Source organism: Engystomops pustulosus, chromosome 5 (genome assembly GCF_040894005.1).
Source record: "Engystomops pustulosus chromosome 5, aEngPut4.maternal, whole genome shotgun sequence".
Lineage (NCBI taxonomy): Eukaryota > Metazoa > Chordata > Amphibia > Anura > Leptodactylidae > Engystomops > Engystomops pustulosus.
The window spans coordinates 109067021-109195643 of NC_092415.1; the positions used below are offsets into that span (position 1 = coordinate 109067021).

General features: G+C 43.4%; 1 protein-coding gene across 1 annotated transcript; it reads right to left on the reverse strand.

Moving 5' to 3' along the window:
- Positions 1 to 4061: 4061 nt before the first annotated feature.
- On the reverse strand, positions 4062 to 86835 carry LOC140134129 (uncharacterized). The gene is made up of 5 exons (XM_072154762.1): positions 86794 to 86835; positions 86106 to 86332; positions 18087 to 18249; positions 10842 to 10971; positions 4062 to 7168 (listed from the first exon to the last, which is right to left on the reverse strand). Exons 1-5 carry the CDS (start codon positions 86833 to 86835, stop codon positions 6948 to 6950), a joined length of 783 nt encoding a protein of 260 aa, XP_072010863.1. The 3' UTR covers positions 4062 to 6947.
- Positions 86836 to 128623: the final 41788 nt, after the last annotated feature.

A 128623-nucleotide genomic window follows, 5' to 3' on the forward strand; every position in this document is an offset into this window, starting at 1 on the left:
TTATTAATGTGTCCAATGAAACTGCCAGGCTTATGAATGTTTTAAATGCCCTTATAAGCCCACTTATATACTTGTCAAAATTTAGATCAGGCTCCTGTACCAGTCTTTGTGATTGCACCAACCTAAGTCTCTGTTCTTGTGAGTGCTCCCGCCAGCCCCCACCTGTTGATACTATACAAACTGTGCAACTAGTGTCACTAATGATCACTGTGACTTAAACAAAGGGACTTTTTCAAGAATATCAAGACTATAATAATTTATAGTATAAACTATTTAGTGTATCTATCTATCTATCTATCTAACCACACACACAAACGTATGATTTAATTATTGAGTTGAAATCATTTTTAAGATGCATTCAAGAGACATGTTACTGAATTAATGGTAATAACTATTGATGTAAATCAATAAATATTTATTGGAGCAACTGTTCGGTAGTAAGAAGCTGCTCTATCCCTTCCTTCTGAAGCGCTGCTTGGTCAGATTGTTTGCTGTGTATTAACAAAACCTTATACACTCACTTTATTAGGTACACCTGTCCAACTGCTCGTTAACACTTAATTTCTAATCAGCCAATCACATGGCGGCAACTCAGTGCATTTAGGCATGTAGACATGGTCAAGACAATCTCCTGCAGTTCAAACCGAGCATCAGTGTGGGGAAGAAAGGTGATTTGAGTGCCTTTAAACGTGGCATGGTTGTTAGTGTCAGAAGGGCTGGTCTGAGTATTTCAGAAACTGCTGATCTACTGGGATTTTCACACACAACCATCTCTAGGGTTTGCAGAGAATGGTCCGAAAAAGAAAAAACATCCAGTGAGCGGCAGTTCTGTGGGCGGAAATGCCTTGTTGATGCCAGAGGTCAGAGGAGAATGGGCAGACTGGTTTGAGCTGATAGAAAGGCAACAGTGACTCAAATCGCCACCCGTTACAACCAAGGTAGGCAGAAGAGCATCTCTGAATGCACAGTACGTTGAACTTTGAGGCAGATGGGCTACAGCAGCAGAAGACCACACCGGGTGCCACTCCTTTCAGCTAAGAACAGGAAACTGAGGCTACAAATTGCACAAGCTCATCGAAATTGGACAGTAGAAGATTGGAAAAACGTTGCCTGGTCTGATGAGTCTCGATTTCTGCTGCGACATTCGGATGGTAGGGTCAGAATTTGGCGTCAACAACATGAAAGCATGGATCCATCCTGCCTAGTATCAACAGTTCAGGCTGGTGGTGGTGGTGTCATGGTGTGGGGAATATTTTCTTGGCACTCTTTGGGCCCTTTGGTACCAATTGAGCATCGTTGCAACGCCACAGCCTACCTGAGTATTGTTGCTGACCATGTCCATCCCTTTATGACCACAATGTACCCAACATCTGATGGCTACTTTCAGCAGGATAATGCGCCATGTCATAAAGCTGGAATCATCTCAGACTGGTTTCTTGAACATGACAATGAGTTCACTGTACTCAAATGGCCTCCACAGTCACCAGATCTCAATCCAATAGAGCATCTTTGGGATGTGGTGGAACGAGAGATTCGCATCATGGATGTGCAGCCGACAAATCTGCGGCAACTGTGTGATGCCATCATGTCAATATGGACCAAAATCTCTGAGGAATGCTTCCAGCACCTATGCCACGAAGAATTGAGGCAGTTCTGAAGGCAAAAGGGGGTCCAACCCGTTACTAGCATGGTGTACCTAATAAAGTGGCCGGTGAGTGTAAGTCAGTGTATTGGAATCACTGTGAGTACTGTAACTGCCCTCAGACATAGGCCGCATTCACACAACTGTATGGGAGACGTATGTATGGCCGCAAGCTTGCGACCATACATACGACCCCCATAGAAGGCAATGGCTGCATGCAGTGAAACATGTCCTATCTTTCCCCGTCTTACAGGCTGTGCGCAATGGATCACCCCTCCTCCTCTCCAACGCGGCTGACGTATGCCCGCCTGGCCATAGCTCAGCTTTCATTTTCCATTGCCATGAGCAATTACAACAGTTTTGTTTTTAACAATTCTAATAAATCTTTTACAAAGTGTCAAAGGACTGTAATAACCAGAAACCTATAATCAGAACCGGGCAGATATATAAATAAATTCCTGGATGCCGCTCCCTGCTGCTGTCTAACTTAGCCGTCCATCACTCAATCCACAACTGGACGCAAAACTGAACTCAAGATAACACATCCATATTTTCCAATGAACACTGGGGCCCACCTACTACTACATAGAAATATTCTGGGATAAGGGAATTTCTAAGCACTAGCGGGGCCAGTGAAGTAAAGGATAACCTAAGCCCTTTCTCCCTCCCTCTCTGTTAGTGCTCGGCTCTTGGTTTGTGTACAGGGGCTGCAGTGGTGACGTTATCTCAAGGCATTAATGTTAGGGATAGTAGAAGAGTTACTTCTGGTTTCCCGGGCTTTCTGCTGGTGGCTGGGCTGTGGTTAGGGATGTAAGTGTTCGCACTGTTCACCAACCTTCCAAACCTTTATAAGAAGGCGACACACAGGTGACATGTCTTCTCCTTCATGTCCAGAATCACCGTAAAATCTGGTTGCAGAATTTTCTGGCAGATGTGTACAGCTCTGGGAAGCAGATCCCCCTCACTGCGCCCCTAAAAATACCACAGTTACTTACAATAAAATGACACCTGGATAAAACAATGTCATACACACTGCCCCCCTCCAGATTTTAATAAGGCCCCCCCAATCACACTGCCACTCCCCCTTCATATTTTATTAAGTTCCCCCATAATCACAGCCACCCCCTCCATATTTTATTAAGGCCCCCCTCATACACACTGCCATTCCCACCCCATCCATATTTTATTAAGGCCCCCCTCATACACACTGCCATTCCCACCCCATCCATATTTTATTAAGGCCCCCCCATGCACACTGCCACCCCCCTCTATATTTTATTAAGCCCCCCTCCTTTCCATATATTATTAAGAGCCCCCACTCCTCTCCATAATTTGTTAAGGCCCCCCTCCCCTCCATAATTTATTAAGTGACCCCCCTCCACTCCATATTTTAAGGGTCCCTACTCCTCTCCATAATTTATTAAGGGCCCCCCTTCCCTCCATAATTTATTAAGGCACCCCCTCCCCTCCATATTTTATTAAGGTCCCCCCTCCTCTCCATATTTTATTAAGCCCCCCCCTCCCCCACATAATTTATTAAGTGCCCCCCTCCCCATTTTATTGAGGACCCCTCCGGCGGGCCAGACCGACCCTTTATATGTTGAAGTCTAATATTACATGATTAAAGACTATTGTACTTTAATAATTGGACATGGAATATTTTTTTCCTGAGTTAGGCCTTGTGCAAATGAAGCACACGCCGGGTCAACGCACTATGACCAATCACGGAAAAAAATAGGACATATTCTATGTTTTGCTGTATTATTGCACAGTTTGCTCGCCTTTCAATTGAGAGGTGAGGTACTTTCACCCCTCCTCAGTCCTAAATCCAGCTAGATGCTCGCCCGGGTGCGAATACCTTTGTGTGCATGTGGCATTAAAATCAAAAGCTAAAAAAAAAAATCAAAAAAGGGCATAAAAAAAAAACACTTTATTTTCCAATTCTAAGGATTTCAGTTAAGACGCATAGAAAATCTGTTACATATATAGGGGCACATTTACTAAGGGTCCGCAGCTGCGAATCCGTCGGGTTTTTCCCGAATATTTCCGCTTTGCGCTGTATTTCACGGGATTGTGGCGCACGTGATCGATTTTTGGCGCAATCGCGCCGACTTTTGCGCGACAGAAATCGGGGGGCGTGGCCACCGGACAACCCGAAGGATTCGGAAAAAATGCGGAAATTAAAAAGCCATTTGTGTCGCAAGATCAAGCACTCACATACACCAGAAAAAAGCAGGTGAACTTCGGCGGACCTCGGTGCAGCAGCGAAACATGGTGAATATCGGCGCACGGACCTTAGTGAATCCCGGCAGAACCCGAATCAGCGTCGGAGAAACCGCCGCTGGATCGCGACTGGACCGGGTAAGTAAATGTGCCCCACAGACTGTTAATTCTTCTTTCGGTAAAGAATCAGAAAACATCAGTTTTTAATATTTTATTGAGAAATATGCAAAGTGAGACACAATACTGTACACAATAAAAAAATGTTTGTGTGCTTGGTAAAGGAAGTACAACATCAATAAAAAATTGTTAAGACTAATAGCATTATTTATATTTTTACTTAGCCCCTACTAAAGTTTCTAATTAATTCTAGCCTTAGATGCATTAGAGGAATTTAAATATGTGCAAGTACTGGGATATCAGAAAAGAAATTGCAGACTAGTAGGCACACTAGTAGGCAGACTAGTAGCATGATGTAATGGGTCCACACAATATAAAAGTTTGAGCCTAATGTAATTCTGACTATGAAAATAAAGTTTTAAAGTTACAGAATCTTTAACCACTGCCATCAGATTCAATAAGCTATGTGACGTGCCCTCCTTCATACCACTGATTGGTAGGAAAGTCAGACTACTACCAACCACCCTACAGTGTTATCATATTCAAATATATCTGTAAACATTTGTGGAAATTGCCTAAAGTGTATTCCAACCTGCTGACAGTAGATTAGGTGTTAAAGAATTTGTGCTTTACAGTCAGCGCCTTCTAGTCTAGTGGAATGTAATTAGTAACCTATCATTGTCTACATATAACACAACTGATTTTGGCACAACATGTTTTACAGCCAACAGTATGTTTAACTACAACAGCAACCCGCTATTGTATGTATACTTTATATATTCCAAACAAATTAGAGTTAGTTAAAATAATTTTGGAGAACAACTGAACTAACAGTATATGTGTGATATCATAAGGCAGTTACATAAAATTACAATTACACAAAACAGATTTATGGAATTGTTAACTATGATTGTAAAAGTTCTCCCCCGAGAAGTAATCTACCTATTATTGTTTGGTAGGAAAACAGGTTATCTAGGGACATGTTAAAGCTACAGTCTAAGGCCTCATTCACACGGCTGTTTTCCTGCCAGTTGACATGAAACATAAAATTCCATTATCAAGCAAAGTAGTGTAAAAGATATTTTTTTGAATTCTTTGTTGTTGCTGATTTGCTTTGCCCTCCATAGTAAAAAATAGGATAATCATTGGATCCACCATTTCATGCAACTGAAAGTTTCCTAAAACCAACTATGACATATATCTCTAAAAAGTTTAACTTTTTGGGGTCAATCTGAGGATTTTCTTATGAATTATCAACACGTTGCCTTAATTTATGCAACCGGCTGCATAATATGTACTTGGTTCATTTACTGCAACCACAAAGCAATATACAGATAGGAATTGACGTTCAAAATGTTTAAGGAACACCGAAGCTACAGAATACATAGTAATGAAAACAATATGAAAAATGGAATATAATTCTCATAATCAATTAAAGCCATGAAATAAATGTAAAAAATATTCAGTGTGTGTCCTGGGACGACTAGCCACTTGCGACTATCTCTCTAACCTTTCAGCACGGAAAAGCCCTTCAAACCCTGTCTTTTGAAAAGGATTTTACAAGTTAGATATGAAGAAAATATTACAGATTGATAAAAATGAGGCCAAGTGTATTTCCTGTTTACTTCCTTTACTAGGTTTAGAGTTTCATTAAAACAGTAATTTATTGCAACACTATATACAAACCATGTAACAGATATCCTATGGAAAATGTAAAGGATAAAAAGTTTTTACAGTGTTACATGATAAAAATATGATTTAAACCACAATTTTTTCATGCTCCTAGAATATTCTTATTGAATTCTACCAACTTGCTAGCTATGTGTCATCACGTACTAACTGGCAGCCTCTAATTTGTGTTTCTTGTGTTTGCAATTTCTTTACAAAAAGTATCTCCCTTGATAAGTTCTACATTTCTAAACAGTCATAGATCACTGATACTGTTATGATGTATGAATGCAATTTGGTTTGTTCCCCAAAAAGAACATACAAGACTTGACTTAAACATTACACATAATTCACAAACAAGATATACTGTAGACAACAAAGACCAACCTGAAACAATACTTCACAAGAAATTAATGACTTCGTTCTTTAGCTAAGCCTTCTCTAAAAGCTATGCTCCAGCTGTCCTCCAGTGCAAAATGTTCTCCAGTTTGAAACATCAATGTATGTATGAGGAGCTTTAAATGTTCCAAAAAAGGGTTGCTTGCTGTGTGCTTTCTAAGAAACACTATTGCGCAGGCTACAACCTTGAGGTAACCCAGAACACTGGGCAAAATCTGCTTTGCTTACTGAAAAGATCCATCAGCAGATTGTTGTAAATGCTGAAGAAGGTGTAAAGGCCATAGGGACTCGTTTTGTAGTTTTTCCTGCATTAAAGAACTGCATTGTCTATAGTACATGTTCAATTGGCTTCTTTATACCTCAGGGCAGTGATCAAAAAACTGAAATTCTCCAACATTGCCCTGTACTGGTCTTAACCAATAGAACAAATTCATTAAGTGTCCATCATACTCCTAGAGAAACATCTCTTAAGTTCTCAGTCCATGTATGGTGTGTAATGCTATTCTTTCTTGTCTTTGACATGCAGTTGACAGGGCTGATGCCCTTCTGGCCTCTTCTCAGATTCTCTAAAAAAAATAGTTTTCTATGAATTTTAGAACAAAAAAAGTTACTTGTGACAACCCATTACTAGGCCAACACTGTAGAATGGCAGGAGCAGTTTAACAATAGGCTGGTTTCCTTGTTGGCAGTTTCTGTAAATAGTCTGTATGCATAGAAAATGATGAATCAAAAAGAAATTGAAGAAGAAAGACTACTATACAAAGATGTCTATTCGGAGTTTGAGAGCTTTTTTCATCCCCTTGGCACCAATATACAACTGTTCCCATCCAGGAAAATAATTCACTGTCTCAAATATAAAATGTTGATTAATACCTGTTACCACATAGAAATGGCAGAGCTACAGAACACAGTTTTGTGAGTTCGAAGTATTTGGTGATGTAACGCTCTGATGGTATGGAGAGGTAGTCATTTCTTCAATTACTATGGGTGGAGTATAAGGCGGGGGTGCTTCATTTAGGCTGGAAACATCATAGTTTTCTGTCATGTTTAAAAAGTGTGAGTCTGGGTCACATACTTCTGGAGTCAACTCACTGTATGGAGGAGGCTTCAAATCATCTGCTACATAATGAAAAGAAAGACAATCAGTGAACAACTTTGTTAGAATATTTTTAGCAGCTACCAAATTACAATACTAGTAAAAAAAAGTATTGTATAGGGCACTCTATAGGCTTTTCCTACTTACTTTTTCAATACTGTATATACTCGTGTATAAGCCGAGTTTTTCAGCATAAAAAATTTGCTGAAAAACTTCAACTCGGCTTATCTCTAAAAAAAATAAACTTACATACTCACCTTTCAGCGTCCCCGATGCTTGTTGCGGGTCCTCTTCTGTCTTCTTTCCACTACAGCAGGCAGAACCGCGGCCATGCGATCTGCCAGCTGGCGCATTCTATGACGCGGCCACTAGTGACGTCATACTATGCGCTGGCCGGCAGAGTGCATGAACACGTCTCTGCTGGCTGTTACAGCAAAAAGATGACAGAAGAAGAGCCGTGACGAGCATCGGGGACGCCAGAAGGTGAGTATGTAAGTTTATTTTTTTATGCGGGCTGGCTATATACTAAAGGGTGCTGGCTGGCTGTAGAGTAAAGGGGGCTGGCTGGCTGTATACTTAAGAGGGCTGGCTTTATACTACTGGGGGCTGGCTGGCTATATAGTACAGGGGTCTGGCAGGCTATACAGTACAGGGGTCTGGCAGGCTATATAGTATAGGGGTCTGGCAGGCTATATAGTACAGGGGTCTGGCAGGCTATATACTACAGGGGCTGGCAGGCTATATACTACAGGGGCTGGCAGGCTCTATACTACTGGGGCCTGGCTATATACTACAGGGGACTTTCTGGCAGGTTATATATTACAGGGGACTTGCTGGCTATATACTGGGAGGCTGTGACCAATGCATTTCCCACCCTTGGCTTATACTTGAGTCTATAGGTATTCACAGTTTTTGGTGGTAAAATTAGAGGCCTCGGCTTATACTCGGGTCGGCTTATACGCGAGAAAATAGTTATTTTAGAGAAAATTCTGATTTTATCTTTATGTTATTGAGGATCTCCATTATTATACAAAGTACAAAACATTCACATTTCTTTAAAGAACGTTTAGTGTCTTATAGTTGCAGACATTGCAGGTAGAAGTGTACTAATGGAACTCCTCATGAAACCAGTTTACCATCCTTCAAACTTCCTGCTGGTACGTCTGGTTTCTTCTATTCATGCCCACTTACAATACCCCTCCTGACATCCCATATAGAACACAGGCGAATCAGCAGGCATGGCCACATCCCTGCTGCAACAAGAAGGTAATTTTCACAAAATGTAATTTTTTTTTTTAAAGGATATATCTGAAATAAGAAAGGTATGTCTGGAAGACTTATGGGGTGCTCTATACTACTGGTGGCGAACCTATGGCATGGGTGCCAGAGGTGGCACTCAGAGCCATTTCTGTGGGCACTCTGACCATCGCCCCAGCACATATTTCACCAAATAGGACCAAATCCACCAAATCATCCTAGCAAATAAATGTTATCGTTTGTATAATGAAAAGATATACTTTCTGTATGAGTTCCTCATTGTTTTCTAGATCTCTGCTTGCAGTCAAGGAAGCTTCGTTATTTATTTCCAGTGGATAGAAATCTGACCATAGTCACACAGGTGCACAGCTCGTTATAACACACAGCTCTGATTACACTTTGATACTAATGATTTCTGCACCATGGTCAGATTTCTGTCCCAAAAAAAAAAAAAGTTTTCAACAGAATGGCAGCAAGCAGAGATCTAGAAAACCGTAAGGAATTGATATAGAAAGTATATTGGAAAAATGCATAACTTTTTATTATACAAACAATAGCATTAATGCTGCTCCCAGTGCTATTTTAAAGCAACACTTCATTGGCTGTTTGGAACTGCGGGAAAAGTGAACAGGTGTGGACAGAACTGCAATATCTTTGGAGATCTTCCTGCTAGACCCACCATTCTTCCTCTACAAGGAGACCCTGGAGAGAAGCTACAACAAGAGTCTGAATTTGCCCTCCTGTATTGGTGGTCTCAGGGGGCCGATACAATTGTAAGATGTGGAAGAACAGGTGGCAATAAGTTACTGCTTAAAATGCCATGTTGGCATTTCACAGTAAATAAGGGAATTTTGGTTGTAGTTTGGGCGCTCTGTCTCCAAAAGATTTGCCATCACTGTCCTATACAATACTTTGTTTATTTGTGAGATGATTTGGAAGTTGGTAGACTATCTTTGAGAAAGAGTATAGGAATACTAAGAATCATGGAATACCTAGTATCTGAGTCACCAATGTTACAAAATACCAACTGCCCTGAAAACTATGTAAAGAAAAGCACTAAAGTTAAGGAAGTCTGTCCCATTCATCTCCAAACTCCTGGAGGCCTAATGTATTCTCGACTAACCCGCTATTTCTCTGTAAACTCTCTTCTTCATCCCCTACAATCCGGGTTTCGTACTATGTATTCTGCTCTTTCTAAAATCTCCAATGATCTCCTCACTGCTAAATCCATAGGGCACTATTCTTTCATTTTTCTTCTAAATCTCTTGACAGTGTCTGATACTGGGGACGACCTGTTCCTCCTCAGGATGCTCCTTTGGCCTGAAGGGCACTGTTCTCTTTGTTTTCTTCCTTTCTCTCTGACTGCACTTTCAGTTTCTACTTTTCTGGATCTTTCTTTTCTCATCTTCTGCTCACTGTCGGGGTTCCTCAGGGCTCAGTCCTAGTTCCTCCTTTCTTTTCCCTCTACACTGTCACTATTGAGAAAATCATCAGCAGATTTGGTTTTCATTGTCATCTTTATGCTAATGGTACCCACCTATATACTTCTGCATGTAAGATTAACCCTGCCTTACTTCAAAATACTAGTATTTGTCTTTCTGCTGTCTCTAACATCATGATATCTCTCTTTTGAAACGTAATCTTTCCAAAATGGAACTTTTTATATTTACACTGTGTACTAAACAACCCAACCCAAATCTACATCTGTCTGTGGGATCACCATAACCCTAAGGCAGCAGGCCCACTGTCTTGGGGAATACTTGACTCTGACCTCTCTTTTGCACTGTATATTGAATTACTTGCATGTTCATACCATATCCACCTTAAAAACATTTCTAGAATCCAACCATTTCTTACAATGGAAACCTCTAAAATGCTAATTGTTGGTCTGATTCACTCAGGTCTAGACTACTATAACTCCCTACTAATCAGCCTTCCACTAACTCTCTCCTCTACAATCTATACATCACACAGAAGCCAGGCTTTTCTTTCAAACCAATTGCTTCAAGGACTCCTCCAGTCTATATCAATCACTGCATTGGTTGCCTGTCTCCTGAATACAGTTTATATGAATCACCCTCATCACCTGTGCTCTTTCATCTGCCATTGATCTGAAATTATTCTGTTCCCTTATTCGAACCTCCCACTCAAGTCTCCAGGACTTCTCCCGACCTGCACCAATTCTCTGGAATGCCCGACACTGGTCTATCAGACTAATACCCAACCTCCAAAGCTTCAAACATGCTCTTAAAACACATTTATTTAAGCAAGCCAATCACATTTCCTTACTGCATGCAATTTTAACTGTCCCCTCCAATCTTTTTTCTGACAAATGACAAAGGTTTTCTGCAGTTCCATTAATGGTAGCTGACCACTGGTTTAAACACTGGCAAACATTCCATTAATACTATTTAGCAAATGTACAACGTTTGATCATACCTGCAGAGATGGCTTCATATGGAGGTGGCACTTCAAGCTGGCTATAGGAGGGTGCGGGAGGTAGTGAGGCAGAAGGTTCGCCTAGAGAGCTGTCATCTTGAACACCATACCAATTGGCCCACACTGAGGGCTGCAAAACAAAAATAGGAATATGGAGTATAATGGCAAATTTAACATTAAAACACTGTGAGCAACTGCTTGCCTTTCTTGCTCTCAGAATGCTACTCAATTGTGAAATGTATTGATATGGACACTTTGTACACAATATTGATGCTTATATTATTGGCATCCTGGATGTATTATTTAGGCTCTATTCAATATGCTTTCTGAACCTTAACTATTGTTAAACTCATTTATTCATATTGAAAATATTGAATTCAATATTGAAAATATTGTTAAAATCAGTATCATACAATATTCAGCAAAACAGTATATACAGACAGTAGATTCATTTTGTCATTATAGGGGTTGGCTGACTTTCATAAAAATTCTTTAAATGAGGGGCTGTAATTACCTCCTCCAGTGCTACCGATCTCCCGTGCCACGACCCCTGTCCCAGCACCTGATACAGTGCTGGGAAATAGGGACAGGTGGGACATACTGTTTTGCTGAATATTGTATGATATTTATTTTAACGATATATTCTTATATATAAGAAAATGAATAAATGAGTATAACAGTAGTTAAGAAGAAGACACAACAGTTTGTAATTATAAAAATAAAACAGCCTTTTAGAAGGATTTAAAAAAAATCTTTCCAACGTATACAATGGATAATAGGAATGTGTCCCATTGTATTCTTATACAGTGGGATATGTTCTCTGGTTTAGCTTTAACCCTTAAAGGTCGGAGGAGTGAAAATCATTAGCAGCAGTGATTTGCTGCTGTTATGACAGGGGGCCCTGTGCTCTCCCAATGCCTCTGCCCCTGCCTACTTGTACTAAGCTGCAAGTACCAATTGTCTCAAAGCCACAAATGCAAGAAGAAAAATGTTTAGAAAGCTGATCAGGTAAGCAAGTTCTGTCCGCTGATAATCAGGGCTTCTACCAATTGACGGAACTGTCCTTATATCAGTGGAGAACATCTATAGTGGACATTCAGTGGAGGATGGGGATCACTGCCATACATTGTCTACAGGCATATGGAGATATAACCATGTTGACATCCCACATGTTGTGGGGTATGCTCTGAATTATTCTGCCTTGTCTGATGTAGTGTATGCACATTGCCTATCACGTTGTACACCATTCCTTTTTTTTGTGAAAATTGAAAAACTTAACAATTTACAGTTAAAGAAAGCTATATGAACCCCAAGTTCGTGCAAATTAAACTATTGATCTTTATGTAAAAAACAAGACTCACTGGATAATGTTACGGGGGAAGGGGGCTGATTAGCTTTTTCACTATACTTTGCTCTGCTTTTCGGATGATTGCCTTGGGGAGTAGGAATGGTCCAGTCAGATCAGTTATGCTATTCTGTTGCGCCCTGAATCTAGTGGGGGTGGGGCCTCCCAGACCCCAAACTGTACCATTCGCCAGCCGAGCTTCAGCGCCTTGTAGACTAGCACTACCATTCTACATCTTAGCAGTGGGTGGGTGTGGAGATTGCACTTACCCATCCATATCTGCACACAATCCCATGGCTCCAGACTGCCCAGAGGGGTCTGTGCACTCCCTTTTCTCCCCCTACTTTTATCACAAATGGGACAAACTAGTCTCCAGGGACTTTCTGGCGAGATTGAGAGGACCCCTTACCCCTCTGTTTCACAACCCAGCATTTCCATGGAGAATGGATAGGCACAGATTCCTACTTTAGCTCCGACACTGACTCTAGATTTGGCTCATCCCAAATGGCCCTTGAGGCCCTCCTTAGGTCCCCATTCCCTCCTGAACATGTGCTATCCCAACTCTATGTTATCTTACTGAGTGAATCCTCTTGTGGGCAAACGTGGTTTGACATTTACCTGGGAGACAGAAATTTCAGTTGAGCTTATTGACGTGGAAAGGGAAAAAGCCTCTCATCTGCCACATATTGCCTCTGCCCTGTAGTTCCCAGGAGATGAACTACAAAATATTATCCAGGTGGTACAGTTGCCATCTTATGCTTCACAAAATTTATATGGCGGATTATGACCTCTGTTGGAGGTGCAATGCGGAGGTGGGATTCGTGTTGCATATCTGGTGGAGCTGTTAGGAAATCCAACCTTTCTGGCAAATGGTATTTGATACCTAGAACTGGGTAACTGGTGGAAGCGCACCCAGGTCTTCAATTAAAAAGGGCCTCTTTCGCCATTTTCTTGCAGCAGCGTGGATGGAGACTACCGTGGAGTGGATACAAGAGTTTCGATTTATACGAAGAGTTGGTGGGCGATGACTTTCCAAATCCGAGCAAAACAAACCGAGTCTGGGCCCCTTGGAAGGAATAAGACCCTACTTTTCAGGACCTCTTTCTCTGTAAGCACAACCCTATTCAAACAGATAACACATGTGGAATGAAGATATGGGAGACACCTCCCCCTTCCCTCCCTAGCCTATACCCCACTTCCCCTATCCCCCCCCCCCTTCTCTTGTCTGTATTGTCTGTATGTCTTGTCTGTCTTTGGTTTGTCTGTTCCTGGTCAATTAGATTAAGCATACAATACAGACCCCGCAGCAAGTATTCTCATGACACATTGTACCTATGTTCATCTTATGCTCCCTGCGCGATCGCCATTCATACTGGAGAACCTTATGTTTGTTTGTTTTCAGGGACAGGTTCTCTTTAAAGGGGAACCTACCACCACGGATCTACCTATAAAGGTAAATTGGGTGGTAGGTGGATCTATAGGATGTGAGGATAGCCCTTTTAAGGGCTAATCCTCACGTCCCCGCAATTTTTTGATAACTTTTATTCTCCTAATATGTACATTTTCTTATGTGTCTACTGGGGCGTGGACTAGCCAGAGCTGAGGCTCCTCGTGGCTGGCCCGCGTATGCGCAGCTATGTGTTACAGTTAAACCAGTTAAACTACACAGTAATGTGTTACAGTTAAACCAGATTGCAATTGTAAAAAAAGCCTCTATCTTTTACATGAAAAGAGTTAAAATAACATTTTATAAAATTTATGACCAGCCAACTAGAATTGATTTTGACGTTTTCTATTTTCTCCACATGTTTTACATTTACATGCATAGCTGCCATTTTTAAAAATGTGAAACATTCCTGTTATCTAAAAGTTGTATTATCAGCAGTTCTACAAATCTTACTAAATCTTACAGAATACTTTCTGCTGGGTTAAAAGAAGGAAAAAAAGAAAAATTCTTTTGTAACAAGACCACAGAGCCTATTACATTTCTTGATGCTGGAGATTTCACATGAGTTATTTAAGTGTCCTATCCAGACACAAAAATCTGCTTTGCAGATTCCTTGATGGCTTATCTTCTCCTGAGGTAATGTCCCATATTCAGTTGTTTAGTTTAAGTCTATAAGATACTGCAAGGAAATTTATCAGAACTGACTGTACGGCTTAAAGGTAATCTACTTCTAAATTAAAACTAAAAATACTTACCTATGCTCCTCTTGTTGTTGATCCCGCAGGTTTCCTTCTGTAAGCTTGACATGCCTGGATCATCTAAGAAAGATACTTAATGCGTGGGGACGATATATCCTGTGCTCATGACTGCTAATTATAATGTGGCCAAGATTGATGGATATAAAGTCAAGATTTTCCATTCATACCTGTTGTCATGTCAACCACTTTCAATAAAAATATCTTGTTATAAACTTAAAAGGGAACTTGTCAGGTGATTTGGGACTAGTGGTTTAGTGTTCCAAATCGCTCTGTATAATTACTGTTCGTAAACGCATAAAAATAATTTCTCAGTCTGGTCCTTTCAGCATCTGTGTGATACTGATAATGCTGCCGGAGTAGTACACCCTGGATTCACGGCACTAGTGCTGTAGGTGCAGAGCAAGTGCTATGAAGCTGGAGTAGTACACCCTGGCTTCATGGCACTAGCGCTGTAGGTGCACAGCATGTGCTATGAAGCTGGAGTGTTTCAGCTTCAGTGAAGCATTGAGAGAGGAGGTGCGAGAGCTCTGAATGTGAGTTCTCTGTGCCTTATCAGACTCACATCTGCATTAGTATAAATGCCTCATAAGGACCTGTGGGCAGTCCCAAATCTACCTGACAGGTTCTCTAATAAGATCCAAGATCCCACTGGTAGAAGTCAGAGCGGCACTGGTCATACAGAAGAAACAGGACATGTGTATGAGTACAGAGAGGTCTCCTATAAGTCACTACATAATTACCGTATATACTCGAGTATAAGCCGACCCGAGTATAAGCCGAGACCCCTAATTTTACCACCGAAAACTGGGAAAACCTATTGACTCGAGTATAAGCCGAGGGTGTAGTATACAGCCAGCCCCCATGTAGTATACAGCTTGCCGCCAGTAGTATACAGCTTGCCCCCCAGTAGTATACAGCTTGCCCCCCAGTAGTATACAGCTTGCCCCCCAGGAGAACACAGCTTGTCCCCTTGCAGTATACAGCCTGCCCCCAGTAGTATACAGCTTGTCCCCAGTAGTATACAGCCTTCCCCCAGTAGTATACAGCTTGCCCTCAGTAGTATACAGCTTGCCCCCAGTAGTATACAGCCTGCCCCCAGTAGTATACAGCCTGCCCCCAGTAGTATACAGCCTGCCCCCATCAGTATACAGCCTGCCCCAGTAGTATACAGCAGCCCCTATTAGTATACAGATAAAGAAATAAACTTAATACTCACCCTCCGTTGTCCCGATGTTCGTCGCGGCTCCCGATCCCCATCGCGGCTCCTGGCGGCTTCTTCACTCTTCACTCTTCTCTGGCCGGGAGATCGCGCCGGCCGTCGCACACTGTGATGCAGCGCTGTCGCCGCTGATGACGTCATCCGCGGCGACTGCGTCGCATCACAGTGTGCAACGGCTGGCAGATTGCATGAACGCGACTCTGCCGGCTAGAGAAGACAGAAGAGAAGACACGGGGAGCCGCCGGGAGCCGCGACAGGGATCGGGAGCCACGAGGAACATCGGGGACACCGGAGGGTGAGTATTAATTTTTTTTTTTTTATCATTGACTCGTGTATAAGTCGCGGCGAGGTTTTTCAGCACATTTTTTGTGCTGAAAAACGCGGCTTATACACGAGTATATACGGTATATACTATGATTATTAATAAGGAGGCCTGCGGAGAACCAGTATGGTGGAATATTGGTACATCTGGGTTGGGGGCCCACTTGGACAAGTTTTGCCCACCCCTACGCTGAACCCCTAGCTATCGTCTCTGGTGGCGGGACTTCCAACATAAATGTGGCGACTGATGCAAATCCGCTCCGGAGTGCCCATTTAGGCGCACTGTCGGGGTGGACACAGTGCAGCCGCAACACTAAAGTGGCTTAAACGCTTCATAAATACATGTATTTATGTGCAAAATGCCCCTGAAAACTGCCACAGGCAGTTTGATATGTGTGGGCCATTAAGGTTGATTATGTTCCAGCTTTGGTAAGGGTTCCCAGGAAAACAAATGTGTAAAGGTCCCAGTCTACTGCTGATATCCATCTCCAAATACCATTTAGTCAGACCATTTCTTCCCTGGAGTATCATAGAAAACAAGGTTAGAAAAAAAACATCAAGTTCTACCTTGTAGGCTTATTCTAAGCCATTTTGTGAAAAAATTTAGTTTTCTTGCAGGATGAAGAAAAGTAGATATGCAGATGAATTGGAATTTCTACATCCCAGAAATTATGTATATGCAATACACCATGTCACCTCCAGCTAGGTTGCATTTAAGACATGCTTTTATCCTGCTGGTCCATCGAAGCGCGGCGAAATGTTGAACACGTCAGTGTATGAAAGAAAATGACTTTACCTCCACTGTTCGTTCATTATTACTTATAGGGAACCTGTCTCCACATTTGTCATAAATACAGCTAGTGACATTCAGATAGAACTGACACCCTCTTTTTTAGCTAAAAATTATTTCATCCCCATGAAAATAATTTTGTTCTCTTATCGAGCCTCCTCAGCAGATCCTCCACATGTCCCATGCTACTTTCATGTCATGTGACCAGGATGATGTTGGCTAAGGTCCTTTACCCCCTTATATTTTCAAAATCTATCCCATGTATGTAACTGATCACATGAAATCTCAGCATGCCTTCTAGTTCTCCCCATGGGTCCATTGAGGCATGCTATAATTTCCTGTGATCAGGGACATACATGAGGTAGAGGAATTAACAAACCGCCTACTAAAGCGAGGTTAACCGCAATATCTCCTTAGGCAGACAATGGAGAAAGCCGTAAGCATGACCCCAGAGCAGCTATTGAATAAACTGGCCCTGAAAACTCGGAATGCCATCAAAAAGAATTGGTTTATGGTAAAATCTGATCCCTTATTAAAAACTGTAGCAGAAAACAGACTATTAGTCACGTTTCGTAGAAGCAAAACAATTAAAGATCATCTGGTACGTAGTAGACTTTCAGGGTCACCAAGAGAAGAGAACTGGTTAAACAAAAGCACCCCATTAGGTAACCAAAGATGTGGAAGTTGTAACCACTGCACACAGATGTTGACAGGAAAAATGATTAATATCGGAAGCATTGAACATAGGATAAGGCAATTCCTTAGCCGAATCATAACCAGGAAGTGTCCGCCTACTTCAGGAGAAGCTGGAGAGGATTTTACAAGTAGGGCTTATAGATATATCAGGCTGCATCTCAGGTTAGGAAGAGGCCAGCAGCATGATACAGGTATCATTGGAATGTCATGGGATATCTCCATTAGTACGAAATCTATATTTGGCAAGGTAACTTTGGAGTTACGCTTCAAAGAATCCTTAAATATTAGAAAAAAGGGGTCCATCAAGACTTGAATTCCTGCAGAATTAGGCCGAATGCATACAAATCATATGTTGGCCCGATTCTATCCTCTGAACACTTTGCAAAGAGCATGTAAAGGACCCTCCTCACCTTGAACTATAAGACGAAAGTACATATTTGCAGCAGTAAAAATTAAGTTTTATTGTCTGAAATGACACTTTCAGATACTACAGTTTTATTTACATAATATGATTTGTTATATCCTGTTTGAGGCAATGGGTGTCCTGGGATGTTGTCCTGTATTTTACAACCCAAGGAAGGCCTGTAACTCAAATGTCACTGGTTTTATGCTTTTGTACTTCATAATAAGACCTTGAACACTTTAGTACACACTAATATAAATACTTACATTTTGTCGCTGTTCACACAGTTGGTGCAGATATGCCCTTCCTCCAACAATTACAATCTGTGCATTTCGTGGATTGCTGAGATAAGCATCCAGCTGTCTCTGCCGTGAACGATACCAGCAGACGTAGAAGAATATTTTTATGATTATAAATATTATAACTATTCTGAGAAGAAAATAGAAAAAAATTAATTATTAATGCAGATAAAAAGAAAACATTTTAATCACGGTAACATTTAATGAAGATAATTTTTTCAATCTTCAATACTACAAATAATAGTAAAAAGATGGTACCTACCCTTACAAATCCAGTTTACAGAATGTAATGATTTTTACAGTCAAACTAAGCTATTTGTTTTCTTTTTGCTTTTACGTTAGTCCATATACAGACAAACACATTACAGTTCTTTAAAGATAAAGATTTCTGTGACTCCAGTTTAATATTTATTTTTGAAGAGGGTAGTTCCTGCTGCATGTGCTTAGACCTTTGCCCACTTAGATGAATGAGATTTGCTTGATAAGAACTATATTTCAATTTCTGCGTACTATATTTATAAGGAAACTAAAATCATTTTACCAATAGGGATTCCTACCCTAAGTGCCAGACGATTTGCATGTACAGGAAGAACATAAGTCTCCCTATTATCTTTCTCAGTAAGAGTTAATCCACAGGATAGGGCCTAAATGACTTATTAGTGGAGGTTTCAGCGCTATGATATCTCCGACAGGAGAACCCCTTTAAGCCACTTTCACATGAGCGTTTTTCATGTCCGCGCTCTGTGTATGTTTCTGGTGTGCAAGACTTGCACAAACTCCAGTCTTAAAATAACGTAGATCAAGCAGACTGGCTAACATAGCCATATTAATCCAAAAAAGCCAGCGCAAATTAACACAATTAATCAAGAAAGAACCAAAGAAATGGCTCACCAATATACACTTACCGGCCACTTTATTAGGTACACCTGTTCAACTGCTCGTTAACACTTAATTTCTAATCAGCCAATCACATGGCGGCAACTCAGTGCATTTAGGCATGTAGACATGGTCAAGACAATCTCCTGCAGTTCAAACCAAGCATCAGTATGGGGAAGAAAGGTGATTTGAGTGCCTTTGAACGTGGCATGGTTGTTGGTGCCAGAAGGGCTGGTCTGAGTATTTCAGAAACTGCTGATCTACTGGGATTTCACGCACAACCATCTCTAGGGTTTACAGAGAATGGTCCATATCCACTAAGAGGCTCCAGCTTCTTCATAGATCGGGGAAAATTTTGCCAGTTTTTTGCTATATTCTCTATTTTTCTATAGTCTAAAAAAAATCTATAAAAATCTTCTCCCTGGTCCAACGGCTCTGTCTTTTGCTCTTCCAGCCCGGACACATCACTATGAAGAGGCGGTGTATATTGTATGTGCTGCACGGGCCCCTACACTATGACGTACCGTGGCAACGCCGCGTCATGGTCATGCCAGAAGAACAGAAGACGGAGCCGCGAGGAGAAGACGGAGCTGCTGGGCCCGAGAAAAGAAGCCGAAAGGGGAGTATAGATTTTATTTTACTTTTTCAAGAGGAGGATGGCGGCATCTGGCAGGACATTTCATTAAAGGGGTGCATCTAGAGTGGACATTTCATTAAGGGGGGCATCTGCTGTGAACTGTGGGGGGCTGACTGGTGGTGTTATCTATATACTGAGGGGACGTGTACTGGGGCTGTCTACATAGTGAGTAGGCATGTGCTGAGGCTGTCTATATACAGAGTAGGCACGTGCTGGGGCTGTCTATATACTGAGTAGGCAAGTGCTGGGGCTGTCTATATACTGAGTGTGCACGTGCAGGGGCTGTCTATATACTGAGTGGACACAACTGTCTATATACTGAGTGGGCATGTGCAGGGGCTGTCTATATTCTGAGTAGGCATATGTTGGGGCTGTCTGTATACAGAGTAGGAATGTGCTGGGGCTTTCTATATACTTAGTAGGCAAGTGCTGGGGCTGTCTATATACTGAGTGTGCACGTGCAGAGGCTGTCTATATACTGAGTGGACACAACTGTCTATATATTGAGTGGGCATGTGCAGGGGCTGTCTATAAACTGAGTGGACACAACTGTCTATATACTGAGTGGGCACGTGCAGGGACTGTCTATATACTAAATGGGTACGTGCAGGGGCTGTCTATATACTGAGTGGGTACGTGCAGGGGCTATCTATATACTGAGTGGGCACTGCAGAGTCTAGTTTGTCATGGCTCAAAAATGTTTTGGTCAAAATAATAGCGTATAATGTAATTCGTCAATGTGGGAATGGATATGGGTGGGAGGGGCCCACAAAAATCTTCCAGTCAGGGGCCCCTAAATTCCTAGTGGCAGCCTTGGTTGGGACATAGGTTCGGTTACTGGACACATCTCTTAATATCTTGACTGGCTTTTGTACCCAGCATTGAGTAGTATCCCTTCATATTTGAAGGCCAATGGAGACTTTAAGGCCTTGATTGGCAAGATGGGTTTAGAATCAAACATTTTTTGAAAAATACATAATACGGTAAATAAAAGAGTCATAATCGGGAAGCAGTTGTAGAATGGTCAATACAATTGACTCATGCCTCAGAAATTAATGACAAGTAGTGGCAAGATGAGTTTAAAGGGAACCTGTCATTTTCACTAAAGACAGATTGTAAAAGCCCATGACACCTGCAGTGCAAAAATGCCTCTCTGTCTTTTCTTAGCATTTGCATTACAACATAATTGTGTGTTATAACTTACTCTTGCATCCTGATAAAATCCTGGGGTAGTCACAGAGGCTGGGCCTTGGTTTGGATGCATTTCAAAAAACAACATGTAACTGAGCTGCAGGCTGCCTCCATTTTTCTGCTCCTGTACAGCTTGACCCTCCCCCACTGATGTCAGGCTGACCAGGCTGTGACCTCTGAGAAGGAGCAGGAGGTGGAGCTGTACAGGAGCACAAAGGTGGGGGCCAAGCTCTGAGGAGTGAGTAACACAAACAAGTCACATGTTGTTTTTTGAAATGCATCCAAGTCCTGCCCCTGTGACTACCCCAAGATTTTGTCAGTATGCAAGGTCAGTTACAATATAATTTTGTGTTATAATGCAATTGCTTAGAAAAGGCAGTGAACCAGATTTGCACTGCAGATGTAATAAGCCTCTGCAACCTGTCTTTAGTGAAAATGAGGTCTCTGGTGACAGGTTCCCTTTAAAATGGCTTCTACTGAAGTCGAATGCCTGTATACTCGGATTCCGCACGACCTGGGGGTGGAGAGAGTCTGTGCTGGGCTGTTTAATGCTCAAAAAGAGGAGAATTATTTATACTTACCCCCAATGCGTTTTTTCAATGATAAATTCAATGATAAATGGCTATGGGCACTCCGGTGGCCTGTACTTTGACTAAAATTTTTCTTGCTGTCACGGTGAGGACGCCGCCGCTTCGTCACGTGACTTGGGGTGCAACTGTACGGGTTAATTTAGCCTACTCAAACTTGCTCTCACCTTTGACTCAGGACACAAATTGAGCATAAATCACACCTCATACAGCTCCAGCATCCCTCAGACTCGCTGCCACCACTTATTGCATTTATACTGGGACCAATAAGTATCCCCACTCTACATCAACTCTTCCTTCTCAGGCAGTCACCTTGTCACACCACTAAAAAGTTGGTCAGTGCATAAAAAAGATATTAAAAACAAAAGAATTACTAAATAAAATGACACACAACATGGCAAAACAGTTATAAAATAAAAAGGGAGAAAATAACAGAAACTTGCAACTTAAAGTAAATCCTGATTCCCTGGAGGTGGGAGAAATAAGGAACACACTCAGCTTGTCAAGCAGCCCCCAAAATGAGGTCACCACAGAACATTCTGCAGGTCAGAGTTTATCAGGTTGTACAGGATGTTGTAAAAGAGGCCTGGAAGCTTCAATAGATGCCTCATATTTCAACAAAGTTTGTAATTGCCCAATAGTTCAACCAATCTTATAAATTCACGATTAATATCTCCTTTACACTTGCAGTCTTTGAAAGTAGGTTCATTTCTACAGTGGACATGTTTTTGTCGTATGAGATGGTACGGAACAGTGTTTTTTGGAATTTGTGGATCCTTTGAGTAAATCCAATGATATGAATATGTGCTACACTTCCATTTTTTGGAGACAAACAGTTGGAATTTCTACAGGTGAAGGCAAAAATAGAGGGTAGATCAGTAACCTCCACCTTCAGAAAGTCAATGGCAACTAACTCCCTATTACGTTTCGATAGCTTCCATCCTGAAAACACAAAAGAAAGTTTACCCTATAGTCAATTCGAATAAAAAGATTGAGCAGTACTGAGACTGGTTTCATGCACCAATCTTTGGATTTGAAAGGGAGACTATTAGAACTTGGTTATCCAATACACCTGATAGACGAGGCACTGGAGAAAGTGGAAAAAAAACTCCATGGTAATCACTAGGACAGAAGGGAACCAGAAATATACAATAGAGGATAATAAGAGTAATACATTTGTATTCTCGTTTGGTTTCAATCCACATGGAAATGTGTTACGAGTGGCAATTCATAAAAACTGTGAGGTGTTAACCCTTTTGCTGCCGGGCATTATTGGAAATGTCGCGTTATTGACCAGCACAATTTTTACGTTTGCAAATAAAACATCACAGACAATTACAGCAAAATGAATTATAGTAAACCCCAACAAACCACATATTTTCTGAAAACAGCGCCATTTTCAACATTGCATTAAAGAGTTTATAGAAATAGGCGCCTTCATGCATTTTTGATTCAAAGTGTAAAATGTTATAAAAAAATGCATAAAATTCTACACAAAACATTGTGTAGAATACCTATTGACTCGAGTATAAGCCTCGGGTGGGAAATGCATTGGTCACAGCCTCCCCAGTATATAGCTGGCCTGCCAATATTACCCAGTATATAGCCTGCCAGACTCTGACCCCCAGTTTATAGTCAGCCCATGCGCCCAGTATACACCAGCCCCTGCGCCCAGTATACAGCCAGCACCTGCCCCAGTATACAGCCAGCCCCTGTCCCCCGATACAGCCAGCCCCTGCCCCCAGTATACAGCCAACCCCTGCCCTCCAGTATACAGCCAGCCAGCCCCTGCCCTCCAGAATACAGCCTGCCAGCCCCTGCCCTCCAGAATACAGCCTGCCAGCCCCTGCCCTCCAGAATACAGCCTGCCAGCCCCTGCCCTCCAGAATACAGCCTGCCAGCCCCTGCCCTCCAGAATACAGCCTGCCAGCCCCTGCCCTCCAGTATACAGCCTGCCAGCCCCTGCCCTCAGTACATAGCTAGTAGCCCCTGCCCACAGTATATAGCCAACAGCCCCTGTCCCCCCACTATATAGCCAGCAGCCCCTGCAGTATATAGCCAGCGCACCCGCAGGGCAGGAAAAAAAATTAACACATTCTCTAATTCAATGTTGTTAACAAAAATACACATTTCACAGATATAAGTCCAACCTGTCTCTTTCAATCCTGCTGTACACAATTTCAGTCGCCTCTTTTTTTACAATTCTGTATCTTCTGACTTTAGGGTCGGGCGCCATCTTGCTTTTCTGTCTGACGCTGTGGTGCTGAGATATTCTTTGCTCCCTGTCTCTGGTCCCCACCCTTGCATTCCTCACACTCACTGACTTCCTGCCTACAAACAGCACATTACATCCTGAGAAGAGCTACAAGCAGATAAGTTCTTTATACAGTGAGGGAGGCACCTCAGATCTAACAGTGTGTTGTGGAAGAGCAGAGATGTAGTAGAGCTGAGTGTGTCATTGTGTGTAATATGCATCTCATGGATCTTATCTCATCTCTGATGTGTCCCATCTCTCTTACCTTGTGACAGATACTAGTACAATGTTCGGAAGGTAATTGAAAGTGTAGATAAACATGTATCCTGCTAATCTAACCACATTGTCAGCACACAGAACTAGAGGGATCATAACGTGTCTGCTTAGAGAGTCCCCGCCCACACATTGGAATTTTACACCGACCATCACTGAGTGATAGGAGCTAAAACAGCAATAAAATTCTAAAATTCTAAATTAAGGGGTTAAAAATGATCTTTATTGTGTAAACTTCACTAGGGGATTCAAATTAGCAAATTTTCTTTTTTTCGTGAGCAAACCACTTTAGCTGTTTAAGTGCCGCCGGGAGTGATTTTTTAAATATAAAAATCGCACCCAAAATTCTCATTTTAAAACGTGAATACACATCAAACCTGGTTGGAAAAGGGCACCCAAAAAGGTAATTTTAGATGAGGGAATTGTAACTCTTGGGGCAAAAACAAGAAAGTAAAATCCTTTATGACATAGTTTATTATAGTTTATATGGTTGAAAAAAGACACATGTCCATCAAGTTCAAACAAGGAAGGGAAGGGATTGGATGAGGAAGGGATTTAGGGAAAACAATTCTATATAACATAACTATCAATGTTATTTAGATGTAAAAAAGACATCTAGACCCTTCTTGAAGCTCTCTGCTGTGCCTGCTGTGACCAGCGCCTGAGGCAGGCTATTCCACAGATTGACAGTTCTCATAGTAAAAAAGCCCTGTTGCCTCTGGTGATTAAACCTTGTTTTCTCCAGACGGAGACAGTGCCCCTTCATCTTTTGATTTGATTTAATTTGGAACAACTTTCCACCATATTTTTTGTACGGACCATTTATATATTTATATAAATTAATCACGTCCCCTCGTAGTCATTTCTTTTCCAGACTAAATAAATCTAGTTGTTTTAATCTTTGATCATAACTAAGACCCTCTATACCCCTTATCATTTTTGTGGCTCTCCGTTGAACCCTCTCCAGCTCCAGGGCATCCTTTTTATGGACCGGTGCCCTGAACTGGCAGCATACTCCAGGTGATGCCTAACCAATGCCTTGTACAGTGGTAATATTACATCCCTATCCCGAGAGTCCATAACACTTTTGACATATGACAAGATCTTGCTGGCTTTACAGGCAGCCGATTGACATTTCATGCTGTTATTTAAATTATGATCTACTAGTACCCACAGGTCCTTCTCAACAACGGACTCTACAAGATTTACTCCCCCAGGAACACATGTTGCCTGTGGATTATTAGCCCCCAGGTGCATAACCTTACATTTATCCACATGGAACCTCATTTGCCAAGTGGATGACCAAACACTGTTTGTCCAAAAGCCTTTAACCCCATAGCGCAATAAGACGTACCCTTACGTCTTACTGCGCATGGGGGGGTATGAAGAGGGCTCACAGGCTGAGCCCTCTTCATACTCACCGGGCATTAGCTTCATAATGAAGCAAACGCCCGTCGCTAACACCCGCGATCGGTGCTTGCACCGATCGCGGGTGTTAACCCTTTGATTGCCGCCGGCAAAGCTGCCGGCGGCATTAAAGAGCCGGCGGCCCATCTTGGCTCCGATCGTCACTCCCCGTGACGTCACCGGGGAGCGGCGATCCGTTGCCATGACAGCCTGGGATCACACAAAGATCCCAGGCTGTCATGATCGAGGCTATCTATTATAATGTGCGATCTGCACATTATAATAGATGGTATGCAAAATCCCCATATACTGCCATACTGTAGCATGGCAGTATATGGTAGGATCAATCAGACAACCTAGGGTTAAAGTACCCTAGGGAGTCTGTAAAATAGTAAAAAAAATAAATAAAAAAAAGTAAATAAAAAAAAATTATATTAAAAAAACATAAAAATTCAAATCACCCCCCTTTCCCTAGAACTGATATAAATATAAATAAACAGTAAAAATCATAAACACAATAGGTATCGCCGTGTCCGAAAATGCCCGATCTATCAAAATATAATAACCGTTTTTCACTGCGTTAAACCCCGTAGCGGAAAATAGCGCCCGAAGTCGCAAATGGCATTTTTTTGCCATTTTGAAAAATAGAAAAAATTCTATAAAAAGTGATCAAAATGTCGAACAGTCCTAAAAATAGAAGCATTGAAAATGTCATCAGAAGTCGCAAAAAATGATACCACCCACAGCTCCGTACACCAAAGTATGAAAAAGTTATTAGCGCAAGAACACGGCAAAATGAAGAATTTTTTTTCTGTACAGGAGGTTTTAATTTTTGTAAATGTATGAAAACATTATAAAACCTATACAAATTTGGTATCCCCGTGATCGTATTGACCCAATGAATGAAATAGACATGTCATTTGGGGTGCACAGTGAAAGCTGTAAAAACCAAGCCCACAAGAAATGGCGCAAATGTGTTTTTTCATCATTTTCACTGCATTTAGAATTTTTTTCCCGCTTCCCAGTACACGGCATGGAATATTTAATACCATCACTACGAAGTGCAATTTGTTACGCAGAAAATAAGCCATCACACAGCTCTGTACATGGAAAAATAAAAAAGTTATAGATTTTTGAAGGTGGGGAGTGAAAAATAAAAACGCAAAAACGAAAAAGGGCCTGGTCCTTAAGGGGTTAAACATCCTCCATAGACTGTATTAGACTACACAGCTTGGTGTCATCTGCAAAAATAGACACAGTGCTATTAATTCCTACCTCTATATCATTAATAAATAAATTAAATTGTAGTGGGCCAAGCACAGAACCCTGGGGTACACCACTTATAACTAATGACCATTCCGAGTAGGAATCATTAACTCTCTGGATACGATCATTCAGCCAGTTTTCAATCCAATTGCAAATGATTCCTTCCAAACCACTAGACCAGTGATGGCGAACCTTTTAGAGCCTGAGTGCCCAAACTTCGACCAAAAGCCACTTATTTATTGCAAAGTGCCAGCGCAGCAATAAAAGCAGTAATTTATTTCTCCTTGTTCTTTGACAACTTTCATTTGTTCCGCCTCCTAAAGACACCAACACAGCTGAAAGAAGGAGGGCAAATTCGCCTATCATTGTAGGAAGATTCTGGAGGAAGATTCTTTGAGTCCTGTCTGGTGAACTTCATGCTGGGGTGATGGCCTGAGTGCCCACAGAGAGGGCTCCGAGTGCCGCCTCTGGCACTAGTGCCATAGGTTCGCCACCACTGCACTAGACAATTGCTTTTAAGTCTTTTCTGACATACAGACATACACCACCTGCCCTCCAATTTGCCCAGTGTTTCCGAAAGAAAAAACTTGAATATTAATACCGCAATCATGTGCTGCATCGAGCCATGTCTCTGCTACACCAACAACATCTAGTCTTTTAATCACTTATTGGAACATTTTTGTGAAGGGATTTTATGAAAAATGTTGGCAAGTTTTTTGGGTTTTGTTTTTACTGTGATCGACAAGCGGTCCAATAATGTTACTGATTTATTGAACAGATTGTTACGGACATGGCGATACCAAATATGTAGGGTTTTTTCATATTTTGTGGGTTTTTGGTACTTTATTAGGAAGGTATAGGGAATGTTGGTGTTTAGGGGACTTTCCTTTTATTTAATTAATTCTTTTTATTAAAAAATGTTTTTACTAAGGTTTACAGATGTATTACACTGTGTTATGTAACACACTGAGCATTCTGTGCATGCTCAGTGTGTTACGGCCAGGTCCTGCTGGGAGAAGATTGCACAGTCCCGGGGCACTGGCAAGGGTACACATGACCCTTACATGGTGATGCTCGTGGGTGTTAAGTGGCGGGTGTCGGCTATAATATACAGCTGACACTCGCAGTTCCTGGCACTGGAACCGTTCGGGAGACAGTGCCAGAAGCAGAAGTTCCCACCACAAGTGACGTAGTACTACGTCTAATGTCGGTATGGGGTTTAAGTGTTTTAACTTGGCATTTTCTCCCCTGCATATTTTTGTCTGCATTTTTTGAGGTCCATTTCCATTGCGTTTTTCAAAGCGGTTGCAATTTTGAAACCGCATACGTTTATGGTCTGCGTTTTGATAGGCAAGTAACAGCATAAACAGCAGGGAGAGAGACATTCCAAGAGACACAGCTGTCTGCAATCAACGCGCATCAAGCGTTTTTAAAAACGCAAACGCAAGCAAACATTTAAAAAACATATACGGTTTCAATGCATTCAAAAACGCAGCAGAAATGGGACAAAAACGCCACGTGTGTCACCGGCCTAAATAGCCACACTAAGAAAAGTTCCTTGCTATTATTTTTCTGCTGAATTCACAATCACCCAAACCACAGATTCACTGTTAGCTCATACAAAATCTGCCTGTTTAAAGGGAACCTGTCATCAGGAGACCCATTTTTAGCACTCCCCCAGTCCCCACAGAGCATAGTAGATACACTGCCAAAGTGTTTTTGTATTAAAGATAGGTTTTACAGAAAAAAAGATATGTTATATTTTACCTTTCATTAGCATGTGCTGTGTGACTAGGCAGTTGCCAAATGGGGGGGTCTGGAAAGGAGCAGTCCCCCCCACCCTTGGGGAACAGCTACTACATGTGACCTTTTCAAATATATGAAAACACCCATCACTTGGCTAGCGACGCCCCCTCCTCCATTACATCCAATCCTGAGTGTGGGGAGTAATTCATATATTTGAAAAGGTCACATGTTTCCCAAGGGTGGGGGGGAACTGCTCCTTTCCAGCTCCTCCCAAAAGGCAACTGCCTAGTCACACAGCAGATGCTAATGAAAGGTACAATATAACATATCTTTTTTCTGTAAAACCAATTTTTTATACAAAAACACTTTGGCAGTGTATGTACTATGCTCTGTGGGAACTGGGGAGTGCTAAAAATGGGTCTACTGTTGACAGGTTCCCTTTAAACTCCACTTATGTTCACAAGCCTCTTAGTAACACAAGCCAAAATGAGCAAGCATGTAGAACCTCGTTTGTTGTATATACAATTTGTTGTCCTTGTGGACGATTTTATATAGGGAAAACTATCCGTAATTTATTTACAAGGTTCAGGGAACACCATAGATTTATTTCCATCTGTTAACAGTTGTCCACTAATAATAGAGCATATTAGGAAACATCAGGGAGGGAATCCGAAGGTGCTTCGGAAGTCGACCCTATTGTGCCTATTGTGTCAAGAGGCAAAACATATTATTAGGTTTGATGCTATGGGGAAATTGGGCCTGAATGATCGGAAAAACCTTAATGTATTTTAATTATTTTTACGTAATACCGACGATATTGCATTTTGTCCTTTGTCCATAGGTTCTTTCTGGGCGCTAAAAGTCATTCCTAAAGATTACACAGAGTACTGTTAAGACAACTAGCAAACTTTTGCTTAACTTAAAATGCATTTGTATCCCCATGTTGATGAGTTAGATGTAGCTATTTGTAGCTGTAAACATCTTTTTTAATGTACGTTAAATGAAAACTAGTTGTTATGCATTGCAAGTGACGTCGGAGGCTAGAGAAAGCTCTTGTATAGCAAGAAACAGCACAAGCCTGCCACAGCTTGCACATGTTCTGACACGGTGGAGTTACAGCATTGAACGTATCGGTGAGTGCCGCCTCGTCTATATCTACTGTACCCTGGATTTCTATTGAATTGGGCTGAGGACTGCCGATTGTTTGGAACTGTGGCCTGTCCATGTCTGCCGGCTGGAGATGTGAAGGTGCGAGGTGGTGTCAGTGAATCTCTCTGTATTTATCTACTGTTCACCTCCCTCAGCCACACGCACTCCTCTCTCACAGCAGACAAGCTAGTATGAAACAACAAAGCCTACTACTTCTTTTCTCAGCCACACTCCTCCCTTCCCTGTATAACACTCATCCCTATCCCACATCTAGAAATGTCAGTAGATACAAGACCCAATCTTGTGATAAGTATCCATATAGCAGTATATCACAGGAGGAAAAATTAATTTCTTGACTTAGTAGCTATAGAGTGTAAGCGGGGGAGGAAGAGAGAAATAGCTATGCTCATTCATGTAAGATACAAAGAGAGTAGATAACATGGGACCAGGGTTAGAGAAAGACCCACAGCCTAAACTCTGTAAAAGAGGCTTGTCATGGATGCATGACAAGGAAAGGAAATCTGAGTGCAGAAAGAAGCTACATAATCTTATTTCATATAGTACCATATGTGTTTATTGATTTCTCTTCCACAGTGGTGTTTAAAGAATTCTTACCACTAAGGTAACTTATCTATTTCAGTGAACTGTTAATTGCACATGTGGGTCAATCAACTTTGGGCGACAGTCACCAATAGATGAGCACTGTACTAAGTGTCCCTTCTGAGGTTTAGATATTAAAATAGCAGCATACAAGAGCAATCGCTATCTGCCCCTACTGTTGGTGTCTCTCCTAATCTGTCCCAAATTGGGTAACATGCACCTTTTAACCCTATAAAACCAGGTAAAAAATGGAAATGGTTGGCTCTCCAGCTGAAAATGTTCCACAATACAATTAAAAGAGCTACCAGAAGAACTTATTGAGCTAATCCAACTGATTTAGCCACTAAAAAGAGAATGACATCCCATCAATGGCAAAACAGAATACAGTAAGTTGGTAGGTGGTACATGGTTCCCATTCTTCATCCCAGCAGCTCAGTTGACTACATGGAAATTATTCCAGGTTAAGTATAAAATGGGATCCCCCATTACGGTCTTGTTCTTGCCCTAGTACAATTTATGATTAATGGCAAACCCTTTTAAGTAACACAAAGGAAGTATAAGCTTTATTTTACGCTACCAGAGTAAACTGCAGACAGCAATGGCTGGAGAACTGGGTAAATATCACTCCAAGAAATTGTTCCACCCCAGGGTTAATAGACAACAGATGGACCAGCATCAGTATATTGTTTATTTCCATTAAAAACTCACATTTAAAAATACCATTTTACTAATGCATGGTAATATTGTACATCAGTTGTCATAGATCAGGTTTACTTGGGCAAACAAAATATTTAAGTTAAAGGGGTATTCCCATTTCAGCAAATTCATGTTATTGTTTGCATTATAAAAAGGTATACAACTTTCCAATATACTTTCTGTATCATTTCCTTACAGTTTTCTAGATCTCTGCTTGCTGACATTCTATAAGAAACTTCTAGGTTTACTTCCAGTGGATAGAAATCTGACCATAGTCACACAGGTGCACGGCTTGTTATAACACACAGCTCTGATTACTCTCTGTGATACTAATGAGCCGAGCACCTGTGTCACCATGGTCAGATTTCTGTTCAATGGAAGTAAACACAGAAGCTTCTATAGCAGGACAGCAAGCAGAGATCAAGAAAATCATAAGAAATTGATACAAACAGTATATTGGAAAGTTGGAAACGCTTTTTATAATACAAAAAATAACATTAATTTGCTGAAATGGGAATACCCCTTTAATTGCAAGACTGGCTTTAATTGCTGACTTGCAAGACTGCTGCAAAAAATGATAATTAAAAACATGCACCATATTTCATAATAATATTGCTTTGTACTTACATATACCAATACAGTTCCATCTTCTCCTTGTTTCATGAACTGCTCATTTTCAGCACTGGTAATAAAAGAAAGCAATAGATCTGTTATGTGCATATAAAAATAGCAATAGACAAGTACCGTATATACTCGTGTATGAGCCGAGTTTTTCAGCACAAAAATGTGCTGAAAAACCTCGCCTCGGCTTATACACGAGTCAATGATAAAAAAAAAATAAATTAATACTCACCCTCCGGTGTCCCCGATGTTCCTCGCAGCTCCCAGCGGCTCCCCGTGTCTTCTCTTCTGTCTTCTCTTGCCGGCAGAGTCGCGTTCATGCGATCTGCCGGCCGTCGCACACTGTGCGGCGACAGCGCTGCATTACAGTGTGCGACGGCCGGCGTGATCTCCCGGCCAGAGAAGAGTGAAGAAGCCACCGGGAGCCGCGATGGGGATCGGAAGCCGCCGGGAGCCGTGACGAACATCGGGACAACGGAGGGTGAGTATTAAGTTTATTTCTTTATCTGTATACTAATAGGGGCTGCTGTATACTACTGAGGGCAGACTGTATACTGATGGGGGCAGGCTGTATACTACTGGGGACAAGCTGTATACTACTGGGGGCAGGCTGTATACTACTGGGGGCAGGCTGTATACTACTGGGGGCAAGCTGTATACTACTGGGGGCAGACTATATACTGCAAGGGGACAAGCTGTATACTACTGGGGGCAAGCTGTATACTACTGGGGGCTGGCTGTATACTACTTGGGGGCTGGTTGGCTGTATACTACATGGGGGCTGGCTGTATACTACACCCTCGGCTTATACTCGAGTCAATAGGTTTTCCCAGTTTTCGGTGGTAAAATTAGGGGTCTCGGCTTATACTCGGGTCGGCTTATACTCGAGTATATACAGTAATAACTAGACAAAAGCTTAGGAAATGTGGGACACCACTGCAGACTTTCTACAGCTACAAAACCACTCAAAGTGCAGTTATTGCAGTAGAATCTGCACTTATATTTGCACAGCATAGTACTAGAGCTCTTATTTTGCATACATTTATTTTTTATACTCTTCTACTCTGTAGGTCAGAACTCACTGAGGCTGGTGACACATGTGGCGTTTCTGTGGTGTCTTTACATTGTGCTTTTGATTCATATAAAAGCGTGTCGGTTTTGCTTCTTGGGTTTACAATCAGGATTCTTGCTTTACTTGGCTTTTTCTTTATTGCAATTTTGAAGATCTGTGTTTTTGAGGTGCCTTTTCCATAGCTATTTTTTTTTTAAATGGTTGCGCTCGTGGTCTGCGTTTTGAAATGCTTGCGATCACATACACAAACAGCAGGGGGAAAAAGTATTGCAAACAAGAAGCATAAAATAACAAAACACTGTGTTTTTACAAATTCCCAGAGACACGGAAGTGTTCAATTAAAGCACATTAAGTGTTTGTTATGAAAAACGTGACCGAACATCAAAAACACCAAACACCTTGTGTGTCACCGGCCTAAATTGTTCCTACAGTATTCTGAGCTACAGTATTCTGAGCTGGGAGCGTTTTTTGACAGCTTGATTTTAGAGTCAGTTCTTTTGGTTGAGCTGGGTGTGTGTTCCCCTGGAAAGCTGGGTGATGTCATCTGAACTTGAGTGTTAATATCGGCTGTGACTTCAGTGATGGATGGCTGAACCATCTGCTGGGGGCAGCGTCCAAGAACTCTTTTATATATCTGCCCAGTTCTCATTACAGGTAGCTGGTTTTACTAGTCTCCTGGCACTTGTTCAAAATAACCTAAATAGAAAAGCACCTTTGAATGGAGAAATACATAGGGCGAGCAAACAACTACATAATATTCCCTCTCAAAACAAAATAAGTAACAAAAACTACAAAAACTACACACTTAATTACCCACCGCTATTCCAAAAAATCAAAAAATCAAAGCAGAGCTCCAGCGTTGGGAATCTCTTCCATTAAATATCTCCGGTAGAATACATCTAATCAAAATGATTAGTTTCGCACGGCTACTATACCCCCTACAAACACTACCTCTCTTGCTGAAAACCGCAGATATCAGAGACATGAACAAAGCTTTTACCAGGTTCATATGGCAGGGAAAAAGACATAGGATATCTCTGGCTCGTTTGACACATACCAAACCCTCAGGAGGGATGAATTTCCCGGATATTAGAAGATACAACTATGCAGCATTGTTGAGACACATAATAGATTGGATACACACAACGAACCGCTTCTCCAATGTTAAACTCGAACAGGCGCTACTACAGAAATGCGGGTAAATAGCAGCTCTCCATTTGCCATATGCCAAACTGCCAAAGATAGCTAGACAATCAGTAGTTTTAAGAGACACTATAGCAACATGGAAGGCATTGCGGAAACAATTTGGGCTGGCATTTCAACTCTCTAAGCACCTTACCCTGTGGTACAACCCAGACTTTGTGGCAGGGAGGACAAGTAGACTGTTTGTACCATGGAAACTTAAGGGGATCACGCTGATGCGACACCTGATACATCAAACTGAACCTAGACTCAAATCATTGAGAGAACTCACAGAAGAATACTCACTGCCAGATAGACAAGAATTCCCATATGCCCAGATGGGGGCATTCTGCACTTCCAGAGTCGGTAATCTGGCGGGGGAAATGACCACCAACACCTTTGATGAGCTACTGGGAGGCCCAGGGGGGAGACGGTCGATAGCGATACTGTATATCATACTAGGTAGGAAAGGGGAACCAGTAGAGCAACCACTCAATTTCCCGTATTGGGAGAAACAGTTACACTCAGGTCAGGGTCGGACTGGGGTGCCAAGGGCCCACCAGTGAAGTTAATTCTGGGGGCCCACCAGCTGCTTCATTGATACGTGCTAGCCACCCCTATGTATATTTTCATTGCGTTTCTGAACGTGCTGCAAATGCAGCAAATGCAAGGTGTGAATGGAGCCTGTGGCCATGTTCACACATTGGGGCAGATTTACTTACCCGGCCCATTCGCGATCCAGCGGCGCGTTCTCTGCACAGGATTCGGGTCCGGCTGGGATTTAAGAAGGTAGTTCCTCCGCCGTCCACCAGGTGGCGCTGCTGCGCCGAAAATAATCTTAACGCCCCGGAATGCACCATCCCATAGCAGGTGAAGGTGAGCGCTTCCCAAGCGACACATTTCGGATTTGAAATGCGGCGGTTTTTCCGAATACGTCGGGTTTTCGTTCGACCACGCCCCCCCGATTTCTGTCGCGCGCATGCCGGCCCCGATGCGCCACAATCCGATCGCGTGCGCCAAAAACCCGGGGCAATTCAAGTACAAGCGGCGCAAATCGGAAATATTCGGGTAACACGTCGGGAAAACGCGAATCGGGCCGTTAGTAAATGACCCCCATTGCGTTTTTTGTTGCATATTCAATGCTTTGGAAAGACAATCTGTTCCTCTTCCATTTGAATGCATGTCCATTCAGCAGACAAACTTTAAATTTCTGCAACAAAAAAAACGTAATGTGTGAACGCAGCCTCAGGCTTTCTGCACACTACACTTGTGCAGTTCTTGGGATGGAAACAATGGTCCCATGGAACAATGTTTGAGGGTGGCTTGTCATCGGGATGTAAGTACATAATAATAGCCTGAACCGCAAACATGGTTAGGACCTGCTCTTTCATTTGCAGCTCAGGCAGTCGGCTCATAAACAGGGCTGTGAAATTCACAGCCATGTGCATGAGCCCATAGAAGTGAATGGGGACGTGTACAACAGTCCTGCAGAAAAAAGGCCTCAGGCCCCATGCACACTTTTTGTTTTTGATGAGTTTTAACTGCATTGGAAACTGCAAAAGGGAGGGGCTTTGCCAGAACACATGTCTTTCTACTGAAACACTTTTGTTCTGGAATGAGCCCCTCCCTGTTGTTTTTTTAAATGGAATTACAACAGATCAAGAACTGCAACGTGTGAATGGGGGCTGAGGCTAGTTTAACTTCCTGGAATCAGTATTTAACCTCTTAACCCCTTGCCGCTCTGCGCCGTAGCTGTACTGCGCTGAGTCCCGCGAATAGCGCTCAGCGCAGTACAGCTACTGCGCAGAGACGATGCCGGTTCAGCGCTGTATAGCAGCCGAACTGGCATCGTTAGCCGCGGGATTTCAACGGTAATCTACCGTTGACATCCCCGGCTATCACCCGCGGTCGGAGTGGGCTCCGATCGCGGGTGTTTAACCCGTTAAATGCCGCGGTCAACGCGACCGCGGCATTTAACATGCCTTCTGGGGGTCTTTACCCCACGATCGGCCCCCCCGCACCGTTTTCGGGGGGACCGATCGCTGTTTTGGCACCTCTGGGGTCCGATCGGGACCCCAGAGAAGCCTGGAGGGTTTACCTTTAAGATGGCGTCTGTGACGTCATCTTAAAGGCAAAGTGTCAGCCTATGCATCTGCATAGGCTGGCACTGATAATACCCTGCAATACATTAGTATTGCAGAGTATTATCAAGAACAAGCAATCAGATGATTGCTTGTTCATATCCCATGGTGGATCATGTAAAAAAAAGTAAAAAAAAATGTTTTTCAATAAAAAATTACTTTATAAATCACTAAAAATGCCCATAAGCCCCAAAACATATAAAGAGACATATAACGCTCAAAAAAGTCTAAATCATAACACAAACCCCACATATATAGTATCACCGCGTCCGTAACAATCCATAGAATAAAACTAAATAACTATTGAACCCATATGATGAACGCCGTAAAAAAAAACCGTTAAAAACCCGCCAAAAATTATGATTTTTACCTATTATATCCCACTAAAAATGCAATAAAAAGTGATCAACAAAACATATGTACTCCAGAATGATATTGTTGCAAAGAACAACATGTCCCGCAAAAAACAAGCCATCAACCAGCTCTGTAGCCAAAAACGTAACAATGTTATGCCACTTGGAAGACAGCGATGCAAAAATGATAGATTTTTCCCCACATTAGGGTTTTATTTGGCAAATTTAGTAAAACATAAGAAAAAATATTCATGTCTGGTATCCCCGTAATCGTATCGACCCATAGAATAAAGATAACAGGATTATTAGGATATACGGTGAACACGAAAAAAAAAAAAGTAAAAAATCCAGTACAGAATTGATGCTTTTCTACTCATGACCTCAAAAAAAGTTCGAAAATTTTCAACAATAGCTGATACCAACCCCAAAATGGCAACACTGGAAAAAGCATCTCGTCCCGCAAAAAAAATGCCGTCACATGGCCCAAATAACGGAAAAGCGAAAATTTTATAGCCTTCAAAAGGGGGCAACGAGAAAACTAAAATCCTGGCAGCTGCAGGGTGCTCCTTCCCTTCTGCGCCTCGCTGTGCCCCCATAACACAAGTAACGGCCACGTGTGGGGGGTCGCTGCACTCAGGAGAAATTGTAGAACAAATTTTATGGTGAGTTTTCTCTTTTTATCTTTTGGAAATGTGTAAATTTTAGGGCTAAATGAACGTATAACCGACAAAATTTGACCATTCTAAATTTCACCGCCATTTTGATTCAATTACTATGAAGATCTCAAGGGGTTAACAATCTTTGTAAATGCTGTTTCTGATAGTTTGAGGGGTGCAGATTTGAAAATGGGTTGGTTATATAGGGGGTTTTGATGCTAAATATGTAAAATTTGATTTCAAACAGTATTTATCCCCAAAATAGTCAATTCCGAAAATACGGAAAATCGCTATTCGATTTGTAGGCCGCGTGACGTCAAAATAAATTAACCAAACATTTCAAAAATTATGAAAATGTAAAGTAGACAAATGGGAAATGTTATTCTGCAAGTTATTTAGGTGGTAAATCTATCTGCCTGAAAACGCGGGGATTTAGAATTTCGAAAATGGCAAATTTTTCTAAAAATTCTGCATTTTTTCCCTTTTTTTGTAAATAAACGCAAAACTTATCAGCCAAAATTTACCACTAAAATGAAGTACAACATGTGGGGAAAAAACAATCTCAGAATCGCTTTGATAAGTAACAGCGTTCAAAAGTTATTACCACAGGAAGAGACACTGGTCAAATTTCAAAAAAAAGTTGCGAGCCTTAACCTGCAAACAGGCTGCGTCCTTAAGGGGTTAAAGGACATCTATCAGAAGATCAAGGATTGTAAATCAAACATACAGACATACTGGTGTGTGCCCCCTCTGGCAGGATCTGCTCTTCTTTAAGGTTGTTATGCCCTTGTTTTTAAGAAAAAAGGGCTTTCAAAATTATGCAAATTAGTCTGAGGGGCTCTAGGTTCCATTAAGGCCTATGAAGCCTGAGCCTTCAGGGTCATTTGCATAATTTAAATAACTTTTTTTTTAAAAACAAGGGAATAAGAAGCTAAAAGAAGAGCAGATCCTGCCAGAGGGGGCACACATGAGTATGTCATTGTGCTTGGTTTACAATCCTTGATCTGGTGATAGATGTCCTTTAAGGCCTGCACATGGTACATGTATGTCCTTAACAGGTTTCAGGTACAGGCGGTCCCCTACTTAAGGACACATGACTTACAGACAACCCCTAGTCACAGACGGACCCCTCTGCCCACTGTGACCTATGGTGAAGTCTCGGGATGTTACTATAGTCCTAGATGATAAGCGGTAAGGTGTCTGTAATGAAGCTTTATTGATTGATATTAATCCTTGGTTTCATTACAGCAAAGAATTTAGAAAATCTAATTGTCACTGGGACAAAAAAATTTTGTCTGGATCTACAATTATAAAATATACAATTCCGACTTACATACAAATTCAACTTAAGAGAAAAAGAGGGCATTTAAAAAATATAAATCTGACGGGTCACCTGAGGCTTTCAATACTTACAAAAAACTTACCAAAATCTGTAAAAAGGAAATCAAATCAGCCAAAATACAAAATGAAAGACAGGTGGCTAAAGATAGCAAAACAAATCCCAAGAAATTTTTTAGGTATATCAATGCAAAAAAAAATGGGTCACAACAGGTTGGACCCCTTTATTCTGAAAATGGGGCATCGGTGACTGGAGACCAAGAGAAGGCGGAGATACTTAATAGGTTTTTTTAGCTCCGTTTATACAATAGAAGAGAGAACTTCTGACTTGGGTGGTGCCAGTGCGGGTCATGCACCCTGTAATATAGTAGACTGGCTAAATGTAGACATTATCCAATCTAAGCTTAATAAAATCAATGTGTACAAAGCTCCTGGACCAGATGGGTTACACCCCAGAGTTCTTAAAGAACTCAGTTCTGTTATTGCTGTACCGCTGTCTAAAATATTCAGGGATTCCGTAACGTCTGGCGTGGTGCCAAGTGACTGGCGCAAGGCAAATGTGATGCCAATATATAAAAAGGGCTCTAGAGCTTCGCCAGGCAATTACAGGCCTGTAAGCTTAACTTCCATTGTGGGGAAAGTATTGGAAGGGTTAGTAAAAGACTATATACTGGAGTATGTGACATCAAATAGAATAATAAGTGATAACCAGCAAGGGTTTACTAAGAATAGAAGTTGTCAAACTAACCTTATCTGCTTCTATGAAGAGGTGAGCAGGTGCCTGGATGGAGGAGCGGCTGTGGATATTGTGTTCTTAGACTTTGCAAAGGCATTTGACACTGTCCCTCATAGACGCCTGATGGGTAAAATTAGGGCTATTGGTTTGGCAGAAATCATTTGCAATTGGATTGAAAACTGGCTGAAGGATCGTATCCAGAGAGTTGTGGTCAATGATTCGTACTCGGAATGGTCACCAGTTATGAGTGGTGTACCTCAGGGTTCTGTGCTTGGCCCACTACTATTTAATATATTTATTAATGATATAGAGATAGGAATTAATAGCACTGTGTCTATTTTTGCAGATGACACCAAACTGTGTAGTGTAATACAGTCTATGGAGGATGTTCATAGGCTGCAGGGTGACTTGGACAAACTGAATGTTTGGTCATCCACTTGGCAAATGAGGTTTAATGTGGATAAATGTAATGTTATGCACCTGGGGGCCAATAATCCAAAGGCAAAATATGTCCTTGGGGGAGTAAATCTGGGAGAGTCCCTTGTTGAGAAGGACCTGGGGGTACTAGTAAATCATAAATTGAATAACAGCATGCAATGTCAATCAGCTGCCTCTAAAGCTAGTAGGATCATGTCATGTATCAAAAGTGGAATGGACTCTCGTGATAGGAATGTAATATTACCACTATACAAGGCACTGGTTCGGCCACACCTGGAATATGCTGTCCAGTTCTGGGCACCGGTCCATAAAAAGGATGCCCTGGAGCTGGAGAGGGTTCAACGTAGAGACACAAAACTGATAAGGGGTATGGAGGGTCTTAGTTATGAGGAAAGATTAAAACAACTAGATTTATTTAGTCTGGAAAAGAGACGACTACGAGGGGACATGATTAATTTATATAAATATATGAATGGTCCATACAAAAAATATGGTGGTAAGTTGTTCCAGATTAAATCAAATCAAAAGACAAGAGGGCACTGTCTCAGTTTGGAGAAATCAAGGTTTAATCACCGGAGGCGACAGGGCTTTTTTACTATGAGAACTGTCAATCTGTGGAATAGCCTGCCTCAGGCGCTGGTCACAGCAGGGACAGCGGAGAGCTTCAAGAAGGGTCTAGATGCCTTTTTACACCTAAATAACATTGATTGTTATGCTATATAGCAGGGGTCAGGAACCTTTCTGCCAGAGAGAGCCATGAATGCCACATATTTTAAAATGTTATTCCGGAAGAGCCGTACAATATGCACATGCCCCCCAGTAGATGGGTCGTCTAAGTGTCACTTTCTGAGCTCACTCACCTCTCCACGTTCCTGCTCCTGTCCTGGCTGGCCAGATTGTGCGCCGGCACTCGCAGATTTAAAGGGCCAGCATGCCGCTGATTGGCGCTAACTACTTTCTGGGTTCCAATAACGACTGGCAGCTCCCAGCATTCCCCGCCAGATCTTAGTGCTTCATGCCTATGAGGAACCTTTCAACAGTGTTTCCTTCCCAAGTGTTGACCTCCCGTTAACCCCGGACCTTTTCCTGTTTCTGCTCCTTCACTGCCAGCCCTGACCTCTTGCTCTGCCCCAGACCTCATTGCTGCCTGCCTTGACCGTCTGCCTGTTCCTGACCACGAGACTGCTTAGTGATCCTGTACCTCGACCTTGGCTGCCACTGCCGACAAGTCGTGCCTTTGGAACGACCTGGTGATACCACACTGCAGCAAGATCATCCTGCTTTGCGGCGGGCTCTGCTGAAAACCAGGTGCCACTTAGATCCTGGTCCCAGGTGTCTTCTTACATCATCGTGTGTTCAGGGGGTTCACTACTCCAAATCCTGATACCCAGCACATGCCTCCCAGTAGATAAGTAGCCACAGCACATGCCTCCCAGTAGATAGGTAGCCACAGCACATGCCTCCCAGTAGATAGGTAGCCACAGCACATGCCTCCCAGTAGATAGGTAGCCACAGCACATGCCTCCCAGTAGATAGGTAGCCACAGCACATGCCTCCCAGTAGATAGGTAGCCACAGCACATGCCTCCCAGTAGATAGGTAGCCACAGCACATGCCTCCCAGTAGATAGGTAGCCACAGCACATGCCTCCCAGTAGATAGGTAGCCACAGCACATGCCTCCCAGTAGATAGGTAGCCACAGCACATGCCTCCCAGTAGATAGGTAGCCACAGCACATGCCTCCCAGTAGATAGGTAGCCACAGCACATGCCTCCCAGTAGATAGGTAGCCACAGCACATGCCTCCCAGTAGATAGGTAGCCACAGCACATGCCTCCCAGTAGATAGGTAGCCACAGCACATGCCTCCCAGTAGATAGGTAGCCACAGCACATGCCTCCCAGTAGATAGGTAGCCACAGCACATGCCTCCCAGTAGATAGGTAGCCACAGCACATGCCTCCCAGTAGATAGGTAGCCACAGCACATGCCTCCCAGTAGATAGGTAGCCACAGCACATGCCTCCCAGTAGATAGGTAGCCACAGCACATGCCTCCCAGTAGATAGGTAGCCACAGCACATGCCTCCCAGTAGATAGGTAGCCACAGCACATGCCTCCCAGTAGATAGGTAGCCACAGCACATGCCTCCCAGTAGATAGGTAGCCACAGCACATGCCTCCCAGTAGATAGGTAGCCACAGCACATGCCTCCCAGTAGATAGGTAGCCACAGCACATGCCTCCCAGTAGATAGGTAGCCACAGCACATGCCCCCAAGTAGATAGGTAGCCACAGCACTTGCCCCCAAGTAGATAGGTAGCCACAGCAAATGGCCCCAAGTAGATAGGTAGCCACAGCAAATGGCCCCAAGTAGATAGGTAGCCACAGCACATGCCCCCAAGTAGATAGGTAGCCACAGCACATGCCCCCAAGTAGATAGGTAGCCACAGCACATGCCCCCAAGTAGATAGGTAGCCACAGCACATGCCCCCAAGTAGATAGGTAGCCACAGCACATGCTCCCCAGTAGATAGGTAGCCACAGCACATGCTCCCCAGTAGATAGGTAGCCACAGCAAAAAAAAAAAAAAGAATATTCACTTCCAGCGCTCCCTGCAGCCAGCTCCCCATTGCTCCCATGCTCTTCTCTTTGACCCAGGCTTAGACGATGGTGGCAATGGCACCTGGGCCGTACAAAGAACGTAGGCAGTGGTAACATCGCTGCCTGTATCCAGTGATCAGTCTATGACACACAGCAGCCATCACTATTTATAAAAGATCTGTCTGAGAGCCAGATGCAGGCAACAAAAGAGCCATATCTGGCTCCCGAGCCATAGGTTCCCTACCCCTGCTATATAGGATTGTTTCCCCTAAATCCCTTCCTCATCCAATCCCTACCCTTCCTCGGTTGAACTTGATGGACAAGTGTCTTTTTTCAACCGTATAAACTATGAAACTATGAAAGTACAAACCTAAGGAACCTATCTTGTAAATAACCCAAGGACTGCCTGTATATGAAGAAGGTTCACAGGCTGAGTCCTCTTCATATACACCAGGGGGTTGTATGAAGAATTTGCGATTATAAAAGCAACTACGCCACCTCCATGACATGTGGGCGTGAAGGGGTGTAGGCTGGGCGCGGGGCGTGCCTGAATTATTTTGAAAAACCTGCAAACTTTTGTTTGCTGTTTTTACACAAAATTATACCAGGATGGACCTGGTATGGTTTTGTCGGGCGGCCGCTTTTTCCAGCAGATACATCAAGAGGCCTCAGGGCGCTCTCACATCTTATGGTTGTGATTCCGATGTGACAACGTGTGACAACACCCCAAGTCTCTCCAGATATCCGGCAACACATGGGGGCATGGCCGATGAATATCCCCCTAAATGGATTGCTGGTACCAATCACAGGTATTAACCTACAAAATGCCACTGTGAGCAGTAAAAGGACATCTACCACCAGGATGAAGGGCTGTAAGCAAATAAGCCTGAGGGGCTCCAGGCTCCATTAACACTTGTGGAGGAGCCTGGAGCCCCTCGGGCTCATTTGCATACAGGCTTTCATCCTGGTGGCCACATATTGCAATGCAGTTATATTACAGTAAATGGTAGGAACGAGAAACCCTTAAGGTCGGTCGGACCGCTCAGCACTGAGACCCCACTGATCAGTAAGTTAGGCCCTATCCCGTCTTCGTGGGAAAACCCCTTTAAGACATTTTTTTTTGTACCAAAAGTTTTCATTTTTTATATAAAAACTGAATAAAAGCTTTATGACTTCGGTGTCCTCGTGATCACACTTACCCAAGGAATTAAGGGGAGGTATGATTTGGAGCATACAGTGAAAGCCGTACATACGTAGCCCACAAGAAAATGGCATAAGTGCGTTTTTTTGGTTAATTTTACCGCATTGGGATTTTTTCCTGCTTTGCAGTCCGTGACATCGAATATAAAATACCATCACTAGGAAGTACAATTTGTTATGCAGAAAACAAGCCTCATACAGCTCTGTACATGGAAATAATACCGTTATGGATATTTAAAGACGGAGAGGTAAAAATGGAAAATCAAAGATGAAAATGGTCTGGCCTTTAACCCTTGAAGGGTTAATTTTACGTGCAGTGTACTAGGAAGCTGGAGAAAAATTCCAAATGTGGTATAAATGACAAAAAAAATTGCATTATTTTTATTACAGGCTCAGTTTTACATCTTTCACACACCTCTTACTTTTTTTTAAACTTTGATGTACGGAGCTGGAGAATCTGACATTTTCAGTGATATGTGAAGTGAAGAAGTTTTTCATCACTTTTTATTCAAATCTTTGTGTGCATTGAAATGGTGATAAATCTGCATTTTGGACACCATGACGGGTGGGGTGGGGGGTTTCGTTGGTAATACAGAGGCTGCGGTCACACGTAACGTGGGGTATGCTGGTAATACTGAGCCTGAGGTCACCCGTAACGCGAGGTATGCTGGTAATACTGAGCCTGGGGTCACACGTAATGCGGGGTATGCTGGTAATACTGAGGCTGCGGTCATACGTAAGGCGAGATATGCTGGGAATACAGAGGCTGCGGTCACACGTAACGCGGGGTATACTGGTAATACTGAGGCTGTGGTCACACGTAACGCAGGGTATGCTGGTAATACAGAGGCTGCGGTCACACGTAACACGGGATATGCTGGAAATACTGAGGCTGCGGTCACACGTAACACGGGGTCACATGTAACGCTTGGATTCCTTCAGCATTTGGACAATACAAGACACTGGGTGCGAGTTACCGATCACATGCGTCTGCATAGAAACGCATCTTGCCCCTGTGTGCTTTAATTCCATTTCTAAACAGAGTCAGCGTTACGTGTGACATCACTCCTTATTCTACATCAATACTTAATACAGTCAATTGAAGAACTACAACTTTCATCATCTCATTCAACTGCTGGGAGTTGTAGTTCTTGAGTGCACTGTTATTCTATATGTATGTACACATTGCAGGGATGTAATGAGGTGCACTGTGTGTGTAAATGTGATGCACTTTTATTTTGCACCTTTTTCTTGTGCTGTAAGCCATCATGGGGTGAGCAGCAGCTCCTCATCCATCCTGAGCTCTGCACATGAGAGCAGCCTGTGCTGTGCCAGGGGGAGGACACTCCAGCAGCAGCTGCTAGCTGATTGGTGGCCCCTGATGTCTGTCATGACCAGGAGGAAGGGGGCCCACTGTGACACGTCCTCTGGTCTGTAATTAGTGACAGCTCACTGTCTGCTCCTCCAGGGAGGCAGCAGCAATGAATCAGGGGCCATGTTCTCCTGCAGTGACGCAGGGGCTGAGGTGCTCAGTGCAGTGAGGAGGAAATGTCTTACTCACTGCCCCAGCGCTGCTGTGGGAAGAGCAGAGAGTCTCTCCCTCCTGCAGGACGTCATAGTCCCCCCTGCTATCCCCCTCCTCCAGGCTCAGCTGAATGTTCCTGCTCACAGACACAAGCAGGAGATGGTGACTTATGATAAGGGCCCATGGGGTTTTTACCAGTATCACGGCAGGCCAGTCTGAGCCTGACTCAGGTATCACCCCGCATATTACATAGCTGGGCCAAGATACGCAGGCACATTTTAAGCGAAAGATGGCGAGAGACCTTCTACAAACTGATGCATGCAGCCATATATGCCTTTAACCTACCGGCATCAGAATTCCGTCCTGATAGGATAACTAAATGCCCGAAATGTGAAGCCCAACTTACAGGCATTCTGGAAAGAAATCCGGGACCAAATAGACAGAGCATACTCAGTTGTACTCCCATTAAACGCGTTAGTATTCTATTCCATTCGGTCATCCCCGAGGGGGAAGAGGGAGACAAAGGGGATCCGCTACCACCACTGGTACACATCACGCTGCTGGTAGCAAAAAGATGCCTGCTGAATCACTGGCTGGAAAGATCGATACCGGACTGGGCAGAAGTGTTTGCCCAAATGAAAACATACCTAGAGGTAGACAGAATAGAAACAGCGGTTGGGGAACAAACGCACTAAATCATTCTTCCGAAAGTGGCGAACATTCATTGTGACATATTTCTCGACTGACGAGATTAGGAACCTAATGACCAAGCTATGTCAAACTGAATGGTACCACATGGAAAACCTCAAAGGGACCCTGGGGCGCTTGCAAGTGACACTGGACATACACTAACTTAACAGAAAAGGGAAATACAGAAAAGGATATGACTACACTCGCTACAAACGCTGTTAGACACGCAACCTACATCCCTGAAAGGTCGGGATGGCTTCTGAGGTTAATTGTTTATGTATTTTATGCTTTCTCTGATGTAAACATATCATACTTTGAATTGCTTACATGTAATTGTTAACAGTGGAAGTTAAACCACAAGGGCGCTAGTTGCGCTCAGTTGTAATACTTAATGTAATGAGAAACCGTTACGGTTAAACCATGGTCTTTAATGTGTCGAACCAAGAAAACCGCTAGTAAACACGCTGGTAAATCGATGTGGAACCTGAATATGTAATGTGAAATGTACATATAAACTGTCATCACATTTTGACCAAATAAAGCTTTAAAAAAAAAAAAAAAATACAAAAAGAGAGGAAAAACAAAGAAAGTGCAAGAGTTCACCTTCTTCTTCCGGGTGCATGCAAGTGCTGATCTTGCAACACAATTCTGAAACTTAAATTCTGCCGTTTGTCCGACGGCTACGGCCCCGATTTGTGTTGCATGCAAGCCGGCGCCGATCGGCCACAATCCGATCGCGTGCGCAAAAAACCCGGGGCAATTCAGGGCAAATCGGAAAATAATCACAAAACCCGACGGAAATGCGTCTGACTGACCCTTAGTAAATGTGCCCCAATGGGTTTACAAAAGGTATTTTATTTGTATGTATCCATCTCTATATCTAGGTCTGTCTATCTGTGTGTCTCTCCTTCTGTTTCTCTCTCTGTCCGTCTCTATTTGTCTATTTGTCTCTATCCATATTACCTCACATAATCTGTCTTACAAGGGCGTTTCAATAAGTACCCGTGTTTGATGACAAAGGACGTTCCTGAGGGAAATTGGTGTTATCTTCGTGTGCTGCCACCTGTCAAACGACGGCAAAACAAATTGCAAACTGACTGATTGCTTAGTTTGGATTTGGCAGCCATTTGAGTAAGACTTGTTTGTGATTTTTCGCTTTTTGTTTTTGGACCAGAAAAAATGTGAGGAGATAAAAGCTAGACATTGGTTCAACAAATTTAAACGTGGGCGACTATCCGTTTTTGATGAGGAGCGACCAGGATGCCTGGCAGACGTGGTAACCAAGAAAATTATTTAAAAAGTTCACATCATGATACTCGCTGATCGACGAAAGAAAGTGCGCGAAGTAGCATGGTGTGTCGACCGGAACGGCAATATATATTTTACATGATAAGTTGACGATGGGTGTCGCGATTGCTCACGGTGATCAACAAGCGCATGCGGCTTTTAAATTCGAAGCAGTGTTTTTAGAGATATAAGCGAGATCCGAAGGAGTTTTGCGTCGAGTTGTCACGGTTGATAAATCCTGGATTCATCATTACACACCAGAAACTAAGCAACAATCAAAACAAAGGATTTCTCCCGGGGAATCTGCTCCAAAAAAGACGAAGACTGTCCCATCGGCGAGAAAGGTCATGGCGACGATTTTTTGGGATGCGAACAGCATAATCCACATGGATTTTTTTTTAGAAAAAGGAAGAACGATCACTGGACAATACTACAGTGAGTTATTGGACCGCTTTGACAAAAAATTGAATGAGACACGGCTGCATTGAAAAATAAGGTCCTGTTTCACCATGATAACGCACCTGCACATTCATCTGGAGTTGTTGCCGCCAAACTGCTCGCGGGGGAAAAAATTTAGCTCAAACGAGGAAGTAATCGCCGAGACAGAGGCATATTTTGGAGAGTTTGACAAATCCTATTTTTGGAGGGGTTGAAAAAATGGCAGGTACGTGTATCTTTCTAAAAGGAGACTATGTTAAAAAATTATAAAAAAAAAAAAGGTGTCTTCATATCTAACATGGGTACTTACTATACCGCCCTCGTATACTCATTGCCTATAGTAACCAATCAGAGGTCAGAGATTATATTAATGAACTGTGGCAAAACATAAGCTGAGCTGTGACTGGTTGCTAACTGCCACAGCAGCCAGTGGTTCCTGTATATGTTAATAAGAGTATTTTGGAAAGCGCAGGGCAAAAAAGGACTCAAAACATGATTATAAAGGTGGCTTTAGCAGACAATCTCACACGCACACACACAGATACATACACTCAACTTTAGCTAGTGCAAACATGCTTGTAAAATGCAATCCTGCAAGGAAAATAGCATAAATTTTACTTTAGTAAAATGTAGAATATAATTACCGTATTTTTCGGACTATAAGACGCACAAAAAAATCATTTTCTCTCAGAAATCAAAGGTGCGCCTTATAGTTCAGTGCACCTTATATATGAACCGTACTTACAGACAACACATACTGTATAACGTTTAAGAGTGTTTAAGAGCTCCATGTCAGCAATATCCTGCACCAGCCCACACTGTACACCGGTCACTACCACCAGAGCCATAGTGCCAACCACGCAGCGATCCTCATTGGCCGCCTGAGTAAGCAATTTTATCCCTGCCAGCCCTGTAACAGGGGAAAGAGAGGGAGCCACTGGGAACCCCACAGGACTAACACCCTGAGGTGTTACTGAGGAGGAAAAGAGAAGGGGCAGAGGGAAAGAGCTTAACCCCTGCAGCATCACCCTTGTAGCATTAAGCCCTAACAGCCCATACCTCTGAGTTTCGAGCTCTTAGCACTGGAGTCACGATTGCCTGGAACTGCAGCTGCCTTGAACTGTGCACAGGTCTGCCACCTGCTGGTCATTCATCCTTATAATCAGGTGCGCCTTATAAATGAACCTAGACGTTTTAGTAGGCATTTATTGAATGTGCGCCTTATAGTCCGAAAAATACGGTAACAGTCACATAGGAATAAATAAATGTGCGCAACAATTATAGCATCAGTAACCCAGTATGACAATATAATAATAATAATAATAATCTTTATTTATATAGCGCCATCAAATTCCGTAGCGCTTTACAAATCATAGGGGACATATACAACTATATTACATTACAAAGAACAAACAGTCATATGGAACAATAGGAGTGATGGCCCTGCTCACAAGAGCTTACAGACTATGAGGATGAGGGGGTGACACAAGAGGTTGTAAAATGGTCCAGCCATTCTTTATAAGGGAACAATATAAAATAATTTAATAAATAATTTACTAAACAACGATGTTGCTGCTTGAACCAGCCATCAGCCGCCATCTTATTTACAGGGTCCTAGGTGAAAAAGACTGCAGAGAAGCCTGGAGCTTGGTATATATCAGTTGTTTGCCAGATAACAGATGGGAGATAGGATGGATTAGTAAAGGGAGAGTTGACATTTCATGCAGTTAGCGAGAGCGATAGGCTTGCCTAAAGAGATGGGTTTTAAGAGCACGTTTGAAGCTTTGGAGGGTGGGTATTAGTCTCAGAGTCTGGGGAAGGGCATTCCAGAGAATTGGTGCAACTCGAGAGAAGTCCTGGATACGTGCATGGGAGGTTCGAATTAAGGTAGAGATTAATCTATTGTCACTGGCAGATCGAAGAGCACGGGAAGGGCGATAGACTGAGATGAGAGAAGAGAGGTAGGGAGGTGCAGCATTATTCAGAGCTTTGTGGATGATGGTTATTATTTTAAAGTGAATACGGAAGGGGAAAGGTAGCCAGTGCAGTGATTGGCACAAACTGGAGGCATCCGTGTAGCGTTTGGCCTGAAAGACGAGCCTGGCTGCTGCATTAAGAATAGATTGAAGAGGAGAGAGCTTAGAGAGTGGAAGACCGATTAGTAAGGAGTTACAGTAGTCTAGTCGAGAGTGAATAAGTGCAACAATTAGCATTTTAGAAGTTTCAAATGTCAGAAACGGCCGGATTCTGGAGATGTTTCTGAGATGCATCCGGCAAGAGCGAGCAATAGATTGAATATATGGTGAAAAGGAAAGGTCAGAGTCCAGCACAACCCCAAGACAGCGGGCCTGCTGCCTCGGTGCTATAGTGATCCCACAGACCGAGATGGAGAGGTCAGGGGTGGTTTGGTTAGTAGATGGTGGAAAGACAAGAAGTTCAGTCTTAGAAAGATTAAGTTTCAAGAAGAGAGAGGACATGATGTTAGAGACAGCTGAGAGACAATCACTAGTGTTCTGCAGTAAGGCAGGGGTGATGTCACGTGCAGAAGTATATAGCTGGGTGTCATCAGCATAAAGATGATAGTGGAAACCAAATCTGCTGATGGTTTGTCCAATGGGGGCAGTATAGAGAGAGAAGAGGAGAGGGCCTAGGACTGATCCCTGAGGAACCCCGACACTGAGAGGAAGATGAGAAGAGAAAGATCCAGAAAAGGAGACACTGAAAGTGCGGTCAGAGAGATAGGAAGAAAACCAAGAGAGTGCAGTGTCCTTTAGGCCAATGGAGTGAAGCATCCTAAGGAGGAGCTGGTGGTCCACAGTATCGAACGCTACGGATAGATCCAGGAGAATGAGGAGAGAATAGTCACCTTTGGATTTTGCAGTGAGGAGATCATTGGAGACTTTAGAAAGAGCAGTTTCAGTGGAATACATAGAGCGGAAACCAGATTGCAGGGGGTCAAGGAGGGAGTTAGCGGGTTAGTCGAGAATAGACCAAGCGTTCCAGGAGTTTGGAGATGAAAGGGAGGTTAGAAATTGGTCGGTAGTTAGTAGCATTGGATGGGTCCAGTGAAGGTTTCTTTAGTAAAGGGGTAACAATAGCATGCTTGAAAGAAGAGGGGACGACCCCAGAAGAGAGAGAGAGATTGAAAATTTTAGTTAGGTGAGAAGTGACTGCTGGGGAGAGAGACTGTACCAGATGTGAGGGGATGGAGTCACTGATGCAGGTAGTGGGGCGAGCAGAGGAAAGGAGCCTAGACACTTCTTCCTCTGTGACTGGCTCAAAGGAAGAGAGTGAACAAGATAAGGTATGGGAGGGAAGGGGATTGGAGGGGTGAGTGGATTGAGCAATTATTTACAATCAATTTTATCCTTAAAATAGGCGGCCAGATCTTCAGCCCCAAGGTCTGTGACAGGTGGGTGCACCTTTGGTGTTAGTAAGGAGTGAAGGGTATCAAAGAGCCTTTTGGGGTTGTTAGAGAGAGAGGATATGAGATTAGTAAAATAGACCTGTTTAGCAAGGTGGAGGGCAGAGTTATAAGTTTTTAGCATAAATTTGAAGTGTAGAAAGTCTGCAGATGTGCGTGATTTTCTCCACAGACGTTCAGCAATCCTGGAACACTGCCGAATATATTTTTTAACAATTTTTCAGACCCTCTAGGGTACTTTAACCCTGCAGGGTCTTATTGCTAATACTATATACTGCAATACTACTGTATATAGCAATTTTACTGTTGATCTCTAATCGCCTGCCATCTGATGGCTGTTAGAGATTATTACACATTGAGTCTCAATGAGATTGCCCTCTCCATGACATCAGGCCGGCGATCGGCCAACCAAGATGGCGGCGCCCATGGGATGATAAGTTAGGTGCCACGGTTGGGTTCGACCACGGCACTTTAACTGCCACGAAATGTATGCCAGTATATGGGTATTTATCACCTCATTCGTTAAAAATGTGAAATTGCACATCGCAAGACCCAATGCCATCATTTTGAAGCCGCCGCCAGCTTTGCCAGCGGTGATCGACAGGATAACACCTGCACAATAAGCAGCAAAGACTTACCGGCTATGAAGAGGGCTCCATGCACCGGGACCCAATGCGCACCGTAAAATCAGACCACCGTCTCTTCCTGTGGTAACTTCAATACTTTCACATTTTCCTGTGATTTTGAGACTGTTTTCTCGTGGCAATACGCATAAAAACAGTATACAGACGGGACCCAAGCTCCACGCACTTGCCCAGGCCAGGGCAAGCGTGTGGAGTTGGCGTCCCGTCTGTATACTGTTTTTATGCACATTTTTAATATGCTCTTGTGAGTATAACTTTTAAGAATAAAATTCAAGATTTTAGGAACATACTACGCTATTTGGTGCCTGTATTTTCTTCTAGTTTTCTACCACATTACTGGGTGGATTTAAAGGATAAACCACATTGTAAGGATGTTCTGAATGGTGACCTTACATCTTGTTGAAAAGATTTTTCCATTGGTAGAACACAACTGAAGATTTTCTTGAAGAAATATTAGGAGGCGGATGTGTTGGAAACATTGGGAGCTCCGGTCAGAGTTTTAACTCTTTTTTTTGTTGGACCGTTCCCAGACTGTGGTGTAGCTCTCGTGGTGTGGAAGTGTGCCGCACTGTGTATTTGATATTATTTTTGCTACAAAATGGTAATGTTGGAGAGCAGGATAGCAAGATCTACCCCCAGCATCACAGATCACTGTCATTGGCCAGTCTGTAATTAAATTGGTCCTGTGATGTCATCGGGTTTGGTCTCACCTTGCAATCCTGACCCGTCCCATCAATGATGTCTTGCGACAGGGAGTCGCTTACGAGTTATTATTGTCTGCTATGGGGTATCTATTATTATTTTCCACTCTGTAGGGTCTCTTATATTGTCTGTTTTGGGGACTCCATTTTATTATTTGTCTGGTCCTGGGTTCTCTATCGTTGTTTGCTCTGGGGTTTTCATTATTACTATTTTCTACTCTGGAATCTCCATTACTTGTCTGCTATTTGTCTGCTTTGGGGGTTTCAATTAAACTCTGCTCTGGAGTCTCCGTCTTAATTCTGTTCTGTTCGTGGTGCACATTATTATTATTGTTTGCTCTGCTTTATATAGATTACACAGCACTGCACAGAGCTTTTCAAATTACTCGTCTTCATTCTGGCCTGTGCACTCAAGTATTTATTTTGATACAGTGCTGCTTTTCTTCCCTTCACTATTGAGAGTAATAAAAAGAGGATTCCTATGTCGTTTTTCCATATAAAGTAGGCTGAAGTCTGTCCCCACACATATGCTTTCTGTCACTGATAATGTTTATCATTGGCAGGAGTGAGTTGAGGTCTGAATCCATGACATTCCTGAACATTTTCTTCCCATATTTACATACAACAGCAATTTCAGGAAATGTGTAGCTTGGCTTGTTTCCTTAGGCCTCAGGATTTCCCAGTGTAAATACAAAGAATTTCTTTTTATTGTTTGTTCATTGATGAACTGCTTTATGATCTCACACTTCAGCAGTTGGTTTTTGTAAAACATTTGGTAGATCCAAAATTACAATTTATCAACTATACACAGCAAAAAACTGTGGATAAGATTTATCATCAAGTTTCTGAGGTAAAACTAATCAGAGCTCAGCTTCAATGTTATAAACAGCTGTGGGAAAATGAAAGCTGAGCTCTAATTGGTTGCCATAGGCAACTAGAACAGTTTTGCTCTGAATATATTATAAAGGGAACCCGTCACCACTATTTTCACAAATACAGGTAGTTGCAGGTTCCTCTAGAGCTCTAGTAACTATCTGACACCTTTCTGTTAGCTAAAAGTAGTTTCCCTGAGATCCCCATAAAATCAGAGTTATAATCCTGCCTGGTATTTATGCAGCTTTGGAACGAGTCCAGGGGGAGACATCATCAAAGGTCCTTAAGCTACTTAATATTAAAACTATACCGCATGTACATATCTGACCACATAAATGAATCACATCAGCCTCCATGGACTTCTACTCCTCTCCATGCAGGCTGCTGTGATTTCATGACATATATGCTTGGTGTACAGTTCCTAATGCTACAAAAGCTATAGGACCTGCGATGATGTCACCCTGGTCACATGACATTATAGCAGCATACAGCAATAGGGATGGAGAGAAGCTGCTGGACTCAGCCCGAGGAGGCCACAACCACCTGGACTCGCTGTAGCCATGCTTAGTTACCAGGTAAAACTATTAAGTTGAATATATGGGAATCTCAGGGGAATAATTTTTAGCTACAAGCAGGGCGTCAGATAGTTAGTAGAGCTCTATAGGAACCTGTCACTACCTGTATTTGTGAAAATAGTGGTGACGGGTTCCCTTTAAGTGGCTTGATAGCATTGTCTATGTTCTTTTTAAAAAACTGGGTGGGACACAAGAAGGACCAGGTTGGGAACTTGTGTAAATTTCAATTCCATTCTAAATACACATAATTAGGGGATCAGGATTTGCAAAACATTTTGTTCTCCAATTCTTCAAAAAAGGAAATATTCGATATAAAACCACCTTTAATGCCTAACATCAGCCAAATTAATCAATTTAACAAAATTACGAACTTGGACAAACAGTTCAAATTTAGCTTAAGAAAAGTCACTATGGTACCTTGTCACTATCAGAAAATATAGCTTTACTTTTTTAAAACTGTGTTTTTTTCTAGTATAAAACAGAACCCTGTGATACCATGTTGAATATGGAAAGGGAGTAGGTTGGAAAGGGATAGGAACATGGACACTTTAACCCTTTCACGACCTGTGACGTAATAGCACGTCACGGGTCGGCCGCGGGTGCATGGAGAGGGCTCACGCGCTGAGCCCTCTCCATAGCCGGTAAGTCTTTGCTGCGATCGAGGTGTTTTCACCTCGATCGCCGCCGGCAATGCTGCCGGTGGCTTCAAAAGGATGGCGGCGCGTGGGCAACGCCATCTTTTTGAGGATCGCCGCTCCCCGTGACGTCATCAGGGAGCGGCGATTCGTCGCCATGGTAACCACGGGTCTCACGAAGACCCGAGGCTACTTCGGGTTAACCCATGCATTACAATGTGCTATCAGCACATTGTAATGTATGAGTAGTAAAATCCCCATATACTGCCATACTGTAGTATGGCAGTATATGATAGGATCGTGCAGACACCCTAGGGTTAAAGTACCCTAGGGAGTCTGAAAAGTACTAAAAATAAAAAAAAGTTAAAAAAAAAAAATTATAATAAAAAACCCTAAAAACTCAAATCACCCCCCTTTCCCTAGAACTGATATAAATATAAATAAACAGTAAAAATCATAAACACATTAGGTATCGCCGTGTCCGAAAATGCCCGATCTATCAAAATATGATAACGTTTTTTCACTGCGTTTAATCCTGTAACGGAAAATCGCCCCAAAGTCGAAAATGCCACTTTTTTTGTCATTTAAAAAAATTTAAAAATTCTATAAAAAGTGATCACAAGGTCGAACAGTCCTAAAATTGATAACAGTGTAAACATCATCAAAATCCGCAAAAAACGACACCACCCACAGCTCAGTACACCAAAGTATAAAAAAGTTATTAGTGCCAGAAGATGGCAAAATCCCCAAAAAAAATTTTGTACAGGAGGTTTTAATTTTTTTAAATGTATGAAAACATTATAAAACCTATATAAATTTGGTATCCCCGTAATCGCACAGACCCAAAGAATAAAGTAGACATGTTATTTGGGGCGCACAGTGAAATCCGTAAGATCCAAGCCCACAAGAAGATGGCACAAATGCGTTTTTTTACCAATTTCACTGCATTTGGAATTTTTTTCCCGCTTCCTAGTACACAGCATGGAATATTCAATACCATCTCTATGAAGTGCAATTTGTTACGCAGAAAATAAGCCGTCACACAGCTCTGTACATGGAAAAATAAAAAAGTTATGGATTTTTGATCATGGGGAGTAAAAAATGAAAATGAAAAAACAAAAAAGGGCCAGGTCCTGAAAGGGTTAAGTTCCATTTAACACAATCCTGCAAGAAAAGTTCAGAACAATAAAGTCCATCTAGATCTAGGACACTTAGTGACATAATGAGGCTTCACCTTACATATCAAGAAGGAAGCCCACAACTTTTAATAGATGTATACTGATAAATCACCTAGCATCCTTCCCCCTACATTAACACACACATTACAAAAACATGAGGTAATGTGGCCAAGCCCTTTAATTCTTTTATCTTCTAGTTAATACACACAGAAACAGAAGCAACGGGCTTATTAAACAGCAATCAAATGAAAGCTACAAACAGAAAATGATTAAAGTGCTGCCCTGCAAGAGGTCCCACGAGACAAGGATCTCTAGCTTACATACATACCATAACTTATTAAAGGTAGATTGGGTGGTAGGTGCCTCTATTGTACGTGAGGATAGCCCTTTTAAGGGCTTATCCTCACACCCCCTGCATCTTTTTCTAACTTTTATTGCCCTAATATGCAGATTTTTTAAAGAGGCAACTGGGGCGTGGAGTCTACACTATATCTTTGGCACGCAGCTTCGGAGCAGTGACCATTCAGACGTGAGCCTGTGTTCTGCACATGTGCAGAATGCCAGCTTCGCAGACAAGGGCACGTAGCTCCTCGTAGCTGAGCGCCTAAGATATGCAGGTAGGAGGATCACAGAGGTTACTGGGGAGTTCACTCAGTTTATATTTTTTAAATAAATCAGTATTTATTTCCTTCTTATTAGGAATACCCCAGCAATATCACACACTTGGATTACCTTCTATTCACTACAATCACAAACTGCATATCTTATTATCCAACTAATTTCTTTCAAAAAGGCACTATTGAGGTTTTTACACCCAAATTCTGCTGTTAACTAGCATTTTCCGCTAAAAGAGGGGTGAATGGTGAATGAAGGTGGTCTTTGAATTCCTCTCATGCTAGGGGCTCTGTTCACATTTAACTGACACCAACGAAGAGTTGAAATATTTCATATTTTTTTTTCTTTTTTTACTATACAGGCAGTCCCGTACTTACCGACTTACAGACGACCCCTAGGTACAAACGGACCTCTGGTAATTGGTAATATACTGTACTTTAGACCTAGGCTTTAATGATCAGCTATAACAGTTATCTGCAATTAAGATTTATTTTTAACCCCTTAATGACCTGGCTCTTTTTAGTCTTTGCACTTCCATTTTTCACTAACCACCTTCAAAAATATATAACTTTTTTATTTTTCCACATAAAGAGCTCTGTGATGGCTTATTTTTTGTGTTACAAATTGCACTTCATAGTGACAGTATATAATATCCCATGCCGTGTACTGGGAAGCGGGAAAAAAATTCCAAATGCAGCGAAAATGGTGAAAAACCGCATTTGCAGCGTTTTCTTGTAGGCTTGGATTTTACAGCTTTCACTGTGCGCCACATATGACAGCTTTGGGAGCTGTTGTTTTTTGCAACTTTTGATGAAGTTTGCAATGTTATCATTTTTAGGACTGTACGACCTTTTGATCACTTATTATAGAATTTTTTATATTTTTTTAAAATGCCATTTTGGACTTTGGGTGCTATTTTCCGTTACGGGTTAAACGCAGTGAAAAACCATTATTATATTTTGATAGATCGGGCATTTTCGGATGTGTGGATACCAAATGTGTTTATGATTTTTACTGTTTATTTATATAAATATATACTGTTTATTTATATAAATTTATTGATAGCACATTGTAATGAATGGGTTTACACAAAGCAGCCTCGGGTCCAAGGAAGAACCCGAGGCTGTCATGGAAATGGATCACCGCTCCCCGATGATGTCATGGGGAACGACGATCTTTGGCAAGATGGCGGCGCCCATGCAATATGCAGCAAAGACTTACCGGCTATGGAGAGGGCTCAGCCCTTGAGCCCTCTTCATGCACCCGCACCCGGCATGTGACGTAGTATTACATCACATGTCGGTAAGGGGTGAAATACCTCTGAAAAGGCTGCTATTGATTTCCCATTAAATCCCATCATTAGGATCCTTGCTCTTCATAAATTTCAATGGCTGTACCAGTGGTCAAGTTTTCTACATATTTAACAAATGTAAATATAATATATAATGTAAATTGCATACAAATATAATGTAAATTTCATACTAAATATAATGCAGTATGAAAGTTGCATTGTTGTATATGCAAAACATCCAGGGTCCCGCGGATCGCACTGCTGGGACAGGTATCTTGAAGGGGATTGTGTTGCACGCAATCGGATTTTGGTGCAATGGCGCCGACTTTCATGCTACAGAAAAACGATCCGACAGATTCGGACTGAGCGTGGGATTTAACTTTAAAATTGTGTCGCAAGACATGCACTTACATACACTGGGAACAGGAAGATGAACTATGGCAGACCTGAGCAGGTAAGCGACAGATAAAGGAAATCAAGCACATGATCTTTGTGAATCGCGGCAAAATCGTCTGACAAAGCACAGCGGGGATTGCGACAGGACCGGGTAAGTAAATGTACCCCAATATGTTTTGAAAAGAAAGGACCTTGAAGGGCAGGATTTAAGTAAGAAAGAATATAAGTTATACTATAAGGCTGGGGACACGTCATCGCTGTTGGCATTCCATAGTTATTTTGACAAGGGCAGATATCAGCTTTGAATGGGTGGTCTCTGCTTCAGAATTTAGCTGTTGTTTTCCTTTGTAGGAATGGTAGAGTTCAACCTCTTCATTGCAAAGGTTGAATTCTGTTTCCAGAATTATGGTAATTCACAGCATGTGGATGGCATTTGTATATATCCCATACACTATGTTGAGACTTTAAAATCATGTGCTTTAGCTGAAGAAGATTCTGTTGTTTTTATAGTCTATGGGGGATATTTATCAGGACCTCTGCGCACCGCCAGTGGCGCAGAGGCCCTGAAATAATCGCAAATGTTAGCTTATTGCTAGCTTTTGCGATTATTTTTCTCAATCCGCCACCTTCACGCCAGTGGGGCGTGAAGGGGGGGGGGGCGCGGCCGTCCGAGTGGGGGGCGTGGCCGGACTGGAGTGGGCCGGCGAGGGGGGGGGGGGTTCACTCGCTGCTGCCGGCGACTTTTCATACGTGTATCGCAGCTGGCAGCCCGATACATCAAGAGGCAGAAGCCTCTTCATGTATCGGGCTGCGAATTTGCAGCGGCGGGGCGATCATACGCTGGCGCACGAGCGCCAGCGTATGATAAATATCCCCCTATGTGTCCCCGAACAAAGAAAGATTTCATGAATCAAATTATCAAAACAGAACTATGCACAATTACAGGGTGCAATTAAAGAGGACCTTTCACAACCTCACACATGTGTAAATTAAAATACCATCCTGTAGGGGCTGTTACATAGATTCAGGGGCACTTTGAATTTTCCTTCTAGCCCCTGCGGTTGCGGAGATATAATTCCCAGTTTCTGACCATTGTAATCTGTGGTCAGAGAGGAGGAGCTGGGGCTGGAACTGGAGGCGGGTGTTATGCTGATCTTCTCTCATAGTGTCCAATAAGTGGCAAGCAATGTCAGAGAAGCTATTATGAATATTGAGCTGTGATTTTGTTCATCTAAAAGCTGTATTCAAACACATTCCTCTAATATTCTGTTAACATTGCGTTTACATAATCACAATGTTTAGAAATTGCGTTCACATTGCATGGACATTCTGTTTACATTGCAATTGAGTTGTGAAAGCAATTGCAATGTTACCACAAATGCAATGCAAATGCAAACATAAAACATAATGTAAAAGTATCTACATTACATTTATGCATACTTGAAATTTACATGGTGTTTGTGCTAATGTCGCAATTTGTGTTTTACATGGGGTTTGCATAGTGCCTACGCAGCTTTTTTGTGACATTGACGCTTACGCGGCGTTTGCATTATGCTTACGCGGAGTCACGGTCACGCTTATGCAGCATTATGCTTACACGGCGTTAGCGTGACTTTTACGCTCATGCAGAGTTTGTGTCACGGTTATGCTTACACAGCGTTTGTATAACACTTACACAGCATTTGTGTTACGTTTACGCGGCGCTTGCGTCATAGTTACACTTAAACGGTGTTTGGGTCACGGTTACCCTAACACGGTGGTTGCATCACAGTTACGCTTACACAGTGTTTGCATTACACTTACACAGTGTTTGTGTTACGTTTGCACGCTGTTTGCTTATGTGGCATTTGCATCACAATTACGCATATGTGGCATTTGCGTTACACTAATGTGCCCTTTACGTCACGTTTGCGATTATGCAGTGTTTGCATCACATTTACACAGCGTTTGCGCCATGTTTACGTTTACAAGGCATTTGCGTCACATTTGGACTTATGCAGCAAATCCGTTACGCTTATGTGGCGTTAGCATTATGTTTAAACTGCGTTTGCACCATGCTTACACGTTTACAATTAAGCAGGGTTTGCGGCACATTTACACTTATGAGGCGTTTGTGTTGCATCAGCCTCACATTTGTTTCACATTTATGCTTCTGGTCCATTTGCGTTGCTCTTACGCTTCCGGGACATTTGCGTAGCGTTTACGCTTATGGGCCGTTAGTGTGCCGTTTACGCTTGTGGGCCGATTGTGTAGCATTTACAATTACCTGGCTTTTGCGAAGCGCTTACGTGGCATTGCAATTCTGGTTACGTGACATTTGCAGCGCACTTCCTTCTATGCGGCGTGTGTTACACATTTACGTTTATGTGTATGCGCCATTTTTGTTTACATTTATGCAGCATTTGAGGTGCGTTTACACGTACAGAGCTTTTTGTTTGTCGAATTTGCGTCGTGTTTAAGCTTACGTGGTATTTTTCTTTGCATTATGTTTACACTTACACAACAATAAGCGTTTATGTTGAGTTTAACTCATGTTTATGCTTATGTAAATGGAACTTGCGTTTACGGCGCATTTACACTTTTGTGCCATCACATTTGTGTTTAGACTTACAATTACATGCCGTTTGCGTTTATGTCTTGTTTGCATCGTGTGTACGCTTATGTGGTGTATGTGTTGTCTCGTTTGCACTTACGTTTACATAGCGTTTGCATTTCCATTTCCATTGCATGCATGTTTACAGTGCGTGTAACATACAAACTCTTTGCAGATTTTGACCCTGGGACTTGAACCCAGATCCCCCAGCACTGCAAGGCTGTAATGCTAACCACTAAGCCACTGTGCTGCCTGTGCTGTGTGAGCAAGGGTTATAATAATAATAATATAATTTTATATTATAGCCTTCCTCAAGCCCACGGACTAACAAGCGACTACCTTTACCATTACATTCCAGCAAACCAGACACATGAGAGACCGCTAATTGGAGTAACTTTTTCCCACTGCCCCTGTAGAAACCTTCCACTCCGGTCAGTACGATCATCCGTTAATAATATTTTACCTTTTATAATCTGATCCCTTCACTATATATTGACACACACATTATTTGTTTAGCATTCTATCTGCAATCTGTGCATCAGGCCGCAGGAGCGTATTGTTAAGCAACTAGACTGGTCAGTACAATATCTATCCCTATATTATAATACATGAACAATACACTCACCGGCCACTTTATTAGGTACACCATGCTAGTAACGGGTTGGACCCCCTTTTGCCTTCAGAACTGCCTCAATTCTTCGTGGCATAGATTCAACAAGGTGCTGGAAGCATTCCTCAGAGATTTTGGTCCATATTGACATCACACAGTTGCCGCAGATTTATCGGCTGCACATCCATGATGCAAATCTCCCGTTCCACCACATCCCAAAGATGCTCTATTGGATTGAGATCTGGTGACTGTGGAGGCCATTTCAGTACAGTGAACTCATTGTCATGTTCAAGAAACCAGCCTGAGATGATTCCAGCTTTATGACATGGCGCATTATCCTGCTGAAAGTAGCCATCAGATGTTGGGTACATTGTGGTCATAAAGGGATGGACATGGTCAGCAACAATACTCAGGTAGGCTGTGGTGTTGCAACGATGCTCAATTGGTACCGAGGGGCCCAAAGAGTGCCAAGAAAATATTCCCCACACCATGACACCACCCCCACCAGCCTGAACCGTTGATACAAGGCAAGATGGATCCATGCTTTCATGTTGTTGACGCCAAATTCTGACCCTACCATCCGAATGTCGCAGCAGAAATCGAGACTCATCAGACCAGGCAACGTTTTTCCAATCTTCTAGTGTTTAAGCAGGGTTTGCGGCACATTTACACTTATGAGGCGTTTGTGTTGCATCAGCCTCACATTTGTTTCACATTTATGCTTCTGGTCCGTTTGCGTTGCTCTTACGCTTCCGGGCCATTTGCGTAGCGTTTACGCTTATGGGCCGTTAGTGTTCAAACCGAGCATCAGTATGGGGAAGAAAGGTGATTTGAATGCCTTAGAACGTGGCATGGTTGTTGGTGCCAGAAGGGCTGGTCTGAGTATTTCAGAAACTGCTGATCTACTGGGATTTTCACGCACAACCATCTCTAGGGTTTACAGAGAATGGTCCGAAAAAGAAAAAACATCCATTGAGCGGCAGTTCTGTGGACGGAAATGCCTTGTTGATGCCAGAGGTCAGAGGAGAATGGGCAGACTGGTTCGAGCTGATAGAAAGGCAACAGTGACTCAAATCGCCACCCGTTACAACCAAGGTAGGCAGAAGAGCATCTCTGAACGCACAGTACGTCGAACTTTGAGGCAGATGGGCTACAGCAGCAGAAGACCACACCGGGTGCCACTCCTTTCAGCTAAGAACAGGAAACTGAGGCTACAATTTGCACAAGCTCATCGAAATTGGACACTAGAAGATTGGAAAAACGTTGCCTGTTCTGATGAGTCTCGATTTCTGCTGCGACATTCGGATGGAAGGGTCAGAATTTGGCGTCAACAACATGAAAGCATGGATCCATTATGCCTTGTATCAATGGTTCAGGCTGGTGGTGGTGGTGTCATGGTGTGGGGAATATTTTAATGGCACTCTTTGGGCCCCTTGGTACCAATTGAGCATCGTTGCAACGCCACAGCCTACCTGAGTATTGTTGCTGACCATGTCCATCCCTTTATGACCACAATGTACCCAACATCTGATGGCTACTTTCAGCAGGATAATGCGCCATGTCATAAAGCTGGAATCATCTCAGACTGGTTTCTTGAACATGACAATGAGTTCACTGTACTGAAATGGCCTCCACAGTCACCAGATCTCAATCCAATAGAGCATCTTTGGGATGTGGTGGAACGGGAGATTCGCATCATGGATGTGCAGCCGACAAATCTGCTGCAACTGTGTGATGCCATCATGTCAATATGGACCAAAATCTCTGAGGAATGCTTCCAGCACCTTGTTGAATCTATGCCACGAAGAATTGAGGCAGTTCTGAAGGCAAAAGGGGGTCCAACCCGTTACTAGCATGGTGTACCTAATAAAGTGGCCGGTGAGTGTATATTGCACAGTGCCAATGACAATGTGGGGGAGGGGAACAGCATAAGCAGAGGAAAGAGATAGAAAAAGTTCTGTAGAATCACAGATTGGGATGGAGGGGCTGATAGGGAACAGGGGAGATCTTTTACATCACTATTCTGTGCAGAAGACATCTGTATCCACTGTCTTGAACACATCCAACCCTGCTACATACAGAAACACTAAAAATGCTGACCAAGGGCAAATCACACGCTCATCAAAATACACCAAGGAAGCCTTCCCTAGTCTTCACATCAATCATAATGAAATGGAGGGCCACATACCTGTCGGTATTGAATAAGTCAACTAGATGTTAAATCCCAAAGGAACTGTGCCACAATATCTTGATGTATAGCATTTAGAGCTTTAACCCCTTAACGCTCTGCGCCGTAGCTCTACGGCGCAGAGGTATAAGGGATGTATGAAGAGGGCTCACGGACTGAGTCCTCTTCATACAAAGGTGGGGGTTTTTGCATTTTGCATAAAACCCCCACCGCTAATAACCGCGGTCAGTGCTAGCACCGATCGCGGCTAATAACCTTTTCAACACCGCCGGCAAAGTCGCCGGCGGCGTTTAAAAGACGGCGGGCGCCGCCATCTTTTTTACGATCGCCGCGCCCCCGAACGTCATCGGGGGCGGCGATCGGTTGCCATGGTAGCCTTGGGTCTTCGTTTGACCCGAGACTATCTGGCATCTGCAGATTCGTTACAATGAGCCAGTGGCTCATTGTAATGAATGTGCTGCAAAAATGCCATATATTGCAATACAGAAGTATTGCAGTATATGGTAGGAGCGATCTGACTATCTAGGGTTAATGTACCCTAGATGGTCTAAGAAATAGTGGGAAAAAAAATTTAAAAAAAAAAGTTTAAAAAATAAAAAAAATTAGTAAAATATTAAAAGTTCAAATCCCCCCCCTTTCCCTAGAACGGATATAAAACATAATAAACAGTAAAAATCACAAACATGTTATGTATCGCCGCGTCCCAAAATGCCCGATCTATCAAAATATAAAAACGGTTACGGGCGGCGGTGACCTCCGAGGCGGGAAATGGCGCCCAAATGTCAGAAATGCGACTTTTACACCTTTTTACATAACATAAAAAATGAAATAAAAAATGATCACAATGTCGCACAGACCTCAAAATGGTAGCAATGAAAACGTCGCCTCATTTCGCAAAAAATGACCCATCACACATCTCTGTGCGCCAAAGTATGAAAAAGTTATTAGCGTCAGAAAATGGCAAAAAAATGTTTTTCTTTTTTGTACACATTTGTTTAATTTTTGAAAATGTATTAAAACACAATAAAACCTATATAAATTTGGTATCACCGCGATCGCACCGAACCAAAGAATAAAGTAGGTGTGTTATTTGGAGCGAAGAGTGAAAGTCGTAAAAACTGAGCCCACAAGAACGTGCGGTTCAATTTTTCCACATTTGGAATTTTTTTTCAGCTTCCCAGTACACGGCATGTTAAAATAAATAACATTACGGGAAAGTAAAATTTGTTACGCACAAAATAAGCCCTCACACAGGTCTGTACACGTAAAAATGAAAAAGTTAGGGATTTTTGAAGTTGGAGAGCGAGAAATGAGCCGAAAAACCCTGCGTCCTTAAGGGGTTAAGCTACAAAATGGCTGCGCCCTTAAGGGGTTAATGTATGGCCATGGCCATCAACAGGAAAATAATTTGGTAAATACCATATGAAGGGATAAATGGACATTACAATAACTCGATTTTAAAATAGTCTGGATAATTGTGAGCCTAAAAAAATTTGAAACTAGTCAGGCCTGGTTAATTGGAGATAATTTTATTCGAGGTAGGCTGCTCACAGGATCTGTTCTATTTTAAGCAAGTTCAGCAGTGAGGAACATCTAACTATAGCCTGTAAAAGAAAAGAAAATGAAGGAAGATTTATATGCTCACAACAATCATGCAGGGACAGACACTGACAGGTGACTTGTTCATTGTGCCACATTGGGGCAGATTTACTTACCCGGTCCGTTCGCGATCCAGCGGCGCATTCTCTGCGCTGGATGCGGGTCCGGCCGGGATTCACTAAGGTAGTTCCTCCGCCGTCCACCAGGTGGCGCTGCTGCGCTGAAGTTCCCCGGAGGCGCGCTGGAATGCCCTGAAATTCACCGGCCTATACCTGGTGAAGGTAAGTGTATTTTCGCGACACATTTTTTTTCTTAAATGCGGCGGTTTTTCCGAATCCGTCGGGTTTTCGTTCGGCCACGCCCCCCGATTTCCGTCGCGTGCATGCCAGCGCCGATGCGCCACAATCTGATCGCGTGCGCCAAAATCCCGGGGCAATTCAGGGAGAATCAGCGCAAATCGGAAATATTCGGGTAACACGTCGGGAAACCGCGAATCGGGCCCATAGTAAATGACCCCCATTATCTTCCATTAATTAACCCCTTAACGCCAAAGCCACTTTTCACCTTCCTGACACGGCCCAATTTTTCAAACCTGCCCTGTGTCACTATAAGTGGTTATAACTTTGGAACGCTTTAACATATCCAAGTGATTTTAAAAATGTTTTCTCGTGACACATTGTACTTCATGTTAGTTGAAAAATTTTGGTGGTATGTTTTGCATTTATTTATGAGAAAATCAGATATTTGGTGAAAATTTGGAAAAATTCTCGATTTTCGAACTTCAAATTGTTCTACTTTTTCCACACATAGTCATAACAGCAAAAAACTTAATAACTAACATTCACTGAATGTCTACTTTATGTGGACATTGTTTTTTATGCATACTCTTATTTTTGTAGGATGTTATGGGTCTTTGAACGTCAAGTGCGATTTTTCACATTTTCATAAAAAACGCAAAATCCTTTTGCTTTTGAGGGACCTGCTCAGGTTTCAAGTCCCTTTGAGAGGCCTAAATAAAAGTTTCTTTTATAGAAACAACACCCCTCAACGTACGTGAAACAACTTTTATGAAGTTTGTTAACCCTTTAATTGTTTTACAGGGGTTAAAACAAAATTGGATGCAATTTTGAAAGTAAAATTTTTTTGGCTAAATGAATGTGTTGTTCAAAAAATTGTACAAATTCTCAGTGGGTAAAATACCAAAACGCTCCACAAAATTTGATACCCAATCCCTCCCGCGTATAACAATACCCCATATGTGGTGTAACCTGCTGTATGGGCACACGCCAGGGCATCGAAGGGAAGCTACGTCATTCAGAGCAGATTATGCATTGTCACTTTTTATTGGCTATACAGGCGGTCCCCTACTTAAGGACATCCGACTTACAGACAACCCATAGTTACAGACAGACTCCTCTGACCTCCGGTGAAGCTTTCTGAATGCTTTACTAAAGTCCCAGATTGCAATAATCAGTTGTAAGGTGTCTGCAATGAAGCTTTATGGATAATCCTTGGTCCTATTACAGCAAAAAATGTTTAAACTCCAATTGTCACTGGGGCCAAAATTCTTTTTGTCTGGATCTACAATTATAAAATATACAGTTTCAACTTACATACAAATTCAACTTAAGAACAAACCTTCGGACCCTATCTTGTACGTAACACGGGGACTGCCTGTACAATCTTTATTTTTTTGGCAATTTGGACATGTAAGGTCTTATTTTTTGAGACATGAGATGCACTTTACAAATATTTCATTTTAGTGGGTCATTTGCTTATTGATGAGATTTTATTAACTCTTGAATGTATGGTTGAAAAGAAAATTGACAATTTTGGTCTCCTTTCTTTTTGTAATTTTTGGGGGTACCGTACACTAAAAATACTATATTATCTTTATTCTACGGATCACTACGATTACGGTGATACCTCATTTATATAGTTTTTCATTTATTTTTACAATTTTACTGGAAAAAAAAATAATACAGAGGAAATCTCATTTGTTTTTGCATCGCCATCTTTTCAGAGACGTAACTCTAATATTTTTTGGTTGACAGAGCTAGTTTAGGGCTTATTTTTTACATGTTGAGTTGTCCTTTCCATTGGTACCATTTTGACGCACATAACTATTTTTGATCACTTTTTAGAACATTTTTATGAAGAGATTTTATGAAAAATGTACATTTTTGGCGATTCTTTTGTGTTTTGTTTTTACGGCGTTCACCAAGCAGGCCCAATAATGTTTTATATGGGGTATCGGTGTACTCAGGAGAAATTGGGCATCAAACTTTGTGGAGGTTTTTTTCATTTAATCCATTAATTAATTGTCCATTAATTAATTGTCCACCCAAAATGAATGTATTGTCAAAAAATATTACAATTTGTAGACCTCCATTTTGTTTTAACCCCTATAAAACACCGAAAGGGTTAACAAACTCCTTAAAAGTGCTTTTTCGTACATTAAAGGGTGTAGTTTCCACAATGGGGTAATTTATGAGTCTAGCTATTATTTAGGCCTCTCACAGTCAATTAAAAGTTGAGCAGGTCCATCTAAATACGGCTTTTGGGAATTTTCCCAAAAAATTGAAAAATGGCACCTAAATTCTGAGCCTCATAACATTCTAGTAAAATACGTGGAATCTTAAAAAACCATGCCAACATAAAGCAGACATTGGGAAATGTAAGTTATGAATTTATTTGGGTGCTATGACTATCTGCATCAAAAGTAGAGAATTTAGAACTTTGAAAATAAAGAATTTTACAACATTTTGGCCAAATTTCATTTTTTTTTCATAACTAAACACAAAAGATATCACCTTAATTTTTAAACTAATTTAAAGTACAATATGTCATGAGAAAACAATCTCAAAATCCCCTGGATATCTCATAGCGTTCCAAAGCTATAAGCACTGTGACAAAGTCATTATTGAATTGGCGAGAAATTGAAGGTTTTTGTGTATTACAGCGACCACAATGTGAATTAGGTCAAACTGGAAGCTGTTTTCCATGTGTTGGTCTCTTGGAAGACCTGGTACAGGACCCTAATTGTTGGAATGGAGACAGAAGTGTGATCACCACTCCAGACCAAAGTTGTGCAATCCTTTAAAGAAGGGTGTGGAGCAGTCAGAAGTCGCTCTCTACCTGGAGACACAGAAGCTGGACTGTGTGAGAGCCACATGTGAGTGACACAGGGTTACTGAACGTATGTTTCATTCTGGCAGGGAGAAGCCCTCCAGTGGCTAGTGAGGGCCGCCAAGCGTTTAGTTAGAGCCGGACAGGCAAGGATTTTATTTGATGTTTTGTTTGTTACTGCTGTTTTTGCTGGAATAAATGCACAGTTTTCAAATTGAATCCTGCTGTCCATGAGAGCTTTGTCATTGCTGACCCCCACATTTGAGCTGAACCCCTACAGCACTTATAGTGACACAGGGCAGATCTGAAAAATGGGACCGCATCCTAAAGGCCAAAATAGGCTGAGTCCCATAGGGGTTAAGGACTTGTTGTCTCAACTTTTTTATTGCTATTGTCCTTTTGTTTACATTTTGTTTGCATTACTTCTCCGTTCATGGTGTATAACATCTTTGTCCTTCAGAAAACCTGTTATACCATGCCTGATGAAGAGACCTAAGATGTCCCGAAAGCTTGCTTGTAACATCTTATATTTCAGTTAGCCATTATAAGGTATCACAATCTCAAGAAGGTTACTTTATTTGACCTATCAAAAGCAATAGGAATTTCTTCAACTGGCTCACGCTGTACGCTGCTCTTGACAGTAAGAGGCAAACCTGTAATATAAGGATGTTGAGCATGAAGGTGTAAAATGTACCAATGTTATTTCCTGTAGGGGGTTTTTACTTTTAATCATTAAAATAACATGTTTGTGGAAATTTTGCAGAGTTATGCTTTGATTGCAGGTAGAGACTCAACTCTAATCAAAATGCCTCCATAAATGTAATGAATGACACTCAATCTTTAAGGTTTCTGAATATCAGTCTGCCAATTTCTTTAATATGTAGTTACTGCTTTCCCATGCTTACAACATCTTTACTTGGATTATATAATAATATAATAGTATTGTAAAGCAATTAAAGCTTTTTGTAAATATGTATGTGTTCTTCCTGTTCCTAAAAAAAATTATAATATCTACCTACTTACATGATACAATAACTTTTACAGCAAGGAAATCGCCTCTTCAGAGTTACTAAACAAACTTTTAAAACACATCTCCAACTCATTCATATTCGTAGAGCTGTCTCCATCAATTTCACATCATAAGATGGGATGTGGAATCACATTTGTAGTTGCTGAACATTGCCCCACTAACCCATCAATGCCAATGGCATATCCTCATAGGTTTATTTCATATGGCCGTCTGGGGCCCCAGGAGAGTTTATAGTTGTCAAAAGCATTCAATTCGTTAAAAATCTTTGTCACTGCTATATGAACTGTGTGTGAGCATGTTTTTATATGCATATATGGTAGTATGTGTATGTAAATAAATTATGTATACATGTTTGGTAGCATATGCATATAACAATAAGGTTGGACAAACCAAAGATAGGGAAAAGGAAGACCGCGTATATAATCATGAAGAAAACCTATTGTTCGTCCTTACAAAAAGGAAGAAGTAATCCAACAAAAATAGCACAAGTTTACACAATATAGATAGTAGCAAAATATAAATTTTATTGTGAAGAAGTAACAAATGCTGGTTAAAAAAGTTGGACCCACCGCTGGGGGTCAGATGAAGGCTGTCAACCAGCCGAAACGCGCGTCGGGGCCGTTGTCTTCCAGGCAGCGAACAGCATAATATGGGTAAGCCCACTATTGTATTTATGTTCACCACTTTCTATTGTTATCCCTTTATTGTAATTTGTCAACGCTTCCCATTAGTATTGTATATGTGTTAATGGCCATTGATGCCCCATTACATATCTATAGAGTGTAAACACATCTATACCAGTCTGATCTGCTGTTTGGCATACAACATTGTCTTGTGTCCCCCCTGCGGTGGGGCCAACTTTTTTAACCAGCATTTGTTACTTCTTCACAATAAAATTTATATTTTGCTACTATCTATATTGTGTAAACTTGTGCTATTTTTGTTGGATTACTTCTTCCTTTTTGTAAGGAAGAACAATAGGTTTTCTAGCATATGCATATGTATATAACTAGTTGTGTGCATATAGTTAAGTATATGTGGATATTAAATCTGCATGCATGATACTGTAGTTGTTACAGCAGTGTGGAACTGAACATAATAGACCCCACTAGTACCTAGCAGACCCCTTTGACTTATAATGGGGTATGTTTGGGCTCCATTGCGGTGTCTATTGTTTTGATAGAAAGACTTATGCTTGAATGTTGTATGTACAATGGTTAAATATTCACTGTGGGGTTGCATCAAGAGTGGCGTTTGTCTCCTTGATACCTACCAGTGCAGTATATGCCTATTATATGACAAGGTGCAAAGCTTTTTGTGCTAATGGAGTAGAAAAAACCACAAATCAGTGCATTGTACCGTTTTGTAATTCAAAATGGGATTGATGATTTCAGGGCCCATTGTACACTTTTAAAGGGAACCTGGCCTAATAAACCACTACCAGTATGTTGTCAAGTACTTGAACAGCTTTTAAATGATGTTTCTTTCATGACCCAGCTTGGTAGTATCATCCAGAATATCAATTTTGAAGTTAGATGTAAATTGATGTCAGGGAGGAGGAGAGTGTGACATTGAAGTCAAGCCCTCCCTGCCTCTGAATACCCCCTCCCATGTGATTTACATCAAGCGCGGGACTTCAGAAAATCTGATCAAGGATGTCCCTGGATGATGTCTGGGGAATGCCTGCAGTGTTTTAGTTTGAACTGTAGATTTCCCCCTTAATAGGTGTCAGCAAAATGATTGCTCGGGCCATCTCTTCTGACTCCCTTAAACATACGCACAGTCCTAAATGCGCTCCTAAATCTGCTCAATGCATCTTCCCTGATATTAGCCATCTAAGGAGAGTCAGGGAGCCCCCGTATACATCAGATGGTCATCCATACTCTCTGAATTGAGCATATTCAGTCCATTTTCATCAATTATTTATGCATATTAGGCATGTTGAAATCTAACATGTCAAACACTTCTTTCCACAAATATCTACAATCAGGAAGTTGTATGCATTAAAGGGGTTGTCCAAGTTTTGAAAAAAAACTATATGTGGCCGGGAGCGGGCTGCTTAAAACAATAAAGATGTACTTACCTTCCGTTGCCCTCCGGTATCCAGCGCTGCTGTCACTCCGGTCCGGGCGCCATGTAAACAAACATGGCCCTCCGGAGCAGCGCTGCATTCAGCTTCCGGCCGGCCATGGCCGGGTATGCCTATCAGTCCCTATACACAGCATTGTATATGGGGGCCGGAAGGTTGTCGGGTCCGGCCGGAAGCTGAATCCAGCTCCTCCTGGATACCGGAGGGCACCGGAAGGTAAGTACATCTTTATTGTTTTAGGCAGCCCGCTCCCGGCCACATATAGTTTTTTTTTCAAAACTCGGACAACCCCTTTAAATGGTTACTCAGTCCATAAGCAGTTTCGATCCGTATGCATATAATAACTGTGGCCAGCTGTAAGACAGCTTATTATTACTTATCCAAAATCGTCTCAGCAGTCACACAACAGGCTGCAGTAACGTAGATAGTGTATATATTTTGAACAACGTGATCAGACATCAATCACATGCTCAATGTACACCCCAGGAAATCATGCTAAATAGGCCCATAAACATACACTGTCAAACAAGTGGCTCCTTTTGGTTTGTAGATTTCACATACATTAGAAAATAGATTGGTGTCCTCCATGACTGGCATGATACCGCCAATTGCAGCAGTAGAAGGAGGGAAAACAGTAACAACTAGGGGATTAAGATGCCCGACTCTGGTTGTAATATCAAAGACCTGGTCCAAGATTAAAAGTATGTTAGGGATCCAGGGTCATAGTGAATACTTCCCTATCTGGCATAACCCTCGGCTCCCCGAGATGTTCAGACTGGAGGGCTTTTCACCATGGGAGGGCAAAGGCATATGGTTCCTTCATCAAATACTAAATGGGGACATTTTTAAATCCTTTGAACAGCTGCAGGACACCTTTAACCTACCGCAAACGCAGTTTTATAAATTTCTCCAATGCATGCATATGAAAAAACCATCAAAGATGGAATGATCCAAACATCAAGTCACTGCGTCTTGAAGTTAGCAGTGGGAGGAGGCCCAAATAGGGGAATTATATCTAATATTTACTCTAGTCTCCTAGAAGAGTACCTGAAAGGACATCCCCTCACTATGAAGGAAAAATCGGAAGCAGATGTAGGGAAAATTTCAGATTCCTAATGGGAAGAGATCTTAGAGGGGATACCATTACTGTCTCCGTCAGAGGCCCATCTCCTGCATAGGGTGTATAAGACACGAAGTTTACTCCATAAGATAGGAGTGCGCCCTGACTCTTGCTGTCCCCGGTGTTCGACCCCAGATGCTAAGTTACTACATATGCTGTGGGAGTGTAAGGAATTGGGGGAATTCTGGAAACAAGTTTTGCACGTAATACAGTACTATCAGTGGATTTGGAGCCGGACCCCAGGGTCTGCTTATTAGGATTGATTGAAAATGATACCATAAAGGGGGTTACTTTGATATGTACACAAAAATTACTATATTTGGCACTTAAATCCATAGCCGCTCGGTGGATCCAGACCTCGGCGCCTGCAATACAGGAGTTTATAATGTGGGGTGTACCTAAAAAGAAAATTTTCAAAAAAAATTTGATAAGCTATGGGGATGGTGGATGAATACGGCGGGACTTCCGAATAGAGCATTGATAGATTTGCGACGTAGCTCTCACTACCTGATGATGAAGTTGAGTGCATAAAGATAAACACACTTTTGTTTTAGGCTTTTTCAGGAAGCAATGACCATGGTAACCACGAGTTTGAGGGATATAAGGTTACTTACTCTCTAGGTATGATCTGTATAGATTGGATATTTGGTCGTTAAGCATTGAAAAAACTAGCTTCCCATCTGTCTGCTGTAGGGAAAGGGGTTGGGGAGGAGGGATTGGGACATTTTACTGTTTTGGTCTTTTGTGTAACAGTATGTCTATTAAAATATTAAAAAACCACAATAAAGATGGTTTTGATTCAAAAAAAAGAAAATATAAGATGAAAAAGCATAGCAGAATATATTTTTTCATCCTGCGATCTGCTATATAAAAACAGTACGCTCAGTGGAGGCCTTAATAGGCCATTGTATAGCATCCAACCCCAGACCCTGCTGAGTAAAGTCACAAAGACACCCTCAAAATTGGCAGCAAATCACGGCTTTTGTTTTTCGTTCCTGTTTTAAGGGGGAGGGGCTGAACAGGAGGATGTATCCCAAAACTGCTCAGGTATTTACGGTCGGGTATATTGCAGCCCTTCATGTTGGGAATCCTATCGCTATATACTTACAATTGAGGGTAAAAATTAATTTAGCATAAGGGAATAAAACACTAAGCTCTCTTAATTAAGAGGCCTATTAAAAGTTTAATAAGTATAAATCCAGCTATCACATATAAGCTTGAGGGTTGATCAGGAGGTATGGTGCACCTGTTTTTGTCTAGCTTCACAAAGAGAACAGCCCTGTAAAAAAAGGCAAATGAGGAGGCACTGGATGGAGAGCTAAGCAATAATTTATTGAATATAAATAAAGATAAATACCGGCATTCCCCACGTTACGTACAAGATAGGTTCTGTAGTTTTGTTCTTAAGTTGAATTTGTATGCAAGTCAGAAATGTATGTATATTAAGAATAAATCTTAACTGCAGACACCTTTTGTTAACTATTATAGCTGATCATTGTAGCCTGAAACTGAAGTACAGTAAATTACCAACATCCAGAGGGCGGTTTGTAACTAGGGGTCGTTTGTAAGTCAGGTGTTCTTAAGTAGGGGACCGCCTGTAATTCAAAGCATTATAATTTCTTAAGAAAATATATGCGTATGCTACAGGGCTCTTTAGCTATTAGTGTGAACAGAGCTTAGCTTTGTTTGCACATTGTAATGATATTAGCAAATAAAAAAACCTAGTAGGGCAATGATGGGGGTGGAAATTCTGATGTTCTTACTCTTACTAAATTATACTACAGTGGGAGTCAGCTGTTATGATAACATAACTTCCTATATGAATCAGGGGTCAAGGACATGATTTAATGGGGGTTTCCCATTGCATAAACATGTTGCCTAAAACCGTAAAACAATGTGCATTTGAGTACTCTTCAGTACTCTTCTTGAGCCATATTTTCCACTTTCACAATGGTGATGACATATCCACAGAATAGGTCATTATTATAATTTAGAAAACACCATAAATTCCATGGTTCTGTACAATCAATAAGGGGTTCACATACATTACATTAAGAAAAGAACAAATGCAAGTACAAAAACAACAGTGATCAGGAAACAAGGACCCTGCCCGTGAGGGTTTACAATCTGTGGGAAGATAGATGAAGACACGAGGTGAAGGAGCAGAACAGTACACTTAATGAATATTGTAGGTGTAGGTGATCCTGAACAGGTGGTTTTCAGATTACTTTTGAAGGATGGAAGATGGGGAACAGACTTGCACATTTTGGTAGAGAGTTCCAGAGTCTGGGAGATGCACAGGTGAATTCCTGGCTAAAGTTGTTAGAAGAGCTGATGGTAATAGAGTGAAGCTAATGATCCTATTGACTGATTAGTTCAGAGACATTTGGAGGGTGTGTCATCAGCATAGGAGTGGTATTGAAGGCCAAGGACTTGATGAGTTGTCCTAGGCCAGAAATGTAGATGTCGAAAACAGGGGTCCCAGGACAAAACTTTGAGGCACCCTAACAGGGTGGGGGCGAGTTGAAGCGGTGGTATGAGACTGATAGACACAGAACTGTATGGATTAATACAAAAGACAGGTGGTCCTTTTCTGCCCAGTGTGCACCACCAATAGTAGTTTAGTATTTCAAGAAAGGGAAGGGAAAAATTGTGGCAGATAAAATAGAACGTTTATATGCATGCAAAAAATAGAAGAAAGCAATAAAAGAGTACCAAACAAGTTAATAAAAACAGGGGTCAATATAAGCATGTAGGAAGACTAGCTTTCTAATCTTGCCCTAGATGTTATATATATGCTTGTAAATTTTTATATTTCTTGTGCAAAGACATTTTAATAATAACAAATAAACGTTATATTTTATCTGCCACAATTTTTCCCATTTTTCCCTTCCCTTTCTGTAAATACTGATAGACACAGAACATCTGGTTAGAAAAGTAAGAGGAGATTCAGGAGAGGGCCAGGTCAGTGATGCCAAGAGAACATAGCGTCTGCAGGAAAGAATGGTTAACAGTGTCAAGGCAGAGGATAGATCAAGAAGGAGAAGAGAAGTGGTGTTTTGGCTTGGCAGACAATAGGTCATTTGATCAGGACAGCCTCAGTGGAGTGATTTGGTCGGAAACCAGATTGTAGTTTTTAAAAGAGTCAGTTGGTCCAGGAGTTTTGAAGTGAATGGAAGTAGTGAGATAGGTTGATAGTTTGGCAGAGAAGATGGATCCAGAGAAGGCTTCTTTCGGATCGGCGTGATACCCTGTTTCCCCGAAAATAAGACAGTGTCTTATATTAATTTTTGCTCCTAAAGAGGCACTAGGTCTTATTTTCAGGGGATGTCTTATTTTTTCATGAACAAGAATTGACATTTCTTGTTGAACAAAAATTAACATTTATTAATAAACTGTAGACATATAATCACATACATTAGCATAACCAGCCACAAAAGAATTTCTTTCCATGTACCTATATGGTTCATTTACTGGTCCCAGTAGTTATGAACAAAAAACAAGCTTTTTTTACTTAAAGTCTTATTAACTTGTGGTACATCCTTATAACTGTCCAAACTTGGAATTCCATCAAGACTTTGTTACCACTATCAGTATTATTCATATACAGTCATATCATCGTCTTCTGGAACATCATCATAACCTTCCAAATCCTGAATTTCGTGGTGACTTCCTTGTAATTCCATTTCTTTTGACTCCATTTCTTTTAGAATCAATGGCCCAAGTCTCTCATGTTTAGCAATGGCACTTTCTTTAAAGGAGGACTTCTTGTCAAGATAGCCTGCTCGTAGGGCATTTGCAATGCATCCGTCAGTAATTCTATCCCATGAATTTTTCACCCATGTCACAACCTCTTGTAGTTTAGGCTTCACGAAGTTTCCACGCTGGTTTCGTTCCATTCTATTTTCAATGTAGTCATTCATTTCCATGCGCAAATTGTCCTTGAATGGCTTATTTATTGCAATGTCAAGTGTCTGGAGATAGGCCGTCATTCCTGCTGGAATCATTATGGAATCTATTCTTCTTTCATGAAGAAATTTCTTCATGTCTTTTGCACGGTGTGTGCTGGCGGCATCCCAGATTAGCAGACCTCTTTGGCTCCCTCGCATAACAAGGGGAAACATTAAATCGACCCACTTCCTTATAACTGCTTGCGTGCCCCAGGCCTTTTCAGTTTCAAGGATAAAAACGCCTGAAACACGTTCGATTTTATCCTTCTTGCCCTTCGTAATAATTAAAGGTGTGACTTTAGTGCCATCCACACGAATTGCTAAAATACAGGTAACTCGTGCACTTTCGTAACCAGTGGAAGGAATATAGATTGAGGATGCACCCCGCTGATCAATTGTTGTTTGAGACACTTGACCCATAAAAACTGCAGTTTCATCCATAGCAATAATGTTGGCAAGATTATATTTAGAAAAGTCAATCTCATCAATAAAGGACTTGAATGCAAATGCACGTTTTATTATTTCTTCATCTTCCAGCTTAAAAAGTGTTGTGGATCGTCTTAAAGACAACTCACTCCGCTGAAGGAAACTATCCAGCCAGTGTTTCGATGCTTTGAATTCTTCGGGGGCTATGTCGAACTGTGGTGCCGTTGCAAGAGCGAATTCTTGAATCTGGGCCCTACTCACAACCAAAGCCTTTGCTCTTCTGTCAGCAACCCATTCACAAATGAGATCTTCTAGCTCAGAAAATAATGGTTGCCGACCTGATCCACACTTCTTAGCATTTCCGTTATCCACTTGTTGACTGAATTTATTGTAATCCGCTCGCCATTTTCGGACTAATCGGATATCTATCATTTTCTCTTTGCAGAAAGTAGTAAGGTTTTTGCCCTGCGAGTCTTCAACGATTCCTTTCTTGTACTCGACAGAATAACTTTTTCTTCTGGCACTCATCTTCTCAAAATTCTCGTACTTTACCGAAAAACAGTAGGGAACAGACCTTTCACCAAAAAAGCGGGTACCCCACAAAAGATTCACACTCAAAAGATCCCAGAAGGTCACAAACAATAAGGATTGTCACCAGCCTGATTTTAACACTTAGGGACCAGAAAACAAAAGTGTCTTAAAACTGACAGGAAAACCGTCAGATGTCTCACAGATTGACACTGTCAATTACCTCAATTACCTCATTTAACTCAATTAACTCAATTGGATACCTCCTGTTGCTACTTCCGGTCACTAGAGGGCGCTAACCAATAACATTACTCGAACAATTGACATCTTCCTGTAACTCCTACCTACCCCTTCACATTCTGTTTAATTACATCAATTACATTAAATTGTCCAATGTCCCAACTCACCTTTGCATGCAGGGACCTCATATGGTGGGCTTCTTCAGTGCTGCGGTGGTCATTTTCACACACCGCTGCTGGACAGGTGACACAGGAGCAGCGGATTTCTTGCAGATGCAGCAGGCACAGAGCACCTCCACCAGGTATGGCAGTGCCCACCATGTCCCTTCCCACTGCTCCAGCGATAAATCTGTCATCTGTGTCACCGCTGCCCCGGCGCTGAACCTGGAGGCTGGAGCGGCTGTGACACAGATACTGAACAGATCACTGCCGCGCCATTCACTGAGGGCTGCCGGCAGTGCTTTTCCCCGTGCAGTGTCACACTGTAACGGAGCTGCTCCCACGCGGCGGCTGCCCGCAATAGCCGCGGCTGCCCGCAATAGCCGCGGCAGCCTGCGACAGTAGAACTGCCGGCAGTTCAACTTTCCCGGGCAGTCACTCGGGTTACGCAGAGGGGAGGAAGGGGGAGCTGCCACTATATTGCATAGCCCTGCCGTGTCACTCATCGGCAGCTATCGCTAAGCAGTGTCAGCTCCCCCTTACAGCAGCAGGCACACAGACACTGGGGAACTTTATGGGAGATGCGGCAGCTACCTGAACATCTCCAGCGGCGGGTCACTGTAGCGGTGGCTGCGGCTAAGGTGCCAGACATGCGGGGAGCAAGCGGTGAGCAAGCGGTGAGCAAGCGGGGGGGGGGGGGGGGGGGGTGCGGTGGTCGCGCGCGCGCGCGGGGGGGGGGGTCTTACTTTCGGGGGAGGCCTTATATTTGAAAACCTACTGAAAACGGCAGTAGGTCTTATTTTCGGGACATGTCCTATTTTCGGGGAAACACGGTAGTTGCAAGTTAAAAGGAAGATGGAACAATACCAATGGACAGCGACAGGTTAAATAGATAAGGTAGAGCTGTGATGAGCATAGTGGTGAGGTTGGGGATAAAAGGTGATGGAATTACAAGAAACTTTTGTCATAAACTGAATGATAAATGTTCGGCTACAAGTATATGTTGCCATTTTTTTTTTCTTTTAACAGTACAGTTGACTGTAAAAAGGTAAATTATGTCATGCAGTGTGTGATCAGCAAGATTTATTTTACAGAAATCACAGACAAGAAGTCAGGTCAATAGGTTAACAATAGCCATTCAGGCCAGCTTCACCATATGTTCACCACTTCACTGGAGTGAAAACTTTCATGTGCAGCCAACCCATCTCTGCAAAGAATTTTAATTTAGCCCTTTTATTATAAACATGTGATTATAAGGTCATGTTCTGGTCTGAGGGTGTTAATGAATAGTAATGCTTCCCACCATTTTGTAACCAGGGAGTGGTTGGGCATCAAAATCTTTTGCAGGGATTGGTGGGGATGACCCCACTTTCTGATGCCCCCTTTTCTGCAGCCACTCACCTTATGATGCCCTCTTTCCCCTCTCTTATATTTTCCCCAGGAAAAGGGGCCATATAAAAGTGGAGGTATTATACTGTTCACTGTATGCACTCTCCAACCACCCTTTGTTCTTTTGTTCTGTAAAAAAACAAAATCCAATCCATCTGTATTACCCTGTGGCTGTTCTTTCTCTGCTTTGGCTGTGCACATGAGAGGAGAGGACTACCATGGGGAACTGGGAAAGTTAAAGAGTAACTCCAATGTCATAATGATTTTTACAAAATTGTCATATATGATTTCCCTTTTTAATTCAAACAGAATTATGCCATATTGTGCTGCTCACCTGTTTCTTTTCTGTGCTATGTCATATTTTGTCCTTAAGCAACTTGTCAGTAATCTATATCAGCAAAAAGGAGGTGGGCAGAGCCTAACCTCTTATTATTCTTATTTAGTACTTTAGCAGTAAATCTAGCGAAGTCACGTGCAATCTGTTGGCTATGGATATGAATATTTTATTAGTGATTTCCACTAGACTATTTTTCACTGCTGGGGACTATTGCTGCTTTAAAGCACTTCTGTTACTAAAGTAGAGCTGCTTGGACGCATCACAAACAACAATATCCTTGAGCTCTAAATCCCAATGTCTCTTCAGCTTACATTTCTGAGATCTCCATATTTCCTACAACCTTGGAACTAACAGATTATGAGGCTTCATTAGTTGTGAATGGGGCATCTTAGTTCACATACATTCATTGATAAAAATAATATTTGATGTGCAGGACATTATAGTTAACCTCCAGTTAATTTTACCGTAGCTTTAACCTACTGTGCACCTATTAATTTCTAAGCATTTACCAAAAGAAGCTACGTAAGCAGAAGCTGAATTAATCTGTCCCACTGACCTACATACAGTAGAAAAGCAGAACTATAAATATAAGAACTCAGATCTCGGGGAACAGAAAAATACACACCTGACTACTTCAGCATTATATCAAATATTAAATACCTCTGTGCTTTGTACTATAAAGACTTTTCATACCTGCCTAGCAATAAGCAAGGTTTATATTGATTAGACACTTTATAGAAGTGTCATTGAATTTATAAAACCATAATTTTGCGAAAGCATAAGGCCTGAGGGTGAAGACACACGTGGCGTTTTTAGGCAGTTTGTGGGCTGTTTTTAGTTAAAACGCATGCGTTTTCGAAAAACGCATGCGTTTTCGACAGGTTTGACCAATTATCTTAATTCAAACTGGTCAAAAACGCATGCGTTTTTAACGATCTGAAAACGCACTAACTAAAAACGGCCCAAAAACGGCCTAAAAACGCCACGTGTGTCTTCACCCTAACACAATTTTTTACAAAAGTCATCTTCATCACCATCCATACCAACAGATGTTGTCCTCAGCTCCTTTAAATTGCAAACTGATTATGAACTAAATATTCTACCTCCCAAATATAAAAGAATTGCCCACCATTTTGTGTTTTTAAACTAGTTTTAAAAGACTCTAAAATATATCTGAGGGTGCGTTTACAGGTTCAGTATTTTAGAGGCAGCTTTTGACATCCAAACCAGGAGTATAGTGAAATAAGAGGAGAAACAGCTTCTCTCAATGATATGTTCTCACACATTATCATTCACACCTGCTTTTGGCTTCAAAAACTTCATCTGAAAAACTGAATGTGGGAACGCACCCTAAAATCCATTACTAATGCAATGTATAATGGAACCTGCTGAATGCAACTGTGAACTTAGCCTTAAGACATGCAAAGCTGGACTAATACAAGAAACCTGGGAAATACTGGGTAAGGCTACATTCACACAAATGTATGGGGCCGTATATGTACGGCCGACGTATATATGGCCCCCATACACTTCTGTGGGCTCACGGCGCTGTACGGGAGTGGTACGGTGCTGCACACGTGTCCTATCTTGTCCTATCTTTTCACGTGATACAGCACCGTGCACTGTATATGCCTATGGAGAGGAGCGGGGGTGAGCTGTGCTCATCCCCTGCTCCTCTCTGCAGCACCGATGTATGCCCGCCGTACTACGGGTACGGCGGGCATACATTGTGTGCATGTAGCCTTAGGGGGAACAGCATGTGAGTTTGCTATAGTACACTAAGGCACCTCCTTCACTTGCGTTTTCACGCACGTGTTCTGCATGTGCTTTTGACGCACAGAACTTGCATAGCACTCAGACCCATTGTAATCAATGTGCTTTTTCAGACTTGCATTTTTTTTCATGTACACACGCGCTTTTTTTTTAACATGCGCTTAAATCTCAGCAAGTCACGCGCGTGAAAATCGCACCATACAAGTTTTCACGCATCAATTGCCATAGAAAAGATAGACTACCCGGCAAACGCATATGCGATCGGCCCGAGCCCCGCTCCCTGTGCGCTAGCGTCGTGTTATAAATGCGACGCTAGCGGAACGTGTGAACGCACCCTGACTGGAAACTGATTGAACTCTGATGAAATATGTCAGTTTTTCACTGACCAAACCCTGATCGCACCCTGATCAGACTCTGGCGTGATCTGAAACACAAGTGTGGAAGGGGCCTAAGGCCGGCGCCACACGTGGCGCTTTGTCTGCGCTTGCAAACGCAGACAAAGTCGTGCCCACCGGGGCGGGCCTCGGCCCGATCGCATCGGCGTTTCTATGGAAACGCCTGAGATCAGGAACGAGCCGCCGGTGTTTTGGGTTAATTTAACGCGAAACACGGGCGGCTCGTTCTCGATTGCAGGCGTCTCCATAGAAACGCCGATGCAATCGGGCCGAGGCCCGCCCCGGTGGCCGCGACTTTGTCTGCGTTTGCAAGCGCAGACAAAGCGCCACGTGTGGCGCCGGCCTAAGACTTAGGTTTTATTTATACACAATATAATTTTGAGTCTGGTATGATACCTAGAAAAGTATCACGATGGTCAAAACCAATATAATACTTTTCATGAAAAGAAAAAGCATTATCTGAATTCAAAATGTTTATTAAAACAACCCTTTTTTTGGTGTACCCCATATAGCCTAATAAACATGTTACCTTCATTATATGGGTCAGTACAATTACAGTGATACCATATTCCTGTATTTTTCTTAAGTTTTAGTGGCGTTTTGAACCAGTTTTGGGCTGTTTTTAAGCAGTCCGTTAAAAAAACCATCTGTTTTTAAAACGCATCCGGTTTTTGAAATTGCACCCGTTTTTGTCCGTTTTTTTTTTCCAATTATGATAATGATAATTGGGAAAAACGGGGAAAAAAATGGACTGCTTAAAAACGGGTTCAAAATGCCACGTGTAGCCACTTATACATTTTGCAGAATAAAACATAATGGGGGGGATTTTTAGAATGTGTCTCAGGTTACGCCAGTTTCTAGCTGGAAAACACTGGTCTTTTGCTGCGCCAGATTTATCACTGTGATGATGAATTCTGGTGCAGTATAAGGGCGATGTCACACATGGCGTTTTTGGGCCTTTTTTAGTTAGTGCGTCTTCAGATCGTAAAAACGCATCCTTTTTTTTTTTAAACGCATGCGTTTTTGTCCATTTGTAATTGCCTATATTCGGAAAACCGGACAAAAACAGATGCGTTTTCAAAAAACGGATGTGTTTTTTAAAAACTGATGCGTTTTTTTACGATCTGAAGATGCACTAACTAAAATGGCCCAAAAACGCCATGTGTGACAACACACTAAGACTATCGGTTCCTATTTCAGACAATTTCCCGCAAGCCACGCCCCTTACTCACGAGGAAACGTCCACCGACAAGAAGGCCATGCCCCCTTAATTGGACAAGTAGGGAAAGTGCCAAAAAATGGTCTAAAAGCCTTGATGACTTAAGATAGTGTTTTTGGAGAAGAAAGCACCAGAATTGTGGCACAACTGCGTTTATAAATCCCCCCCTATGTTATAAAATCTATGGTTTTTGCTTTGCCCTCTTCTAAGAGATATAACATTTTTGATTTAGGGCTTATTTTTAGCAGGACATGCTGTACTTTACACCCGTACCATTCTGGACTGGATACATTTTTTGATCACTTTTTATTGTTTTTTTTGGGGGGGGGGAGGGGTGACAAGATATGTAAAACCAAATAATGCTGGCCTTTTTTTTATGACGGTCATTGTCCAGGTTCACTAATGATATAGGTTTTATTGTACAAGTTGTTACGGACCTAGTGATACCATATGCATTATATGTGACTTTTGTATGTAATTGGGGATTTTTTATTATTTTATTGATTTCATTATTTTTATTTAAAAAACAATTTTTTCCCTTTTTTCCCTTTTAGTTCCACTGTGGGAAATGAACAAGCATTCATACAATTGCTTGTTCATTGTACGGTAGTATTATGCAGATGCATAGGCTGACACAGAGACTGTAAGATCCTGTTTGTGTGACAGGATCGTACAGGCTCTGGTAGTCAGGCGGCATGTGTTTTATACCTTCCAGGATCACACTTCCTAAACTCTTTCAGGACCACCATGTTTTTTAACCTTAAATCCAAGCAAGATTAAGAGAATTGTTCCTTCTGGGGGTCCCTTACACCACGATCGCTGACTGCTGTCACTGTAGTACCAACATACTCTGTTTCGATCATGGCGTTTGCTATACTGTATATGCATACACTAACTCCATTGTGCCTTTGATGATGCATCAGTTGTTAGGACCGAGGCAGGGGAAATACTTGAGAAAGGCAGATATTATACAACCTGTGACAATACCTGTTTGTTCTTGGTGAAATCCACAGATTTTCATGTGGCATAGATGTAAATAAACTGCGACCTGGAAAGGCAGCTTGAAAAGCCTAAAAAGTTGTTTTTGTCTAATTTTTCTAGCACCTAATGAGTATTTGGCTGCTTTGAAACAGCCAAACATATAATAACATGAAAATGCATGCGTTTTAGACACATACGTACAAAACCCATCCATCAGAACGCCACGTGCGAATCGACTCTCAGAGTACTTTACTTACCGTATATACTTGAGTATAAGCCGAGGTTTTTTTTAAATAAATGTGCTGAAAAACCCAAACTTGGCTTATACTCAAGTTAAAAAAAAGAAAGTCAATACTTATCTTTGCAACGCCCCCCGCAGGTCTTCTCTTCCATCCTCCTGGCAGCTGCAAGTCTGTGGGACGGCAGAGGCTCTGACGTCAGCAGTTGCTGCAATAGAATTGTGTGTGCCAGCAACACATGGCGGCTGACGTGAGGGCGATGCGCATCATGGACCTGCTGCTGCCGGACGGTTCGAAAAGAAGACCTGCGGGGGCATCGGAAAGGCGAGTATTGACTTTTTTTTAATGAACTGGGTCTGGCTGTATACTGGGCACAAACTGGGGCTGGCTGTATACTGGGGGCAAGGGGCTGAATAGCTATATACTGAGGGAGGCTGTGACCAATGCATTTCCCATACTAGGCTTATACTCAAGTCAATAGGTTTTCCCAGTTTGTGGTAAAAGTAGCAGCCTTGGCTTATATTCGGGTCGGTTTATACTCAAGTATATACGATACCACTTTGGGTGCCGCAGACAGTAAAGGTAAGTATTTAGAGGTAAATTGTCATAGTATTAAATTTATCTATGTTGTTAATTTGTTTTCCCAGTTAGGAATAATGAAACCCTATGCTGAAATAGTACCCTACAGTGCAAAGTGCAGGGTTCTATTATTGGTTCCATAGACTCAAAGACCTGCAACTAAGGATGTGTTCACACGTTGCAGTTAAAACTGCATCACAATCAGCTTTGAGTTGGTTTTAGGTGCAGTTTTGTCAATTTGAAAGACATGAACTGAACGGGTAAATGACAGTTGTGGAGCAGGTTTCCCCTTCAAAATCAAATTCACTTGTTCAGTTCATGTCTTTCACCTGTTCAATTGACAAAACTGCACCTAAAACCACTTCAAAGCTGATTGCGATGCAGTTTTAACTGCAACGTGTGAACACACCCTGTACACCAGCAAACACAACAATGGGTATTGGGAGAGATACCCATAAATGTCCATTACAGGCAGTCCCCGGGTTACATACAAGATAGGGTCTGTAGGTTTGTTCTTAAGTTGAATTTGTATGTAAGTCGGAACTGTATATTTTATCATTGTAATCCCAGCCAGAACCTTTTTGGTCTCCATGACAATTGGATTTTAAAAATGTTGGGTTGTCATAAGAATCAGGATTAACAATAAAGCTTAACTACAGACACCTCTGATAACTGCTACAGCTGTTTATTGTATCCTAGGACTCAAGTACAATAAATTACCAATATCCAGTGGTCCGTTTGTAACTAGGGGTCGTATGTAAGTTGAGTGTTCTTAAGTAGGGGACCACCTGTATTAGCATTATAAAAGCTCTAAAATCTGATTCTTAAAGGAACATGTCAATAGTTTTTATTCACAATAGTGTACGTTAATACTTTTTATATACAGTACATATTGTGTTTTATCATCTATTGTAAACCTGGACTTCCCTTCATAAATTCTATTAAAATTGTGTTTCCAATTATAACAGCTTTTTCCATATACCCCCATTAAGGGATATACTAGTGTCATAGTGGGCAATCTCTCATTTGGAAATCCTCCAATAAGGCAAAGAAGTAGTTCTGCTCAGGAGGACTCATCGCCTTTTCTAAGAGTTTAATACAGAATCAAAGTACAATGCCACTGGTGTATGTAATAAAAAATGGAAAATACCACTTTACTAGGTTGTAAGAAAAAGCAGCAGCAGAGTATTGTAGATGTAACCAAGTGATCAGGATCTTACTTTAGTTGTAAATTCCAGAGATATAGACTATAACCTAGTGCACTCTTTTCCATTCTGCACCCATTAATATCTAATGCTATGGCCCTATGCCTGAACCCCTGCAAGCAGAGCTTTATACTACAATAGCCTTCATACTACTATGGCACAATAGAGGGGCATAAAAACAGGAGTCCTAGAAGCCATTGCTTGTAGAACACTAGAGAAAGTCATGGCACTGTGCCCGCTCCACTGCAAACAAAGCCTTCTACTATTATATCCCTGGTACACAGGGACCACCACAAATCTGTAAATGCCTAGTGGAAAGAAGTTCAGTGGAAACATTTTCCTTTGAACAAGGTGCCACATTGCACAGATTCCATCCTATACTTGGCATGTACTGCTGATTACAGACATGCTGGTGAGTGACAGGCCAGGCCTTTGTCCAGGTAATGTATGCAGCCCATCACAACATTGCTACTGGGAGATGTATGGCTTCTTACCAGTGTAGTCAGGTCAATGAACTTTTCCATGTAAACATTACTGACCCAACAACTGATGCCAACATGAGGAGACCGTGCCAGGTCTGAAGAGGGGATCCACACCACACCATATCTCGTGTCAGTGACACCATGGGGCTGGGGGGTTACTATACATGCAGTTATTAGTGCACTAGCAATGTCCTCCGACCCCCTTTAGAGCTGGAAAGCTTTTGTACTTTCCATGTGACCGTGTCATTTCCGTGCACGCCCTGCCAGTCTCGTCACATACACAATAGCTCCAGTGCATCACATATAGAACACATACAGGAGACACAATCCCAGTAACTGCTTAGCCCCTGGCCATTAATACATCTGACTATACCGAGACTAGCGCCCCCCTCCACCGGCCACAACAAAGGGGCTGCCTGCCCTCAGTGTCTGCTTACTTACAGTCTTACTCCGGGCTCTTTGTTCTCCCGCTGCAGGATCTTCCAGCCTTCCTTTGTTCCTTGTGCGTGTCCTAAACATTCCGTGTATGTGACATGGTAGCAGCTCTGAGGGATCCTGGGAGTGTAAATAGCAGTGTGGTAAGGAAGCAGTGTGACAGTGCCTCCACAGGGCTGCCGAGTCACAGGGCATGTGGAGCCCAGCACGGCTCTGCATGTGTTCTCACTACACTAAACCCACCCAGCTTGTGGCATCTGACTCCAGGCTCACGCCTCTCCCATGTCACTGGGCTCTGCTCCCTCAGGACGCATATCTAATGGGTCAGGAACAGAGATTGTTACCGTGCTACAGTGCGACCCTATTCCACCACATCACTTTTATGTTTCACTTTACTTATTTACTCCTTGCCTTTGAAAAGTCATAAGGTCAGTTGTATTAAAATGGCTGCACCAGTTTTCTGTCCAACATTGCACATAAAAAAGGTCAAATTGGCTTGTACATGTATCTATAAAGTGTCTGTGGCAGTTTTGTGTTTAGTTGGAGTTTGACACACATTTAATAAAGCGTCCATGCGCCAGTTTCCTGGTGGACTTTGAACATTCTTTTAGGTGCAAACTGCTTGCATGTGTATTTAAGAAGTGTCGCGGCTGAGGAAAGGACGCATGACGGCATGACGTGAGGCGCACGTCACAGGGCGCTCCCCCTGGTGCGGGATCTCCTCTCCCGGCGGCATATCTCGGTGCTCGAACGCCGACTCCGGAGAGCTGGCGTCCGAGGCCGAGTAATGAAGACGGCTCGCCCGGGCAGCGGTGAGACCCCTTGATTCAGGGTTGCAGGCAGCGGCTGTTACCTTCAGCGGTGTGCACAGTAGGAAGTGTGGAGGCAGCCGCCGTGGACACTATCCTGTTCTTGTCGGCAGCGCTGGAGACAGGCGGAGACCGGAGCTGCCCACGTGGAAGGGAGACGCCGGGTGGCAGGCGGCGAGCCCCTCTACAGTGACAGCCCAGGATAAATGAGTGACAAAGCGGTGTGGAACTGAGCCTGGAACACCAGCAGCCATACATGGATTGGGTGAGAAGCAGTCAACCTGCATACTGTGAGCCAGTTGCTTCATTCCCATAATTTTTTCCATCTTGCTGCATATTGTTGCTAAGCTGCTACTGCTATCCTGCCCTATATGATTATAACTGACTAACACAAAAACTGTGCTTTGGCTATCTCTGCTACCGCTGGCAACAATGGGTATTGGGAGAGATACCCATAAATGTCCATTACAGGCAGTCCCCGGGTTACATACTATGGTATAGCCAGCTGCTTTATTTCCATTTTTTGCCCTGCTGCTTACTACTGCTACGCTGCTACATTTCACCGTTACTTTACTCTACATGACTACAGCTGACTAATACAAGAACTGTGTTTTGTCTATCTCTGTTGCTGCTGGCAACTCTCTGCTATTGTTGGATCCCTATCCATTTATGGGACAATAGTTGGCTTATGTGGAACATTGATTTACCCACTGCTTACCGTTATCAATGATGCTGCTTTCAGTAGTGCGGTGTTGCCTATTTAATTTATACTAAATCAGTGGGTCCTTAATTCTTTGCCTGCTTACGCTGCTGCTTACTTTATATATGCTAACTTTGTCTACCTCAATTTGAAGAACTTTGGTTTATTAACAACTAACCATTCAATGCCTGGCCAGGATAGATTGCTTATTTACTTATTTTTCGGGACTATAAGACGCACTGGACCATAAGACGCACCTAGGTTTTGGAGGAGGAAAATTAAGAAAAATTTTTTTTTCCCCAAATAGTGTGCTAAAATATTTAATAAAGTAACAGAATAAAGAAACAACATTTCAACAATGTAAACATGAAGACCAGCATGAACAACTATTATTACTGTCAAATGAAGAGAAACATTAAATTAGGCAAGTCTTTTAGTCTTCAGCGAATCCAAAGAAATCTTCATCACTGCTTTCTGAATGTAGAAAGCTGAATTGCTCGCAATCACTGATCTCACTGTTTTCACTCTCTTCGTATAGAATACCATCTTCAGACCCATCCAAGGCATTGCTGATGCCACATTTTTTGAAAGATTTCACAACTATTTCATCCTTTACTGATTGCCACGCTGATTTCACCCACTCACAGACTTGTGTGATAGTGGGCCTTTTCATTCTTCCGGTAGGTGTCAGGTCATGATTGCCAGCAGCCATCCATTTGTTCCAATGTTCTCGCATGAAAACTTTAAATGGTTTGTTGATAGAAACGTCCAGCGGTTGCAGCTGGCTGGTAAGCCCCCCAGGAATAATGGCAAGATGAGTCTTCTCATCTTTAAATTTCTTTTTTGAGTTTTCAGTAATATGTGCCCTAAATTGGTCAAGCACTAATAGCGCAGGTTTTTTCAAAAGTCCTCCAGGACGTTTGGACCACACTTTTTCTATCCATATTTTCATGCCATTTTCGTCCATCCATCCTTTCTCATGAACATGGACAATGACTCCTCGTGGAATCAACTCTTTTGGCATGTTTTTTCTTTTAAATATCAGCATTGGTGGCAGTTTGGTACCATCTGCACAGCAGGACAAGACAACTGTATAATGTGTTTTCTCATGTCCTGAAGTTTTCACGGTAATAGTTTTAGCACCTTTCGTATCAACAGTTCTATTTGATGGAACATCAAAGGTCAAAGGGACTTCATCCATATTCCCAATCTGGCCTACTTCAAAGCCCATTTTCTTCCTTTGATCAAGTACAAATTTGTGAAAAGACACAATCTTTGACTCATATTCTTTAGGCATTTTTTGAGCAATTCTAGTTTTGGTGCGCATAGCAAGACCACATCTCTTCATAAATCTGTGGCACCATGATGGTGATCACTGAAGTCCTTAATACCTTTCTCAGCAGCAAGTCGTTTGGCTTCATATATGATCATTTTGGTAGAAACAGAGAAGCCATTGTTCCTGTGATGTGTGATCCACTCTTTTATGTCCACTTCTAACTGTGGCCATTTTGCTGCATGCCCACGAAAACAGTGTTTTGATTTATCTGCTTTTTGCACCTGATCCTCCTGTTTCCTCCACTCTCGTATCATTTTTTCAGTTGGAGGTGGCCCAAAGTGTCTCTCCGCTGCTCTGTTTCCGTGCTCTTTGGCATATCTTACTACCTCCAGCTTAAAAGGAATTTTATACGCTAGCCTTTTCTGTTTTGACATCTTTTCAAAATTGGATGCAGCAGGGGACTACCGGTACGCTGTTTTTCTGTAACAAAAGTACAGTACATCAGCACTGTGTCATAATTCAAGACTGTAGATAAGAAAATCAGTGGATAATGGCATTTTTTTTTGCACATTCTTTTTAGCGCAAATGGCTTGCACAGGTACGGTATTTAACAAGTGTCTGAGACACGCAATCCTTTTGTGGAGCAGTTGCACTAGACATCGTTTGACACAAATTATAGGGCCTTCACGTTGCTCAGTCGGACCATGTGCCAGATTTAACAGGCAAAGTCAGAAGTGTGTTGCGCAAACCCCATGTTAAAGGTGCACCAAAAAAAAGCAGTTCAGGGAGTTACGGTATGGAAAATGGGCACCAGAAATCCTTAATCTGGCGCCCTCTGCACTATGCACAGAAAAACTGTATATAGTGCAGTTTGCACGATTTTTAAAAACATCTGCCAGCAGTTTGCACTGAAAATAATGGGGTATATTTTGCAAAAAAAATCTGCACTGAAAGGTGCATTTGGTGCATCATATTGTGTGACACATTTACCGGTATCATGCCCACTAGAATTGTGTTGTGCGCTCTTTGTTAAAGGTGTTTTCTATTGGAGCAGTGCAGGGATACTAGATTCATGAAGAACTAACGCCAGCACCCCTGCACCCTCCACAGGCTAACTGCACCTATGGGAATTGACAAAAAAAGGAGTGATAACATTATCTGATGGGCTATTTTTTTACGGCTTTCACTGTGTTGTCTTAATGACACATTCCATTTATTGTTTGGCTCTTACTTTTTGTGGTACAGATTTGTTGTAATGGATTTTTTTTACATGCAGCAGACACTTAACCTGTATGGAGTTGGCTCAGCCTATAAGCCATCTCTATACATTCTTAAATGGGTGTTTCTATCTCCTGTGTACGGTATCTCCTGTGGATATGTCAAAGAAACATGATAGGCACCCGGAGAACAGAGGTCCGTTTATCCCCTCATTATGGCTGTATGGAGAGTTGACCATGCTTGCACAGCCACTCTCATTTCATTTCTATAGGAGCGCCAAAAATAACAGGGTATAAAGTGTTCCTATAAACATGAATAGAGAGTGCTAATGCTAATGCGGTTGTGCTACATGAAGGGAGTCAGCAGATCCCTGTTCTCAATATAGGTGCCGTCCTCTGTTCCCTCTGTCATGTATTTATGACATATCCTGTAGATAACGTATGTCAAAAATAAATGGTATGGGAAAACCACCAAGTATCAATACTTTAGGTCACACTTCAGACTGTTCCCTAATAGAGAATCCAATGTATGGGGACACCTTATAAGGCTTCACTCACATGGACGTTAGGGGACGTATATGCAGCCAACGTACGGTATATACCGTACGCCCCGCGGCAATGTGGGCATGGCGCCGTACAGAGCGGTTCAGCCATGTTTCTCTTTGGAGAGGGGCAGGGGCGAGCAGCGCTCACTCCCTCCTCCTCTCCCATGCTACGGTACGGCGGGCACAGGTTCGTGTGATTGTAGCCTAAGGGGACTGAGTAGGGGATACTTTTATTAGGGGTCATTGTGTGATATTTGGTGAAGTTTTAATAGTGTACTTTGAGTAGGAAGAATTAATGGGGAGACTTTATCAGGAGATATTTTACCTGACTGTTACCTGATGCTGAAGGATGACTCCCGTGCCGACACTACAAGTGTTCTGTCAGATTCAGCTCTATGCAGAACACTTGGTGGTCGGGGGGGAGTGTTGTTCTTTTGACCCAACACTGATTGGCTAGGGCTTGGCTAGCAGCAAGCTCAGCCAACCAGTGCTGCTGCCTTCAGTTGTCAAGGGCTGCGCTTACTGCCAGTAGTTTTCACTGACAGAGCGCAGCCCAACTTCACTTTCCTCCTGTTATGGAGGGTACCATATGTAGGGCAAAGGAGTGCTTAGCTGCGCTAAGTTATAAATTGCCCGATGATGACTTCCACTCCCTCCAGCAGAATTGAGAAATGTGAGGGAGGTGAGGTGAGGAGCGCAGCGGCACTGGGAACAGCCGCTGCGCTTATATGTCAACGGCTGCGCTCACTGCCAGCATTAGCTGGCAGTGCGCAGCCTGCTGCCAGCCTGACTTGGAGGGCTGTGAGGGGGGTGAGGAGCACAGCGGCACTGGGAACAGCCGCTGCGCTTTAGTGTTAAGGGCTGCGCTCACTGCCAGCATCAGCTGGCAGAGCGCAGCCCGATGCTGACTTCCACTCCCTCCAGCAGAGGGGCGGGAGGAGGAGGACTGTGAGGGGGGTGAGGAGCGCAGCGGCACTTGGCACAGCCGCTGCGCTTTAGTGTTAAGGGCTGCGCTCACTGCCAGCATTAGCTGGCAGAGCGCAGCCCGATGCTGGCAACCACTCCCTCCAGCAGAGGGGGAGAGGAGGAGGACTGTGAGGGGGGTGAGGAGCGCAGCGGCACTGGGAATAGCCGCTGCGCTTATATGTCAAGGGCTGCGCTCACTGCCAGCATTAGCTGGCAGTGCGCAGCCCGCTGCCAGCCTGACTTGGAGGGCTGTGAGGGGGGTGAGGAGCGCAGCGGCACTGGGAACAGCCGCTGCGCTTTAGTGTTAAGGGCTGCGCTCACTGCCAGCATCAGCTGGCAGAGCGCAGCCCGATGCTGACTTCCACTCCCTCCAGCAGAGGGGCGGGAGGAGGAGGACTGTGAGGGGGGTGAGGAGCGCAGCGGCACTTGGCACAGCCGCTGCGCTTTAGTGTTAAGGGCTGCGCTCACTGCGCTCACGTAAGGGCTATCCTTACGTCCCATTCATCCACCTACCACCCGTTCTACCTTTATAGGTAGAATCGTGGTGGTAGGTCCCCTTTAACGCTATTTTTAGGAAACTGAGGGTACGGAGATATAGACCTGTATGTTAAGCCAAAGCAAGAACTGTTAAATTTAAGAGTGAGAGTTTTACTTATTGTGTTCTTGCCTAGTACTAAAAATGTATTAAGTGAGGGCGTAACTTTTAAGGCCCCAAACAGGTAATAAGTTGGACCCCAGAGAAACTAAGAGACGGGTGAAAAGGTGTATATCTTTGTCCGGAGATAGGTCTCCACCTACTAGGTATGCCTCCCGCAAATCCACTGGCTTGGATAAAATGTGGAAGGCCTCGCCAGTTAAATCACGGAGTACAGGTAAAGATCCCCCTGTGGAATCTCGGGAAGGAGAAACGGCCCCATCTGAATCTGAGTCTAGATATGCTGCCCTACAAGTAGATGATATAACGCAGGAACGGCGTACAATGCTAGCGGAAATACTAGCGAAAGTACAGGACACTAAGTCTACAGAGGACTACAGATATAGCGTCAATTAGAGAAGAAGTGGGTAAATTAAAGGATAGATACAAAGACGCAGAGAAAAAACATGAGACACTGGAAAAAGAAGTAAAACAGACTAAAAGTGAGTTAAGGGAAATTAAAAAGGATAATACCCAACTGAAGGATAAGCTAAATGACTTGGAGAACCGTTCAAGAAGAGCAAATATTAGGATCATAGGCTTTCCTGAAGGAGATGAGGCTGGAGACATCTCCAGCAAAGTTCAGGATTGGTTGATAGAAGTATGTGGTAAGGAGAAGTTTTCCCCTTTTTACAAGATAGAGAGGGCACATAGGGTACCTTTCAAAAAACCTCCTCCAGGTGCACCTCCAAGAGCCATATTGGCAAAGTTGCTTTGCACACAGGATAGAGACGTAATTTTGCGAAGTTGTAGAGAAAAAGCCCCTATTATGCACAACGGGTCCCGAATATCTGTGTTCCCTTATTTTTCTAGAGAGACGTAAAAAATAAGAGCAAGCTTTAAGGAAGTAAAGAGGCGATTAAGAGAGGCAGATCTCCCATATTCTACTCTCTTTCCATCCAGGCTTAGGATTATTTACAAGGAGAAAACTTATTTTTTTGACAATTCAGAAGAAGCCTCGGCCTGGCTGGAGGGGAAGGGAATTAAATAGGGGGACCTACAAATGATTTACAGGGCGAAATATGTAATGTAATGTATAATATAATAAGCTGGAGAGGAGAAAAGGCAGAGGGGGAAGGCGTTGAGAGAATAAGAGGCCTACGCATGGAGAGAAGGGTAGGCCAGAGTCGAGGGGGTGGGAGGGACCTCTACTGGGGATTCAAATCCTTGTTTTTTTCTGTTGTTTTTTTAATTTTATTTTATATTGTTCTTGTGTGTCTTTTGCCACTGCTAGAGAATGACAACAAGAATTGTTACCTGGAATATCCGGGGTTTAAGTGATAAAGTTAAAAGATGTGCCATTTTTAATTTGATAAATAGACCTCTTCCAGCTATTATCTGTCTGTTATAAACCCATTTAACAAAGGAAACTCTGGGTAGAGTTAAGAGACGATGGATCGGAGAAGAGTATCACTCTTGTGGGAGTTTATACTCCAGAGGAGTTTCAGTGTTGATTCACAGAGCTATAAACTACTCCACAATTAGCCATAAAGTAGATCAGGAAGGCCGATTTGTGTTCCTGTTTGGCAAACTAGACGGGGAAATGGTATTGTTAGCATTTATATATAACCCACCACCCTTTTCTTCAGCTATTATTGGGCAATTACTTTCTTTTCTAAAAAAACAAAGATCACTGTCCTATTCTAGTAATGGGAGACTTTACTAGTACTATGGATCCTGGGATGGACAGAATGAGTCTGGAAGTCAAGAAGTATAGGAATACGAGCAGGACAACATTGTCTGAACTTAGTAAGGAATTGGAGTGGTTAGATGTATGGAGAGTGAAATATGGAAATAGAAGGGTTACTCTTGTATGAGTCAAACATATAAATCCCTGTCTAGGATAGATTTATGTTTTTCTAATTTGGCTATGCTACCCAGTCTTAAAAATGACCTATGAACCGATAGTCCTGTCTGATCATGCACCGGTGGTGGTCACTATAGGAGTCAGAGAAAAGACTAAAAGACCATTTAGGCTTAACCCACACTGGTTGGTTATCCTGGAACCAACACTGAATATGAAAAAAGAAATTGAGTCTTATTGGCTAGCGAATAAGAACACAGCTAGTCCTCTGGTAGTTTGGGATTCCCTGAAGGGTCACATTAGGGGAGTATTGTACAAAGCTATACAAAATGCCAAATCTAAGCATTTCCAACGTGAAGATTATCTTAAGGAGAAATTAGCAGAGGCGGAACGTTGCCTAAGTAGGAATCCGACTGAGGAAATAAGGATACTAGTAGTGGAGGCACAAAAACAGTATAAAGAGTTCCTGGATACAAAAAACTAACATAAGATATTCTTTCAGGGGTACCGTTCTTCCTACCATTTGCTTTTTATAGGGAGAATCTAGAGGTAATCCTTCCTTATATGTACGAAACAATCAATGAAATCTTTATGTTAGGCAAAGTATCTGACTCCATGGCAGAGGCTAATATTAGCCTTATCCTTAAAAAGGACAAGGACCCAATGGATATGGGTTCTTATAGGCCCATCTCCCTTTTAAATACCGACATTAAAATTTTGGCAAAATTACTAGCTAACCATTTGCAAAGAGTAATACTAGATATAATACATATGGACCAAAATGGCTTTTTACCAGGAAGAAAAGCAAGTGACTTTATGCAGTGTTTGTACGCAGCAATAGAGATGGGTGAAGGAGAGCTCTGCTCCATCCTGTCACTGGATGCTGTTAAGGCGTTCGACAGGGTGGAGTGGAGGTTCCTCTGGGGAACATTGAGGAGATTTGGCTTTGGTCCACGGTTCATACATTGGGTACAATGCCTATATAGTCCTCCCAAGGCAAGGGTCATAGTCAATAACCGGGCATCTACACAGTTTGATCTCTTTAGAGGGACTAGGCAGGGCTGTCCGCTGTCTCCATTGCTCTTCGCACTGTTTATCGAGCCTCTGGCGATATTAATACGAGAAGACCCAAGAATTGAGGGATGTGGGTGTGGAGGTATAGGAGACAAACTTTGTCTATACGCAGATGATATGATCCTTTATTTATGGGAAACACCGAGGTCAGTGCGTGGAGTGATGGAGACAGTGGAGAGATTCGGCCATTGGTCAGGATTAAGCATTAACTGGAGTAAATCTCAGCTTCTGCCCCTAGAAACGGCAACCGACTGGGACTTGGGAGGGGGGGGGGTCAATATAGACATCTGTAAAACTCAATTTAAATATTTAGGGATCTTGGTATCGGCCAGAACTGAAGATTATATTAACCTAAATCTAACTCCATTGATTACCAGGATAAGACATAAGACGAGAAGTTGGTGCAAACTACTGTTGACTCGATCAGACAGGATCGGAGTGGTGAAAATGGTTCTACTACCGCAATTATTGTTTGTTTTGTCAGCTAGCCCTATGTGGATCCCTGATTCCTTTTTTAAACTAATAGAGGCAATAATGAACAATCTTATATGGGGTCGCAAAAAAGTAAGGATGAAAATCTCACATATGTATAAAAAGACCGGAGAAGGAGGGTTGGGACTACCATTTTTTTTGGCTACTTTGTTAGCTCACAAGTTAGTAGATTAATAATGTGGAAGCGCAATATAATTTTAAACACACTAGTAGTATATACGAATATGAATACAATTTTTGCGTGTTTGGAAGGGTTTTTTGGGGGGGAAATAGATTTAAGGAGATGGTAGTGTGTAAAGCTATTCACATGGCATGGTGGAAGTTGAAACAATTATTGCACATAGGAGGGATGTTATATGATACCCCACTTTGGGATAATTATTGTCTCCCAGAGCTTCTGTCCATCCGTGACGTCCCCTTTTGGCGGGGCCGGGGTATAGAGTATGTGTCCCAAGTTCTAGAGGAAGGTAAAATGTTAAGTTTTGATGTAATGAAAAGTAAAAATGGATTAAGAGCGGGATATTTTTTAAGATACCTACAACTTTCACACGCAATTAAAATAAGTAAAAAGAAGAATAATTTTTCAATAAGTTCACATGAATGTATTGAGTTTCTGCACAACTGCACAAACACTGGTAAAGTAATAGCAAAAGTGTATAAGTTTGTGTTGGCTGGTCACATGGCCAACTGGAAACACGGGTCACGAATGAAATGGGAAAATGAGGTTGGGACAATTTTGGATCACACATGGTTACGGGTATATAAAATATTAAAAATTGTTCCTTTAACTGGAACCATAGAATTATTTAACACAATATTATTTTTAGACTTTATTATACTCCAGTAGACCTGATAAAAATGGGGTTTCGAGGAAACATTGGATGCAAAAAATGTGGAGTAGTGACAGCTGGCTACCTCCATATGATATGGGAATGTCCCAAGATAGCAGAATTTGGGGAAACGTCAAGAATACTGAGTCTAGGACTGAGACCTTCCATCTTACTTTCAATATTTGGGTTGACGGAGGATCAAGGTCTGGACCCAAAATATGATACCCCGCTTATTAAGATTATGCATTTAGCTTGCGTCTGCATTTCCTGAAAATGGGGAGACAGAGCTGCACCCTCGATGAATGAATGGCAAAAAGAAGATTTGAAAGGATCAGGATGGTAGAAACTATGAGTCTACAAAAATGGTTTAAGACTTGGGGACTATGGCAACAAACAGAGTAAGAATTGGCTGGAATATGGCACCACCCCCCCCCCTTTTTTTTTCCTCGTTTTCTGGGGGTTTTCGAGTTTTTGGTTGGTCCCCAGTGGAGCGAGGGGGGAGGGGGTCAAAGTGTTACAAATGTTAAAAATCACTGTAGACAGGAAACGTAAAGACCTTTTTACCTTGTAACAGACACTGTCAGTTACATTGAATTTAATTATATGTGAATTAGTTGAGATACTGAAAACTGAAATTATTATATAACATGTCTCTAAAAATTTTTACTGTCTTAAGTGATATTTGATGGTTACGAAACAGTTTCACCAAAGAATTATTTTAATGTAAACTTGATGATACGAAATAAAGAGATTTTGTTTAAAAATAAAAAAAAAAATGTCGCGGCTGCACTTTTCTTCATACAGCACAAATTTTGTCACTGAAATGGGCATTCCGGTGCTAAGTTGGACCGTGCCCCACATTTATCCTGTAAAGTCTGCCAGAAGAGTGTCACACGCCACATTTTAATGGTGCACCAAAAAGAAGTGGTGCACTCTGTTGGAGCAGTGCAAGGAGCACCAGATTCATGAAGAACATGTGCCACAAATCCTGAATCTGGCACCTGCTGCACACTACACAGCCCAACTGCACATAGTACAGACTGCACTGTTTTTACTAAATGTGTGCCCCTGTATATTAAAGGTACACCAAAAAAAAATGGTGCACACTTCCAGAGCAGTGCAGAGTGTGCCAGAAAATTGAAAGTAGTGTAGATTTGTACCGTGCTAGCCATAGAGAGCAAGAGAAGAGTGAAGAAATCAGGCACTAACTTTTTGAGGCTAACTGAGTATATTTGAAGCAAGCTTCATGACCCCATGTTCCACATTTACTAATAAGAGCGCAAACTACACTATGTGCAGTTTGCTTGTGTGGTGTGCAGAGGGCTCCAGATTCATGAATTGTAGTGTTGGGTCTTCATAAATCAGGTGCCCTCTGCAATGCTCCGACAGAGTGCTCCACTTTTTTTTTTTTGGTGCACCTCTAACATGGGGCGTGTGACACACTTCTATCAGACTTTGCATAATAAATGTGGCGCACAGTCCGACTGAGCACAGGAGCGCCCATTTTAGAGCAGAATTTTGTGTCGCAATGGGTATACTGCAGCGTGCACCATAATTGTGTCTCATGAGCCACAAATGTGTCTCGGACTCTTCTTATATACATGTAGTGATGAACAAGGGGGATTCACATGCCAGATATTGTGATTAACATACATGTACAAGGGAGGGACTCTGGCTCTGTAGGGGGTAGCTATTAACTAACACCTTTTGCAGCCACAGCGACTCCTAAAGGCTTAAGGAGACTTCCATCCAATATTTAAACCAGATGACAAAGGATTATATAATCTCAGACAAAGGGTGTAACAACAGCCATAGCAGTGGTAGAGGCTGCTACAGCGCTCTTGTTGCCCAGTAGCCCAGGAGGGAATGGAGAACCTTGTTTTCCTGGCCCCTTCTCTCCCTTTATGTTGCGCCTTTATGTTGCGCCAGCACAGCATACATTGTCTGCGGCCCGCACTGTGGCCTGCCCGTCCACCCACGCTGACGCCTGTCCATCTGTCTGTGCAGCCACCGGCCCGTCCATCCGAACTGACCCGGGCCCATTTGCCATCATACACACCGGCATATTAAAGATGCATTTGGTATACACTCACCGGCCACTTTATTAGGTACACCATGCTAGTAACGGGTTGGACCCCCTTTTGCCTTCAAAACTGCCTCAATTCTTCGTGGCATAGATTCAACAAGGTGCTGGAAGCATTCCTCAGAGATTTTGGTCCATATTGACATGATGGCATCACACAGTTGCCGTAGATTTGTTGGCTGCACATCCATGATGCGAATCTCCCGTTCCACCACATCCCAAAGATGCTCTATTGGTTTGAGATCTGGTGACTGTGGGGGCCATTTGAGTACAGTGAACTCATTGTCATGTTCAAGAAACCAGTCTGAGATGATTCCAGCTTTATGACATGGCGATTATCCTGCTGAAAGTAGCCATCAGATGTTGGGTACATTGTGGTCATAAAGGGATGGACATGGTCAGCAACAATACTCAGGTAGGCTGTGGCGTTGCAACGATGCTCAATTGGTACCAAGGGGACCAAAGCGTGCCAAGAAAATATTCCCCACACCATGACACCACCACCACCAGCCTGAACCGTTAATACAAGGCAGGATGGATCCATGCTTTCATGTTATTGTCGCCAAATTCTGACCCTACCATCCGAATGTCGCAGCAGAAATCGAGACTCATCAGACCAGGCAACGTTTTTCCAATCTTCTACTGTCCAATTTCAATGAGCTTGTGCAAATTGTAGCCTCAGTTTCCTGTTCTTAGCTGAAAGGAGTGGCATCCGGTGTGGTCTTCTGCTGCTCTAGCCCATCTGCCTCAAAGTTCGATGTACTGTGTGTTCAGAGATGCTCTTCTGCCTACCTTGGTTGTAACTGGTGGCGATTTGAGTCACTGTTGCCTTTCTATCAGCTCGAACCAGTCTGCCCATTCTTCTCTGACCTCTGGCATCAACAAGTCATTTCCGCCCACAGAACTGCCGCTCACTGGATGTTTTTTCTTTTTCGGACCATTCTCTGGAAACCCTAGAGATGGTTGTGCGTGAAAATCCCAGTAGATCAGCAGTTTCTGAAATACTCAGACCAGCCCTTCTGGCACAAACAACCTGGAACCAACGTTCAAAGGCACTCAAATCACCTTTCTTCCCCATACTGATGCTCGGTTTGAACTACAGGAGATTGTCTTGACCATGTCTACATGCCTAAATGCGCGAGTTGTCGCCATGTGATTGGCTGATTAGAAATTAAGTGTTAACGAGCAGTTGGACAGGTGTACCTAATAAAGTGGCCGGTGAGTGTACATACAGGAATACATACATGTATATTTATATGTATCTAGGTATGTATGTGTGTAAATGCCATATGTGTATGTGCTGTATTTGTGTGTGTGCGTGTATACATATATGGTGTGTATGTGTGTATATATGCTGTATATCTGTGTATATACTGTATGAATGTGTGTGCATATGCTGTATATACTTTATGTATGTGTTTGTTTGCTGTTTGTATGTGTCTATGCTTTATATAATGTATGTATGTGTGTATCTGTTGAGTATATACTGTATGCCTAAATGATTTATATAAGTGCATGTACTATACAGTATGTGTGAATATACTGTATGTGTGTATAAATGTATGGATGTGTACATGCTGTGTGTCTGTATATACTGTATGAGTTTGTATATACTGTATGTAGTAGTGTATAAATATATATGAGTACATAAATGTGTGTGTATGAGTATATAACAGTGTGTGTATATAAGTATCTAAATGTGTATGTATATAAATGGGGCAGGTTATGTTGGTGGGTGGTGAAATGGGCGGGGTATGGGGTACTAAGGTAGTGGATAAGGAGATCCACAAGTTACAAAACAACTGTGAGGATAAATGTGCCAGTAAAATTACTTTAAATCAGATAAATAACTGTGGAAAATTAAAGGGTATGTTCACAAATGCCAGAAGTATCACAGGCAAAACGGGTGAGCTTGAGGCTCTGGTATTAGAGGGTTGAAATTCAAAACCAGCGCGTTATGTTAATTATTTTTGGTGTAATTTATAGACCCCTTAACATCTCTAAGGAAATACAAGTTCACTTATATAAAACAGATGGAGCGGGCTGCACAAGAGCGGACAGTAGTGACAATGGGAGACTTTAATGGAGACTTTTCAAATATAAATTGGGGAGAGGGCCCTTCTTCATCTGTGAAGGGGAGATATTTTATCAACTTTCTGCAGGATAATTATGGTGCATCTTGTAGAAGATCCCACAAGAGGTGATGCATTGTTGGACCTTGTGATTTCCTTGTGCGGAGATTGTCCAAAATGTCAGTGTCTGGGAATTTTGAGAGGGTTAATTTCCAGAAATTTAGGGCTGCACTAAAGGATATAGACTGGGATCAAATACTGTCACATGATGATACTAATGTTAAATTGGAGAAATTCAAATCTTCTTAATACTTCTTAATTTATTACAATAGGTAACAAGTATAAATGTGCTAGATTACACCCTGTGTGGCTTACAGCTACGGTTAAAAGGGAAATTAATGATAAAAAGAGGGCATTCAAAAAATATAAATCTGACGGGTTACCTGCCGCTTTCAATACTTACAAAAAAACGTACCAAAATCTGCAAAAAGGAAATAAAATCAGCCAAAATACAAAATGAAAGACAGGTGGATAAAGATAGCAAAACAAATCCCAAGAAAGTATATCAATGCAAAAAAAAAGGATCAGAACAGATTGGACCCCTTTATTCTGAAAATGGGGCATCGGTGACTGGAGACAGAGAAGGCAGAGATACTTAATGGTTTTTTCTAGCTCCGTTTATACGATAGAAGAAAGAACTTCTGACGTGGGTGGTGCCAGTGCAGTTCATGCATCCTGTCATATACTGAACTGGCTGAATGTAGACATGATTCAATCGAAGCTCAATAAAATCAATGTGTACAAGGCTCCTGGACCAGATGGTTCTTAAAGAACTAAGTTCTGTTATTGCTGTAATGCTGTGTAAAATCTTCAAGGATTCTGTAATGTCTGGTGTGGTGCCAAGTGACTGGCGCAAGGCAAACGTGGTGCCTGTAAGCTTAACTTCCATTGTGGGGAAATATTGGAAGGGTAAGTAAAAGACTCTATAAGGGAGTATGTAAGATCAAATAGTATAATAAGTGACAGCCAGCATGGGTTTACTAAGAATAGAAGTTGTCAGACTAACCTGATCTGCTTCTATGAAGAGGTGAGCAGATGCCTGGATGGAGGAGCTACTGTGGATATTGGTGTTCTTGGACTTAACAAAGGCATTTGACACTGTCCCTCATAGACGCCTGATGGGTAAAATATGGTCTATTGGTAATATATTTGTTAATGATATAGAGTTAGGAATTAATAGCACTGTTTATATTTTTACAGATGACACCAAGCTGTGTAGTGTAATACAGTCTATGGAGGATGTTCATAGGCTGCAGACTGACTTGGACAAACTGAGTGTTTTGTCATCCACTTGGCAAATGAGGTTCAATGTGGATAAATGTAAGGTTATGCACCTGGGGGCTAATAATCCAAAGGCAAAATATGTCCTTGGGGGAGTAAATCTGGGAGAGTCTCTTGTTGAGAAGGACCTGGGGGTACTAGTAGATCATAAATTGAATAACAGAATGCAATTGTCACGGGCACCCCCGCGATCCATACCACGGATCGCGGGTGCACCCGTGCCTCCGTTGCGGGCACCCCTGCGATCCATATCGCGGATCGCGGGTGCACCCGTGCCTCCCTCCGCTGCCCTGGTCCCGCTCCGGTGCACTCACCTCTCCTGGCTCCCGCTCCCGTCCGGACTAGGTCTCGCGCGCGGCCCCGCTCCCTAGGGCGCGCGCGCGGCACTGTCTCAAGATTTAAAGGGCCAGCGCACAGGTGATTAGTATTGGTCATTTCCTGTTTTGTATATAACCCTTTGTTTCCCATCATTCCCTGCCGGATCTTTGTGCCTCTTAGCCTTAGAGAAAGCTTCCTAGCAAGTATTGCTGTGTTCCTGCGTATTCCTGTATTCCTGCGTATTCCTGTATTCCTGCGTTCCAGTGTATTCCTGTGTGTTCCCGTTCCTGAGTCCTGTGTTGCCGTGTTACCTGTGTTCCTCCCTGTTGCTGTGTGCCTGTGTTCCCGTTCCCACCTGCCTGGAACTCCTGTTGCTGACCCCGGACTTGAACCTGACGTTGCATCTCTGCCGCCTGCCCTGACCCTGTGCCTGGACCCGACTACGAGTTCGTCATCCGCTAAGGTACCTCTACCTCGGCTGCCACCGTGGGCTAGTCACACCTGGGAACGACCTAGTGGTATCCTGCCGCAGCAAGTCCAACCCGCTTTGCGGCGGGCACTGGTGAAAACCAGGTGCCGCTAGGCTCCGGTTCCGGGTGTTGGCTAGTTACATCTCCCGCGGTGGTCCAGAGGATCCACTGATCCTAACAGTAAGATCCGGCCATGGATCCCGCCGAGGCTCCGTCTCCCAGTCAGCCTGATCTCGCCACCATCGTGATCCATCAGTCCCGGCAGATTGCAGCACAGCGGAATCAGCTAGAGCAAGTCACCGCCATGCTCCAACAACTACTTGCTACCCAACATCAGCAACAGTCTCCTGAAGCGGCCGCTGCGACCCCTGCTACCCCGGCTTATCTTCCTGCTGCTGAACCCAGGCTACGCCTCTCTTTGCCCGGCAAGTATGATGGAGATCCCAAGATGTGCAGGGGCTTCATAGTTCCGGTCTGTCTTCGAGGAACAAGCACGAGCCTCCTCTGCGGAGTCTGCATTGTTGAACTTGCGTCAGGGCAACTCATCGGTGGGAGAGTACGCAGTTCAATTCCGCACCCTGGCTTCTGAACTTGCGTGGAACGATGCAGCCCTCATTGCTACATTTAAGAAAGGGCTCTCTGCGCAGGTCAAGGACGCACTGGCAGCTCGGGATCTTCCATCTACTCTGAGTGACCTCATCATCTTGGCCACTCGAATTGATGTTCGGTTTAAGGAGCGAGCTGAGGAACTACGCTCCGAGTATCCCCAAGGCCGTGTTAGACGCATTCCTCGCCTGGCGCCAGTCTTCCAAAGGCCGCTCCAGGGCCCGCCTGAATCTTCTGCTGATGAACCCATGCAGGTTGACCGAACCCGGCTCACTCTACAAGAGTGTTCAAGACGCCGACTGGAGAACCTCTGTCTGTACTGTGCCAGCCCTGAGCATTTCATCGGTTCCTGTCCTGTCCGTCCTCAACGTCCGGGAAACGCCAGCACCTAGGCTTCTTGGGAGAAGCGTCCCTAGGTGTAAGTACAGCTTCTCCAAGTCTGACTCTTCTCGTGCTCCTCAGCGTTGGCACCGGTACCCAGATCCAGGTTACTGCCTTCCTGGACTCGGGCTCTACAGCAAACTTCGTGGATGCAGCCTTGGTCTCTCAGCATCACTTCCCGGTGGTGCGTCTCGAGAAGCCATTGTCTATTGCCTCGGTCAATGGTCAGATTCTCTCCGTGCCCATCTGGTTTCGCACGGAGCCCCTGCTTCTGCAAGTTGGTGCCCTACATAAAGAGAGACTTTCTTTTTTTGTGCTGCCCCAGAGCACATCTGCTCTACTGCTGGGTCTCCCCTGGTTGCAGCTTCATGCCCCTGTACTGGACTGGTCCTCCGGGCATATCCTCCGTTGGGGACCGAACTGTGCTTCACGTTGTATGCAGATTCCCCGTCCGCTACCTGTGAGGACTTCGACTCTGGCTCCCAAGTCTCTGGAGGGTCTGCCAGCTTGTTATCGGGACTTTTCGGATGTTTTCTCCAAGAAGCAGGCGGAGATTCTACCACCACATCGTCCCTATGATTGCCCTGTGGATCTTCTTCCTGGCGCCACTCCTCCCAGAGATCGTGTCTATCCTCTTTCTGTACCTGAGTCTCTAGCCATGTCCGACTACATCAAGGAGAATCTGCAGAGGGGTTTTATACGCAAGTCCTCCTCTCTGGCTGGCGCAGGTTTCTTCTTCGTTACCAAGAAGGACGGCTCCCTACGTCCCTGTATAGACTATAGTGGGCTGAATAAGATCAGGGTAAAAAACCGTTACCCCCTGCCGTTGATTACAGAACTCTTTGATCGCCTACGTGGTTCCAAGGTGTTCTCCAAGCTGGACCTCCGTGGTGCTTACAATCTCATCCGGATCCGCAAAGGTGATGAGTGGAAGACGGCGTTTAACACCCGTGACGGGCACTTTGAGTATCTAGTGATGCCCTTTGGACTGTGTAATGCCCCTGCTGTTTTTCAGGAGTTTGTGAACGACATTTTTCGGGACCTTCTTTATACTTGTGTCGTGGTCTACCTCGATGACATCTTGGTGTACTCTCCAGACCTTGAGTCCCACCAGGCACACGTACGACAAGTTCTAGGTCGACTTCGTGCCAATCACCTCTATGCCAAGTTAGAAAAATGCCTGTTTCACCAGCACTGCCTTCCCTTCCTCGGTTACATAATTTCCGACAGAGGCCTCCAGATGGATCCCGCGAAGCTGTCTGCAGTTCTTCAGTGGCCACGTCCAGAGGGTCTCCGAGCCATACAGAGGTTCCTGGGGTTTGCGAACTATTACCGTCAGTTTATTCCTCATTTCTCCACTCTGGTGTCCCCCATCGTGGTGCTCACCAAGAAGGGTGCCAATCCACGTGCCTGGTCTCCAGCTGCTGAAACGGCCATCTCCAAGTTAAAGTCTGCTTTCTCCTCGGCTCCCGTACTCTCTAGGCCAGATACGGACAAACCCTTTCTTCTGGAGGTGGACGCTTCCTCCATAGGAGCTGGAGCGGTGCTCACTCAGAAAGGGCCCAAGGGCCGAACTTTGACTTGCGGTTTCTTTTCCAAGACTTTTTCCCCAGCTGAGAGAAATTATTCCATTGGAGACAGAGAACTATTAGCCATCAAACTTGCTCTTGAAGAATGGCGGTATCTTCTGGAGGGAGCTCTCCATCCTGTTTGTGTGTACACTGACCACAAGAATCTTCTGTACCTCCAGAGAGCCCAGCGCCTGAATCCCAGGCAAGCCCGGTGGTCTTTGTTCTTCTCCCGCTTTGACTTGCTGATTCATTTTCGTCCGGCAGACAAGAATGTGAAGGCTGATGCTCTGTCCCGTTCGTCAGATGTTGTTGGAGATGAACCAGTTCCTCGGCACATAATTTCTCCTGATCAGCTTGTTGTTGCAGCTCCGGTGGACCTTCGGCAGCTGCCTCCTGGCAAGACGTATGTTAGACCTGCTCTCAGGAAGAGGATTCTGTCTTGGGGACATTCTTGTCGTCTGGCTGGGCACCCTGGGGTGCAACGCTCCTTGGCCCTCATCTCCCGCTATTACTGGTGGCCAGACCTGGTCAAAGATGTTCGGGAGTTTGTGGGATCCTGCTCCTCCTGTGCCCGCAATAAAGCCTCTCGTCTCAAACCGGCTGGACTGTTACTCCCGTTGCCGATACCCAGTCGCCCGTGGTCTCACGTGGCAATGGACTTTGTTACTGATCTGCCTGTCTCCTCGGGCAATACTGTCATCTGGGTGGTGACGGACCGGTTTTCCAAAATGTCCCATTTTGTTCCCATTCCAGGTCTTCCGTCTTCACCACAGCTTGCCAGTTTGTTCTTCAAACATATCTTCCGTCTGCATGGCCTTCCGCTTCACATTGTGTCCGATCGAGGAGTCCAGTTTGTCTCTAAATTCTGGCGTTCTTTATGTAACCAACTGCAGGTCATCCTTGACTTTTCTTCTGCTTACCACCCTCAGTCGAATGGTCAAGTAGAGAGGGTGAACCAGACTTTGGGCTGCTACTTGCGCCACTTCGTCTCAGCCCGTCAAGACAATTGGACTGACCTTCTACCTTGGGCTGAGTTCTCTTGCAATTCACTGGACTCGGGATCTACTGGTTCGGCTCCATTCTTCGTGGTCTATGGACGTATTCCTCGCCCACCTCTCCCGCTGTCTACTCCCTCTGTTGTCCCTGCGGTGGAGGATCTGGTGCAGGATCTCAAGGCTGTTTGGGACCAGACCCGCCAGTCCCTTCTATGAGCTTCAGACCGTACCAAGACCCAGGCTGATAAAAGACGTCGAGCTCCTCCTGTCTTCTCTCCTGGTGACAAAGTATGGCTATCCTCCAGATACGTCCGGCTTAAGATACCCAGCTATAAACTTGGGCCCCGGTTCCTTGGCCCCTTTGAGGTAATCAAGCGCATTAATCAAGTGGCATACAAGCTCCGCCTTCCTCCATCTATGCGCATCCCGAACTCCTTTCATGTATCCCTCCTGAAGCCAGTCGTCTTGAACATCTGATTCTCCAGATGTATATGAAGTCAAGGAGGTTCTGGACATGAAGTTCGTAAGGGGTAAGCGGTTCTTCCTTGTAGATTGGAAGGGGTTCGGGCCTGAGGAGAGATCCTGGGAGCCTGAAGAGAATATTTTTGATCGGACTCTCCTCCAGAGGTTTCTTGGGACCAAGAAGAAGAGGGGGAGGCCGAAGGGGGGGGTACTGTCACGGGCACCCCCGCGATCCATACCACGGATCGCGGGTGCACTCGTGCCTCCGTTGCGGGCACCCCCCGCGATCCATATCGCGGATCGCGGGTGCACCCGTGCCTCCCTCCGCTGCCCTGGTCCCGCTCCGGTGCACTCACCTCTCCTGGCTCCCGCTCCCGTCCGGACTAGGTCCGCGCGGCACTGTCTCCAGATTTAAAGGGCCAGCGCACAGGTGATTAGTATTGGTCATTTCCTGTTTTATATATAACCCTTTGTTTCCCATCATTCCCTGCCGGATCTTTGTGCCTCTTAGCCTTAGAGAAAGCTTCCTAGCGAGTATTGCTGTGTTCCTGCGTATTCCTGTATTCCTGCGTATTCCTGTATTCCTGCGTTCCAGTGTATTCCTGTGTGTTCCCGTTCCTGAGTCCTGTGTTGCCGTGTTACCTGTGTTCCTCCCTGTTGCTGTGTGCCTGTGTTCCCGTTCCCACCTGCCTGGACCTCCTGTTGCTGACCCCGGACTTGAACCTGACGTTGCATCTCTGCCGCCTGCCCTGACCCTGTGCCTGGACCCGACTACGAGTTCGTCATCCGCTAAGGTACCTCTACCTCGGCTGCCACCGTGGGCTAGTCACACCTGGGAACGACCTAGTGGTATCCTGCCGCAGCAAGTCCAACCCGCTTTGCGGCGGGCTCTGGTGAAAACCAGGTGCCGCTATGCTCCGGTTCCGGGTGTTGGCTAGTTACATCTCCCGCGGTGGTCCAGAGGATCCACTGATCCTAACAGCAATGTCAATCAGCTGCCTCTAAAGCCAGTAGTATCTTGTCATGTATCAAAAGTGGTATGCACTCTTGGGATAGGGATGTAATATTACCACTGTACAAGGCATTGGTTCGGCCTCACCTGGAGTATGGCGTCCAGTTCTGGGCACTGGTCCATAAAAAGGATGCCCTGGAGCTAGAGAGGGTTCAACGTAGAGCCACAAAAAATGATAAGGGGTATGGAGGGTCTCAGTTATGATTAAGATTAAAACAACTAGATTTATACCAGGGTACATGATTAATTTATATAAATAAATGAATGGTCCATTCAAAAAATATGGTGATAATTGTTTCAGATTAAATCAAATCAAAAGACAAGGGGGCACTGTCTCCATCTGGAGAAGGATTCGTAAAATACCCACCACCATTTATAATGGCACTTTTTTGGAGGAGTGGAACAGCCTTTTATCAGAATGTTCCATAAAATTAATGCGTTTAAAACCGAAAGTCATGTTTTCATTATCAGATCTTGATACTACAGATTACAATTTGGACAGTTCAGATGCAGATTATGGTCCAACATCGGACCATGTTTAGACCTCTGATAACTCCAATAAGGATTTAAGTGTACCACAGAAACCAAAATCTACCAAGAAAAAAAAAAAAAAAAGAGTCAAATCCAGACGTACATGTTAACCCTTCAACCCCTTCCCGACATTTGACGTAATAGTACTGCATGCTCGGACGAATACTTCGCCAGCTCGAGTAAATGGCATCTCCCGCCGTTTTGATTTTTGGGGGCCAGAAACAGAGCCAATCACAAGCCAGGAGACTCTGCACTCCACCCAGCATGATGTGGTACCCTTACACGTCGATAGCAGTGGTTGGCTGGCTTGATCAGGTGACCTTGGAGTAGACTAGCCCCTGCCCGCGCTGCTCGCATCATTCTCTGTCTGGATACCGTTAGGGAGAGAGCTGCTGCTGCTGCAGGGATAGCGTTAGGGTGTTATATTAGCTTACTGTTAGGCAGGAGTGAGTCTACAAGAACCCAACAGCCCTTGTTAGGGCTAGAATAGCGTTATATTTTATTTTTTATTTGTTTGCTTGTGGCTGGGCTTGCTGGCACTAGTAGTGCAGCTAGTACCATATTGTGAGGAATTTGCAGAGAGACTTGGGAACGTTATATTTGCTCTTAGTGACACACACATCTCAAACACCTAAGTGGGACAATTTATTAGGGGTTTGATTGAATTAGGCACAGTCTGACGATTTTTTTTTTATTTAAAACTTAAAGTGACTTAAAATGCAGTTGTTGTGTGCTGTCTGTAGGTTAGAAACTAGGCATACAAGAACCAAACCAACTTTCTTAGGCCTACAATAGCGTTATATATATATATATTTTGTTGATTTGCTTGTGGCTGGCCTTGCTGGCACTAGTAGTGCAGCTAGTACCATATTGTGAGGAATTTGCAGAGAGACTTGGGAACGTTCTATTTAGCTCTTAGTGACACACATATCCATCTCAAACACCTAAGTGGGACAATTTATTAGGGGTTTGATTGAATTAGGCACAGTCTGCTGATTTATTTTTTTTTTACGTTTATTTCTTTTTATAACTCAAAGTCATCAGGCACAGCACAAAATCCAGTTGTGTGCTGTCAGTGTAGGTTAGAAACTAGCCACAGCAATAGGATAGCATTGTTCTGTAAAAAAAAAAAAAATCCCAAAAAATTTACAGTTTACACTTTAATTTTGAAAATGTTGAACCCGAGGGCTAGGGGTAGAGGACGAGGGCGTGGACGTGGGCGTCCAACTACTGCAGGGGTCAGAGGCCGTGGGCGGGGTGAGACACCACCTGCTGATGAGGGAGCAGGGGAACGCCGCAGAGCTACACTCCCTAGGTTCATGTCTCAAGTTACTCGGACTCGTGGTAGAGCACTGTTGAGGCCAGAACAGTGCGAACAGGTGATGTCGTGGATTGCAGACAATGCTTCTATCCATTTGTCCACCAGTCAGTCTTCCACGCAGTCCACCCATGTCACCGAAACCAGCACTCCCCCACCTCAGCCTCCTTCCCCCCAGTCTGCCCCCTCCCAGGAAAATTTGGCATTTGAACCGGCATACTCTGAGGAACTGTTTTCTGGACCCTTCCCAGAGTCACAAACCACTTGTCCGGTTGCTGCTGAGCTCATTTCCGATACCCAGGTTTACCACCGGTCGCAGTCTGTGGATGATGATGACATTGTTGACGTAGTGGAAGAAGTGTGTAAAGAGGTGTCGGACGATGAGGAGACACGGTTGTCAGACAGTGGTAAAGTTGTTGTCAGGGCAGGAAGTCCGAGGGGGGAGCAGACTGAAGGATCGGAGGATGATGAGGTGACAGACCCAAGCTGGGTTGATAGGCCGGGTGAACACAGTGCTTTTGAGACGGAGGAGAGTCCTCGACGAGAACAGGTTGGAAGAGGCAGTGGTGGGGCCAGACGGAGAGGCAGGGCCAGAGCTGGTGCATCAGCGCCAAATGTTTCACGTAGTGAAGCTCCCGTGGTGAGGGCTAGATTTTCAGAAGTCTGGAGGTTCTTTAAAGAAACAGCAGATGACTGACGGACTGTGGTGTGCAACCTGTGCCACACCAGGATCAGCAGGGGTCCCACCACTACCAGCTTAACCACCACCAGTATGTGCAGGCATATGAATGCTAAACACCCCACTCAATGTAACCAAGGCCATTCACCTCCGGCCGGGCACACCACTGCTCCTTCCCCTGTGTCATCTGCTGCATCTGCTAGTCAGCCCCCTGCCCAGGACCCCAGCCCAAACACCTCCTGTGCGAAAACCACACCTTCACCTCCACGATCCTCCACAGCATCTACCAATGTCTCCATGCACAGCGTTCAGCTCTACATACCCCAGACGATGGAACGCCAGAGGAAGTACAGTGCAACCCACCCACACGCCAAAGCCCTCAACGTCCACATCTCCAAACTACTTAGCCTGGAGATGCTGCCCTATAGGCTGGTAGCGACCGAGGCCTTTCGCAACCTCATGGCGGCGGACGCCCCTCGGTATTCGGTCCCCAGCCGCCACTACTTTTCCCGATGTGCCGTCCCAGCCCTGCACCAGCACGTGTCAGACAACATCATCCGTGCCCTGACCAACGCCGTTTCTGACAAGGTCCACCTGACCACGGACACGTGGACGAGTGCTGCCGGGCAGGCCACTATATATCGCTGACGGCACATTGGGTTAACTTGGTGGAGGCTGGGATCGAGTCTGACCCTGCGGCTGGTCATTTACTGCCGAGGATTGCGGGGCCTACCTCGGTCCAGGTCTCTCAGGCCTACTATGCCTCCTCCTCCTCCCACCCCTCCTCCACCTCCTCCTCCGAATTACTATCCGTGGGCATGGCGCCATCAGTCGGTAGCTCTAGGCACAGCAGCAGTGCCGTCGCTAAGCGACAGCAGGTGGTGCTCAAACTGATGAGCCTAGGCGATAAAAGGCACACCGCCCAAGAGCTATTACAGGGCATCACGGCGCAGACTGATCTGTGGCTGGCACCGCTGAACCTGAAGCCAGGCATGGTTGTGTGTGACAACGGCCGTAACTTGGTGGCGGCTCTGCAACTCGGCAGACAGACACATGTGCCATGCCTGGCCCATGTGTTAAATCTCATAGTTCAGTGGTTCCTCAAGACATACCCCAATCTGTCTGATTTGCTCACGAAGGTGCGCCGCATCTGTGCGCATTTCAGGAAGTCCAGCACAGATGCTGCCACTCTCAGGGCAGCGCAGCGCCGCCTCCAACTGCCCGCTCACCGACTGTTGTGCAACGTGCCCACGAGGTGGAATTCAACATTAACCATGTTATCCAGAGTTTTACCAGCAGCGCAGAGCGATTGTAGACTGCCAGATGTCAACTTCCACCAGAACTGGTAGTCAGGTCAGTCAGCTTCCTCAAGTCTACAATGAGGAGTGGACGTGGATGTCTGATATCTGTCAGGTGCTGAGTAGCTTTGAGGAGTCAACACAGATGGTCAGTGGCGATGCCGCCATCATCAGCCTCACCATCCCGCTGCTTGGCCTGTTGAAAAACTCTCTGGTCAGCATGAAGTCAGAAGCTTTGCGCTCGTCACAAGAGACGGGGGAAGAAGATTCCCTTGTTGATATCCAAAGCACCTTCAGGTCTGTTTCTCAGCGCATATCGGAGGAGGTGGAGGAGGATGAGGAGGAAGAGGAGGAGAATGTTGGAGAGACGGAAGAGTGGAGCATTGTTCAGTCCTTCACTGTTCAGCGTGTATGGGCAGAAGAAGAGGAGTTGGAGGAGGAGGAAATGGAGAGTCAGGCCAGTGAGGGGAGTGAATTCTTGCGCGTTGGTACTCTGGCGCATATGGCAGATTTCATGCTAGGCTGCCTATCCCGTGACCCTCGTGTTCAAAGAATTTATTCCAGCACCGATTACTGGGTATTCACTCTCCTGAACCCAAGGTACAAGCAAAATCTTTCCACTCTTATCCCTGGGGAGGAAAGGAGTGTGAGAATGCATGAATACCAGCAGGCCCTGGTGCACAAGCTGAAACAGTATTTCCCTTCTGACAGCGCTAGCGGCAGAGGGCGTAATTCTGCGGGACAAGTAGCGAGGGAGAGTAGGTGAGCAGGCAGCTTGTCCAGCACTGGCAGGGGTACGCTTTACAAGGCCTTTGCCAGTTTTATGTCACCCAGCAAGACACTGTCACCTGTCCCCAGTCTCAGCAGAGTAGGGCTGATCTTTACAGAAAGATGGTGGGGGAGTACGTAGCTGACCATACCATCGTCCTAAAAGATCACACAGCTCCCTACAACTACTGGGTTTCAAAGCCGGACATGTGGCACGAACTGGCGCTGTACGCCTTGGAAGTTCTTGCCTGCCCTGCCACTAGCGTGTTGTCCGAGCGGGTTTTCAGTGCAGCTGGTGGCATCATCACCGATAAGCGTACACGCCTGTCGACTGACAGCGCTGACAGGCTGACGCTTATCAAGATGAACAAAGCCTGGATTTCTCAGGATTTCCATTCTCCACCAGGTGAAGGAAGCTCAACCTGAATAATTTATGCACTCCTCCTCCTCATTTTCCTCCTTCTCCTCCTCTTTGTACACTAAAGCAGAGGAAACTGGCTATTTTTTGCCAGGTCCAACTGGCTCTAGCTATAGTACTCTATGTATTTAATTTTTCTGGAGGGCCACCTACCCGGTCCTCTGTTTTAAACAATTTTTGGGAGTGCCACATACAGGCACTCAATCTATTTAATTTTTCTGGAGGACCACCTACCTGCTCCTCTGGTTTGAAAACTTTTTTGGACTGCCACATACAGGCACTATCCAAATTAAATTGTCTCCATAGCAGCCTCCACACATCGTCTTTTTAGTTGCCTCCACACTTTGTCTCCATTGCTACCTCCACACGTCATCTCCATAGCTGCCTCCAAAAGTCGTCCATATAGCTGCCTCCATACATCGTCCCCTTATCAAACGAGCTGTGTCAGGCAGAATTTTGGGTTGTTTTCATGGCTTCCACATCAAACTTGTTAACTTTGTCGCCACCCTGCTGTGTTATCCACAAAATATACTGGCAAACTTTTATCATTTACCGATATTATTTCAGCGCTTCTTGCGCATCTGTTTACATTCCCCTCACCCGCCATAACCAAACTTATAAGAACACTACTATACTTGATCTTATACAAAAGGTTCTTAGAAGTGCTGTTTGGGGAGGAGCCGAGAGACAGGGGCTTGGACAGGCGAAAGCTCGCCTGGCAGCGGACCGCCAGCTCCATCCCAAGATTCACCTAACATAGTTTTAACTGCAGCACCTTTAATCTACTACTACTACCTTACTGCCTCCATACATCGTCCCCTTATCAAACGAGCTGTGTCAGGCAGAATTTTGGGTTGTTTTCATGGCTTCCACATCAAACTTGTTAACTTTGTCGCCACCCTGCTGTGTTATCCACAAAATATACTGGCAAACTTTTATCATTTACCGATATTATTTCAGCGCTTCTTGCGCATCTGTTTACATTCCCCTCACCCGCCATAACCCAAACTTATAAGAACACTACTACACTTGATCTGTTTGGGGAGTAGCCGAGAGACAGGGGCTTGGACAGGCGAAAGCCTGTCGGGTGTTTCACCAGATACATAATGGAACTTGGCCCATCTGTCGCCGCCATGCTGGAGACCTGAAGTTGCAATCATAGCAGCGCAATATGGATGCCCCATACTGTCGCTCTTAATCATGGAACCATTTACGAAAAAACAATTAAAAATAGAACTGCTATGCTATTCCATTATTCCTAGGTGAAATATTCAAACGACCCCGCCTGCTTTGAAAATTATAATTTTTTCAAAGTAAACGCTTCTGGCCCCCAGGCCCATTTTGGGTGGGGAGGAGCCGAGAGACAGGGGCTTGGACAGGCGAAAGCTCACCTGGCAGCGAACCGCCAGCTCCATCCCAAGATTAGGCAGCCTCAGAGGCATCCATGCATACTGCCCCTGCTGTTTCCTGTCCATTTTGCCTCCACGATCCTCCACAGCGTCCACCAATGTCTCCATGCGCAACTTTCAACTCTCTATACCCCAGACGCTGGAGTACGAGAGGATATACAGCACATTATCCCCTTATCAAACGAGCTGTGTCAGGCAGAATTTTCAGGTGTTTCACCAGATACATAATGGAACTCGGCCCATCTGTCGCCGCCATGCTGGAGACCTGAAGTTGCAATCATAGCAGCGCAATATGGATGCCCCATACTGTCGCTCTTAATCATGGAACCATTTACGAAAAAACAATTAAAAATAGAACCGCTATGCTATTCCATTATTCCTAGGTGAAATATTCAAACGACCCGCCTGCTTTGAAAATTATAATTTTTTCAAAGTAAACGCTTCTAGCCCCCAGTGCTCGCTCATCTCTAATCGCGAGAAAACAATTTAAAAATCACTTGGATATGTTAAAGCGTTCCGAAGTTATAACCACTTATAGTGACACAGGACAGATTTGAAAAAAATGGGCCGTGTCAGGAAGGTGAAAAGTGGCTTCGTCGTTAAGGGGTTAAGGACGCAAGGTTTTTTCGCTCATTTCTCGCTTTCCACCTTCAAAAATCCATAACGTTTTCATTTTTCAGTGTACAGAGCTGTGTGAGGGCTTATTTTGTGCGTAACAAATTTTACTTTTTGTGATGTTATTTATTATTCCATGCCGTGTACTGGGAAGCAGGAAAAAAAATTCCAAATGTGGAAAAATTAAAAAAAAAAACGCATGTCGGTTCTTGTGGGCTCAGTTTTTACGAATTTCACTCTTCGCTACAAATAACACCTCTACTTTATTCTTTGGTTCAGTACGATCGCAGTGATACCAAATTTATGCAGGTTTTATTGCGTTTTAATACATTTTCAAAAATTAAATGAATGTGTACAAAAAAGGAAAAAAAAATTCCCATCTTATGACGCTAATAACTTTTTCATACTTCGGTGTACAGAGCTGTGCAAGGTGTCATTTTTTTCTAAATGAGCCGACATTTTCATTGCTACCATTTTGAGGACTGTGCGACATTTTGATCACTTTTCATTCCATTTTTATGTCATGTAAAAAGGTGTAAAATTCACATTTTGGACTTCTGGGCGCCATTTCCTGTTTTGGAGGTCACTGCCGATAAAAAACGTTTTTATATTTTGATTGATTGGGCATTTAGGGACGCGGCGATACCTTATGTGTTTGTGATTTTTACTGTTTATTATATTTTATATCAGTTCTATGGAAAGGGGGGTGATTTGAACTTTTAATATTTTATACATTTTTTTACATTTTTTAACCCCTTAACGCTGAAGCCACTTTTCACCTTCCTGACACGGCCCATTTTTTAAAATCTGACATGTGTCTTTTTAAGTGGTTATAACTTTGGAACGCTTTAACATATCCAGTTGATTTTGAGATTGTTTTTTCGTGACACATTGTACTTCATGCTGGTTGAGAAATTTAATCAATATATTTAGTATTTATTTATGAAATAAATGGAAATTTGGCAAAAATTTTGAAAAAAACAATGTTTTCCAAATTCAAAATTTTCTACTTTTTGGAAAGTTGGTCATATCACTAAAATAACTTGATAACTAATATTTTCAACATGTCTGCTTTAACTTGGCATCATTTTTCAAACCTCTTTTCCTTTATTTAGGATGTTAGGAGGCTTATAACTTTAGGTGCAATTTTTCAGATTTTCACGAAAATCATCAAAACCTACTTTTGGAGGGTCAATTTAGTTAGAAGTGACTTTATAAGGCCCACATGACAGAAAACCCCCACAAATGACACCATTTTAGAAACTACACCCCTCAAAATATTCAAAACTACCTTTGGGAATTTTGTTAACCCTATGAGCGTTTCATGAGGGTGAAAGATAAATGAAAGTGAAATTAGAGAAATGTAATTTTATCTTACTATAGATTCATTGAACACTAAAATTTGCACCTTCACAATGGGTTAAAAAGGAAAATGCATTTTACAATGTTGAGGGCAATTCCTCCTGAGTATGCCAATACCCATTTTGTCCCTGTAGCCTGCTGTACGGGCACATGGGGGCACTTGGAATGGAAAGAGCGTTGTTTTGTTTTTGCAGGGCAAATATGGCTGAAAAAGTTTTCATGTGTCAGGATGCATTTGGAGAGCCATAATGGTACCAAAACAGAGGAAAGCCCCAACATGAGACACCATTTTGGAAAGTACACCCCTTGGAGAGTTTAGCAATGTGTAATTTGTGTATTTTCCCCAACAGGTGTTTGATTCAATTAGGCCCCAAAAGGGAAAAAAGGTGAAAATTTTCTAAAAAAAAGTCACTTTTATCCCAAATTTTTGTTAGCCACAAGGGATAAAAGATGAAACAACCCCATAAATGTGTAAAACTATTTCTCCTAAGCACAGAACTGCACCACTTTTGCATATAAAGTGTTGTATGGGTACACAGTAGGGCTCAGAAGGGAAAGAGGGGCTTTGGCCTTTTAGAAGCCAGATTTGACAATCATCCTTTACATGTGTCAGGATGCATTTGGAGAGCCCTAGTGGTACCAAAACAGAGGGGAACCCCAACAAGTGTCACCATTTTGGAAAGCGCACCCTTTGGAGAATTCAGCAAGGTGTAATATGTGTATTTTCCCCTACAGGTGTTTGCTTCAATTAGGTCCCTAAAAGGAAAAAGGTGAACATTTTCCCAAAAAAGTCACTTTTACGGCTAATTTTTGTATCCCATAAGGCATTAAAGATGAAACAACCCCAAAAAATGTGTACTAGCATTTCTCCCGAGTATAAAATTGCCCCACACATGCAAATAAAATGTTGTATGGGTACGCAGTGAAGCTCAGAAGGGAAAGAGGGGCGTTGGCCTTTTAGAAGCCAAATTTGACAGACATCCTTTACATGTGTCAGGATGCATTTAGAGAGCCATAGTGGTACCAAGACAGAGCGGAACCCCAACAAGTATCACCATTTTGGAAAGCACACCCCTTAGAGAATTTAGCAAGGTGTAATATGTGTATTTGTCCGTAAAGGTGTTTGATTTAATTAGGACTTAAATAGATAAAAGGTGAACATTTTCTTATAAAGGTCATTTTACTCCTAATTTTATATAGCCACAAGGGATAAAAATATGTAATAACCCCCCAAAATGTGTAAACCTATTTCTCTCGAGTGTAGAAGTACCCCACATGTGTATATAAAATGTTGTATGGGCGCACAGTAAAAGGAAAGGGGAATGTTTGCCTTTTAGAAGCCAAATTTGACAGAAATGTTTGACATGCATTTGGAGAACCCCAGTGGTATAAAACAGAGAAGAATCCGAAAAGTGACCCTAATTTTTGAACGCACACCCCTTAGAGAATTTTGCAATGTGTAATATATGTATTTGCCCCTACAGGTGAATGATCCAATTAGGCCCTAATCATTAAAAAGGTGAAAATTTTCCTATAAATGTCACTTTACCCCTAATTTATGTAAGCCACAAGGGATAATATATTAAATAACCCCAAAAAAGGTGTAAAACTATTTCTCCCGAGTGTAGAAGTACCCCACATGTGCATATAAAATGCTTTATGGGCGCACAGTAGAGGAAAAGAGGGATGTTTGTCTTTTAGAGGCCAAATTTGCAAGAAATCCTTCACATGTGTCAGGATACATTTGGAGAGCCGTAGTGGTACCAAAACAGAGGAAAACCTGAAAAGTGACCATAAATGTTGAATGTACACCCCTTGGGGAATATAGCAAGGTGTAATATGTGGTGTAGTGTAATACACGTGGTGAAATGAGCATTTTGAACATACAGGTGGTTTCCAAATATGATGTGCAATGGAAATTTCCATTATTTCTGGAAAGTTCAGTGCCCGTTATGTGGCGCCCCTTATGAAATAATGGAGGGGTATAGGGAGCAACGGGACATAACAGTTGTTACAATTATTCATTTTACCAAAATTAATTCACAATAGGTTGGGCGTGAATTGTGAATGACTAGTGTATAAGGAGGTAGTATATATCAAGGGACCAACTAAACTTTTGTCACTCTGGAGTTGTCGCAGGTCTCTTAGTAGTATGTAGTGTCCATCCTAACTTCTCTTTTGGAACAGACTCTTTATTGAGTCCTACCATTAGAAGCAGCAGAATTCACCGGGAAAATGCTGTCCTGGCAAAACACAGGAACATCTAAACCAGAGGTACTGGGGCCCCGTCCTTCTTGTCCCAATATTAGTTTCCTAATATCTTCCTCTTGAAAACGGAGAAATGATACGACAGGACATGCACATTGGAACAGCTCGTAAGAGTTGTACAGCATCATCTGTACAATGTGCACGGCCAGCACTTTTGTACCATATCTTCGTTTTTCGTAGGGAAATTATCGCCAAGTGTTGCTCTTATTCACCCTAGCAATGCCCATTGTGACGAATATTGCTGCTTTTGGCTGGACCAAATCGACCAGCCAATAGCGGCAAACATGGACAGAGGGGGGCAACAAAACCCTCTGGACCGCAAGGCAAAATTGGTGGCTGTCAGGAACAGCCGCCACCCTGCCCCGATCACCATGTCTACAGACATGGTGACCGGTATTACTGACGTCATAAGTAAATTCGCTGCTATTGGCTCATCTGAATTGATGAGCCAATAGCAGCAATAATAAACTGGGGGTGTGTGGGGGGGACGTAACCCTTCTGGTCCATGGGGCAGGATGGATGGCTGTCAGGAACAGCCGCCGTCTTACCCCGATCAGTGAACAGCCGCCGTCTTACCCTGACCGGTGTTGGAAAGTCACTACCCGCCGCACCGTTCTATAACAACGCTCGTTGGGAATAGGCTATACAATCTTTATTTATTTTTTAAGCAATTTAGACAAATAAGGGCTTATTTTTTGCGAGACGAGATGCACTGTAAAAAAAACTTAAGTTTAGTGGGTTTTTAGCTTATTGAAGCAATTTTATTAACTTTTTACGTGTGGAGGAAAATAAAATCATCAATTCTTCTTTTGGATTTTTAGCATTTTTTGGGGGGGGGTGTTCACTGTAGCATAACAATAATATATTATCTTTATTCTACGGATCACTACGATTACGGTGATACCTCATTTATATAGTTTTATTTTTATTTGTCCAATTTTATTGAAGGAAAACTAGAATAGAAAAAATTGCATTTGTTTTAGTATTGCCATTTTTATAGCGGCATAATTATAGTATTTTTTGGTTTACGGAGCTGGTTGTTAGCTTATTTTTTGCGTGACAAGTTGCTCTTTTTATTGGTATCATTTTGGTGCTTGTAACTTTTTCGGATCACTTTTTAGAACATTTTTTGTAAAGCAATTTGATAAAAAGTTTTAATTTTTGGCAAGTTTTTTGGGTTTTTTTTTACCACGTTCACCGAGCGGGTCCAATTATGATTAGGATTTATTGTACAGATTGTTACGGACGCATCGATACCAAATAAGTGGGGTTTTTTCGTGATTTAGTGTTTTTTATACTTTATTACTTGTGTAAAGGGAAATGTGGTGTTTGGGGGGACTTTCACTTTCTTTTATTATTTATTTTTATTGTAAAAAACCTTTATTTATTTATTTTTACTTTTTTTACTGTTACTGACATCTAAGCTTGAACAAGTGATCATATGTATTGCACTGTGTAATGTAAGACACTGAGCATGCTGCGCATGCCCAGTGTCTTACAGCCGGGTCCTGCCAGGAGGCACGGACCCGGCTTCCGGAGGGAGATCTCGCAGCCCCGGGCACCGGCAGTCCCGGGGCTGCGATCGGAGCAGCGGACCCCCCCGGTAAGCGCCGCGGGGGGGTCCGATTCAACTTCAGGTAACTTTAAATGCCTCTAACACGCCGCGGTCAGCGCGACCGCGGCGTGTTAGGGGTTAACACCCGCGATCGGAGAAATCTCCGATCGCGGGTGTTAGAGGCGGGTGTCAGCTATAATATATAGCCGACACCCGCAGCTTCTGGCGCCGGCTCCGTTCAGGAGCCGGCGCCAGAAGCTTGACGTAATAGTACTGCATTTTGCAGGAACGCACCTCCCGCGATGCAGTACTATTACGTCAAATGTCGGGAAGGGGTTAAACTTTTTATTTTTACGATCTCTATTTTTTTTTTTCACTATTGTAGTATATGGTAGGAACGATCTGACCATCTAGGGTACATTAACCCTAGATGGTCAGATTGTTCCTACCATATACTGCAATACTATGCCAATGCGCAAGCACTGACCGTGGGTGTTAGCAATGGGTATTTGCTGCGATATGCAGCAAAGCCCATCTCTGTATGATGAGGGCTCAGCCCGTGAGCCCTCTTCATATACCCTTCATAGCTCTGTGGCGGATATATCTGTCACAGAGCGTGATGGGGTTAAACTTGAAACCTCCTCAGAGAAAAGCCATATTCCCCTGTAGCAACTGGGTGCTCTCAGAAAAGATTTATATTACCTCCAGTTAGTAAATGTCTGGCGAATCCTTCATCCCCCAGACAGGGACTACACATATTATTCCCCGGCTCACGACTCATACAGCCGTATAGACCTTCTCTTCATCCAACACAGGGCATTGATGAGGGAACCAATGGCATCTATAGGTAATATCATTCTTTCTGATCACACCCCAATATACCTAACGGTTACTAGCCCATCTGTGGATAAGTGTCCGTGGGCCTGGCGGCTCAATGACTACTTACTCAGGGACGCCCTCTGCATACAGGAAATTAAGCACACCATTGAACACCATTCCTTGTCGCCCGATTTTTGCCCGAGGACCTACCAATGAAATGGGAAACCCTTATATGTGAGCTACGCAGTCACTTCACTGAGCATGGGGTTAGGTTGAAGAGAAAAAATGCGTTTAAACTCACTTCCATGTTACAGAGGTTACATGCTCTTTAGCAATGTCATAAATCAAACCGGTCCTCTGAGGACCTGGCAGGGTACCACCAGGTCGTTCCACAGGTGCGACTAGCCCGCGGTGGCAGCCGAGGTTGAGGTACCTTAGCGGAAGACAGTGGTCAGGTTTAGGCACAGGGTCAGGGCAAGCAGCAGAGATGCAAGGTCAAGTCCAATCTAGGGTCAGCAACGGGAGGTCCAGGCAGATGGGAACGGAAACGCAGGCACATGGGACACAGGAACACAGGACTTAGGAACAATCAGGAATGTTGCAGGAAAGCTTTCTCAGTGGCGTAGGCACAAAGATCCGGGAGGGTGTACAGGAAGAGGCTTATATGGGTTTTCCGAATTGACCAATTAACGGCACGTTGGCCCTATAAATCTAGAGAAGCCGACGTGCGCACACTCTAGGAGTCGGGAACACACGGGCACGGCAGATGGAGCAGGCACAGGAGCCGAGACAGGTGAGGTGAGCAGGAAAAGGCAGCGGGGAAGGGTAGAGCCCATCGCTGGACCACCCCTGACAGTACCCCCCCTCCAATTCGGCCTCCCCCTCTTCCTGGGTTGGCGGAATCTCTACAGGAGATTGTGGTCCAGGATATTGTCCTCGGGCTCCCAAGATTTCCTCCCGCCCGAACCCCTTCCAGTCAACCAAGAAGAACCGCTTACCCCTCAACGTCTTCATATCAAGGATCTCCTTTACCTCATAGATGTCGGAGGAGTCTTGGAGAAAAATCCACAGGTGTGGGTTTGGCCTTTGGGACCCTTCTGCATGAGTACTGAAGAGGCATCCGTTTCCAGGTGGAAAGGCTTTTCTGTGTCAGGACGCACAAGAACTGGAGCTGAAGCAAACATACAGTAGACCTTAAGTTCGTGAAGGCCTCCTCAGCTGCTGAAGGCCAGAGTCGGGGGTTGGCACCCTTCTTGGTGAGCGTCGCAGTAGGAGACACCAGAGAGGAGAAGTGTGGGATGAACTGCCGGTAGTAATTCACGAAGCCCAGAAACCGCTGTATAGCACGTAGTCCTACAGGACGGGGCCACTGAAGAACTGCAGACAGCTTGACAGGATCCATACAGAGACCTCTGTCGGAGATAATATAGCCGAGAAATGGAAGACTCCACTGATGAAATCGGCACTTTTCAAGTTTGGCGTAAAGGCGATTGGCCCTAAAATGACCCTTACATGAAGACTTGCCGAACGTGGACTTGGTGGGTCTCAAGGTGCAGAGAGAATACCAGAATATCGTCCAAATAGACCCCAACACAGACATAAAGCAAGTCTCTAGAGATATCATTAATAAATTTCTGGAAGACAGCGGGTGCGTTACTGAGTCCAAACATCATCACCAGGTACTCAAAGTGTACATCACTGGTATTAAAAGCGGTCTTCCACTCATCTCCCTGGCGGATGCAAATGAGGTTTTAGGCCCCTCGAAGATCCAATTTGGAGAAGATCTTGGTTCCATGAAGACGGTCAAACAGCAAAGTCATCAACGGCAACGGATAGTGGTTCTTAACTGTGAACTTGTTAAGACCGCGGTAGTCAATGCGTGGACAGAGAGACCCATTTTTTTGATCACAAAGAAAAAGCCTGCACCAGGCAGAGAAAGAGGACTTACGTATGAATCCCCTCTGCAGGTTCTCTTTGATGTAGTCTGACATTGCTGCGGTTTCTGGAACTGAGAGTGGGTACACTCAGCCCCGAGGAGGGGGCGTACCCGGCAGCAGATCCACAGGACAGTCGTAGGTGCGGGAAGGCGGCAAAGTTCTGGCCTGCTTCTTTGAGAAGACATTAAAAAAGTCCTGATAGCAAGCAGAAAGACCCTCCAGGGACTTGGGAGCCACAGAAGAAACCAAGACTGGCACTGGATGAGGTATCTCCACACAGTGAGACTGGCAATCAGGACCCCACCGAAGGATCTCCCCCGTCTTCCAGTTAAGAACGGGTGCATGGAGCTCCAACCATGGTAAACCCAACAGAACGGAGGACGTGGACCATGGTAGTACATAAAAAGTAGTAGTACATTCTCTCCTTGTGCAGCACACTGACCTGCTAGGACAGAGGCTTGGTGCAGTACTAGACCGGGTCAGAGAGGATTTGGCCACTGACAAAGGCTTCTCAAGGCGAACCATAGGGATGTGATGCCGCGAGACCAGAGCGCCATCCATGGAGTTCCCTGCAGAACCAGACTCCAAGAAAGCAGAGACCTGGATCTGGGTGCTGGTGCCAATGCTGAAAAGCACACCTAGGGACACTTCTCCCAAGAAACTAAGGTGCTGGAGTTTCCAGGACGCTGGGGACGGATAGGCCAAGACACAAGGAAGTGCTCAGAACTGACACAATAAAGGCAGAGGTTTCCCTGACATCTTCTAAAAGGCTCCTGGAAAGAGAGTCTGGCTCTGTCCACCTCCATAGGCTCCTCTGCAGATGGTACGACCGGAGGCTGGAGCGGCCTTTGGAAAGCAGGAGCCAGACGAGGAAGACATTGGGGCAGATTTACTTACCCGATCTGTTCGCGATCCAGCGGCGCGTTCTCTGCGCTGGATTCGGGTTCGGCCGGGATTCATCAAGGTAGTTCCTCCGCCGTCCACCAGGTGGCGCTGCTGCGCTGAAAAGCATCTGAACGCCCTGGAGTTCACCGGGCTGGACCAAGTGAAGGTAAGTGTATCCCAAGCGACACATTTCTTTTTTTAAATGCGGTGGCTTTTTTGAATCCGTCGGGTCTTCGCTCGGCCACGCCCCCCGATTTCCGTCGCGTGCATGCCAGCGCCGATGCGCAACAATCCGATCGCGTGCGCCAAAATCCCGGGGCAATACAGGGGAAATCGGAAATATTCGGGTAACACGTCGGGAAACCGCGAATCGGGCCCTTAGTAAATGACCCCCATTGTGGGCGGACTTGGGGTTGTTCGAAGCGTAACTCTTCGACTTTCACTTACCACCTTCAAAAATATATAACTTTTTTATTTTTCCACATAAAGAGCTCTGTGATGGCTTATTTTTTTGCGTAACAAATTGCACTTCATAGTGACGGTATTTAATATTTCATGCCGTGTACTGGGAAGCGGGAAACAAATTCCAAATGCAGTGAAAATGGTGAAAAAATGCATTTGCAACGTTTTCTTGTGGGCTTCGATTTTACAGCTTTCACTGTGCGCCACAAATTACATGTCTACTTTATTCTTTGGGTTGGTGCAATCATGGGGATACCAAATTTGTATAGATTTTATAATGTTTTCATACATTTACAAAAATGAAAACCTCCTGTACAAAATTTTTTTTAAAATTTTCATACTTTGGTGTACGGAGCTGTGGGTGGTGTCATTTTTTGCGACTTTTGATTACGTTTTCATTGCTATAATTTTTAGGATTGTGCAACCTTTTGACCACTTTTTATAGATTTTTTTATATTTTTCAAAATGCCAAAAAAGTGCCATTTTCGACTTTGGGCGCTATTTTCCGTTACGGGGTAAAACGCAGTCAAAAACTGTTACTATATTTTGATAGATCTGGCATTTTCGGATGCGGCGATACCCAATGTGTTTATGATTTTTTACTGTTTATTAATATTTATATCAGTTCTAGGAAAAGGGGGATGATTTGAATTTTTAGATTTTTTTTATTATAATTTTTTTTTTTACTTGAATTTTTACTTTCACTATTTTTCAGACTCCCTAGGGTACTTTAACCCTAGGTTGTCTGATCGATCCTATTATATACTGCCATACTACAGTATGGCAGTATATGGGGATTTTCCTCTGATAGCACATTGTAGCAAATGGGCGATGGATCGCCGCTCCCCGATGACATCATGGAAGCCACTGATCGCGGGTGCTACCGGTAAGTCTTCACTGCAATATCCAGCAAAGACTTTGCAGCTATGGAGAGGGCTCAGCCCGTGAGCCCCCTCCATACACCGGGACCTGACGCGCGCCATACTATTACGGCGTGCGTCGGTAAGGGGTTAAGCTTGTGAACATTTTACTAGCATCTGACACACAGAAAAAGAGAGATGAGACAGATCAGAAATGATGCTAACTCACCTAATCAATAAAACACAGAGTCAGCTCTGCTATAAAGACCTTATCTGTCTTTAGCTTGTAGAGCAAGTCTCTGCACACTGCTGCGTTATATTTAAATATTTATTGATTCTATATGAATAATTGCTTTTGTACAAATCTTCACCTGGTAACGCAAGATGTGCAATACTTACCTCTATTCAATTCCTACTATAGCCAACTGGAAGTATGCAAGTGAAATGCAAGATGTCACTTCCAGCAATATATTAAGCAGACTGTGTTCTACTACTATATTGACTTGACATGTCCAGTAGAATCATCTGAATGCCGGTCTCGGCTAATGCACATAAATTTATGCTTTATTTTGTGTATTTGATATCTTTGTTATAGTAATTGTATATAATAAATGGAAAAGGTTTATTTTCATATTATTAATGAATTTGTGCACAGTATTATGTAAATTACTGTTGTAGGGGTTTATGTATGCGTACTGCTGACTTTTAACATTAGTTTGAAAAAGACAGAAATGTGCAATGTGAATGAAAGAACTCTCTTCACCAATAATTAGAGTGATGCTTCCTTCTGTGTGTAATGGCCCACTGGAAGGATCATTACTTAAAAATTTGTTTCAGTTAGCTTTCTGGCTAGCTAATGGAATGCTTCTGTCTGTATTGAGCTAATCCTAGGAGGTTTACCAATTAATACTGGAGTTCCTCTAATTTGTCTGCTATCTTTTCGTGCACCTATAAGATCCTATGCCTGCAGGGCCGGATTAAGGTTGGTGGAGGCCCCCACTGAGTGTAGCATACATACACGTCCTCCTGCTCACTTTCCACTATCCCAGCTGTAACACTGCTACATACAGCCGCCTCATCCCCAGTAACACAGCTACATACAGCCGCCTCATCCCCAGTAACACAGCTACATACAGCCGCCTCATCCCCAGTAACACAGCTACATACAGCCGCCTCACCCCCAGTAACACAACTATGTACAGCCGCCTCGCCCCCAGTAACACAGCCACATACAGCTGCCTCGCCCCCAGGAACACAGCCACATACAACCGCCTCGTCCCCAGTAACACAGCTACATACAGCTGCCTCACCCCAGTAACATAGCTACATACAGCCGCCTCACCTGGAGTAACACAACTACATACAACCGCCTCGCCCACAGTAACACAGCTACATACAGGCGCCTCGCCCCCAATAACACAGCTACATACAGCCGCCTCGCCACCAGTAACACAACTACATACAGCCGCCTCGCCACCAGTAACACAGCTACACACAGTCGCCTCGCCCCCAGTAACACAGCTACACACAGCCGCCTCACCCCCAGTAACAAAGCTACATACAGCCGCCTCACCCCCAGTAGCACAGCTACATACAGCCGCCTCATCCCCAGTAACACAGCTACATACAGCCGCCTCATCCCCAGTAACACAGCTACATACAGCCGCCTCACCCCCAGTAACACAACTACATACAGCCGCCTCACCCCAGTAACAAAGCTACACACAGCCGCCTCACCCCCAGTAACACAGCTACACACAACCGCCTCATCCCCAGTAACACAGCTACATACAGCCGCCTCAACCCCAGTAACACAGCTACATACAGCCGCCTCAACCCCAGTAACACAGCTACATACAGCCGCCTCATCCCCAGTAACACAGCCGCCTCATCCCCAGTAACACAACTACATACAGCCGCCTCGCCCCCAGTAACACAGCTGCATACAGCCGCCTCGCACCCAGTAACACAGCTGCATACAGCCGCCTCGCATCCAGTAACACAGCTGCATACAGCCGCCTCACCCCCAGTAACACAGCTACATACAGCCGCCTCACCCCCAGTAACACAGCTACATACAGCCACCTCACCCCCAGTAACACATCTTTATATCTACCTTCACCCCTACCAGATATGCAGTCCCATGTAACATGCACCTTAGCCAGCAAAGCCACACGCACACATTCACTGTATAGAGCATATACATACATACCATATACACAGCATATACAAAAACACACATCATATATATATACATGTGCACATCATATATTTAAAGGTGCACATGTATATGCTGATATAAATTTATGTGCATATAAATACAGTATATGCATCTATGCATATATCCACCGCATAAACATATATACACAGTAGATTCATATATACACATATATACACATATACACAGTATATACATATATACACAACAGATACATATATACACATACACTCACCGGCCACTTTATTAGGTACACCATGCTAGTAACGGGTTGGTTCCCCTTTTGCCTTCAGAACTGCCTCAATTCTTCGTGGCATAGATTCAACAAGGTGCTGGAAGCATTCCTCAGAGATTTTGGTCCATATTGACATGATGGCATCACACAGTTGCCGCAGATTTGTCGGCTGCACATCCATGATGCGAATATCCCGTTCCACCACATCCCAAAGATGCTCTAGAGGCCATTTGAGTACAGTGAACTCATTGTCATGTTCAAGAAACTAGTCTGAGATGATTCCAGCTTTATGACATGGCGCATTATCCTGCTGAAAGTAGCCATCAGATGTTGGGTACATTGTGGTCATAAAGGGATGGACATGGTCAGCAACAATACTCAGGTAGACTGTGGTGTTGCAACGATGCTCAATTGGTACCAAGGGGCCCAAAGAGTGCCAAGAAAATATTCCCCACACCATTACACCACCACCACCAGCCTGAACCGTTGATACCAAGCAGGATGGATCCATGCTTTCATGTTGTTGATGCCAAATTCTGACCCTACCATCCGAATGTCGCAGCAGAAATCGAGACTCATCAGACCAGCCAATGTTTTCCAATCTTCTACTGTCCAATTTCGATGAGCTTGTGCAAATTGTAGCCTCAGTTTTCTGTTCTTAGCTGAAAGGAGTGGCAACCGGTGTGGTCTTCTGCTGCTGTAGCCCATCTGCCTCAAAGTTCGACGTACTGTGCAGGCGGTCAACTTGCCGGGGGGCGTGTGGCTCAGCCTTGAACGGAATAGGCGGAGGGCGGGCGCGGGGCGGTAGGCTTGACCATGCATGCGGATGGGCGGGTGGGGAGGCTGTGACCTGTGCCGGAGGCGGGGGGGGGGGGCGTTCAGGTGGCACTGGCAGTCTCCTGTGCCGGGGATGCGGCCGGGCTTCAGGGAGATGTCGGCTCAGGAGTGGAGGCGCAGAGGGTGGCATCTGGTGGGGGCCCCCTGGGCGGGCAAGATGGTGGGGGCCTTGGGGCTCGAGCCCCGGGAGCCCCGCCTATAATCCGGCCCTGTATGCCTGTGTACTGCAGGGTTAATGTCTGTGATATTTATATTAAATGTTACAAATCCTTTTTGCAGCTCGAGGCCAGTGATTGCTCCCCTGGCTGGATTTCACTACTTTTATCTAATTC

Coding starts and splice junctions, on each gene's coding strand:
- LOC140134129 (XM_072154762.1), bottom strand. CDS start 86,835: ATGCCGCCGGGAGAGGAGATCCCGCACCAGGGGGAGCGCCCT. Junction 18,250..86,105: donor AAAGAGCCCGGAGTAAGACT/GTAAGTAAGCAG, acceptor TTTTCTTCTCAG/AATAGTTATAATATTTATAA. Junction 7,169..10,841: donor ATATGAAGCCATCTCTGCAG/GTATGATCAAAC, acceptor TTCATTATGTAG/CAGATGATTTGAAGCCTCCT.